At 47.6% G+C, this 103988-nt stretch overlaps 1 protein-coding gene across 24 annotated transcripts; it reads left to right on the top strand.

Annotated features, from left to right (window-relative positions):
- The first annotated feature begins 5365 nt into the window (after positions 1-5365).
- Positions 5366-101901, top strand: PPIP5K1 (diphosphoinositol pentakisphosphate kinase 1). 24 transcript variants are annotated; one of them, XM_065559051.1, is made up of 34 exons: positions 5496-5550; positions 7318-7413; positions 7791-7968; positions 10402-10548; positions 10914-11088; positions 13888-14083; positions 14164-14254; positions 16970-17055; positions 17531-17685; positions 21295-21396; positions 21746-21907; positions 27429-27550; positions 28073-28174; positions 29670-29756; positions 30236-30311; positions 30896-31005; positions 31982-32067; positions 32558-32686; positions 34249-34370; positions 36164-36346; positions 41736-41877; positions 42909-43132; positions 47117-47244; positions 47621-47735; positions 50548-50655; positions 53367-53483; positions 54067-54231; positions 56937-57120; positions 64939-65061; positions 73951-74013; positions 79595-79774; positions 93444-93581; positions 94125-94238; positions 99387-101901. In XM_065559051.1, exons 5-34 carry the CDS (start codon positions 10942-10944, stop codon positions 100172-100174), a joined length of 4545 nt encoding a protein of 1514 aa, XP_065415123.1. In that variant the 5' UTR covers positions 5496-5550; positions 7318-7413; positions 7791-7968; positions 10402-10548; positions 10914-10941; the 3' UTR covers positions 100175-101901. The 24 variants fall into 24 exon arrangements, 22 of the variants coding, with proteins under 22 accessions (XP_065415124.1, XP_065415122.1, XP_065415120.1 ...); XM_065559048.1 differs by lacking the exon at positions 7791-7968 and having other exon boundaries at positions 5455-5497; XM_065559049.1 differs by lacking the exon at positions 7791-7968 and having other exon boundaries at positions 5488-5550.
- The last annotated feature ends 2087 nt before the right edge of the window (positions 101902-103988 follow it).

The following is a 103988-nucleotide window of genomic DNA, read 5'->3' as shown; positions in this document are numbered from 1 at the left end:
TTAAATCAACACGGGAGCCCCGGGGGGCATGGGCCAGGCGGCCTGGATGCTGACCTCCTAGCCCCGCCCCTTCCCAAGGCCCCGCCCCTTCCAAGGGCCAGAGCTGCCCTGGCCCCGTACCGGTAAGTGTCCTCAGTTACTTTCACCCCTGTGCAGACAGCATAGAGAGAGAGTTTGTGTATGTAGTCAGTGCAGTGCAGTGCAGACTATTGCACATAGGAATTGTTATGCCATGCATAGCTGGAGAGTTACAAGAAGAAAGGCAGCCTGTCTCAAGGTGAGCACATCAAGAGATAAAGAATCCACAACTTTCACTGGGATCTTGTTTCAAAAGTTAAACACCATCACTGTTGAAAATTAGGTATACCTAATTGTAATTTGTCTGGCTTCAGCTTCCACCCATAGGTTCTTGCTATGCCTTTCTCCACTAGGTGAAAGAGACCTTTAAGAGCTGGTGTTTTCTCCCTGTGAAGATACTCATATACCCTAAACAAATCACTTCTCAATCTTCTTTTTGATAAACCAAGCAGACCAAGTTCCTTCAGTTACTCATTGTAAAGCATTTTTTTCCAGCCCCCAAATATTTTTGTGGCTCTTCTCTGCACCTTCTCCAATTTTTAATATCCCTTTAAAAGTGTGCACACCAGAACTGGATGCAGTGTTCCAGTATTGGTCTCACCAATACCATATAGAGGTACAATCAACTCCCTACTCCTATTCACTATCTCCCTGTCCCTTGGATGTATAGCCAAGGATTGCATGATCTGTTTTTGCCACTGCATCACATTGGGAGCTCATGTTCAGCTGCTCGTCCATTATGACCCCTAAATCCTTCTCAGAGACACTGCTTTCCAGGATACAGTCCCCCATTCTGTAGGTATGGTAGGCATTCTCTGTACCTCTGTATGACATTACCTTTGGCTGTATTAAAACACATTTGATTTGAACAGGAGCAGCTTACCAAGCAATCCAAGTTTGCTCTGTATGACTATCCTGTCCCCATTGTTGTTTACCAATCCACCAAACTTTGTGGTATCCACACATTTTTTCAGCAATGATTTTATATTTATTTCCAGAGCATTGATAAAAATGTTGAATACCACAAAACCTAAAATGGATCCTCACAGAACTCCACTTGAAACACCCCATTCAATGATGATCTCCCATTGACAAGTAATTTATTGAGATCTGTCAGCCAGTTGTTAATCCATTTTACATGTGCTTTATTGATATTGTATTGTGTAAGTTTTTGACAGAATGTTGTGTGATACTAAGTCAAATGCCTTACCAAAGCCTAAATATATATGTCAACATAGTTAGCTTTGTCACCCAAATTTGTAATCTGATCAAAGAATGAAATTATGTTGATTTGACAAGCCTTGTTTTCCTTTATTGATTGAATCCTGTATAAATGTTTCAATTATTTTGCCTGAGACTGATGGCATTCTAACTGGCAACCTAAGTCATCCTGCTTGTCCTTGTTGAATATTGGCACAAAATGGCCAATCTTCCAGCCTCCTGGAATTCCTCAGTATTCCCTGAATTAAAAATTCACATAAATGGGCCAGAGATTTCTTCCATCAACTCTATTATGACTCTTGGGTGTAAGTTATCTAGCTGAATGTAGACCTTGGTCTGCTTAGTCAGAAATTTAATTACCTGTTTTCACTGCAGATGGAGGATTTCTATGCAACTCTAACAATCAAACATGTCCAAAGACTCTTTCTTTTCCCAAACTTTGCTCCACCTTAAATACAAGACTCAAATGCACATACTCTAAAAACCCTAAAATGAAGAGATGGGGCATATTGAAGGCTTAGAAGTCCCGAGATGTGTTGCTATTTGAGGCAGTGACTGCCTTCTGAGTTCTGAGCGTACAGAACCTCCCTGCTTACAGTCAGCAGGGCAACGTATTGACAAATCTTTAGTAAGCCAGAATTCTTCATGATTTCAAAAGTGCTCCTGTAAAGCAACTTTTAATTTGCTCTGTGCTGTCCCCTCTTGTAAAGCTAAAATGATTTTGCCTGGGTATGATGTGTGGAAGCCACACAATATTTATTTGTTTATATTGTGAGCATCACTGAGGAAGAAAGAGAAAGACCAAGGACAGGCCCGTTACTCAATGCAGTGGGAAAAATAGTAACAGAAAATGTGGAAATGGCAGAGGTACTTAATGACTTCTTTGTTTCTGTTTTCACCAAGGTTGGTGGCGATTGGACGTCTAACATAGTGAATGTCAGTGAAAATGAGGTAGTATCAGAGGCTAAAATAGGAAAAGAACAAGTTAAAAATCACTTAAACAAGTTAGATGTCTTCAAGTCACCAGGGTCGGATGAAATGCATCCTAGAATACTCAAGAAGCTGACTGAGGAGATATTGGAGCCATTAGCGATTATCTTTGAAAAGTCATGAAAGACGGGAGAGATTCCAGAAGATTGGAAAAGGGCAACTATAGTGCCAATCTATAAAAAGTGAAATAAGGACAACCCAGGGAATTACAAACCAGTCAGTTTAACTTCTGTACCTGGAAAGATAATGGAGCAAATAATGAAGCTATCAATTTGCAAACATCTAGAAGATAATAAGGTGATAACTAACAGTCAGCATGGATTTGTCAAGAACAAATCATGTCAAACCAAACTGATAGCTTTTTTGACAGGGTAACAAGCCTTGTGGATGGGGGGAAGCGTTAGAAGTGGTATATCTTGACTTCAGTAAAGCTTTTGATCAGGGGCGGCTCTATGTTTTTTGCCGCCCCAAGCACTGCAGTCAGGTGGCTTTTGGCGGCACGCCTGCGGGTGGTCCACTGGTCACGGAGATTTGGCGGCATGCCTGCGGGAGGTCCGCCAGTGCCGCACCTTCAGCGTCCCCACCGCCGAGTTGCCGCCGAAAGCGCGGGACCAGCAGACCTCCCGCAGGCATGCCGCCGAACGCAGCCTGACTGCCGCCCTCACAGCGACCGGCAGGCTGCCCCCCGCGGCTTGCCGCCCCAGGCACGTGCTTGCTGCGCTGGTGCCTGGAGCCGCTCCTGCTTTTGATACCGTCTCGCATGACCTTCTCATAAACAAACTAGGGAAATGCAACCTAGATGGAGCTACTATAAGGTGCGTCCAAAACTGGTTGGAAAACCAATCCCAGAGAGTAGTTATTAGTGGTTCACAGTCATGCTGGAAGGGCATAACGAGTGGGGTTCTACAGGGATAAGTTCTGGATCCAGTTCTGTTCAATATCTTCATCAATGATTTAGATAATGGCATACAGAGTACACGTATAAAGTTTGCGGATGATACCAAGCTGGGAGGGGTTGCAAGTGCTTTGGAGGATAGGATTAAAATTCAAAATGATCTGGACAAGCTGGAGAAATGGTCTGAAGTAAATAGGATGAAATTCAATAAGGACAAATGGAAAGTACTCCACGTAGGAAGGAACAATCAGTTGCACACATACAAAATGGGAAATGACTGCCTAGGAAGGAGTACTGCAGAAAGAGATCTGGGGGTCATAGTGGACCATAAGCTCAATATGAATCAACAGTGTAACACTGTTGCAAAAAAAGCAAAGATCATTCCGGGATATATTAGCAGGAGTGTTGTAAGTAAGACACGGGAAGTAATTCTTCCGCTCTCCTCTGCACTGATTAGGCCTCAACTGGAGTATTGTGTTCAGTTCTGAGTGCCACATTTCACTAAAGATGTGGACAAATTGGAGAAAGTCCAGAGAAGAGCAACAAAAATTATTAAACGTCTAGAAAATATGACTTTTGAGGGAAGATTGAAAAAATTGGGGTTGTTTAGTCTGGAAAAGAGGAGACTGAGAGGGGACATGACAACATTTTTCAAGTATACAAAAGGTTGTTACAAGGAGGAGGGAGAAAAATTGTTCTCCTTAACCTCTGAGGATAGGACAAGAAGCAATGGGCTTAAATTGCAGCAAGGGAGGTTTAGACTGGAGATTAGGAAAAACTTCCTAACTGTCAGGGTGGTTAAGCACTGGAATAAATTGCCTACGGAATTGTGGAATCTCCCTCATGGAAGATTTTAAGAGCAAGTTAGAAAAACATCTGTCAGGAATGATCTAGATAATACTTAGTCCTGCCATGAGTGCAGGGGACTGGACTAGATGACCTCTCAATGTCCCTTCCAGTCCTATGTTTCTATGATGTATCTAGGCATAAAAAACAAGATTTATGGCTCAATTCACTCAGCCCTCTAGTGGTAGAAAGTAGTCTTGAGAAGGGTCGCAGAAGTATAGTGAACCTACAACCCTCTCTCATTCGGGGAGGAGGGAATGAGAGCCAGTGAGCACCACACAAAAAATAGGCTCTGCTAGCCTGGCTAAACAAGGGAAAGCACACTTCCTGGATAGCTTCATATGACTGCAACTTTAAAACACACACACACATATATATTTGCAATCAACAGAAAAGAATGTATGGTTTTACATCAGGAAAATAATATTAAGTTTGGTATGACAAACTTTGCCCTTGTAATAAATTTGTTAAGATAAAGACAGTAGCAGCTACAAAATGTTCACACACAAGACAAACGTTATTTTAATGCAAGTATATATTTTTCTTTTTTAGAATAAATGTATACTAATGTTATCAATCACATGATGTCAGTGCTTGTTTTTATTGTTAGATATCAGCCTGTTGCTAGAGACCTTGTGACTAGCATCAGCTATTTGGAGACAGAAGGCTTGTCACTTCTGGTCACATTTAGCTTTACATCTGGGAAAGGTGGCTTTCTGTGTGCAGCCCCTCAATTGGTAGGAGTTTATTTCAGTACTGTTGTGTATACGCTGCAGCATACTAAGATACTCTAACATCTCAGGACCACACTTTTAAGATAGGTGCCATAGGAGAACAGTTCAACATTAGGGGTCAAGTTTTCCCCAGTCAGGGGTACAGTGTTTTGGACCCTCATCTCTCTACTGGACATTTTCTCCTGTCCACCCAGGAGCTGGTCCCCTCTCCAGCTGAGGGATGGGTGGGGGGGGGTGTCTGAGGCGCCCCCTCTCCAGGGCGGCGGGGGGGGGGTCTGAGGGGAGGGGCGGGGGGCGGAGGCGCCCCCTCTCCAGGGCGGCGGGGGGGGTCTGAGGGGAGGGGCGGGGGGCGGAGGCGCCCCCTCTCCAGGGCGGCGGGGGGGTCTGAGGGGAGGGGCGGAGGCGCCCCCTCTCCAGGGCGGCGGGGGGGTCTGAGGGGAGGGGCGGGGGGCGGAGGCGCCCCCTCTCCAGGGCGGCGGGGGGGGGGGCGCCCCCTCTCCAGGGCGGCGGGGGGGTCTGAGAGGAGGGGCGGGGGGCGGAGGCGGCGCGGGAGGTCTCCCCACAGCTCCCTCCCTGCACTACTCGGGCCGGCCGCCACGGTTCTGCGGGCCAACCAGCCTAACCCTCCTTCATGCCCCGCCCCCGCCGCTGCTCATTGGCTGTATGTGACAGTAAACACGCTGCGATTGGGTAGTAATGGTTGGCGGGTTAGGTTGCGCCCGGAGGGTGGCAGGTGAGTGCGCGGAAATGGCTGCGCTCCGCGATTTAAACCAGTAACGGAGCGGGGTCGGTCCTGGGGCCGGGCGGACGGGACGGGGAGGGGGGTCGGTCGGTCGGTCCCGGGACGGCGGGGCCGGGCTGACGGGACGGGGGGTCGGTCCCGGAGCAGCCGGACGGGACGGGGCGGGGGGTTGGTCGCGGGGCCGGGCGGACGTGACGGGGAGGGGGGTCGGTTGGTCCCAGGTCGGAGGGGGCGGGCGGGCGGATGGGATGGGGGTTCGGTCCCAGGGCGGGTTGAGGTGGGGTCGGGCCCGGGACGGGTGTATGGGGCGGGCCCGGGGCCCCAGGGGACGGGGCGGTCCCGGGACGGCGGGGCCGGGCTGACGGGACACGGGGGAGGTGGGGTCGGTCCCGGGACGGCCGGGCTGACGGGACACGGGGGAGGTGGGGGCGGTCCCGGGACGGCCGGGCTGACGGGACCGGGTGGGGGGGGGGTCGGTTGGTCCCAGGTCGGAGGGGGCGGGCGGGCGGATGGGACGGGGGGTCGATCCCAGGGCGGGTTGAGGGGGGGGGTCGGGCCCGGGACGGGTGTATGGGGCGGGCCCGGGGCCCCAGGGGGCGCGGTGAGGTGGTGGCTGGTCCCAGGGTGGTGGGCCCGGGCGGGGTGAGGAGGGGGTCAGTCCCAGTTCAGTGCAGCCGGGTGGGGGAGAGGGGTCGGTCCCGGGCCAATGCTGCCGCGTGTGGAGCGAGGGTGCAGTTTTGGTGGGGCTGAGGGGCCATGTCTGGGGTGGGGGTGCAGTGACTCTGGGCCCCCAGCTCGCTCGCAGACACTAGGGACCGGCCCCGGGATGTAGGTCGGAGTTGTCAACCACCTCCGTCAGAGGCTGGGGGAGCGGGGTCACCCTGGTCCCCACTGGCTGTGCCCCTTAGTGCTGGCATCTGGCCACCTCTGCTCCCTTCTCTCCTTTCCCGGGCAAACGCTGCTGGCTTTGGCCCCTGATCGCTGCCTCTGCAACCACGGAGCTCTGGCTGGTTTGGGGAGCCAGGAGGTGCTCACCGAGCTTGGGGCCAGGCTCACGGCTTTATAGGAGGACACTGCCTGGGTTGCTGCCAAAGTCCTTTGGAGTTCTTTGAGAAGTTGGGGGCGGAGAGAGCTGATCTCCACACTAGTCTTTCAGGGCTCTCCTCTGAAATAGCCGTCATTCACCTGTGGACTGGCCTGCTTTTGAAGGGTGTCAGTGCCAAAGACTGCTATAATGGGCTTCCTCTGCTGTCAAAGTCTCTCAAGCATGAAAACAAATTAATAATACACACGTTTAACAGAGGTTTGAAATTCCATTAAATGCATGACAACTTCTGCTGTGCCCCAACACTGCAAACTGCTCCAGTCCTGCTACACTGGAATCTCTCTGTTAGGTCTTTATTTGACCCTCATGAGGATAACTTAAAATAGTAGGCGAATTGGCCTCTTACTGCAAAGGTTGACACTAGTGGACAGTCCAGAACATATGGTAACTTGAGCCCATCCTCTTCAATCTGTAGGCCCTCTTAAATTTTCCTGTTCAAATCTTTGTTGGTGTAGACTAATCTTTGAGTGGGATAAGACTTGTGAGGGGTTTGTGTGGAGAGAGCCCCCGTTCAAATTTCCATTTGTGGACTTGCTTAGTGTTCTGTGATTTGGAGTGGGTGTGTCGTGATATGAGGTTGGAGTGCATCACAGAGTGGCAGAACAGTGTGCCTAACCAAGGTTCAGGCAAACCTGGGTGGTGGTTTGAAGCTGAAGGAGAAATACTTTGCATTTATTTTGTAAGTAACAATGACCTTCCCTGACAGGTTTTGAGAAGTCGGGTGTGTCCAGAGTCTTCACCCTGAAGCTATGTCCTTTTTGGAGCGCTGTGTGCTATCTTCTTTGTTGAGAAGATCAGTAAGGTTAGAGACTGAGCCTTTCCCAATGCCATGGCCTGCCTCCTACACAGTATGGCTGTGGTGAAGGAAGGGGTCCTTCCCTCTACTTTGAGTGGCAGGGCGAAGCAGTTTGGGGCCCCTTTAGCTCCCCGGGAACAACAGTGGAGTTCCACTCCTGTTGAGAGGAACAGCAGTGGCAGCAGGGGTCCTTCTCCTGCCTTGGCAGAGAGGAAGGAATGGTAACTAGGGATGGTGTTTACCCCAGCAGTGAGGGCGTCTCTGTCTGAAGCGAGCAGTGTGTCCAGCCACTCCTCCTTCCCCTTCCACATGGACCTTCTCTAGACTAGGATTTAAATGTGTGATATTAACATGTTGGGTAACATTACACTCTTAAATCCTAGTCTAGACAAGGCCACACAGTTCTCTGCTGGAGTGGTGTTGGTGGGGACTCCAAAGCTTTGGGTCATGGAGCTCACTACCCCATTGAGGAGCCTGGAGCAGTTCCCCTCCTGAGCGAATATAGACTCTGCAGATTCCAGCAGACATCACTGCATCTGCTACTCATTTCACCTTTTTTAGGTTTGTCTTCACAATCGTGGGGGCTAGGAACTTGTTTTTAGATGAAAGCTGAGCTGCTGAAGTCATCATGTGACTTCAGGAGCTGGGGTTTTAGGCCTATAATCTATGCCTTAAACTGTCTTTGGTTAGAGTGACACTCTTGTACCAAACAAAAATATCGAGTCAAGAGGGCACAAATGCATCTGCTGCCTTTGCTCAGTTGGATTGTGTCTCATGCTAGGGCATGCAGGTGATCTTTCATGGGGAGAGCGGCTTAGAACCATAACCTGTAAATGGGGTCCTTATCAATGAGCTAATTATCAATGCTTCCTTTTGTGGGAATGCCCATTCAACTAATATTTTATTATTAAGCATTTATATTATGTTAGTGCTTAAAGGAAATGAAGAATGGCCTAGTGTGGATAAGGCACTACCCTGGGAGTCGAGAGACCTGGATTCAATTCCCAGCTCAGTCAGATGTCCTGTGTGACTCTGGATAAGTCACTTGCTCTGCCCTGTGTTACAGGGCGGTTGTGAAGATCAAGTCTTCCAGTGACTGAGATGCTTTAGATGCTGTGGTAATGAGGGCTATATAAACACCAAGATAGGAATGCTGTAATCAGGGTGTGTGGCCCCAAACAGAGACCATTCCTGTCCTGGAGATTTTATGATCGAGAAGACCCATGCAGACAAAGCCTTGGCAATGTCTATATAATACAAAAGCAATTGCATATGGTGTGCCAAGGTTCCACCTCTGCTAGAGAAAAAGATCTTGAAGCCAAGGATTTATCCATTACACAGTTTCAGACCTTCATTTTCTGGGAGAGGGTATCTGATAGAAACTTTCCATGGGGCTGATGTTGGTGTCTGTGTAATGGGTGCCCAGTTGCCTTTGCAGACTCGTGGATGAAATTATCACAGTGTGTAGATCATGATGATGTAAATTTTATCTAAATTAAGTGCAGTGCATTCCCTTAAAAGTCTCTCTCTCTCTCTGACATTTCCCACTGCTTCATTGTCACTAGTGGAGTATCAGAGGGAGTGCTAATATCCACAGGGTATCATCAGTTTGTTGCCAATACTACTAGGTCTAGGTGACATGGTGGTAAAACAGCTAGTGGCTGCCTGGGCTCTGCTGGTGCTGCTACTGTAGCTACCATTGGTGGAGCTGTGCTGGTGGTGTTAATGCAGTGATGAGAGTTTTAGGGGTTGGGAGTGGGGTGAGGTGACATGGAGGCCTGGAGACAGAGGCGGCTGCATATAACCGCATGGTGGTACACTCTCTGGGGTTTTGTCTGGCCATAGCATAGCAATAGAGGAGAGCCAACTTGCTGCTGCTGCTGGCTGCTTCTTGCTCTTCTCACTCATTGTTCCCCTTGACCTTATAGATTCATAGATTCATAGATTCTAGGACTGGAAGGGACCTCGAGACCACCTTAGTGCAGCATTTGATGTGGTGGCCCACTCTCTTCTCTTGAACCCGGCTTTCTGTTGTGCTTCTGTTCCTGCCTCTCTCCCCTCTGTCTCCATAATTATAGTTCCTGTGCATCAACATCCTTCCTTTATGGAGTCCTACTAGGTTAAATTCTTGGGCCTTTGCATTCTGTCTACCTGTCCCTCTCTGTCATCACTTTATAATTCTAAAGAATACCTACTGCTTATACTCAACTGTACCTATCTTCCAGCAGCTTTAATAATTCCACACGTCTTGGCCTGGTAAAGTTATGGTTTCATCTCTTGAGAGCTGAATGTCTGAGCCAATAGTAACTCTCCTGAGTAAGAGAAACCTCTTCAAGTACGGGTCCATTTCCTCTATCACCCATTTGCTTCCACTGCAAATTTTAACAAACCAAATTAAACTATATGGGTATAAAGCACTCTTCTACTGATTTGAGTCTCCATGCAGGAAGGCTGCACTGAATTAATTAAATTGATTTTGGTTGATGTGATTTCTCAGTGTAGACGAACCCTGGGTCTCCCAGATAGGAGTCTGCAGAAGTGGAGAGTAGTTGAGTTGTTTCCTGGCCACGGCCCATTTAATTCGTGCGGAAGGCTTGTGGCGCCATGGACCACTGCTTTAAAGTAGTTTAAAGATTGTAGCCAGGCTGAATGGATGAAAATAATGATTATTTAAAGAACAGGTATGTTGGATTTAAAGCTATTTTTAATTGAACTTTTAAAAAAATTTGCATTTAAACTCTGTGTGGAAAAACTGCCTGCACGGGGAGTGTATACAAAGGGGTGCCTATTTTTTTGACAATTGAGCCCTAAGTGACCTACTTATGATCATGCTATGAACCAGAGCCAGATTTAGATCACAGGAAATCCTGATTTCCAGTCACGTGCTCTAAATATTGCTTCCCATTCTCCTTGAAGTGTCTCGAAATGCTGCTACCCCCATCGTGCTAACTTAAGTGCCCCGTGTGATTTGTCCTTTTTTTTTTTTTTTTGCAGGCCTTACTGACCAGTGAAGGGATTGAAGCTTGGGGATTGGGAAGCAGTCTTCATTCTCTCCTTAGCTCCCCCCACCCTCTTGAGTATCAGCAGGTGTCCTCGAGGGTGGAAGACTGATGTAGCCAGCAGTCTGGAACGTACAGCATTGTAAGGGCTAAGTCTCATCACATCCAACTAATTAATTTTAGCAATGACCCCATTACCCTCCCAGCTAGTGCAGATGGATTAATTGCACACTGGAGGTGCCTGTTTGAAATGGCACTGTATGCTGTGCTCCCCCCGCCCCCTCTCAGGGTGCCTTCCAATATCACTGGCTTCTGTCCCCACCCAGTCTAAAGTCTTCTTCCTCCAGACCCAGGCACCTTCCACTAGTACTGCCATTACATTCCTGGGTTCATTCATACAGCACTAGTCCTGCCCCACCCACCTTAGGCTCTTTTCAATAGCATCAGCCCTGGCTTGCTCCCCATTGTGGGTTCTTTTTTATCCTGGTTTGTACATGATGATTCCAGAGCGGGATGGTCGGCCACCCAGGCTGTAATGTCGTCCCTGACGACCTCCCATGAGGGCGAGAGCTCCACTCCCAGGTTTTTTGTTGGTACCAGAGATGATGAGACAGACTTTCTGGGATCAAACATGAAGACAGACGAGATCGATTTCTTTGAGGACGATGAGGAGTCAGAGTCGGTAAGTAGGTCCTGGTGCTATGGAGTGGAGTGCTTGTGTGTGTCCCATGTCCAGCTTTCTCCTTGGTTGCTTAGTTTTTACATGTGTGGTTACTTTAGAGGTGCCCCGCTGTCACAACCTGCAGGCCATACAGACCAGGCAGTGTGCATAGTAGTATGGAAATGTAATGTTCTAGATCCCCATCGCTAAGGCTACAATTTTCTTATGGAGATCATGGAACCCATGGAATCCGTGACTTCAGCCCCCGGGGGCTGGGAGCTGCAGGGCCCCCCCGCAGCTTCTGGCCATGGCAGGGGAACCCTGGAGCTACAGGCCACTTGCGGTGGGGCCCCCCAGAGCTCTGAGCTGCCCAAGGTGGGAGGGGGGACCCAGAGCCGAGCCCCCCATTTTGTCAGATATTTTTAGTAAAAGTTATGAACAGATTACAGGCTTCCATGAATTTTTCTTTATTGCCCGTGACCTGTCCACAACCTTTACTAAAATATCTGTAACAAAAATCTTAGCCTTACCCAACACCAAATACAGCACGATTGCTCCACTGTTCTCAGCACCCAATACTCGGGCAAATTCTAAGGTTTTCTCTTTCAGGTTCTTTAAATGGTGGTAGCAGCAGGGTGGGCCTGGTAGCTTCACCCTTGTATTGGATCACAGATCATCTGCAGCCTGATAGTACAGGCTGCAGAAAAGAATAATCTCCTTCTGCTTGTGACTGCTTCCTTTTGCCTCTATTCGCAACCCCCCTTACTGGCCTCTCTTCTAACCCCCTTTGTAAGCGGGATTAATTCAGAGGCACTACTGTACCTTTTCCTTCCTTTGGAGCTCTATTACCCCTTTATCATTCTTAGTTACTTAAAGGAATTCACCATGAGTAATGCAGACAGACGGCACTGAAGTGACTGTTTTCTGTGTGGCGCTGGCCAGGGGCCCTCTGGGGGCTTTGCAGGGCTTCCATCTGTAGCTTTATGGGTTCTGACCCTTTGGCCTCAGGTGTGTGATATGGCTGAGCCTCTGAGGGTTAATGCAGACAAGTCTTGTACCATAAATAGAAATGGGAGCTGTGTTCACATGAAGTGTGGTGGTGGTGGACTGGATGGGAATAAGCAGAATGTTTTCTTATGTGAAAATGATGAAGTAGCTCCCTAGTGATTCCTCTGTCTCTTGCTGCTGGAGGGGCGTGTCCAAGATGTTTTCTTGATATCTGATTTAATGTTTAATAAGGTGGTGTTTGGGGGCATGACGGATTTGAATCCCCTGGTCCCTCCCCTTGCCATATTGTCCTGGATTGTAGTGTTCAGGTCACTGCTCCATATTTTCCTGGGGCACATAAGATCCTAGATGGAGGTTGCAGAGCATTTCCTAGTGTAAATATTTCCTTAAACATGTTGGTATGAGTCAATGACCATTACAAAGAGGAGGGAGAAAAATTGTTCTCCTTAACCCCTGAAGACAGGACAAGAAGCAATGGGCTTAAATTGAAGCAAGGGAGGTTTAGTTTGGACATTAGGAAAAACTTCCTAACTGTCAGAGTGGTTAAGCACTGGAATAAATTGCCTAGGGAAGTTGTAGAATCTACATCATTGGAGATTTTAAAGAGCAGTTTAGATGAACACCTGTCAGGGATAGTCTAGATAATCCTTAGTCCTGCCATGAATGTGCAGGGGACTGGACTAGATGACCTCTCCAGGTCACTTCCAGCCCTGCGATTCTATGAGTCTATCTCTTCTTCTGGGGCATTTAGCTTATTGTCAAAATCCTTCTAAACTAATAAGATGGTCTCTCTGAAGATCCCATTTGCCCAGGATTCTCACTCCTGGGTCTAAGCTCTTTATTAAGAGACCAGTAGAACTCCTCTGACTCTTAATGGTTTTTACCCTTGTGGCCAGTGGTAGTGGGAGTAGCCAAGCCCATGTGTAAATGCTGGCCTCTGAAAGTTCCAATTAGTCCCTACTCTTTCCTTGACTCCGTTGGCAAAGCAGTTCCCTGCAGGAGCCTGGCCTCATCAACTCTGCTCCAGTCCTTCTGAAAGCATACTGCCATGCCTCATCGGGTAGAAACGTTGGCACAACAAGGGCCGAGCTATTTAGAAACAGTCATTCTAGCAACTGCACTGGCTGTGACTGCTGGAGGCAGGTTAGGGGACTTAAAAAAAACAAAACAAAAAAGAGGGGGTGGTGTTTGAGCAAATTTCCTTGAGTTCTTTTGGCGTTACTGGAGAGGAGTAGGTGAGGAAGTTACTCACTGTTTTTAAGAATAAAAAAAATAATTCTGAGCATTTTTGCATGCACTTCTGCAGATTCAGCCCATGAACTTTGTGGTAAAATTGCTTTTAAAGATGGCAATTCCTAACTGCGGAATGAATGCTCTGTGGAAGGGAGCATGTGCAAGTCCTCGTGTTTGTCCATGGTCTGTGTTTGCTTGGCTGTGTTGTGCTTGTGTCACCAATGGGTATGTGTCCACATCACTTTTCGCATGTATATGCAAAGAGGAGATGTTAGAACCACATATTAGATCTCTCCTTTTATAAGCTTGCAGTGGTTTAGAGAGTGACTCTGATGCTAGTGTAGGTGCTCAAAGATAGGAGGGAGACTCTTCCGTGTGTTGGCGAATCCGGTGTTTTAAGATGCTTTTAATGGTTTCCACCTGCTGAGTCCTTTGTCTCGAATGGGATCTAAAGAGAAAATGAAGTGGGTTGGGGGAAAGCCCCATGTCTGTTCACAATTGCTGCCTCTATATGCCATTTGCAATTTGAGCTCATTGAGCAAGCTGGCTCAGTATTAAGCTGCCTGCTTCTCCCCTCAGCCTCCAGAACGGCAGATTGTGGTTGGAATCTGTGCCATGACCAAAAAGTCCAAGTCAAAGCCCATGACCCAGATCCTGGAACGTCTGTGCAAGTTTGAGTACATCACAGTGGTGATCATGGGAGAAGATGTCATTCTGAACGAGCCAGTGGAGAACTGGCCTTCTTGTGACTGCCTCATTTCCTTCCACTCTAAAGGTAAAGGTTTGTGGCAGCCCCTGCCCCACAGGCCTGACAGTGGGGAACTTGCATTAATAGCACCTTCTGCTGTTTTTCAGGATTCCCTCTGGATAAGGCAGTTGCTTATGCCAAGTTGTGCAATCCGTTTCTGATTAATGACCTTGATATGCAGTATTACATCCAGGACAGGTAGGAGTTCGGTGCCCGGAGAATCTCCTTCCTTCCCCTGTGGGTGAACTGCCTGACTGACTCCTGATCTCCCTCAGAGTGGTGTACAAATGCTGCTGCTGCTTCACCTTCCATGTGCTAGTGGGTCTAAGGGACGGAGGGGCCTTGGTTGCCTCTATTTAGCAGGTTTCTGGGACATGATCTCATCACAACTTCCAGGTGGGATGATGTAAGGCAGGGATCGGCAACCTTTGGCACGTGGCTCGCCAGGGTAAGCCCCCTGGCAGGCCGGGACGGTTTGTTTACCTGCGGCGTCCGCAGGTTTGGCCGATGGCGGCTCCCACTGGACGCGGTTCGCCGCTCCTGGCCAATGGGGGCTGTGGGAAACAGCGTGGGCCGAGGGATGTGTTGGCCGCCGCTTCCCACTGCCCTACCTGCGGATGCGGCAGGTAAACAAACCTGCCTGGCCATCCAGGGTGCTTATCCTGGCGAACTGCATGCCAAAGGTTGCTGATCCCCGATGTAAGGGGAAAAAATGGACTTACTTTGATGGAAGCAGGTGTATTTTGAGCTTTCCTGGTTAGTACAGTGTGTGGGAGGGATAGGGTGAAGTACGACAAGGGAGTGAGCTCACAGAATGAGAGATTGGAGTGATTAGTGAGGACAGTCAGATCCTGGTGTAGGGAGGCAGGGAGTGACAGCTACAAAATGTTGGCTGTTCCCCTCCCTTCTCCAGAATCTCACCTGCCCTTGCTGCTAAGTGCCAAAAGGGTAGGCTCCTAAGTGCCAGGCCTCCAGGGGGTCTGAGCACTTGCAGCTCCCAGGAACACCAGTGAATTTGTGGGTGCCCAGCTCCTAATGAATTCAGGCTGTATATCTAAATATACAGGAGTCGTATATCTAAATATATTAGGAGTCAGAGCTAGGCAGCAAGGTTTGAAAACTTTGGCCTTGGATGTTAGGGCTAGAGTGTCACACCCAGCCCTTCCCTCCAGATTTGCATGCCTGAAACACTGCCCTGGAGTTGTGTGGATGGCATGCCCTCAAGCTCTGATTGGCAGATGCGAAGAAGGTAGCTATTGGTGTGAAAACCATAGCTTCCCCATTTGGGACCTGTGGGTGTGAGGACTCGGCTGTTGTTAGGTGTCCCTGACCAGGGTGGAGGTTTCTTGTGGTACAGTCTCTACCACGCTTAGTTGTTGCTGTCCAGTGCTGGAGGGGGTCGAAGGTGATGTTCTGCTGTCCCTAGGTGTCCAGTTTGGGTGGGTGCAGGTGAGTATGATGGGCACCCAGCTACCACTAGGCTGTGACAAAGTGGGAATCTTTTGTAATATTTTTGAGTTCTGTTTGTGCCTCAGTTTCCACTATATGCTACATTGTTACCCAGTGGGATGGAAAAGGACTGTTCGCTCTCAGGGCAGGCTGAGCGACATAGGTATGGGTGTTGCCCAGCTGTCTGGGCCTTAGTCTCCATATCAGTGGAGCATCTGAGAAGCCAGTGACAAATCCAGTTGCCAGGACATTGACATCTAGCAAGCAATGACCCAGAGGGATATGGATTTCCCCACCTCTACCTAGGGAAGCTGAACAACAATCCCCAGCTTGAGATCGAAGGAGAGGATAGGTATGAAGTGGGGGATAAGAGCTGGCAGCTAGAAGGAGTCAGGGCTCTCACCTGGTCTGATGCAGGAGGTCAAACGGCAAGACAGACAGAGTTTGAACCAAGGGGTTCACTGCAGCATGGCTGGGCTTGTGCTGACCAGAATGGACTGTGCTTTAACCTTCAGTTCTCTATACTACCCTAAGGCCTCCCGACTGTTTTCACAAAGTTGTGAGTGTCACTACAAACACTGGGCGAGGTGCATTAATTCCGTAAGAGTGTACAAGTCTCCATCAGGAGTCGGAGTTGGACTTGTTGAATGGTGCTTATGGTGGGAAGTGGGGGCTAGAGGTCCAGTCTAAGGAGGCGGGGAAGCTGTGTGGCTTACCCTGGAGGAAGAGAGAGACCCCTAGGAGATCTGGCACACTGAAGGCATTCCTCCAAGAGACCGGGAGCCATAGCACTAGTCCTGTGGATCCATGACATAGGCATCCTAGTTCAGGGTGGGCGGTGCTTTGCTGTTCACAGGCATCCCAATCAGGGATGGGAGGCAGACATCTCTGGGCAGGTGCATGCGGGTGCTTTGCCTCCCTTAGTGTCATGACTGGGGCTTGGGCAGTCAGGCACAGTGTTCACACAATGTGGCATGCTTAGTGGTTAGAGTAGTGGCTGTTAGAGGCCAGGAATAGCACCAACAGTCAGGAACCAGGGGTCAGAGCTGGGGTCAGGAATCCAAGAGCAAGCAGAGAGGCAGGTCCATTGCTACTGCTGGCAAGGGAGTCCACCTTGCTGCATAGGCATTCCTGGAATTCCTCTTGGGCTTCAGTGGGCGGCTGGACCAATAAGGGACCACAAGGAAATCTGTTGGTCTGGGCTTTCAAGGTGTTACTTCCTGTGGTGTCTGTCTATATGGTGATGCCTGTGGTCCTACCATGGCTGCTGGGTGGTGGCATGAAGGTGTCGGCCATCCTGCAGACCTGGCTTCTAGTCCCGTCCACGCTGAACCTCAAACATAGATCTTGTTGCATTCACTCGACTTAGTGATAAATCTCTTCAAGTTTTATGTCGAGGTCACAGCCAGGACCTTTCCACCTATTGTGTTGGCTGCTGCTGACTTCTTGCCCTGTCCCTTGCAGGCGAGAAGTATACCGGATCTTGCAGGAGGAGGGCATAGACTTGCCCCGCTACGCTGTGCTCAATCGAGACCCTGACAAGCCGGACGGTGAGTGTACCCAGGGGGCAGTGGAGTGGCAGATGCCAAGTTCATCTCCCCAGAGAGCTCTGCTTTAGGTGGCTTGGCCTCAGAAGAGTCTGGGAATAGAGCTCGGGTACACAGGGATGCTGATGTTTCTCAACCTCAATTTGTAAACAAGCTGGCATGCCTGGCTCCCCTGTCTGCCCTTGGTTACTAAGGCCTCAGAGGGCCAGCCTGATGCTATTCCCAAGTATCCTATGCAGCACACCCCAAATGCCCAGGCAGCGTGGCTGTGATCAGAGCTGACTCCACCAAAGGAGTACTTCCAAGGATGGTGCTAAAAGAGACTTGCTGTTAAAGATCAGACCTTGGTTGCAAGCCAGAACAGACCTGATTCGCAGTTTATACTGCTGACCTGGACGTGGGGGGGAATGGTGAGCTGGGTCCCCTGAAGCAGGCTTCCCCCCTTTCCTGACCTGCTCCTGCTGTGTTTTGTCTGCAGAGTGCAACCTAGTGGAGGGAGAGGACCAAGTGGAGGTGAATGGAGCCGTTTTCCCAAAGCCGTTTGTAGAGAAGCCAGTCAGTGCGGAGGATCACAATGTTTATATTTACTACCCAACTTCGGCAGGTGGGGGCAGCCAGAGGCTCTTCCGGAAGGTGAGGGGAACTCCAGTTGCCACTGGCCATTGGCTGTGGGGCAGACACTTCAAAGCATGCCTGTCGGCAGATAGCTAGAACGCCCATGTGCCTCGAGGCCAGAGATGCACCACTGGAAGGAGAGTCCTTGGGTCTGGGAAAGGCTTGTGGGGCCTATTGGAGGGGGAATCTGGTTTCAGGCTGACTGAGATTTTGTTGCTTGTTGTTAAATGCAAACATCTGTTAATGCCATGGTAAGAACATGTAGTTAAATCACAGTGAGTCAGGAATTGCTGAAGAAACTGTTCCAGCAGCAGTGCCTGGCTTATGTGCTCAATCACACCACACACGCTAATAGAACAGCCCAAAAAAAGCCTAGTAGATTTCAAATGAAGGTTGCTCAAGTACTCATCTCATCCACATGATCACTAGAAGTAATGGATAGTACCAGCTAATGCAGTTTTCATTCAGATGCCTTAGCACCCAAATTTCATGCTGGGTGTATCTACGCTACAGAATTAACTCCAGTAGTCTACCCTTGAAAGACTTCCTTGGAGGTTAACCTATCATGAGGGAGAGTGTCCACACTACAGAGTAACAGCTGAGTGCTGGTGGAGCCATGCTGGAGCTCTGCTCACTCATGTGGCGGTGCTAGGACTTCTGGAGGCACATCTAAAGGTTTCCTACCCTGCACATCACCAACCCCTCTATGAATACTGCATCTCACCCTGGTGCACTCTGCTCTCCATGTCTGCTGTCACTCTCAAGGCTTTACTTACCTGTTTTTATCCCTTCCCCCATGCTTTGTCTGTTTTTGTTTAGCTTGTGCATTCTTTAGGGTGGGGACCAGCTTTTCCTCCAGATTTTGAATATGCCTAGCACAATACAAATACTAAATTGTCAAACAAAGACTATTTAGTGAAAGTTAAGGTTGCATTAGAATATGCTACACCCACCCAAAACCTTCACAACATGGAAATAAGTTAAGGGGAAAGACTTGTGCATTCCTTTCCACTTTTATATTGCCTACAGTGCTGTCAACAGTACGCTCCAGCACTCCATATGGCTTTCACTTCTTCTGTAGACACACAACACAAATGCGGACACCAGCATATCAAACTTGCACTTTAACTCATTTACTTCTATATCAAGTTATATCAATAGATCACCACATCTGATTCCCACATTCCATGCAGTAGGGAAGTTATTCTGCCTTAGCAATGTTGAGGGCACTGCTAAAGTTTTGCATTAACAATTTTTTGTTTTTGCATTTCCCTGACTGCCATCTAAATTGGGGGTTTATTGTCTTCGTCAATGATATGGGTAGTGAACTGCATGGGAATTTAAACAGCAGATAGATGAGTTTAGGTTTGAACTCTTGGTCTCCTTTTTTTGCCCTCAAGTGAGTGGTGGTGTTCACGTATGACAGATTTGCTGTCAAATTGGCAGGTTTGGCACAGTGCACAAACTTTCAGTTATGGATAAAAAGTTATAAAATGCTCTATAGACAAGTGCGACGATTGTATAGCTGGTATTTTGCGCAATCTGTGCATTAAGAGCAGCAATGTGGCTGGAGTGCTGTAGGTTTCTTGCAGAAAGAGGTACAAAAAAGTGAGACATGAAAATGCCAAAAAAGGTGATTTTTTTTGAGCTCTTGCTCTCTCTGTATTGAGTCATTTTTTTTTTCTCAAACCACCAGGAAATTTAAATAGCATCAGAATTTACATTCTGTGGATTTGGTTTTTATCATATCAATAAGATTTTTAAAAAGTAAATGTTTAAAGTTTCCATTAAATTGAAAACTTCTGACTTAGCATGAATTATGGAGTTAATACTAGCACCTCCATAATGACAATATGTGGGGGCTATTATTTTCATTAATGACTTGAATAATGGAGTGGAGAGTAAGATTTAAAAATTTGTGGATGACCCCAACCTGGGAGAGGCTGCAAGCACTTTGTAGGACAAGATTAGATTTCAAAACGACTTAGACAATTGGAGAACTGATCTGAAATCAAGAAAATGAAATTCAGTAAAGGTAAGTACAAAGTACTGCACTTAGGAAGGAAAAATCCAATGCACAACTACAACATGGGGAATAACTGCCTAGGTGGTACCCTGTTTCCCCGAAAATAAGACATCCTCCGAAAATAAGGCCTACTTACAGTTTTGCCTCTCGTTGTAATATAAGGCATCCCCCCGATAATAAGACCTCCCCGATAATAAGGCATCCACCGATAATAAGGAATTTTTCATTTCTGAAAAATAAGACATCCCCTGAAAATAAGACCTAGCGCATCTTTGGGAGCAAAAATTAATATAAGACACTGTCTTATTTTCGGGGAAACAGGGTAGTACTGCTGAAGAGGATTTGGGGTTATAGTATCAGGGGGTAGCTGTGTTAGTCTGTATCCACAAAAACAACAAGGAGTCTGGTGGCACCTTAAAGACCAACAGATTTATTTGGGCATAAGCTTTTGTGGGTAAAAAACTCACTTCTTCAGATGCCCACAAAAGTTTATGCCCAAATAAATCTGTTGGTCTTTAAGGTGCCACCAGACTCCTTGTTGTTTTTGGGGTTATAGTGAATCACAAATTGAATGAGAGTCAGCAATGTGGTGCAGTTGTGAAAAAGGCTAATATTCTAGAATGTATTAACAGAAGTGTCATATGTAAGATACAGGAAGTAATTGTCCTGCTCTACTTGGCACTGTGAGGTCTCAGTTGAGTACCTGGTCCAGTTCTGGGTCCCACACCTTAGGAAAGATGGAGAGTAACAAAAATAACGGGGTCAGAAAACATGACCTATGAGGAAAGGCTAAAAAAAATGGGCATGTTTACTTTGAGAAAAGAAGACTGTTATCAGGTCCCACCTCTATTTCCTAATATGTTAAGGGCTATTATAAAGAAGATGGTGATCAAGTGTTCTCCCTGTCCACTGAAGTTAGGACAAGAACTAATGGGCCTAATCTGCATAAGGGAGATTTAGGTTAGATATTCGGAAAAGCTTTCCAACTATTCGGCTAGCTAAGCTGTGGAGCAGGCTTCCAAAGGAGGTTGTGGAAGCACCATCACAGGTTACACAACCTCCTGTCAGGGATTGTCTAGGTTTACTTGGCCCTGCCTCAGTGCTGCAGGCTGGATTAGATGACCTCTTGAAGTCCCTTACACCCTTGCATTTCTGTGATTCATACCCAATTTCAAGGGTCCCATTCCATCCCTCTTTGCTCAGCCTTTTGGATTAGGTTGCTCCCAAGGGAGGAAGTGCTATTGCTTACATTGCCAAGCTCTTGTGTGGCTGAATTTGATTTTATTTAAACTTCCCATTTAGCTCTTTGTTAGGCAGAGTCCAAACAGTGGAACACTTTATCGTGAAAGAGGAGGGTTTGAAGGGAAAGTTCTTTCCCCTGTGTGTTGCTAGGTGGCTTGCTATGTGTTCATGTGAGAGAGAGACTTCTCCACCATCAAGCAGACTGACCGACTAATAAGTGCTGTTAGGGTGCCTGGCCTGTGTGGTTCCTCACTCTTTTTTTTTTCTGCAGCATTGGATCCTGCATGCTCATATTTTAGCTCACATTGAACAGCTCCCTTTTTACCTCCTCTGAGGTTCTCTTCACCTTTTGCTTTCAGATCGGTAGCCGGAGCAGTGTTTACTCCCCTGAAAGCAGTGTACGGAAAACGGGCTCATACATTTACGAGGAGTTCATGCCTACAGATGGCACTGATGTCAAGGTGAGAAGAAGGCTGGAGTGAAAGTGAGGGATGGCTGCCTCCTTGGCCAGAACTTGGGCAGCTGTGGCCTTAGTAGTCCTGCATGAGAACTCTTTGGAGTGTTCCCTCCAGATATGAGTCACTGACAGCACTGTCTGATCAGGGTGAGGATTTAATGCTTGTCTGCATCAGACATGAATGAGGAGAGCGTGTGGCACCAAACCCTCTTCCACTTCTCCATATGTCTGCAGCCCAGGTGTGTCCTGGTGGGTTCCAGTTAGTTTGTCTGTCTGCTCAGTGGTAACTTTTTGGAACCTGGCTAGATAATCCGGTGATGCAGGCCACCTAGCTCACCTCTGTCTCTACCCAGGTGTACACAGTTGGGCCGGATTATGCCCATGCGGAAGCCCGGAAGTCCCCTGCTCTGGATGGGAAGGTTGAACGGGACAGTGAGGGGAAAGAAATCCGCTATCCGGTCATGCTGACTGCCATGGAGAAGTTAGTTGCCAGGAAAGTCTGTGTTGCCTTTAAGGTTTGTGCATCTCCCATTCTGTAGGAGTAACAGACTGTTCTCTGAAACATTCTGTTTGTGCCCCAGGCATCCTCTTCTGCCACAGCCTGTCACCTCATTGGTCCTGACACCCCTGAGGCAGAGATCTGTAACCAATCAGGCAAGCTGAGGGGACATGGGGGTGGGAGGGAAGGGAGCAGCTCAAACATTTTCTGTGTTCTCAGCTACATGTGGGCTGAGAACATTTAGCCTGCTTGTGTTACATTGGTTGGTGTCACTCTCTAACTTGTGGCCTGCCATCTGCTACTCCCCTGGCCTGTCCCTTCTTTCACTACTTTCCCACTCTCATGTACATCTTGGTGCATGTTTTCTGCCACTTGTTCAGTGTCTGTTTTGCTGTTGGGCCCATGTACATTAGATGCTTTTTGGCATTGCTTCCCCCTGGTTCTGGTCCTGTGCTTGCATGTGGAAGTGCTCCTTGCACCAATGTGATTGCACCATTTAGAGCCAGTCTTGAAAACCCTTCCTCTGCACCGTTAGAGTCCTAGTGTGGATGGGAGACCCAGGCATTGCAGCTGCACTGGTTCAGCTGTCCCTCATTGTGGATTGCACCAAGTTCCTGCTCACCCTCCATAGCTACCCTGGTCTCAGCTCCTTGCCATGTACTTACCCATGACCTGAGACTGCCCCTTCCCTTGGAGGGTGCTGAGGTGATGCTTGGCAGTTCTTGGCTCTGCCCAGGGGTGCCTTCTGCTGTCTGGGCTCTGATAGACCTGAGAGCAACTAGGGGATGCTCCAGCAATTCAGCTATCCTGTTCCAGCCACCTCTGGGCTTGCCCAAGGCACAGCATATCGGTCCCTGTTTCTATGTGAAAACTTAAAATAAGCTTCCCCTTCCAGCCACTGGGCTCTGTTCCACTGCCTTCACTCTGCCATGCCTCATCTCCCCATGCAGGTTGTCTTTACTGTTCTTTTCCCTTCCACCAGTTCTGTACTTTTCCTCTCTCCCTTAATTTCTGAGATTTCTCTGCCTCCCCTCTCTTCCCCCTCCCCCCAACTCTTCACTTTCTTCTCCATGCCCCATCTTCCACCACCATCCCAGCAGGGGCGCACACATCCAGACATGTTCTTCTCACCATGGCAGCAGTTGTCTGTATCACCAAGCAAGGCAGGGCCAGGTCTCCCTCTCTTTGTGCAGAGGCCATCCAGCTCTGGAATTAATGCATCATGCATGATGTCCTGCTCCAGGCCACATATCTTCTGGGTGCCAGCAACTCCCTTGCAGACACACTCAACATGTCCTTCCGCATCAACAATGAGTGGGAACTGCACAATCCCACACTACACTCCATTTTTCCACTGGTGGGGCCAGGGCCAGATTTACACCTTACGTGCCCCCTACATACAGCATCTTCTGTGCCCCCTGCCTACATCTTTTGTGTTGTCTGTAAAAAATGAAACTTTTAACCCACTTTTAGGTGACCCTAGAACGCCGGTGCCCCTAGGCACATGCCTACTGTGCCTATTTGGAAATCCGGCCCTGGGTGGGGAAACCCCTGCTGGGACCTCTTCACGACCAGCAAGAACCACAAACTCCCCCTTATTGTTCCAGGGGAACACTGGGAATGGATTCACAGAGCAATGCCCTTCTCCTGCCGTGGACCAAAGACAAACACTATATGCCTTTCCACCCATTCCCCTCCTCCTACAAGACCTGCACAAAATTTGCTGGGACCGGGCTATAGTCATACTGATAGCCTCCTTTTGGCCTCGCCAATATTGGTTCACAGACCTCTCCACTCGCCCGCCCCCCTGCCCCCCCGTCCACCTCCGCACCCACCTGTATCACCTCATGCAGGCACAAGGATGACTCCAACACCCCCACCCCACTCCACCTCACGGCTTGGTATTTGGATGGAGCTTGCACATAGACCGGGTGTGCTCCACCCCCCCCCCCATATGAGACATCCTCATGCACAGCAGGAGGCCATCCACCAGCACCTGCTGTGAGGCAAAATGGAAGCGCTTCATGACCTGGGCACGCTGCCACCATTACCCACTGGACTCCATGTCCATTCCTAACCTCCTGGACCACCTTCTCAAACTGTCGGGTCTCGCGCCCCCCCCATATGGGTTCACTGTGGGGGCACTGTGCCTTCTTCCCTCTTCACTCATGCAACTGCCACTCGTTTCCTCAAAGGTTTGCTCAACGCCTTCCCACCAGTGCTCAAACCTAGCCCCTCTTGGGACCTGAATATGGCTCTCTCTGCCCTTACTAAACCACCCTTTGAACCCCTCGCAACCTGCTCTCTCGCCCAGCTCCGTGAAGGAGCTTGTTGGCTATCACCTCAGTGAGGCACACTAGTGAATTGGCAGCCACGATGGCTGACCCTTCCCCCTGCCATCTTCCACAAAGACAATCTCCTTGCGCCTATGCCCCAAATTCCTCCCCAAGGTGCCCTCCGCATTCCACCTCAACCAAAGCATCCACCTTCCCATCTTATACCCAATCCTCATGCCCTCCACAGGACCAGAACATTACAGTCGCTTGACATCTGCCAGGCACTAGCCTTTTATTTCCAATGCACCTGTGCCTTCCTAGTCATCACTGCCAAACATTGCAAGGGCCAGGCCCTCTCCTCCCAGCGCATCTCTAAATGGATTGCCTGTTGCATTTCTGAATGCTCCTGTCTCTCGTGTACCCCTACCCCCTGGAGTCATGGCTCACTCCACGCAGGCACACGCTGCCATGTCCACCTTCCTTGCGGATGTGCCATGGCAGGACATTTGCCGGGTAGCCACATGGCGCCCCATCCACACCTGTACCGCTCACTATGCCATTGCCCCAGAGCGGCTGTGGATGTGGCCGCCGGCCACACTTTTATAGACAATGGCCTGATCTACACTACACAGTTAGGTCGACGTAAGGCAGCTTAAGTCGACCTAATTATATCAGCGTCTAGACTACAGACTTGTCCTGCGGATGTATGTGCCCTATTACATAACTCCATCTCCATGAGAGGTGTAGGGCTTATGTTGGTGTAGTTAGGGTGATGCAGTGTCTGTGTAGACACTGTTACTTACATTGGCTGTCCATTTCATGACTCCAGTGGAGCAGGCAACTAAAGCCCAGCTGTTCTCTGCTCCCCTGGGGAGCTGGGCAGCTGGCCCCTGCTCAGAGCAGGGCTGAGAAGCCTGGGCTGCTGGACCCTGCTCCCAGTGGGGAGTGCAGGGGGAGAAGTCCAGGTGGCTGGACTCCACTCTAAGCTGAAAGAGGGGGCCTGGGCTGGACCTGCTCCTAGTGGGGAGGGTTATCCCCCTCTTCCCCCTGAACATTGGCTGTCTTGTCAACTTCTGGCTCCATGCTGGAGCTGTGAAATTGACAAGGCTTCCCAGCTCCAGGCAGGGAGCAGGCAGGGGAGAAGAGTGGGGAGAGAAGCCAGGGCAGCTGGACCCCACTCCTCAGGCGCAAGAAGCCCAGGTGGCTTCCCCCATTCCTGGTGGGGAACGGGGAGGCGAGGGGAGGGAGCAGCCCATCGGGAGCCCAGGAGCATGTGGGGCAGCTGGGCTCCCTGCAGGGAGCTGAAGCTGGTCTCTCAGCTCCTCACACTGCACTACCCGTCTTAGGTTGGTGGAAGTGCTCCTGGTGAGGATGTGTACCACTGACCCAAGGAGGGTAGTGTGGACATCAGCCACCACAGTAATTACTGCACTGGCTGTAAATTGACCTAATATAGGTCAACTTAAGTTTTTAGTGTAGACATACCCTATGACTTCTCGCAGGTCCTCGCACCCACCTCCATGCTGTGCACAGCTCGCTAATCACCCACATTTGGAAACCATATAGAACCATTGTTCAAAGAAGAGGAGGTTACTTACCTGTAACTGGAGGTGCTTTGAGGTGTGTGGTCCCTATTTGGATGCTAATACCTGCCCTCCATCCCCTCTGCTATGGACTACATTGTTGGTGGTAAGGGATACTGGAGCACCATCGACCCGCATGGCCTCTTATAGCCTTGGATGCAAGCACGCGGACAATGCACGATGCACGTGCAGGTCAGCGGACATTGTTGCAATACAAAATGGTTCTGGCTGCAGCGCATGGCATGAGTGCGCATTCCCATTTGGAATTCAGACAGGGACCACACATCTCGAAGAACCCCCAGTTACCGGTAAGTAGCCTCCTTTTTCTAGTCCTTGTGGTTGAGGAGAAAAGCTTGTGGAAAACAGTTCCACACAAATGCCATGGCTGTGGAATTGCAAAACATATGGGACACTGTCTGTATGGAACCAAACCTATCCACAAGTTCCCCACTTCTGAGCTATATGCAGGTGAGACCAGGAGTCGGTCTGTTACCGCTCAGAGGCAGCCCAATTCATTTGGACAGTGTATTGCTATTGTTATGAACTAGCAAACATTCATGTACATTTTGGAGATGTACATGAGACTTAAGACAGCTTGCATAGTAGCCTTTGTGCTGTCTTCATCATAGGACTTTGTAATGCTGCTTCTCAGAGCTCTGTATGTGGCTTTTCCCCTCAGCTGAGGTTTGAGAGCAAGAGTGTAGTCACTTCTCATATGCCAGCAATGCCCCTCTGCCATGTACATTGGCCAAACCGGACAGTCCTTCTGCAAAAGAATAAATGGACACAAATCGGACATCAGGAATGGTAACATACATAAGCCAGTAAGTGAACACTTCAATCTCCCTGGTCATTCTATTACAGATTTAAGTCACTATCCTTGAACAAAAAAACTTCAGAAACAGACTTCAAAGAGAAACAGCAGAACTAAAATTCATTTGCAAATTTAACACCATTAATCTGGGCTTGAATGGGGACTGGGAGTGGCTGGCTCATTACAGAAGCAGCTTTTCCTCTCCTGGAATTGACACCTCCTCATCTATTATTGGGAGTGGACTACATCCACCTTGATTGAATTGGCTCTGTCAACACTGGTTCTCCACTTGCGAAGTAACTCCCTGCTCTCCATGTGTCAGTATATAATGCCTGCATCTGTAACTTTCACTCTATGCATCTGAAGAAGTGAGGTTTTTACCCACGAAAGCTTATGCCCAAATAAATCTGTTAGTCTTTAAGGTGCCACCAGACTCCTTGTTGTTACTTCTCATACACTCTTGAATGGCACCCAGAGATTATGCTTGTTGTGACAGTTCTGCTGTCCTAGTTCACTTCCTCATGGTGCAGACCCTTTATCCCACAGATGTGACTATACACAGGCTTACCCGAAAGGGCCAGTTACTGGTAAGTAACTCCTCTGTCTTTTCTCTCTCCCAGAATCCATGAAGTGTATGTATTGATGGTATGGGGGTGCTGAAGCCAGAGAGTCCTAGCCTTCCTGCCAGAAAAAGCAGAGCTTGGAAGGCCTCTGAGGAGCCAAGTTGTGCAGTGTATTGGCTGGGCCTGTGCCGCATAGTCCTCTTCCATGGCTGCTGGGCTGGGTCTGTGCTGCCTGCCCCGTACCCTGAGCTCTTGGGGAGGTTTGTCTGAATCCCTTGCCCTTTGTTTCCTCCTCATGCAGCAGACAGTGTGTGGGTTTGACCTTCTGCGGGCGAATGGCCACTCCTTTGTCTGTGATGTGAATGGGTTCAGCTTTGTGAAGAATTCCATGAAGTATTATGATGACTGCGCCAAAATTCTTGGGTATGTAAAGAGCTAAAGCCGGTGTGTGGGTGTGTGTGCGGGTGTTCATTCCTCCAAGTATGTGGTATAACCCTACGTGCCTTATGCTGGAGAGCTCAGCGAACTGCTCAGCAGGGAACACTTGCTTTGTATTTGAAACTTGTAAGTGCTTAAGATGGGGAAGCTCCAGGATGTAAGGGGTTAATTTCTCTCAGATGCAGATTTGCCAGCCAATATTAGTATCTTCAGATGTAGTCGAGTTGGCCTTCTTACAACCTACAGAACCCAGCTACTGTACTGGAGATACTTGGAAAGTGATTGGTTGGCCTGATGCAAAGGATGCCAACGCCGCACTCTGGAGCTCTCCTGCTGGGTCTGTGACATGACAAATCTGACTTGAGAGTGTATGCAGGACTAAAGGAAGCACCATCTGTGGCATAATGGGTTTTGAGCAAGGCTGTGGTGGAGGGGGATTCTAGGGGAGCTTGTCACTGGGTGCAGATTGCTAAGGGAATGGGATTCCTGTGTTCTGGTCTGTTCCAGGAATATAATCATGCGGGAGTTGGCTCCCCAGTTCCAGATTCCCTGGTCCATCCCAACAGAGGCAGAGGATATTCCCATTGTCCCCACAACTTCAGGCACCATGTGAGTATCTGTTAGCCCCAGCAAAGGGTGCCCCCATGGGTAGCCAAGGATTGCCATACTCCCCCATAGTACTGGGCTTCCCCTCCAAGCATTTGGGTCTGTGCAGAACACAGAGACTGTAAGGCACTAGAGAGACCTAACCAAGCTAGGGGAGGGCAGCACAACGAAGGATAAAATTGAGTGTTGAGAAATGCAAACTAATGCACATTGGAGGAATAATATGAACCGCTCATATGCCTTTGAGGGTTCTAAAGGAACGATATCAACTCAGGGAAGGGACATGGGTGTCATGGTGACAGCTGAATGAGCCCCCTGCTCAGTGTGCAGTTGCAATCAAAACAAAACTGGTAGGATACGGAAGAAATGGGATGGTGAAAGTATCATGATGCCATTATATAATCTGTGGGATGTCCTCATTTAGAATACTGTGGTCCGTTCTGGTCACCCCGTCGTAAAAAGGTTGTACTAGAAATAGATGGGGTGCAGAGAGGGGTGGTAATGAACAGGAGCCTGTCAAAACTGCTATGAAGAGAGAGAGAGAAGATTGGAATTGTTACTTTAGAGAGGAGACAAATAGGAGGGTAGGATAAAAATATACAAAATGATGACTGATCTGGAGAAGGTAGATCAGGAAGTTCTCTTATTCTTGTATTCTGGGAAAGGTTGTTGAGAACAGTCAATTTCATTGACTGGTGACAAATTTGAAGTTGATGAAAGCAAATATTTTTTTTCACACAAGACAGCCTGTGGAACTCATTGCCACAAGTGCATATTGTGGCAAAGTGCTGCACAGGACTCAAAAAGGGTTGGCCATTTATATGGCTAATAAGCACAGCCAGAGTTACGGTGGTAATTCCTGAAAAGTTTTGGAAGTGATGTCATCGCTCCTGCTTCTGGGCATAAACTGGCCTTAACTAATGGGGGTCAGAGGAAACTAGCCCTGGGGCAGGCTGTCCCGGAATTGCCTGGTGCATGGTTTTTTCGTTTGGTACTGGCCAAAAGCAGAGACAGGTGTTGTCCCAGTGGTCTGGTCCAGTCTGGCCATTTCTGTGTTCTCCAAGTGGAATTGTGCATTTCCTGAAAGCAGTTTGGCACAGTCCAAAGTCCTGTTCCTACAGCTGCCCTAACATCTGGCCCAGCTCACACCACCAGAGTCTCCTGCTGCTTCATGCTTACATGTCAACTTGTGAATGCTGTGACTCTGTTGTCTGCTGTGGTGTTAATGTGGCTGTAGCATTTTGATTCCTGTCTTGCAGGCTCTGAACTTGTGTGCCAGTCTGGGTTGGGGTAACCATATCTGATGATGGGGATTCTCCCAGATCTAGTGTAGGCTTTCTAATACTGAAGCAGACTTCTGAGAGCATGGGGGCGAAAGGGGTTTCTGCAAGAAGGGGGTCTGTCTCCTTGTGTTGGTGTTGGAATGGGAGAGGGAGGAATATATGGGAAGGGTGCTGTCTCCTGACAGGGCTATGCTTTTTGGTTTCTTCCACTCTAGGATGGAGCTGCGCTGTGTTATTGCAGTGATACGACATGGAGACCGCACCCCCAAGCAGAAGATGAAGATGGAGGTTAAACACTCTAGGTAATGGGTGCAGCAGAAGGGGTATGGACTCTTGCAGTCAAGAGAAATGATAGGTAGAGAGCTTAGCTGCTGAGGCCATGGACCAAGCATGAGAGCCCACTGTGTGGGAAGTAGTGCTTTCTCTGGCTCCATTCACCACTAATCCCTTTCACTCAGTCAATCTAGCCTGCCCCAGGAAGCTCCTGCATTTTCCATGCAAGCACTGGGAGAGGGCAGCTTGTGATGAAGGCTTGTTCGAAGTACAAGATCTTGGACTTCCTGCTGGGCACTTGCAAAGGGAAGGAGAGAAACCATTGGCTATCTTTCCTTCTCCTAGTTCAGGCTGAAAGCACCTGTTTTCCTGGGAATTCTGGGGGGGCAGGGATGAGCCTGTGGACATGCCAGCTCTCGCTGAAGAGGCATAGCTGGGTGTGTAGGGATGACCATCCTCTTGGCATGAGAAGAGCTGAAAATCTGACTAGGTCTGTTTGTCTGTTTAGGTTCTTTGAATTATTTGAGAAATATGATGGCTACAAGACAGGGAAGCTGAAGCTGAAGAAACCAGAGCAGCTGCAGGTGAGGGGAGACCTCCCTGGGGTCACTGTACAGAAGACCTGGGTGATCTGGATCCGAGAGAGCTTTTTGTGGGGCTGGTACCTGAGCGCACTCCCCATCACACACACAGCAGATCATGTCACTAGCTTCCAGCAGGGACTGCTCATGGGCAAGAGCCTGAGGAAAGACGAACTGCTGTAGAACCATAATAATGTCAGTCCTGCTGCTCTCCCATCATGGCACTGTCTCAGTGAGAGAGAGCGCCTCAGACTTCGAGAACTGGAGGAATTGAAGGCTTGTGTTTGCTCCTGAGCAGGACAGAGCTGCAACCTGAAAGTGGAAGGAACTAGAACTGGCCCTAACTTATCCCGGCTAAAGCTGTGTCTTGGAGATCAAAAATGTCCCTGCAGATGAATGTGGGAAAAGGTTTCAATGTGAGCAGCCATGGAGCTAGGTGCATGCTATCTGAGTGCCCATCCTCCCTGGCCCACTGGGAGGAGAGTGGGTGACTGGGGCCTGGGTGTCCATTAGCCTTGGGGCACTGTAAGGGGAGGGGGTGCAAGCTCTCTGGGTACATAATGGATGGTGCTTGTTATCCCTGACAGGAGGTGCTGGATATTGCGCGCCTGCTAGTGGTGGAGTTGGGAACTCACAATGACTGTGAGATAGAGGAGAGGAAGTCCAAATTGGAGCAGCTAAAAACTGTCCTGGAGATGTGAGTAAGAGCGAGTTGGGTGGGGTGGAGGCTCATGTTAGGGCTGCCTACTTCCCGGAGGATAATAGTGCAGCTACAGAAGGGAGACCCATTATTGAAGCACTGTGTGCTGCTCATGTCATGCCTGGCCAGTCCCCTAGGGGTGGCAGAGGCTGCAGTCACCTTCTTGTAGGCAGCAGTACCTGGAGGATGACACCAGCAGGGCTTGCTCCGAAACTGGCACCACAAGCACCAGTTCTTATTTTTTGGGCACTGTAAGCATGACGTCTTCTGGTTTTGGTGTAAAAAGGCCCAGCGCCCTGACCTAGCAATGCTCTTGTGACAATGGGGAACTTCCACTGCTGGAAAAAAGGAAAAATCATCCCCTTGATGCACAGCACTTGTGCATATAATGTCCTCTGTCTCGAGATCTGCAAATGGAATGGAGGTAGCTTTGCTCAGGGAGGTTGTTCTAGCACCAAGAGTGCAACAAAAGGAATGCGGGCCTGGTGAATCCAGTATATCTGGATTTGGCCTTGCGTTTGCCTTGCAGAATAGCCTATGGGGCCCACATAACAGGTGACATGGTGGTCTCATGGCATCTCCAACATACAGAAACCTAAATCTAATACGTAGACCAGATCTCCCCTTGTTTGGGCCTAGGAGGCAGCACTATGGGACCCTGTGTTCATCTGTCAAAGGTATAGATAGAAATTAAGAGTGTTTGATGCCCTCTGGACACTAATTTCGGAGTCCAAGAAAGTCTTCTGTTTTCAGACCGTTTTGTTAAATGAGGCAGCGGGCAAACCTGCCAGCTTTGTATGCTGGGTCACAGATGTAGAGCACCAGCGCAGAACTTGGCCACTTAGTGGTGCTGCCAGGAAACGAGCCCATCCAAGGACAGTAAGAAGGGCATTGCAGGGAGCTTGAGTGGCTTTGCCTTTTGCTGCCTGGGGACTATGGGGCCAGGGTATTGATTTCTCTCCCTTTGTGACAGGTACGGACACTTCTCTGGCATTAACCGCAAGGTGCAGCTAACCTACCTGCCTCGTGGACACCCAAAAGCTTCCAGTGAAGACGAAGGTTAAAAAACCCCACATGCTCCCTCTCATACTGGTTCTAATCCCTGGGGCTCAGTACCTGTATGCTGCTCTGTCACTCCAGCTTGGACTGCACCTTTGGGGTGGTGGGGACAGAGCAGAGTGCTGGTCAGAAGGACAAATGCATGCCTTCTCTGCCACTATGGCAAGACCTACTGGAGCGAACACCTGACTGCTTTATGCCATCAAAAGGCTGGGAACACATACCCCCATCCCTTAGGGCGGATTGGAATTCACATGCTCTGTCTTGAACTTCTGTCATTAAGGCTGGAAATTTGACCCCTGTGTCCCCAAAATCCAGAGCACCCTAATCATGCACTTACTGAAGTCTATTAGACAGGCTCTCGTTGATCCAGCGCCCACTGAAATCATGCCCATGCTGAGACTCCTCTGCCATTGCCCTGTAGGCCCCTTGGTCTCTGGAGCCGGTGCCCCTATTTTATAGTATGGTGACTACCTGTTCATCTGTTTAGATGCCCGTAAGGAGCCCTCCCCATCTCTGCTACTGGTGCTGAAATGGGGTGGAGAGCTGACCCCAGCAGGAAGGGTCCAGGCAGAAGAGCTTGGTCGGGCCTTTCGCTGTATGTACCCTGGAGGCCAAGGTGAGCTTTCCCTCTTGTGCTGCTCATCAGTTGTGGTCTCTGACTGTGCACAGAGGCCACACGTGGCCTGCTAATCACCACTGGTGACTGGACGCATGCATGCATCTGAATACTTTCTCTTGATTAGGCTCTAGTAGCATATGTGGCTCAGGACTCCACCACTGCTTTAATTCAATAACTATTTCTGTTCTGTGTTTGGAAAGAAGGATGATGTGGTTGTCACATGAGGATGACTGACTACTTTCCAGTCCATTTGTAACAGAGGAGGATGTTAAACAACATCTACTAGTGATAAGTGTTTTAAAATCCAGCAGGCCTGGAGAACTTGGAGTTGGCAGGGCTGACAGGGGCTTCCTACCCAGCTCCACATCCCTGCAGCTCCTAGGCAGCAGAGGCAGGGGCCAGGGCAAGGGCTCCGCTGCTCCTGCCACAAGCACTGGCTGTTGCAGCTCCCATTGGCTGGGAACTGCAGCCAATGGGAGCTACGGGGCGGGGTCTGCGGGCAGTATGTGGTATGGAGACCCCTCTGCTGCCTAGGAGCTGTAGGGGAGCCATGCCAGTGGGAGCTGGGGGGCCCCCCACCTCAAGGTAAGCACCCCCCTGCACTCCCCAATCCGCTGCCCCTAGTCCTGAGCCCCCTCCCACACACCCAAACTGCTGCTGCCGGCCCAGGGGCTGCCCAGCTTGCAGAGCCCCCGAGCTAGCACCAGCCGCTGCAGAAGTCATGGAATCCGTGACCTCCATGACAGACTCGCAGCCTTAGTAATGACTAGTCACCGTCCCTAGGAAGAGGGCTGTGGAAGACAGGACAGGCATGGACAGAAAGGGGTTTGCAATGCAAATAGAAGTTCATTTAGTCTGTTAATAAACCAGACCCCAGAAGAGGAGATTTTATTTGCAATTCTAATTATACAGTGTGTGATTTGTCCCCCTCCCTCTGAGGCTCTGGTAGAGACAGGGCTGCTCCCCTGATGACACTGGGTAAGCTGACCCTGCAGTTTGTCTTTCAGGGGCTAGTAATGGGCTGTCAATAGGAATGGCTCTGAGTATCCAGGTGTCTTCTTTAGCCCCTAATCACTGACTCGGGGGTTTGTTCCCATCAGGTAATTAAGGGCTGTAGTGGGTTTGCGGTCATTCCTCCCAATCTGGCTCAGAGGGAGGCCCCTGCGCCTCACTACAAGGACCCACTCTAATAACAGTTACTTGTTGACACCAACCCTTCCTGGCTATGATGATTTCTCTGCTCCCTGGCCCAGTGCCCTCAAGCTAGGACTACGTGGATTAGTCCCATCCTGCAGTGGATCAGTAGAACTCTTAGCCTGTTTTTTTCAGCCTGTGTCAGGTATTAGCCAGGGCTTTCCCCACCACAGCTGCTTTCTGTGCAAACCCAAAGACTGAGTGTCGGTGTGACTGAACTTTGCAGAGAACTGTAACTATCTCAGGAAGGTATCTGTTCCCTAAAGGAGTAGAATTTTGGAGGTGCATTTAACTCTGACAGATCCTAGCAGCTGACTGCTGTTGGTGTTTGAAAGTTGTGTTTGAGTCTCTGCTCTCTGTTCCAGGTGACTATGCTGGCTTCCCAGGGTGTGGCCTGCTCAGACTGCACAGCACCTACCGTCATGACCTCAAGATCTATGCTTCAGATGAGGGCAGGGTTCAGATGACGGCAGCAGCTTTTGCAAAGGTGACTCATCTCTTATGGCATCTGCTCAGTGCACAGCAGCCCAGATAACCCAGAGATGGTTCTTGGCTGTAGAGCTGATGGCCAGCAGCAAAGGATCTACACTAGGGGTGGGCAAACTTTTTGGCCTGAGGGCTACATTGGGGTTGCAAAATTGCATGGAGGCCCAGGTAGAGAAGGCTGTGCCTCCCCAAATAGCCTGCCCCCCACCCCCATCCATTCCCTGACTGCCCCCCTCAGAACCCCCGACCCATCGAACCCCCCCCCCCCATTCCTTGTCCCTAACTGCCCCCTCCTGGGACCCCTGCCCCAACTGCCCCCCGGGACCCCACCCCCTATCCAAACCCCCTGATTCACAACTCTTCCCCCCCCCCCCCCCCCCGCAGAACCTCCGCCCCATCAAACTGCCCCCACTCCCTGTCCCCTGACTGCCCGCCGGGACCCGCCCAGCCCCCTTACCATGCCGCTCAGAGCAGCATGTCTGGCAGCTGTGGTGCCCGGCGGGAGCTAGACACGCTGCCACTCTGCTTGACAGGAGTGCACCGCTCCGCCGCCCAGAGCGCTGCCCACGTGGCGGCGTGGCTGTGTGGCAGGGGGGACACCAGGGGAGGGCCCTGGGACTAGCCTCCCGAGCCGGGAGCTCAAGGGCTGAGCAGGACGGTCCCGCAGGCCGGATGTAGCCCGCGGGCCGTAGTTTGCCCACCTCTGATCTACACCATCTGGAGTTGCTACAAAACTCCACTAGATAGGTCTCAATAATTATTTTCCTTTTAAAGCAGGCCCAGACGATACGCAGGGTGAGTTCTCCTGTGGGTAACCCCTTTGCTGTCCTAATGGGGATGTCTGAGACTGTCCACATTTCAGAGACTGTACATTTGCATGGAGCAGCACTGGCAGTGCAATATGACCCTCATATTTCTGCTGCATTTGACAGCACTGGAGCAGTAGTTGAAGCCTGGTAACGAATCAGTCAGATCCTGGGTGTGCATGATGCCAGAGCCATTTGTATGCTTCTAGGTGTTTGTTGCTTAGAAGGTTGTTTCTCAGAGGACTGCTTAGTTTAATGCAGGGGTGGCCAAACGGCGGCTCACGAGCTGCATGTGGCTTTTTTATAGTTAAAATGTGACTCACGGAGCCCCTCCCTCCATTCTCTGTTACCAGATTGGGCGGGAGCTTGTGGGTTCTTCCCGGTGGTAGGGTTAGGGGCTTCTGGTCTCAGGGCTTCAGCCACACAGAGCAAGTCTACCAGAGTTCAAGTCTTCAGCCCTGCTCCTGCTAAAGCCCCAAGCCCCGGCGGGTGTGACCCGGCTCTCGAACTTCTGAAGATTGTCATATGAGGCTCGGAGGGTCAGTAAATTTGGCCAACCCTGGTTTAAGTTGTGTCTCTCTGGTACCACTTGGTTGTAAATGGGCAGTGAAATGTCCCAAATGACCGTGTGGGGTAGGGATCAGGTTGGGAGTGTCTGTGGGTACCATTCAGACTAATGGGAAATCAGAGTGTCTTCTGAAATCTGATTTGCAAGGAGCTTTCATTATATAAATGGTTTCACCCCTTTAGAAGTCAGTGACTCGAGGGTGCATTAGGCAGCCAAGGACTGCTCCAGTCAAAACCTACAACAGTTCTAGTTGCACTGACAGAATCTTTGGCACTTTCCTAAAGACTGCCATAGTTAAAACCATCCTCAGCAGCTAGGATTTCATTTGGTGACTTGAAGGAGAAACTAGTCATGAAATTTGCTAGAAAGTGTGCTGGCTTATGTTTCACTGAGCTGAAATCCTCTCCTGTTCTGCTCTAGGGTCTCCTGGCTCTGGAGGGAGAGCTAACCCCCATCTTGGTGCAAATGGTAAAAAGTGCCAATATGAATGGACTGTTGGACAGCGATAGCGACTCCCTCAGCAGCTGCCAGCACAGAGTGAAGGCACGGCTGCACGAAATCATGCAGAAGGATGCCAAGTTCTGCGAGGGGGATTACGAAAAGGTAACATAAGAACGGCCATACTGGGTCAGACCAGAGATCGATCTAGCCCAGTATCCTGTCTTCCAACCGTGGCCAAAGCCAGGTACCCCAGAGGGAATGAACAGAACAGGTAATCATCTAGTGATCCATCCCCTGTCACCCATTTCCAGCTTCTGGCAAACTGAGGCCAGGGACACCATTCCTGGCTATCCTGGGTAATAGCCATTGATGGACCTATCTTCCATGAATTTAAAATCTAGTTCTTTTTTTTGAACCCTGTTATAATCTTGGCCTTCATAACATCATCTGGCAAAGAGTTCCACAGTTTAACTATGTGTTGTATGAAGAAATACTTCCTTTTGTTTGTTTTAAACCTGCTGCCTGTTAATTTCATTTGGTGACCCCTAGTTCTTGTGTTATGAGAAGGAGTAAATAACACTTCCTTGTTTACACCAGTCATGATTTTATAGACCTCTATCATATCCCCCCTTAGTTGTCTCTTTTCCAAGCTGAAAAGTCCCAGTCTTATTAATCTCTCCTCATACAGAAGCCTTCCATACCCCTAATCATTTTTGTTGCTCTTTTCTGAACCTTTTCCAACTCCAGTATATCTTTTTTGAGATGGAGGCGACCACATCTGCATGCAGCATTCAAGATGTGGGCGTACCATGGATTTATATAGAGGCAATATGATATTTTTCTGTCTTATTATCTATCCCTTTCTGAATCATTCCCAACATTCTGATAGCTTTTTTTTTGACTTCTGCTGCACATTGAGTGGATGGTTTCAGAGAACTATCCACAGTGACTCCAAGATCTCTCTTGAGTGGTAACAGCTAATTTAGACCCCATCATTTTATATGTATAGTTGGGATTATGTTTTCCAATGTGCATTACTTTGCATTTATCAATATTGAATTTCATCTGCCATTTTGTTGCCCACTCACCCAGGTTTGTGAGATCCCTTTGTAATTCTTCACAGTCTGCTTTGGACTTAACTACACCTCTACCCTGATATAACGCTGTCCTCTGGAGCCAAAAAATCTTACCACGTTATAGATGAAACCGCATTGTATCGAACTTGGTTTGATCCGCCGGAGTGCGCAGCGCCCCCCCCCCCCCTCCGCCCGCCAGCACTGCTTTACCGCGTTGTATCCGAATTCATGTTATATCGGGTCACGCTGTATTGGGGTAGAGGTGTATCTTGAGTAGTTTTGTATCATCTGCAAATTTTGCCACCTCACTGTTTACCCCATTTTCCAGATTATTTATGAATATGTTGACTAGTACTGTTCCCAGTACAGACCCCTGGGGGACACCACTATTTACCTCTCCATTCTGAAAACTGACTGTGTATTCCTGCCCTTTGTTTCCTATCTTTTTAACCAGTTACTGATCTACGTGAGGACCTTCCCTCTTATCCCATGACAGCTTACTTTGCTTAAGAGCCTTTGGTGAGAAACCTTGTCAAAGGCTTTCTGAAAATCTAAGTACACTATATCCACTGGATTCCCCCTTGTTCACATGCTTGTTGACCCCTCTCAAAGAATTCTAGTAGATTGGTGAGGTATGATTTCCCTTTACAAAAAACATGTTGACTCTTCCCCAACAAATTGTTCATCTATGTGTCTGACAATTCTGTTCTTTACTATAGTTTCAACCAGTTAGTCTGGTACTGAAGTCAGGCTTACCAGCCTATAATTGCCTGGATCACCTCTGGAACCCTTTTTAAAAACTGGAGTCACGTGAGCTATCCTGCAGTCATTTGGTACAGAAGCTGATTTAAATGATAGGTTACAGACTGCAGTTAGTAGTTCTGCAATTTCACATTTGAGTTCCTTCAGAACGCTTAGGTAAATACCATCTGGTCTTGGTGACTTATTGTTTAATTTATCAATTTGTTTCAAAACCTCCTCTAATGACACCTCAGTCTGGGACAGAGCCATCCCAGGTCTTGCTGAATCTGGAAAAACCTAATGTGCCACTATTAAAAAGGATGAACCTAGTGGTTCTAGTTCAGACAGCCTAACATTGAGCCTGGCAAAATGTGGAAAGGCCGATACAGGATGTAATCAGTAAAGAATTAGTTAATTCCAGTCAACATGATTTTATGGGAAATAGCTAACCCAATATCACTTTGTAATGAGCTTACAAGTCTGGTTGAGAAAGGTAATAGTGTTGAGATAATATACTTAGACTTCTGTAAGGCACTTGACTTGGTCCCATGTGACATGATTACAAGATTAACACTGTACAGAACCAATGTAGCCCATATTAAATGGGTTCAAAATTGGTCTCCCTACATCTCAAAAAGAAATGGTAAATGGGGAATCATTCTGTGAGGGTGTTCTAAGTGGCGTCCCTCGGATCTGTTCTTTACTCAGCGCTAATCGCTATCTTTACCCGTGATCTAGCAGGAAGTATAAAATAATTACTGGTAAAGTTTGCAGGGGTCACAGAAATTGACAGAAAGGTAAATAATGGTGGGGTCAGTTCTACAGAGGGATCTGAATCATGTGGTAAGCTGGGCTTCTTTGAACAGCATGCATTTTAGTACAGCTAAATGTGAAGGTCACATGTAGGAACGAAGAATGTAGTGGGTCACACTTCTGGGAATGGGGAGTATTTTGGAAAGCAGTGACTCTGAAAGGGGCTCTCATGTCCAGCTGGTATCCACTGGGACTTAATTTCCAGGGCCTTGCACTGGTTAAGAGAACACATGCAATCCCTTGGATGCATAAGAGAGTATCAAGTAGTTGAGGTGCTGTTACCTCTGTATGCAGCATTAGTGAGACCATTACTGGTTACTGTGTCCAGTTCTGGTGTCAACCCTTTAAAAAGGATGTTGGTGATCAATTGGAGAGGTTCAGAATGATTTGAGGTCTGGAAAACCTGGCTTACAGCGAGAAAACAATGAGAAACTAAAATAAGATCAATCTATTTAGTTTTTCCAAGAGAAGGTTATTTGGTGGCGTGATCACTATCTGCCTCTACTATCACAAGCCTTTTCCCCCGGTAGTTACTTGCAATGTGGCCGACAAAGGCATATTCCGATCCAGTGGCTAGAAGCTAGAGGAATTCAGACTAGAAATAAGGGTGTAAATTTTTAACAGTCGGCGTAATTAACCATTGAACAACTTGGATTCTTTTTGAATCAAGACCAGATGTCTTTTTCTAAGATCGGTTCAGCCAGAATTTATAGGCTGATGCAGGAACCATGGGGTGAAATTCTCTGCCTGCGTTATGGGGGTGCTCCAAGTAGATTATCATCATTCTCTTCTGTGCCACATGTGCATACACATCTTATCAGGGCCGGGCCACAGGCGGCCTGTGTGCACTGGTCAGTTATTCACTTGCGGTCAGGAGACACACAGCGGAGTCTGGGTAGAGCTGGGTCAGGCTACCAGGAAGTCCGGATCAGGCACCAGATTACAGGCAGCAGGCAAATAGAGTCCGGGACAAAGCAGAGTCAGAAGCTGGAGTCTAGGTCCACAACAGGGCGAGGTCTGGAACAGAAGCAAGCAGGAGATCTGTGTGGTTGCTCAGACCACTCTCCATGACGGCTTCCTGGTTTATATATTGACATGAGCCAATCAGTGGGCTGCCACTCAGGCCCTGCTGGGCGGTACTTCCTGCAGTGCCTAGCATCACAGGGTCCTCCAGTGAAAACCCAGCCTAAGTTTCCAATGGCAATATGGAAGTGTCAGCGGCCCAGAACCTGCATGGTCCCAGGTGCTAGTCCTACAGGTTCTTATGCACGCACTGATGGCAGCCCAAATGCTATCGGTGGCAGTCTCTGAACTTACTTGAGAAAGGGATAGCTTTTCCTCTCTCATCGGCAATCCCTCGGCGTTTGAGGATGATTGTCGTCCATAAAATGATAGCCAGTTATCACTGGTTCATCTTCAGATGGCTAATGAGACTGATCTGAGATCCATAGATCTTGTCTCAATTGGGGCAGTCATTTCCCAGTGGAAGGGGTGGATCTGGATTGTTGATCAGGCTGCGGCATGTTCTTTTCTTCTTTCCTGTTTCTCAGTTTCCTGTTGTCTCCATTGATTTCAAAATACTGGGATCCTTGTCACAAGGTCCTTTTCCATTTTGGTTGGTTGAGGGCATCCCAGGAGTTACGTCAATATTGCACTTCTTCATGTTAGCTTTGAGGGTGCCTTTGAAGTGCTTTATTTTTGCCCACCCCATATCAATTGGCCATGGCTCAGCTGTGAGAACATGATCTGCTTCGGGAGTCAATTTTCTGGCATTCAAAGAATGTGACCAGCCCAACAAAGTTGGTGGTGGATGGTCATAGCTTCAATGCTGGAGGTTTTGGCTTGGGACAGAACACTGATAGGGGTGTGTCGGGCATCTCACTTGATTCAGAAGATCTTACAGAGGCACCATTGATGGTATCAGTCAAAAATCTTGAGGCGTCTACTGTACATGACCCTAGTTTTGGCACTGTACAAGAGAGCAGTGATAACAACAGCCTGGTACACGAGAAGCTTGGTTTAATTCTTGATGTCACAATCTTCAAAGACCTGTTTTTCTCAAGCGTCTGACAGCAGCACTGGCACATTGAAGGTGCTGTTGAGTTTCTGCTACAGAGAGCACTTCCTTTCCCTCAGCAGCTCAACAGTCTCCAGAGTCTCTATTGATCTGAATTATGGGAGCGGGAGCCTGGTGATTCAGAGCCTGTTGGTGGAGTAGTTTAGTTTTCTTGGTGTTGAGTGTGAGGCCAAGTTGGTTGTAGGCCTTTGTTGGCCTCTTCCTCTCTGAGGTGAAGGGGACTTCCTTCCCACACAAGCATAGGGCCTCTTCCTCGCAGGTCTACCTGGAGCAGACATGCCTGCTGAGCATGGGAAGTAAAATAATCAAGCCTGGATCCAGTCCACTCCATGTACGTTGTCAGGACCCAGACTCCTCTGTACTGATGAAGCACCTGGCAGCACTTGCCCTCACCAGCATCTGATGCACTGGGAGTAAAGCATGGTTCTCAACCTGGGGACCAGGAACAGATCCTGGAGGTTATGACCACCCTTCCTTTCCTTACAACTATGCTGGGGGAGGGTCCCCCAAACTTTTTTCTCTTGTAACCTGAGGTCCCAAAATGGAAGAAGCAGAGACCCAGTAGAGAAAAGGAAATGGCTTCTCACCTATGAATACCACCTAGCCTCTCTTGGAAGGTCTCTGCTGTACCAAAGAGAGAGACTTTTGCCAACAGGCCAGGTGTGGCATGGAGGGTCGGGGGAGGCATAGGCTGTTGGTGGATGTGTAGGATGACTGTCACACAGGAAATTAGTTTGTCAGTTGCACACCATTTCCAGAAGCTTAATTGCTGGGTCTGGGCTGGATGTGCTGTGCTCTCTATATGCATAGACACTAATCTTTTTGTGTTCTCTTTACTCTGCAGTTAGCACCTACAGGCAGCATCTCTCTGGTCAACTCCATGACTTTCATCCAGAATCCAGTAGAGATCTGTGACCAGGTGTTTGCCCTGATCGAGAACCTCACTTCCCAGATATGCAAACGTCTGGAAGATCCCAAATCTGCAGGTGAGCGGCTGGGTTTGGGAAGAGGGTTGTCCAGAGCAGATCCCTCTAGATTGGTCTGTGCAAGCAAGAGCTCTGAGCTGTATAAATACGTGTCTGCAGCAAAGAGGCTTAGGAAACACACTCATGCTGTTGATCTGGAAGCTCCCATTCCTATTTTGAACCATGTTCAGGGAAGCTGTAACACCAAGGAGCCGGATTGCTCTGTGCTCAAGGTGTTAGAGTGATTACTGTTAGTAGCAATGCAGACTTCTTGGTGTGACTGGGTTTTCCAAGCCCATTTGTGGTATTTGCTATGAGGCTGTAGGTCTTTCTGTATTTTTCCTTTCCTTTCCCAGCTGGAATCCCAGCTATCAGAAACACGTGCAGTCTTGTCAGTTGAAACTCAAATAAGAGTAGCCTGGGTGTGAACATAGAACCATAGCAGTGTGGGACTGGAAGGGACCTTGAAGTCATCAAGTTTATGAGAATGTCATGTGCGACTGTGTCAAAAGCCTTACTAAAGTCAAGATGTATCCTTTCTACTCCTTCCCAACCCCCAGGTCATAACCCTTTCAAAGAAGGAAATTAGGTTGGTTTGGCATAGTTTATTCTTGACAAATCCATGCTGGCTATTGCTTATAACCCTATTATCCTTCAGGAGCATACAAATTGATTGTTGAATAATTACCAGGTATCGAAGATAGACTGACTATTCTATAATGCTGCAGGACCTCTTTTAGTACATCTACACTGCACTTTAAAACCTGCAGCAGTGAGTCTCAGAGCCTGGGTCTATAGACCTCAGGCTTGTGCTAAGGCGCTAAAAAGAGCTGTGTAGACATCTGGGCTCAGGCTGGAGCTCAGGCTCTGAAGCCTGGGGTCATGGGTGTGTTTCTCCAGCCCAAGTACGGACGTCTACACTACTCTCTTTAGTACAAGCCTGAGCCTGTAGCCCTAGCTCTGAGACTCTGTACTGCAGCTTTTCAAACAGCGTAGAGAGACCCTCTGTTCCCTTTTTAAAACATACGAGTTTTGTTCTTGCTGCTCTTTAGACCTGCAGCTGTACCACAGCGAGACTTTGGAGCTGATGCTGCAGCGCTGGAGCAAGCTGGAGAGGGATTTCCGCATGAAGAATGGGCGCTATGACATCAGCAAGATCCCTGATATCTACGACTGCATCAAATATGATGTACAACACAATTGTACCCTGAAGCTGGAGGGCACTGCTGAACTCTTCAAACTCTCCAAAGCCTTGGCAGATGTGATCATACCTCAGGTACAGTCTGGCTCAACTCTTTCCCCTCTCTCCTAGGAGTGACGTTCACTCTCAATAGTGGAAATGTCTGGCATGTGTCTCACAAAGGGATGTGTCTTCAGGCCTGTGTCAGGTTTCCCCGCTGTGTGAGCAAAAACCAGAAAGTCATTGGTTGGTGTTTATAAGAGGATTTCTCTGTATTGAGTAGTTCCTATTTCTTCTGCATTTTCTCACTTGTGGGACCAAGGCAGCTCTGTGCTCAAGGTGTTAGAGTGATTACTGTTAGTAGCAATGCAGACTTCTTGGTGTGACTGGGTTTTCCAAGCCCATTTATGGTATTTGCTATGAGGCTGTAGGTCTTTCTGTATTTTTCCTTTCCTTGATTGATATTCAGAGGCTCATCTTGAAGAAATCTGATTGTGTAAGAAGCCTTCATTATCTGTATAAGGATTTGGCCCTAAGAAGCCAGTTTCAGTGTCTGTCGCTCTGGTGGGTACCAGTGACCTAGGGAAGGATAGGAGAGAGGTCCTGGAGGCCAAATTTAGGCTGCTAGGGAGGAGATTCAAGTCCAGGACTTAAATGGTAGCATTTTCTGAAATGCTTCCAGTTCCACACACAGGGCTAGAGACAGGCAGAACTGCAGGGTCTCAATGCGTGGATGAGACAATGGTGTAGGAAGGAACGATTCAGGTTTATTAGGAACCGGGGAACCAGTTGGGAAAGGAAGAGCCTATACAGGAAGGATGGGCTCCATCTAAACCAAAATGGAACCAGACTGCTGGCATGTAAAATTAAAAAGGCCAAAGAGGAGTTCTTAAACTAAGATCTGGGGAGAAGCTGACAGGCACGGAGGAGCATGCGGTTCAGACAGAGGTATCCCATGGGGAAGGACCTATTAACGGGGATTCTCTATCCTAGTAAAGAGAGTTTAGAATTTGATAAAGTAAAGGTAGAAATTGAAGAGAAACAGTCAAATGAAAGAGTCCCAATTCAACATCACATGAAGGCAGACAACTAAAAAGTGACAAATGTTATAAGTGCTTGTATGCAAATCCAAGAAGTCTAAATACTAAGATGGGTGGACTTGAGTGCCTGGTGTGATGTGAATCTCCTTATTTAATGGAATCTCAGAAACATGGTGGAATGACAATCAGTTGGACACTGTAATACCAGGGTGCAAAATATATAGGAATGATAGTATAGGTCATGCTGGTGGAGGAGTGGTACTATATTTGAAAGAAAGTGTAGTCAAATATAGTAAAATTGTTATGACTAAACTGTACCGTATAATCTCTATGGATAGAAATTCCATCCTTGAATAATAGTATAGCAGTAGGAACATACTACCAAGCACCTGATCAGGATTATGACAGTAATTGTGAACTGTTTAGGGAGATTGGAGAGGCTATAAACATAGAAAACTCAATAATAATGGATGGTTTCAACTATCCCCATCTTGACTGGGTGTATGTCACCTCAGGACAGGATGCAGAGATAAAGTTTCTTGACACCTTTAAATGACTGTTTCTTGGAGCAGCTAGTCCTGTAACCCACAAGGCAGGAGGTATTTCTTGGTTTAGTCCTAAGTGGAGCATAGAGTCTGGTCCCAGAGGTCATTGTAACTGAACCGCTTGGTAATAGTGACCATAATATAATTAAATTTAATATGCTTGGTTGGGGGAATGGGGGAAATACCACAGAAACCCACCACAGTAGCATTTAACTTCAGAAAGGGGAATGACACAAAAATGAGGAAGTTAGTTAAACATAAATTAAAAGGAACAGGCACAAAAGTGAAATGCCTGCAAGCTGCATGGAAACTTTTAAAAAACACCATACTAGAGGCTCAAACTAAAAAGAATAGGAGGATTTAAAAAAAAAAGCCACGATAGCTACACAATAGAGTATAAAAAGCAGTTGGAGGCAAAAAGGATCATTTAAAAATTGGAAGTAGAATCCTATTGAGGAAAATAGAAGGGAGCATAAACTCTGGCAAGTCAAGAGTAAACATATAATTAGGAAGGCCAAAAAGAATTTGAAGAACAATAGCAAAAGACTCAAAAAATTTAAGTACATCAGAAGCAGGAAGCCTTCCAAAAAATCAGTGGGGCCATTGGATGATCGAGATGCTAAAGGAGCATTCAAGGAAGACAAGGTCATTGCAGAGAATATAAATGAGTTCTTTGCATTGGTCTTCCTGCACAGGATGTAAGGGAGATTCCACTCTTGAGCCATTCTTTTTAGGTTACAAATCTGAGGAAATGTCCCAGATTGACATGGCAACAGAGGAGGATTTGGAACAAATTGGTAAATTAAACAGTAACAAGTCACCAGCACCAGATGGTATTCACCGAAAAGTTCTCAAGGAACCCAAATATTTAATTGTAGAACTACTAATTGTGGTATGTACCCTATCACTTAAATCCACTTCTGTGCCAGCTGACTGGAGGATAGCTAATAGGATGCCAATTTTAAAAAAATGGATCCTGGCAATTACAGGCTGGTAAGCTTAACTTGAGTACCAGGCACATTGGTTGAAACTATAGTAAAGAACAATGTTCATCTATGTGTCTGATAGTTCTGTTTGTTGGAAAAGAGTTAACACTGCTTTTGTAAAGGGAAATCATGCCTCCCCAATCTATTAGAATGCTTTGAGGGGGTCAAGAAGCATGTGGGCAAGAGCGATCCAGTAGATCTAGTATAGTTGGACTTTCAGAACGCCTTTGACAAGGTCCCTCACCAAAGGCTCTTGAACAAAGTAAACTATGATGGGATGAGAGGGAAGGTCCTCTCATGGATCAGTAACTGGTTAAAAGACAGAAAACACTGGGTAGGAATAAATGGTCCGTTTTCAGAATGGAGAGAGGTAAATAGTGGTGTCCTCCAGGGGTCTGTAGTGGGACCGGTGTTCAACATGATCATAAATGATCTTGAAAAAGGGGTAAGCAGTGAGGTGGCAAAGTTTGCAGATAATACAAAATTACCCAAGATAGGTCAGTCCAAAGCAGTCTGTGAAGAGTTCCAAAGGGATCTCACAAAACTGGGTGAGTGGCAAGAAAATGGCAGATGAAATTCAATGTTGATGATTACGGAGTAATGTACATTGGAAAACATAATCCCAACTATACATACAAAATGACCTGGTCTAAATGAGCTATTACCACTCAAGAAAGAGATCTTGGAGTCATTGTGGATGGTTCTCTGAACCATTTGCTCAATGTGCAATGGCAGTCAAAAAAGCTAACAATGTTAGGAACCATTAGGAAAGGGATAGGTATGACAAAAAAAATCAATAATGCCAATATATAAAGCCATGGTATGCCCATACCTGGAATACTGTGTGTGGTTCTGGTCACCCCATCTCAGAGAAGATATATTGGAAATGGAAAAGGTACAGAAAGGGGCCACAAATATGATTAAGGATATGGAACACCTTCCATCTAAGGAGAGATTAACAAGACTGGGACTATTCAGCTCGGAAAAGAGAGAATTAAGGGTGGGTATTATAGAGGTCTATAAAATTGTGAAAGGTGTGGAAAAAGTGAATAAGGAAGTGTTATTTACCCCTTTACATAACACAGGAAGGCAGGGGTCACTTAATGCAATTAATAGGCAGCAGGTTTCAAATAAACATAAGGAAGTATGTCGTCACACAATGCACAGTCAACCTGTGGAACTCGTTGCCAGGGGATGCTGTGAAGGCCAAAAGTATAATTGGGTTAAAAAAAGATTAGAGAAGTTCATGGAGGATAGGTCCATCAGTGGCTATCCACCAAGATGGTCAGGGCTGCAACCCCATGCTCTGCATGTCCCTAGGCCTCTGACTGCCAGATGCTGGGGCTGGATGACAGGGGATGGATCGCTTGATGATTACCTGTTCTGTTAATTTCCTCTGAAGTTCCTGGCATTGGCTGCTGTCTGAAGAGAGGATCCTGGGCTAGATGGACCATTGGTCTGATCCAGTATGGCCGTTCTTATGTTCTTTTCTTTCTGTTACTACTGCAGGAATATGGGATTAATAAGGAGGAGAAGCTGGAGATTGCTATTGGCTTCTGTCTTCCTCTCATCAAGAAGATCCAGTTGGACCTGCAAAGAACCCACGAGGATGAGTCTGTCAACAAGCTGCACCCCTTGTAAGGACCTTGCTGCATGTTGGTACTGGTGGGGGACACTCTGTGCCCTGAGAAGGCCATGCCATACGTTGACCTAGATGGACCAACCAGTGATGTTAAACGAAGGCAGTAGTGCATCGGTGCGGGGAGAGGGAGTGTTGCTGCCTTTATCAGAATGTGCAGAGGGGAGCAAGTGTTTGGCTGGGGAGAGGACTACACCATTCCTACAGGCCTATTCCTTAGGATGCTGTGTAGCAGGCCACTTGCTCCTCGCATCTCGCTCTACCTCTGCTACCCTGAAACGTGGGTGTATTTATCTCTGCAGAATGATTTCACTCTGTTAGGCATGCATGTTTGAGAGAGTCCATATGAACTAAGCTGCATTGGTTTGGTTTAGGTACTCGAGAGGAGTCCTGTCCCCGGGTCGCCATGTTCGGACACGGTTATACTTTACCAGCGAGAGCCACGTACATTCCCTGCTCAGCATCTTCCGCTATGGGGGGCTCTTGGATGTAAGTGTGCCAGCAGTACCACAGGGTAAACCTCCCCCTTTCTTCATCAGCCCTGTCTAGGATGAACAGTGTGCGGCTGCAAATTACCCCTTCTAGCTAACTCCCCACCAATGACTCATGACACTGGCTTCTGACCAGCGGTATCTCTGCTGTGTTTGCATGTTGTGGCTTATTTTCATCTTTGGCATGTGGAGGGTTGTTTTTGCTAAGGGTCTGATTCTCGCTCCATGTTCTTGCTGAATAATACCTCATTCCAAGACCAGCCCCACTGATTTTAGTGGGAACCCAGCGGGAGTGTGATTTCGGTGGCATAGCTCATGGAGTAATAAGGTGTTACTGAGGCTACATCTACACTACGGGGGGGGTGTCGATTTAAGATACGCAAATTCAGCTACGTGAATAGCGTAGCTGAATTCGACGTATCGCAGCCGACTTACACCGCTGTAGGGACAGCGGCAAAATCGACCTCCGCAGCTTCCCGTCGACGGCGCTTACTCCCACCTCCGCTGGTGGAGTAAGAGCGTTGATTCGGGGATCGATTGTCGCGTCCCAATAAATCGATCCCCGAGAGGTCGATTTCTACCCGTCGATTCAGGCGGGTAATGTAGACCCAGCCTGAGTGTGAGTAAGGGTGACAGAGAGGGTCCAAGTGGGAGAGTTTGCATCTGCTACTTTCCTTTCCTCACCCTGCTCTTGGAAGGGAAGCTGATTCCTCTTGAACAGGGCCAAGCTCCACTCTAGAGACTTTCTTTGAGTCATTGACTTGGAACTAAATGTTCTCCTGAAGTAAGTGAGCTGAAATTACAGCTACTCTAAGGTGCATGCATAACTGGTTGGAAAGCTGTTCCCAGAGAGTAGTTATCGGTGGTTCACAATCAATCTAGAAGGGCATAATGAGTGGGGTCCCGCAGGGATCAGTTCTTGGGCCAGTTCTGTTCAGTATCTTCATCAATGATTTAGGTAATGGCATAGAGAGTGCACTTATAAAGTTTGCAGATGATACTGAGCTGGGAGGGGTTGCAAGTGCTTTGGAGGATAGGATTAAAATTCGAAATGATCTGGACAAACTGGAGAAAGGGCCTGAAGTAAATGGGACGAAATTCAATAAAGACAAATGCAAACTACTGCACTTAAGAAGGAACAATCAGTACAATGGGAAATGACTGCCTAGGAAGGAGTCCTGCAGAAAGGGATCTGGGAGTCAGTGGATTACAAGCTAAATATGAGTCAACAGAGTAACCCTGTTGCAAAAAAACCAAACATTCTGGGATGTATTAGCAGGAGTGTTGTAAACAAGACACAAGAAGTCATTCTTCCGCTCTACTCCATGCTGATTAGGCCTCAACTGGAGTATTGTGTCTAGTTCTGGGTGCCACATTTCAGGAAGGATGTAGACAAATTGGAGAGAGTCCAGAGAAGAGCAACAAAAATGATGGAAGGTCTAGAAAACATAACCTCTGAGGGAAGATTGAAAAAATTGGGGTTGTTTAGTCTGGAGAAGAGAAGACTAAGGGGAAACATGAGTTTTCAAGTATATAAAAGGTTGTTACAAGGAGGAGGGAGAAAAATTGTTCTACTTAACCACTGAAGAAAGGACAAGAAGCAATGGGCTTAAATTGCAGCAAGGGAGGGTTAGGTTGGACATTAGGAAAAATTGCCTAGGGAGATGGTGGAATCTCCATCATTGAAGATTTGTAAGAACAGGTTAGACAAACACCTGTCAGGGATGGTCTAGATGATACTTAGTCCTGCCTTGAGTGCAGGGGACTGGGCTAGATGGGTCTCTTCAGTGAGAAGGAACTGGAAGGACCAGGCATCTGGAGACTGAGCCTTGTCTCTCCTTTGATAAGAGTAGAGCCTAGAATCTCACATCGCCGCAGAGCTTGAATTGGAGAAATCTTTCCCCGAGCCTCAATGGTTGATTGGGTTGGCTACACACTCACTCACTCACTCACTCACACACACACTCTCTCTCTCTCTCTCTCTCTCTCTCTCTCTCTGTGGGTATTAGAAGGGCTAAGAAATGCACTGCCTCACAAACAGCTAATCATGTTCTTTGGTTCGCTTTTGTCTCCTAGCGTGCTATTCCCAGAAGGTTTGTAGGAGTTGGGGCTTGTTTAGCAGGTTCAGGTTCGTGTGCCTGTGGCAGCTCTCTGTATCCGAGGAAAGTAGCCGTATATGACTTTGTCTAACTTCCTGGTCAATGTCGAGGGTGTTTTTCTTACACTCCCTATCCCCTGTAGTGTCAGGGGATACTGTGCTGCAGGGCATGCTACCTTGGGGGTATGGCTGTGCCCTGGTGAGAGGCCGGGGGACACTATGCTGCAGGATGTGCTGCCTTTCCCATCTCTCAAATGGCGTGTCCAAATTGTTCTCCAGTTTTTCCATTCATCAGACCCTTTTGTAAGAGCAACCCTCCTTCCTTTCCATTCTCCCCTCTCCATTTTCTCACTGCTTCTCGCAAATATTTTATTCTGCAGACCACCATTTGAGAACCAGCATGTTAGGGAAATTGTTATTGGTTATATTCCATATCTCAGCATGACATTAGAGGGTAGCCTGCTGCTGGATGTGCTAAAATCTGAACATGGGCTGTAGCTGTAGTCGGAGTGTCCCTTCCTGCCATCATTTCTTTCTGTAAACTCCTCTCCCTCAGCGTTCAGTTCTGTCCGCAGATTAGCTGAGCGAATTGTTTCTGTGCTGACAGGGATATTACACTGTGTAGAGGAAACCCTCTCAGACCCATTTCACGTAGTGCTGCAAGTTGTCTGCCATTGCTTATCCCATGCGACTGTTTGTGTGTATGTATCAGGAGTCCAAGGACCAGCAGTGGAAGAGAGCCATGGACTATTTGAGTGCTATCTCAGAACTGAACTACATGACCCAGATTGTTATCATGCTCTACGAGGACAACAACAAGGTGAGGGATCTAGAACTAGAGTCAAATCTTTCCTCCTGTGATGTGAGACAGTGGCCACCAGGATCCAGCACTCCCTGACTATTCCCAGGTGGCAAGGCACTGGCATTGGTGGGCCTCCTGTTATACCAGGCAGTGAGAGCCCAAAACTGATTGCACATTTTCTTTCTGAAATGTGAGATTGGAAGTCTCCTGGGCTGAAGAGCCTCCCAAAACACAAGTTTCTAGGGCCAAGAGTTCCTGTTTAGCCAAGAATCTATAGACCAGAATCCTTCACTTAGTTAAGGGGATTTCGAATTGGTATTTAAAAATAGCCTGCTGCTGAGCAGCCCCTTCCAGTCACAGCGTTAATCTATGACTAGTTGAATCTATGATCAGTCACCTCTATCAGCTCCCTTTGGCTGGGATCGTCCCAGAGGTGCTGGAGGCCAGACATAACAGCCTTTTATTAGTGGTGGTCTTTGGCCACTGGGGAAAAAGAGACAATACCCCCCTCTTCTCCAAGTGTATTGTTAGAAGAGACCGCATCGTCTGTAAGTGGTTGGGGCAGAGCACTTGGAGTCAGACCTGTTGTAATAGGTTGGCTGTGCTCTTCTACTGACCCACTGTGTTATCAGCGTTGGAACTCTTTAGGGAAAGGTTAACTGAGCCCTCTGACTCATTGTGGCAGCTACTGCTTGTTAACCCACCCTTGATTTAAGGGGAGTGAGTGTGGCCCTCTGGTTATTGGAATCTAGGGGCCGAGCTCTCCTCGAGGAGAATAGCCCAGCTATGGCATTTGTGGCTAATATTGTGTTAACTTGTTGATAGAGATACATTAATCACTGAGCAAAACAGTAGTGGTTGCCTAGGTGTAAGTGAGCACAACCTAATTATATTTGTTATCTGTAAACAGAATATTATCCTAACCAGTAATATATTTACTTGGCACTTTGAAAGGGCCAATTTCCCCAAACTTCAGACAACATGAATGATAATTAGAAGTTGTTTAAAAATTCTTCTAGTAAATGCCCAAAAAATCAAAATTCCCCAATCACAGAAAAACTAGCCTGATTAAAAAGGGAAGAGAAAAGAGCACTATAGAATTGCACGCACAAATGGAAAAATGGGGAGGTTGATAGCAATGACTTAAATGATGGGTTTGAGGCAGGAATCACTGTATAAAATTCTATGGCTTGCATTGTGCAGAAGGTCAGACAGGTGATCATAATGGTCCCTTCTGGCCTTAAAAATCTATTAAATTAGCAGTCATTAAGAAAGGGATAGATAATAAGGCATGTTGTCGCTATATAAATCCATGGCACACCCACATCTTGAATACTGCATGCAGATGTGGTCGCCCCTTCTCAAAAAAGAATATTGGAATTGGAAAAGGGCAACAAAAATGATTGGGGGTATGGAATGGCTTCCATATGAGGAGAGATTAATAAGACTGGGGGAAAGTTAAGGGTGGGTATTATAGAGGTATATAAAATCGTGAATGATGTGGAGAAAGTAAATAAGGAAGTGTTATTTATGCCTTCTCATAACACAAGAACTAAGGGTCACCAAATTAAATTAATAGTCAGCAGATTTAAAACAAAAGGAAGCAATTTTTTCGCACAGTGCACAGTCAACCTGTGGAACTCTTTGCCAAAGGATGTTGTGAAGGCCAAGACTATAACAGGGTAAAAAAAAGAACTAGATAAGTTCATGGAGGATAGGTCCATCAGTGGCTATTAGCCAGGATGGACAGGGATGGTGTCCCTAGCGTCTGTTTGCCAGAAGCTGGGAATGGGTGACAGGGGATGAATCCCTTGATGATTACCTGTTCTGTTCATTCCCTCTGGGGCACCTGGCATTGGCCACTGTCAGAAGACAGGATACTGGGCTAGATGGATCTTTGGTCTGACCCAATATGGCCATTCTTAAGTTCTTATGTTTTTAGTCATGAAATGCAGACAATTGATATGGGATGCCAAAGGAATCAGTGCCAAAAATCTATAGCCAGTAGGATTAAGAGGACAATAACAGAATTTTTTAAATATCCAGGAAAAAAATCCTAGCAATGGTGTAAGTCTGGAATAGAGAGAGATGATAAAATTGCCAATAATGATGCAGAAAAGACAGAAGTATTCAATAAATATCTCTGTCCACTATGTGGAAAAAAAAGAGTCAATGGCTGGAAAGCTGAAAGTAGACAAATAAAACTTCCCACCTTATACTCTAGTTTATAACAGTCAGGGTAATTAACCCTGGGAACAACTTGCCCAGGGATATGGTGGATTCTCCTTCACAGGGGGTCTTCAAATCAAGACTGGGTGTGTCTTTCTCAAAGATCTGCTGTAGCCCAGCCAGGAGACATCCTGGGTGAGAGTCTCTGGCCTGTGTTGCCCTGGAAGTCATAATCTATAAAGCCAAAGTCAAGGAAGGTGTAAGACTCACCCTCCCCAGTGTGTGGTCAGTTTTGAAGGAAGGGCAGGTACTGTGTCTCTGGGTATGTTTGCATAGCCCAGTCCTGATTGGGTCCTCCGGAAGCTACTGTGATAAACATAATACTGAGCTCTGCTGCTGGGTGAGACATAAAGCCCAAGTTAGCGTGTCTATGCTTGTCTCATTGCTTCTGCATTTCCGCCTAAGCAGTGTGCTTGGGGGGTGTGCTGTTTTGGCATGGCAGAGAAAGGGCTGAGGGGCAGTACCACAGATGAAGGTGGGGCTGATTTTTGTGTTCTCAGGACCCATCTTCAGAGGAGCGTTTTCACGTGGAGCTGCATTTCAGCCCAGGTGTGAAGGGATGTGAGGAAGATGGAAGTGCCCCTACAGGGTTTGGCTTTCGGCCTGCATCAGCAGAAGTGAGTCTGCAGTCACTATGCCCTGTTTGAAGGGTCTGCCTGTGTCACTGAGGCACAGGCCTTGTGGGAGATGGGGTGGAGCACACCAACTGCACTGCTCCTGAGGGGAAAGCAGCGTGCTAATGAAATAGAGGTGAAGCCACAGGCCCACCTCTCCCCCATCCTTAGAAAAGGGGCTGGGACCCAAGTGTGCTCAGGAGAGCCCTTATGATACTGGCGGAGCAGGCTCTGGTGTGCTCACAGCAGGGCCAGGCGCAGTCTGACCCAGAATCCTTATTCACACTCTGATAAACCCATACCTAGTAGCTCCACTGCATGCTGCGGTGCTTCTGTCGGCCAGCAGTGGCCATGTCTCAGGCCTGCTCTTGCAGTAGCTTATCTGGCAGTTGAGGGTCATTTGCGGGATTGAGTTTCCTGGCTGGCTGGGTACTTTGTGTCTGTCTCAAGTTTCAAGGCTGTGTGTGCGGAGATGTACAAAACAAAGTGTGATTACAAGTGTCTGACTAGAATTCTGCTGGGCCTGTTTTTCCTCTCAATAAATCCCACCTGGGCCTGCATTGCTAGTTGTGTTTCCTTCATGCAGAATGATGATAAGAAGCCAAACCAGGGCAGCATGGAGGATCTCTCCAAAGTGAAGAGCACTGATGAGACAGACCAAGCACAAGAAAGATCATCCCAGCCCTCTGAGCCAATCTGCGTTCAGCGGAGATCGCCCTTGATCCGCAACCGGAAAACTGGATCCATGGAGGTAATGGGGCGGGTTTAGTTTCAGTTGCTCTGATCTAGTCCTCTTGCCCAGACTAGGGATCTCAGTTTTATCATTGAAGAAAAGCTGCATTTTTCTGGGACTACCCTTTTAACAGTGCACCAGGATCTGAGTTACTGCCATGAAAGGAGTTAGGGCTGTGGTCACCAACCGGTCGATCATGATCGAGTGGTCGATCCTAGAGGATCTCCCAGTCGATTGCGGTCTTTGGTGATGCAGTGTGGCTGCCGCTAAGGCAGACTACCTGCCTACCCCGACCCCACGCTGCTCCCAGAAGCAGCCAGCGCGGCCCCACAGCCATGGGGGCGGGGGCCGGGGTCTCTCTCCGTGCGCTGCTCCTGCCTTCAAGCACTGCCCCTGTACCTCCCATTGGCTGCGAGAGCTGCGGGGGCGGTGCTTGCAGAGAGAGGCAGCGCACGGAGCCATATGCTCCCTAGGTTCTTTTCTGCAGAACTGCTGCCTAGCCACTCGGTCCCTAGTCTGTAGCAGTGCCTGGGATTCTTCCGTCATAAGTGCAGGACTCTGCACTTGTCTCATGAAGTTAGGCCATATGGCACTTTCCAGTTTATCTGCCTCCTATAGGCTCATGGGAAGGGGTGGTGCCTGCCGTCTGTGATTTGCGTTGGGCAGTGGAGGTTTATTACAAAGTTCTTAATCTGCCATAGGGCCGATATACTTATAGGACTGTCTATCCACTGTCCTGCCAAGGCAACTGAACTGAGCTGGGCTGGCCTTACTCCCTGTCCTCAGGCTCATTCTGGATAGGCTGTCTCAGTGGTGGGGCCTTAGCTCACAGGTATCCAAATCCCCTTCGAGTTGCTTTCAGCACTGTCTCTCCTCCTTTCTGGGACTATTCACTCCCTTGATTCTAGCTGTTTTCTTGGAGGTTGGGGAAGGGATGTTTTGGGCTGAGGGATCTTCGGCTGTCTTGGGCCTTCCTTATTATTGTCAGCCAGGAAATCCCAGGTCCCTTTTTGGTGATTGGCACACAATAAATTAACCATGGTCTGGGGAGGATCCTAGGGTGTTCCAATGGATCTAGTGTACTTGGACTTTTAGAAAGCCTTGACAAGGTCCCTCACCAAAGGCTCTTAGGCAAAGTAAGCAGTCAAGGGATAAGAGGGAAGGTCTTCTCCTGGATCAGTAACTGGTTAAAAGATAGGAAACAAAAGGTAGGAATAAATGGTCAGTTTTCACAGTGGAGAGAGGTAAATAGCAGGGTCCCCTAAGGATCTGTAGTGGAACCAGTGTTGCTCAACATAGTCATAAATTATCTAGAAAAGGAGAGGAGCAGTGAGGTGGCAATATTTGCAGGTGATAGAAAATTACTCAAGATAGTTAAGTCCAAAGCTGATTGTGAAGAGCTGTAAAGGGATCTCCCTAAACTGGATGACTGGGCAAAAAAATGGCAGATGAAATTCAATGTTGGTAAGTGCAAAGTAATGCACATTAGAAAACATAATTCCAGCTATACATACAAAACAATGGGGTCTAAATTATCTGTTACCACTCAAGAAAGAGATCTTGGAATCATTGTGGCTAGTTTCTCTGAAAACATCTGTTTAGTGTGCAGTGGCAGTCAAAGCTAACAATGTTGGGAGCCATTAGGAAAGAGATCTAGAATAAAACAGAAAATATCATAGTGGCACTATATAAATCCATGGTATGCCCACATCTTGAATACTACATGCAGTTCTGATTGCCCTATCTCCGAAAATATATGTTAGAAATGGAAAAGATACAGAGAAGAGCAACAAAAATGATTGAGTATGGAACAGTTTCCATGTGAGGAAAGATTTAAAAAATCTGGGACTGTTCAGTTTAGAGAAGAGACGACTAAGGGTGGGGGGAATATGATAGAGGTCTATAAAATCATGAATGGCGCAGAGAAAGTGAATTGGGAAGAGTTATTTACTCCTTCTTATAATGCAATTTCATCTGATGAACCCAGTTTCTTAATAGGCAGCAGAGTAAACAAAATGAACTACTTCTTCACACAACACACAGTTGATCTGTGAAATTCGTTGCCAGGGGATGTTGTGAAGGCCAAAACTATAACTGGGTTCAAGAAAGAATTGGAGAAGGTCATGGAGGATAGGTCCATCAGTGGCTATAAGCCAAGATGGTCAGGGACATAATCCCATACTCCGAGTGTCCCTAAACCTCCAGCTGCCAGAAGCTGGGCTGGATGACAGGGGATGGATCACTTGAAATTTCCCTGTTTTGTTCTGTCATCTGCTACCACAGCCACTGTCAGAGACCGAATACTGGGCTGGATGGACCCTTGGTCTGGCCCCACTGTGGCTGTTCTTATGGGGAAACAACTGCACTTGGTGGTGCTGACATGGGTTGTGTTCATGCCCTAGAGGAGAAATGCTCTGGTGATCAGAGCTGGAGCATGGGAGTCGGGACTCCTTGAGTTCTATTCTCAGCTTTGTGCCAGGTTCCTTAGGGGGAACCTTCTAAAGGTGCAAAAGGCAGGTCAACACTTAACTCCCTGTGACTGCCAGTGAGAATCAGGCACAAATTGGCTCTTCGTGCCTGTGAAATTGTCCCTTCCCCTCAGTCTTTAAAATGAGACGCATCCTCTCCACCTCTTACTAACATTTGCAAAGTCCTTTGAGGGTGGTGGGTAGAGCAGCCAGGAATCCTTAATGGTGCAGTCAGCATTCCTCTTGTTTCTACAGGTGCTGTCCGAGTCCTCTTCCAAAACTGGAGGGTATCGCCTCTTCTCCTCCTACTCCAGACAATCTGCCGAAATGAAGCAAAGTGGCCTAGGTACGAGCCTGTACTCGACCTGTCCACCTGTACCTCTCTCTCTCTCTGTGCGTCTGTCCATCCCTCCACATGTACATCTGGCTCAAGTTCCATGTATGTCTGTGTATGTATTATGTCCTCTTATGTAATGTTACAGCATACAATAAGTTTCCTGTACAGTTCTCTATCTCCTTCATTCCTCAGCCCCTCACGCAGCCAAGGTCCTTACTGCTGAAAGTGCACACATTACCGTTTGTAACAGATGCATAATTGCAGAGCAGGTTTCTGTTCCCATGGCAGTGTATTTCACGGTGCACTATTTGATCCTTAGCAGAGGGAGGGAAAGTTACTGGCCAAAATCTGAGATGTGGATGTACGTGGGTTCTGTATAGAACTGAAACGGGTATCACAGCTGGGTTAATTTATTCATTTGCCAGGCTCTTCCCATAGATGGATTGTTGTCTATAATCCCTTCTTCCTCATGTTAAGATTTTTGGCCTCATCAAGGGAATGGAGATCACTCACCAACCACTGTCTGTTCAATGGTGACAGCTCATAGCACCCTTCACTCATCTGGTTAGCTTTTCATAGCTAGAGTGCCAGTTGAAGCTGGTGAAAAAACTTCTGGGCACTGTTTGCAAGTATTTTTAGCACAGATTCCCACTGTTAAGTATCTGTGGTCTGGGCACTGAAGTCAGATTGTGTTGGTGCTTTGTCATGCTGCCTAGTAAAGCCAAACATTTGGTGCAAGGTTAAGAAAGCCATGACCGTGCTGTCCTGTCAGGCCAGAATTTGGATTTTGTTGATCACAGCCTCCTAATGTTCCCAGAACTCCTGTTGCAGAAACAGAGTCAAATTCTCTATCCAGAGCCCAAATCTCTGCTGCTGACTGCCTGCAAAGCGGAACCTTGACAGATGCAGATGATGATGGTTTAGAAGGATAGCACATTTTTGTGGGAGATTGCAAACTATCCATAAAACAGCTTCGTGCAGCAAGGTGCTGGAGATGTTCACTCTGGACAATACAGAAGGCGACAATTCCAGCACCTGCTTCTGTCTCTGCAGGCCTGGAATATTTACTATATCTAAAAGTCTGGCAGTCCAAAGGGAAAGTAAATGAGCATGTGCAATTTGTTGCTTTTATTTATGTTGTATGAAGAAGTCCTGCCAGGTTTTGTCAAAAGAAAATTCTGCTTTTTTTGTTCTTTAACATTATGAATTCAGTTCTTGTCTCCTTGGAAGGCTCTATGGCCACTGTACAACTAGTGCAAATACAGTATTGCAAGAAAGTGAAACCTGAGCAATTGAGAGGGAAAGGGATTTTTCACCACACTTTAAAATTCTGGGTTTTGTTTAGCAGGTCACTGAGCTCCAAAGTCTAAGGCTATGTCTACACTGAGATCAAAGACCTGCAGCTAGCCTAGGTCAGCTGACTTGGACTCGCGGGCCTCAGGCTGGGGAGCTATAAAATTGCAGTGTAGACGTTCAGGCTTGGGCTGGAGCCTGGACTGAGACCCCATGAGAGGGGAGGGTCTTAGAGCCTGGGCTCCAGCCCGAGCCCAAACGTTTACACTGCAGTTTTCACCCCTGCAGCCTGAGCCCTGTGAGCCAGTCAGCGGCCTGGGCGCTGAGACTTGGCGCTGTGGGTTTGTATCTCCGTGTAAACGTGCCCTAGAATGTTTAGGAGAAAGGATGTCTTTGTTAAAGAGGCAGATTTTTGAATCTTTAATTTAGGTGGAAGAGTTCACATTTAAGCTCCAAGAAAATTATCCAGCAAAAGCAGGGTAGACCAAACTTGATATTCCTGATGTTCCTAAGGTTAAAAAAATGTCACAAGCTTCAGACCTTTCAGGTTGCCATTATACACCAGAAAGCGGCAAATTAGGGGCAAACCAATTTTCTTAAACATCTTTGCAGGTCACCTTTGAGGCATGGCCAAAGTCCTCCTAGCAGCAGCACTAGTTCAAGTCCCTGTTCTCTGAGTTTTAGGCTACGTCTACACTACGGGGGGAGATCGATTTCAGATACACAAATTCAGCTACGCGAATAGCGTAGCTGAATTCAACTTATCTGATCCGACTTACCCTGCTGTGAGGACGGCGGCAAATCGACCACTGCGGCTCCTCCGTCGACGGCGCTTACTCCTACCTGGGCTGGTGGAGTACGCGCGTCGATTCGGGGATTGATTATCGCGTCCCGACGAGATACGATAAATCGATCCCTGAGAGATCGATTTTCTACCACCGATCCGGGCGGGTAGTGAAGACCAGCCCTTAGACATCCTACAGCCAAGAGATTTCTAAAAGGCCCTGAGTCTTTCCTCCACATCTGTGCACGAACCCCCTCTTAGGATTTGAACTTAATTCTCACCCAGTTAACGGAATCTCCTTTTGAACCATTAGGTTAAGGTTGTTTTAATGTCTGTCCCTGAAGACTGAATGCTTGATATGGCAATATCAGAGAGGTTCAGGCATTGATGGCTGGCCCTCTGTTTAGTACTCTATAAAGATCTGATATCCCTGACTACTTGCTCTTGTGCTTTCCCTAGACCTCACTCAGCATTGGAAGAGGCTGCTGCAGGCTCCATTGAGGTGCAAAAAGGGCCTTTAACTACTCTGGGTCTATGGAGCTTTAACTAGATTGTCAATAAAAAACCAGTCTTCTCACTAGTCATCTGCACTGTAGAGTCTCAGCAGTACTGAGTAAGTTGGAGGAACAAACGGCACCAAGTGATCAGTTCTGTGAGGGCAGCATGTGTGACCCCAATGGTCACTGCTCTGCAGAGGGCTCTGCATCTGTGCTGGTGGGTTACTTGTGGAGCCACGGTTGCTGGGGATGCGCCTTTCTTCTTAGGTGGATTTGGGTTCATAAAAACTCATAGACTTCAAGGTCAGAAGGAACCATTGTGATCATCTAGTCTGGCCTGCTGCACATTGCAGGCCACAAAATCTCACCCACCCACTCTTGTAATAGACCCATAACCTCTGGCTGAGTTACTGGACTCCTCAAAACATGATTTAAGGACTTCAAGTCACAGAAAATCCACCATTTACACTAGTTTAAACCTGCAAGTGACCCCATGCTGCAGAGGAAGGTGAAAACTCCCAAGGGCCTCTGCCAATCTGACCTGGGGGAAAATTCCTTCCCGACCCCAAATATGGCGATCAGTTAGACCCTGAGCACGTGGGCAAGACCCACCAGACACCTGGGAAAGCATTCTCTGTAGTAACGCAGAGCCTTCCCCATATAGTGTCCCATCACCAGCCATTGAGGGTATTTGTTACTCGCACTCACAGATTGGCTACATGCCATTGTATGCAGTCCCATCATACCTTCCCCTCCATAAACTTCTCAATCCAGTCTGGAAGCCAGTTAGATTTTTTTTGTCCCCACTGCTCCTCTTGGAAGGGTGTTCCAGAACTTCATTCCTCTGATGGTTAGAAACCTTCTTCTAATTTCAAGCCTACACTAGTTTGACGGCCAGTTTATATCCATTTGTTCTTCTGCCAGCATTAGTGCTTAACTTAAAAACTCCTCTCCCTCCCTGGTATTTATCCCTCTGATGTATTGAAAGGGACAATGCATCTGTTACCTGTTCATGGGTCTCTTCCTTCCTAATGCATTTGTCTGGCTTTATTGAAACCTAGATTCATCCCCTTCACAACTGAGATGTGTGTTCTCTATGTGTGGGGAGGAGTAGGAAGGACAGCTGGTCTTAGATTGCCTCTCCCTCTGGCTTGGGCTTCAGCACATATTTTTGTGGTTGGGTCTGTTAGCCACTACCACCTGTTGCTACTGCTGGGCTTTGAGCAAGTCCTGCTCCAGTGTCCGGCTGTGCCTACTTCCCCACTAAGTGGCCTTGCCAGTGACTGGCTGGTGGTGTTTCTTAATCTGTTGCCATGGAGGGAGAAGGATGAGTGCTAGTACTCTGGCATAAAACCAGAATGGTTACAAACACAAAAGGGAGAAGACAGGAGAGGACCCTGGGTATATTGCTGGTACCATTCCCTCCTGAGCTATCATCATAGTAAGTTGAGTTGGGTTTACTCTGCTGGAGCCCTTAAAATGTTCCACTGAAAATGGGGAGGGCCACAGTCACAGCTTGAGAGATTGAGGGGGTAGGTTGTGTAGAGTCTTTATGGAGAAGTGATCCATATAAAAGCATTGCAGTTCCACAAGCTCATTCTCCCTGACCCGGCCAATTGTATTGAGCTAGCCAAATCCAAGAATGGTCATGTATCTTCTCTGTCTCTCACTTCCTTTCCATTGCCTTCTCTTCAGCCAAGTGATTAGACATAGAGCTCTTGCTACACAGTTTGTTTCCCTCTTTGTGTTCTATTTCTGCTGTTTGGTGTCATAATTGCATTGTAGCACAATCTCTAAACTCATCCTCTGGGAGCTGTGATCTCCCCTGGCTGCACTGGGAGGTGTTCTCATCCCTGCGTGTCTCTGTCCTCTCAGCCACTTGCTGGCTGACTAAGCCTGATGCCTCTTCTGCAGCTTTGCAGCAACAGATGGTTCCCAAATAATTGTTCTGGTTGTATGAACTGAATTAACTCCTTTTGAAAGCTGATGGAAAAATAGTGTCATCTTGTACTAAGTGTCACAATTTCAGGATAAAATTACAGGGGTCATCATAGTTCTGCTTCAGGAAATGAATGAGTTATAGAGTCAGGAATCAATTTCCCTATATGGGATAGTATTGCCCAGTGAGATATGGAAACAGTGTACCTCTTTCTATGAAGCATCTGGTCCTGGCTACAGCTGGAGGCAGGATACTGGACTAAATGGTCTATTGGTGTGATCTAGTGTATCAGGGAGAGGAGGATACCAAGTGGATGGGCCACTCTTCTGGTCCAGAATAGCAGTAGGTGATGGTTCCAGGTCTGAATTGGCCTTTGATGTGATCGCATATGGAAATGCCTGTTCCTTGGGAAGGATGTTTCCTGCAGGCTGTCTCTTTCTCATGAAGACTCTGACAGGAAAGGTGCTGTGTTAAGCTAGCTGCTTCACACTCAGCAAACACTACTCCTTGGAAAACTAAGAAAAAGGAATTTGTCTCTGGGTGGAATGCAGAGGTGAGTCCATGAACAGACTAAAAATCCCAGAGTGCTTTGCAGTTAACTGAGGATCAGCCAGGAGAAGAAGAGGGAGGAGAAAATCAGATGACATATGAGAAAACAAAATAATGTTCCATAGATGCACCAGGGGAATCTGAGTTAAATGGGGAATTTAGAACTGGTGTCAAATGGCAAATTGGGAGGCCTGGAGACTGAGCTCCTGTTGCTCTCCGGAACAGATAATGACAGTGCCAAATTTCATCACTTTGCCTGCTCCCAGTAAGGTTCAGACCTCCAACTGAAGGAATCATCTCTTGGGGTGAGGAGTTTGTGTTCAGTCTTAGGTACAAAGCAGGGCTTTGGGTGGGAAAGATTCTGCATCTCTCTATCAATTCTCTGAGCCAGGGTACTCTGATGAAGAATTCTTCTGCTAAGGCCCTGAGGAGCTCAGTGAAGACAGCAGCAAATAGAAGTTGGCATAGAAAAATAGGCCATCACTGTACATCCTTATCTGGATCAGTATGTCCAGTGCTGGGTCCCTTGGCTGTAGAAGAACTGAGCTTGGAAGGCCCAGAGACAGAACAGTGAGGGTAGTTAGTGTGGGTACTTGATGATCGACTCAAAGACTAAAATTGCTGCATTTACTCTAGGGGAATAAAAAAGGAGTTGGGAATATGAATTAAAGGGAATCTGTCTGAAGTGATGTTATGGGTATAATAGCAAAAATTGATCAGTCCCGAGTTTTGATGCTGCCCCATAATTTGAGAACAAGAGTTAGTCAATTAAAGGTCAATAAATTTAAACTCAATCCAAAGAAATGCTTCTCAGGGTGAGTAATCAGCATGCCATGAGATGTCCATGAAACCGCTCCCATGACAGGGGTTTTAAAAGGGCTGAATCATATATGATCATGAGGAACGGTGGCAGTGCGGAGAATAGAATGCTTTCAAGTTAAAAAAGGAAGAAAACTTTAGATTAGTGTAAAGTCAACAGCTTGTAGGTACCTGGACCTGTACTGTTCAAGGAGCTTAAAAAAAGGGGTGAGAGAGCAGCATGTGTAGCACCTGCCCCACTCCTGGGGGGACTCCCCTCTTGGGAGCAGGGGCTTACACTCTGCTGCATCCACAGTGAATCGTTTTGGATCACAATATGGATAAACAAAATTGCTTTCCTCAACTGACATGAACCATGTTCTAAATGCCCAACCATCAAGCTACCACTTAAGCCACATTCCTTACCAAGTGGCGTGCAAAGCATTCCAGGGAGCACTGTGGCTCTGAGAGGCAAAGACCAGTGTTTGTGTCCAGATGGTGACCTCTTGTGCCTGGTTTTCAGTATGCTGAACTCCTATCACTCTGACAGAAGTCAATGGGAGCAGAGGGTGTACAGCGCGTCTGAAAATCCGAAGGGATCAACTTGGGCACCCAAAATCAGAGACTCCTTTTGAGAATTTTGACCTGTGACTTTGCACACAATGAGTCTGTGGCAGGGTTGGGAATAGAACGATGGCTTCCTAGTTATCTGCCTTTTCTACAGACCATCCTTCTTCTGGGTTTATAGGTTTATAGTTACATATAATGTGAAAGGTCATAAACCTACTGTTATGTAAGTTGAATCTAGATATGCACTGCCAACTGCCTGGAAAAAAAAAGCCAACAATTAATTGTGGATAGTAAAAATTTAGGACACTTAATTTATGGAGAAACATACTTTTATAGAGGCATCCAGAACTGGCAGAATGACACAATATGTGGCAGTCATTTTCAGACTCTCAACAAATCTCTTGGCTTAATACATTGTGATTCTTTTTTTTTTAAGAACCGATTTCTAGCTGAGCATATAACCGTGGATGCAGAAAGCAAAGCCATGGTTTAATTAGGGTTGGGTTAGTTTTGTTTGGGTGGTTTTTCTTTTGTACAACTGGGAAGTGTTAACCAAGAAAGAAAAGAGAAAGCCCTAAGTAGGTCTGCAGAGAGACAGTGGGGGCGTAAATGGATGGTTTGCAAGCCTCGGGACTCAGGCAGGACTGTGCCCTGTATAGCTTCTCACAGTTGGTGAGGAGCATTGTGGGTCACTTGGCCTTTCTCTGAAACATCAAGGCAGAATCCTGGACTGGAGGGACCTGTGGACTGATCAGGGGCAGCAGCTTGTATATCTGAAAACCTGAAAAATGGCTCTCTGGATAGATTTCTTTCTCCAGTGCTGATGGGTAGAGGTCTGGCACCAGCAGCCCAGTGCCTGGTATAGTGACGGATCACCAGCTGGGCGTCCAGTCTTTTCTCTGTACTCAATAGAGCGATGAGAAAGCTCTCTGTTTCCTGATCAGCAGATTCCTCATTTCATTTGAAAAATCCTGATTGGGCTGTAAGACACTCCCTCCTCTCTAGATTTATTGCCTGCTTCCTCCTCCTCTGTGCTGCAGTGCTGGCTGCTTCCTACAGAACTAGCGAAATCCCTGCACAGGAGAACTGGAGGGAGGGCAGAGGGGCAGTGCTTGTAGTTGGTGCTTACATGTTAAGGGGATTAGCTATCCTAAATAACTGAAATGGATGTGTAGATATCCTAGCGCTCAGATTCGTCAACATGGGTCTCCTGGGTCAGGAGGCGGAAAGCTAAGTGACAGTAAACCCTGCATGGTTGGTTATCTTGCAGTAAGGCAACTTTTCCTCATCCCCAAATACCAAGATCCCAATGCTGTGCCCAGTGCTGATCTCCTTTGGAGGGGATTGCTGCCTCCTCCGGCATCAGGCCGTTCTGGAGATTCCTCTCCTGGAGACGGGGCAGATTACTTCTCCCCCGCTAACTCTGCTGATGTCGTCTGTAGCTGCATGCTGTGGAGACGTAATACTAATGCCCTCCCACGCCTTTCCAGGGTCGCAGTGTACAGGACTATTTAGCACTACTGTGCTCGGAGGCTCCTCCAGTGCCCCAAACCTTCAGGACTACGCACGCAGCCATGGCAAAAAGTTCGCCGCCAGCCTGACATACAAAGATGGTATGAATGTTCTTTGTGTAGCAGATAATTGTGGAACTTGCTGTCTAAAGATGTTACTGAGGCAAAGCTGTAGTAAGATTTTCCAGAGAATTAGACATGAATGAATTGAATATCCTCTGCATCTGCACTAACCACACTCACAGTTGAATTGTTGTGTATTGCTCCAAGCAAGCTGACAGTACCTGCTCTTTGGAGGTGGCTTACTGAGCTCAATGGGCCATTGGTCTGTCCCTGTATGCTTAGAGGATCAGCTTGCTTGTCTCAAACAGTCCCACTTTTGCTTAACTTGGTCTTCTCATGGGCTTAGAAGTAATCTCCATATGGCTCTGTGGAACTGGGGCTCCCATGTTAGCAGAATGACATGCATGGTGGGGTCAGGCTGGGGATGTTGGGAAGGGAGAAGTATATGGGGTTATGGGCATCTGTGGGAGAACCTCTGGAATGCACTCACATCCAGACACTTCTGTACACCTGAGGTGCTGATGCAGGTGGTGGGAGGATGCTGGGATGCAAACTCTCATCACTATCACTCACTCACTGCAGAAGCTGCCTGAAAATCTGCAATTGAATCCCTAATGAAGATGACCTGATAAAATCAAACATTCAGCTCATTGGTTTAAGTGCTGGCCCGTACTCTGTCAGTGAAGAGGAACTGTCCGGTTGACACATTAAATAAGAATAGTCATTTCTATTTTATACAGCACTTAGTGTGGTGGCACCAGAGGTGCTGGAACAATTTGTGCTGAGAGCCATTGAACCAAACCATAAACCCTGTGTATAATGGAAAACACTTCAAGCCAGGGGGTATGGCAGCTTCCCCAGCACCCTAGTTCCAGCACCTATGGATTGCACTGCATGAGCGACACAGTGAGGCAGTTCTGCCTCTAGGGACTTAGTGTAGAAGCTGGGATATTCTGGGAGATGTGAAGGTGGGGTGAAGTTGGAGGATTGTTTACTTTTCCACGTTATCTCAGTTCTTGTGGCCATGGCCCATTGTGAGTGGGACAGAATGGAATAAAGAGAGGGAGCTGGTCTGGCAAAGCACTCTGAGGAGGGCATTTGCAAACCACAAACCCACTGGAACTTCATGGAGAAGGTTGTATTGATCAGTCTGCTGAGGGGTGGGTTTTTTTGCTGCTCTTCCGTCTGTTACAAGAGACTTCTGCATAATACCAGGTCTTTGTTGACTATGAGCTGATCTGCTGCCTAGTCAAAGTCATAATCATTTGCACAGCCACTGATTGTGGTGTAGAACGTAATAGGGAAGCTTGTCTCCATGAGCTGAATAAAGGATGGGAATTCCCTAATGAAGCATAAGGGTGGCAGATATCATGAAAGCAAACTGGGGGAAACTGCAAAACCTTCTCCTTGTTCGTTGTGGTGTTCTAGCTATGTTGTTCCCAAGGTATTGGCGAGAAAGGGTGGGTATGATGATCAGTGCCCCCCATAACACACCTGTCTGGATCCCTGGGTCTAACACATGCCCATCATGATGTGGCGTATCTCATCCAGTGTACTAACTGCCCTATAGCAACTCTGTGGGTGTAACCAGTTGATCGCTATGCTCAGACTCGCAAAGAAAAAGGTAAAAGACAAAAACCCAGTATCACCCCTGGGCAAACACTTCTCACAAAGCGATCACTCTGTATCTGACCTCTGTCCTCGTCCTCAAAGGAAACCTGCACAACAACTTCAAAAGATGAGCTTGGAAGCTTAAATTCATAACTCTCTGCTAGACACTAAAAAGAAAAGACACTGAATTTACAGCTTCTTACAACAGTCTGTAGCCTGCTAACCCCCCTTGTTTGTCCTGTGACTGCACAGGTATTAACAGGCCACGTCATCTTGAATGATCTCTTAGATTATATATTTAGCTACTAAACAATCTCTTCCACCTTGTATTTAGCTGTGGCACTCTGGATAAGTTTCCCACGCCTAAAGAAGAGTTCTGTGTAACTCAAGCTTGTCTCTCTCACCGATTTAAAAAATATATATATATATATTACCTCAACCACCTTGTCTCTGTCAACCTTTTCCTATCCGTTCTTCTGAGCTGCCCTGGGTGGCTGGGAAAGAGAAGCTGTGCTGGTTATGCAATAGGTCCCAGAGCCAATCTGCCAGTGTAAGGCAGGTTAGCTCAAGGCAGCCAGTGTAGGGATACAGGTGAAGGGTCTGGAAAGAATAGCCAGTGTCCTGGTATTTTTTTTTTTTTTTTTTTTTAATTCTGTAGCTTCTAGGCACTTTCAAAGTTCAAAGGCAGTATTATTCCCATAGAGAGAATTGACTTGGTGCAGGGCATGCAGCAAGCTGGTAGCAGTCAAGAATAGAATCCAGGTCTCCTCAGTCTCGGTCCTGTGCTCATTCACTGCCTGTTGAATGCTGCAGCATGTATGCTGGGCAGCTGGGGCCTGTCTACAAATTCTGAATGGCAGGTACCATTGGTTGCTTATAGTCAAGGCCCTGGGAGTTTCCAGCAGGCTGGGTCTAAATCCTGTGGCAAGGTCCCTGCATTCTTTGGCATTTTTGTGGAGTGGTAGCATAAAATAAATGTTAAAAGGTAAATTTGTATTTAATTCAGTATGAAGGCGACTAACCTGATCAAGTCACTTGCCCCAGAGTTATTTATTTTGGTGTTAAATTTAGTTTTTCCTCATTGTCTCCATGCTTTTCTGCTCTGCCAGGGCCAACAAGCTGCATTGTGGAAGTCATGAGGTGGAAGCTGGAGGTTTTAGCAGCTGCATAGGAAGCTGATGAGAATTTTGGTTCCTGGGGGAGGCACTTTGGAAAGTGAGACAAGCCCTTTGAGTGTTTCTGTGGTGAAGTGGTTTAAATACCAGCATTGTTAATTATCTTCTTTAGATTTCAGTTACCAATCAATAGCGGTGAGTGAGGCAGTTCAGACAACAGCTTAGAAACAGAACAGTAAAAATAAAACGAAGGGCTTGTCTACTCTGGGGCGGGGGGGGGGGGGGGGGGGAGCTTTATAGTGGATCAAATCAAGTTAATAGTGTTTGAAAACACTTGAATACATGCAACGCCATCCCATCACTGTTCACTAATTACACATTTATCGCAAACCCTGAGTTCTTGCAAAGTGGACAACATTTGCTTCGAATCAAATTAGTTCAGCTATTGTTTGTGTGGATGCAGTTGTTGCGCACTACTTTTTACATGCTTCCAGTGGCTTTGCAGGTTGACCGTTACTAACCTATCAGTTTACCTCTGTGCCCTCCCTGCTCTGGTGTCAAGTTTCCAGGACTGTACCGCCTCCTTTCAGAAGCTGACACAGAACCAGATTTTGCCCATTTGCTCCTGGACTCCAGTGTATCATTTTTTTGCAGTGTGACCATCATAGCACTCCAGAAGCCCCACAATATGCCCTCATGCAGCCGCTTGGAGCTGGGCTGAGACCCTGGATCTCCTCGCCATCTGGGGAGAAGCGGCAGTTCAGGAAGCTCTTGTGGCTAGGATAAAGACCTTTTTGTGTACGTTGCAAAGTAGATGTCTGCAAGGGGTCATGGCCAGGATGCCAAGCAGTGCCAGATAAACAGCAAGCAGCTCAGGAGAAAGTACATTACAGCATGGGACAAAAGGAGGCAATATGACCTGTGCATTTTTTGATGAACTAGATAGGATTCTACACAACTCTAGTCCATCCTGTACAGACACCATTTGGGACCTGCTGCCCACATGCCACTTCACCCCCGATAAGACTGACCAGACGCATCAGAGGATGAGCAGGAGGACGCCAGAGAGGAGTTGTCTCTTGAGAGCCAGGATCTTTTTGGGACTCAGGACCCTCATGGCAGCTAGCTGCAGTCCCACCCTCCTGCAATGGGCCACGATTCCTGCCCTGCATTGGCTGAATCCAAGGCCCAGACAGAAACCCATTTGGGACTGAAAAGGCACATTCCCTGAAGAGAACTTCAGCATGTAATTCTGCAATCTAGTATTGTGCCACATTGCTGTCCGCAGCCATTGTCGGCAGATGTGAGCTGGGATCCCTTCCGAGTATCCAGCCCCCGCCTCCCTTGGCTCATGCTGCCCATTGCCCCCTTGCTCTCCAAAGTGTTTCCCAAAATGGTGGCTGCTCCACCAGGCAGTCGGCCTCTGTGATATGCTAACGCCATGACTATTGGCCATTTTCATGCCCATGGCATGGAGGCCACTTGCCCATCTGCTTGTCTTCCTTTCCTCTTCCCTTATACCTTGACTACTGAATCCATCTCCCTCCTTCTGCCCTCAACGTAGCCACTAGATTGGTGAAGCCACAGTCTCTACACCGCCTTCCCTCCCTCAACAGATCTGAATAACGCAAGCATTCATTTCTGCAGAAATCAAGTTTACTGAGACAGTTGTTACAGAAAAAGAAGTTTGGTGAGTGCTTATAGTTTACATGACATATAAATAAGAACATATGAAAGGTTATATTGAGTCAGACCAATGGTCCATCTGGGCCATTAACCTGTCTCTAACAGTGTCCAGTGCTAGATGCTTCACAGGGAATGAACAGAAAGGGCTATTTTGAGTGATCCATCCCTTGTTATCCAGTCCCATCTTCTGGAAGTTGGAAGTTTAGGCACACCCAGAGCATAGGGTTGCATCCCTGACCATCCTGGTTAATAGCCACTGATGAACCTGTTCTCCATTAACTTATCTAATGCTTTTTTGAACCACAGGTTGACTGTCCATCGTGTGAAGAAATACTTCCTTTTGTTTGTGTAATCGGCTGCCTACTAACTTAATTGGGTGACCCCTGGTTCTTGTTACGTGAAGGGGTAAATAAATAAAACTTCCTTATTCACTTTCTCCACACCAGTCATGATTTTATAGACCTCTATCATATTCCCCTTTAGTTATCTCTTGTCTAAGATGAACAGTCCTGGTATTTTTAATCTCTCTTTATATGGATGCTGTTCCATACCACTAATAATAATTTGTTGCCCTTTTCTGTACTAATATCTTTTTAGAAATGGGGCTACCAGAAGTGCACGCAGTATTCAAGGTGAGGGCGTACCATGGATTTATATAGTAGCACTAATATTTTCTGTTTTATTATCTATCCTTTTCCTAATGGTTCCTAACATTCTGTTCGCTTTTTTGACTGTTGCTCTACATTGAGTGGATGTTTTCAGGGAACTATCCACAATGACTCCAAGATCTTTCTTAAGCGGTAACAACTAATTTTGTATGTATAGTTGGGATTTTGTTTTCAAATGTGTATTACTTTGCATTTATCAATGCATATTATTGTTGAATTTCATCTGCCACTTTCTTGCCCGGTCATCAGATTTAGTGAAATCCCTTTGCAACTCTTCACAGTCTGCATTGGACTTAACTATCTCGAGTAATTTTCTATCACCTGCAAGTTTTGCCAACTCACGGTTTACCCCTTTTTCCAGATCATCTATGAATATGTTGAACAGCATTGGTCCCAGTACAGATCCTTGGGGTACCCTCTCTCCATTGTGAAAACTGACCTTCTATTCCTACTCTTTATTTCCTATCTTACTGATCCATGAGAGGACCTTCCCCCTCATCGCATGACTGCTTACTTTGCTTAAGAGCCCTTGATGTGGTACCTTGTCAAAGGCTTTCTGAAAGTCCAAGTACACTAGATCTAATGGATCGCCCTTGCCCACATTCTTGTTGACTCCCTCAGAGAATTCTAATAGATGGCTGAGGCATGATTTCCCTTTACAAAAGCCTGTTGACACTTTCCCAATGTATCGTATTTATCTATGTGTTTGATAATTCTGTTCTTTACTGTAGCTTCAACCAATTTGCCTGGTACTGAAGTTAGGCTTACCAGTCTGTAATTGTCAGGATTGCCTCTGGAGCTGTTTTAAAAAATAGCTCTTACAATAGCTATCTTGTACAGAGGCTGATTTAAGTGATGTGTTGTATACTGTAGTTCTGCAACTGCCTTTACCAGGCATGCAAGCTGCTCCCTGCTGAGGAACAAATGCCCCGTAATATGCATTCTAACTGATGATCATTGTATGGCTCTATTTATTATTCTCTGTCTGCTGGGGAGATATAGCAGAACTTAAGACTGAGAAATTGTTCAATTTAGTTTTGCATGTTGTCGGGAATGGATGCTTGCCCATGCCCCAGGTATAGCTTTCAAGCTCCTTCCACTCCTGCAGCATTTCTGGGGGAACCATCCTAGTGAATAACTTCACAGCATATCTCAATGGTCTGTTCTTTACCTTTTTTAATATGAGCATTCTCTGTCTCCTAGTCAGGCATTCTCTGCCTCTGCCCCAGTGTAACAGCCTAGAGAATCAGGACAGCCTAAAGGGGGTGTAGGGAGGATTACTAGCCAGCTTGCCCCTGAAGCCTCCCATAACCCCCCCTTTTAACCTTACCAACATCACAGAAGTGCCTCCAGCACACAAACAAAACAGCAAAACCAAAGTGGGAACATAATTCTAAAAAGGGTAACCCTCCCTAGCCTGAAGTTCTTTTGCCACGGCTAGTCCTCCCAGGTCTGCAGAACGTCCTTGCCCACCAATCCACACTGGTTTCGCAGGCCCATAGACTGTGCTGAGAACCATGTAACTCATTCAGGAACTGGTCCTCTAGTTCACACAGGTCAGCAGCGTCCTCATCCTGCTCCCCCCACTCCAGTGTGTTCTCCTGCTGCTGCCATAGAATATTCTCCTGCTTGTTGGGGTGATTGGCAAAGTGAAATGCCAATTTCATCTGACTTTAGTGCTATAGTGCAGCCCGGGCAGGCTCTGAATATTCACAGTTGTCACCATAGCGGAATGGAGCATTGTTGAGTTCATGCTGACTGACAGCAATTTGAAAATAGCACAAGACTGTCGGGAAAGGAAGGATGGAGTGGAGAATGCAGAAATGTAGAATTAAAAAAAAAAAATAGAACCTACCTGGCTTCCCACAATTCACAGCAAAAACAATCCCAGGATGCATGCTGCTCAGCAGCAAAACAAAGGACCTCTCCACAACACTACACCCTGAGTTTGCAGCAAACTGCTGCAGTGTGTTCACAGAATGTGAATTGAAAATGGAACAAGTGTTCCATGCGCATCCTGTTGGTGCGACTTGCATACTGAGAGTTACCTGATGCATGTCAAACAGCTTTGGATTAAACCAGAGACACACCCTAAGATTCTGGAGCGCAATTCTGGACCAGTGGCAGCTTCTCATTCTGTGGCTGCTGAATTGCAGAGTACATGGTGCCCTGTTTGTAGTGCTTTCCTCCACAGACTCATTGCTGCTCTATGAAGTTGAATTGGCTTTATTTCTTTTAAAAGTCTCTTTGCTGGGGACTGGGAATAGGATATGGAGCTTTTCACCTCTACATTACTGATGTGATGGAGCGCAATCCACTAGTGAGTGAAAGTCATCAGTGGTATCTCCTTTTGTGAAGTGAGTTGGTTGGCCTCAGGCCAGTTCCTCATAGCCCGCTGTTGAGTGGGGTATGGAGACTGAATGTCAGTCACCTCTAGAGCTGATTTACAGGGTCAAGGCTGAGAAACACTCTCCAATTTGAGTGCATGTGGATGAGAATCTTGTCCTGCTTCTACCTATGCTGAACTTACCCAGGAATAAACAGAGCAAATCAGTCTCAGGGCACTCCAGACAGCAAGGGAAATACAGAAATGTCCATGAGCCCTTGAATAAAATTAATTGTGGGGGCAAGTCGGAGGTATTTCCGTAAACCTAACCAGCAGCATGATGTGGACACGAGGATGAGATGGTGTTTATGCCAGCTGAATTAGAGCACTTGTGGAAGGGCAAGGTTGTGTGTAGCTCTTACGGCTCTGATGAAAAGGAAGTATAAAAGAGACTCTGAGAAATGAAAACCTGGAAGTCTGACCAGCTGGGCTCTGTTCCCCAAGCTATGGATCCAGTCAGCTTCTTTCTCTCTTCAGTTTCTGCTGGCCTGTTCCTTCCCACACGCTCTGAGGAGCTACCTGCAATATTCCCTATGCCTCACTGTGCAGACTTCTCTGGCAGATTATGGAAATAACAAAACTGTACCATGAAAGCTGAGCCCTTTTATGCACCATTTGTTTTCAGTCCCCCTCTCCCCAGCTACATAACTCATGTGAGACAGCTTTGCCTCCTCTGTGGCCAGGAACCTGGCCTGGCTCATGCCCAAAGGGATCCTTGCGGGGCCCAGCTGTGCTTGAGGGGCCATGCCTGGCCTGTATCTGGGAATGCCTTGTGGGGCGAGGTCTGGGGGCACCTGCTTATTCTGTTCAGTTGTAAATTTGACTTTCCTTTTTAATTCATAAATCTCTCTGCTTAGCACAAATTCTGGAGGGGACATGCTGAGGCTACAGTGTCTTTTACTCTGAATCTTCTGTTCCTGTGAGGGGAGAACAGTCTTAGGCACTTCACTTCTCCCCAATAAATTCCGAGTGGCTTGGCCTATATTGTGCTGCTGCGTTCTGTTCTGTGGTTTTGTGCTTTACTGACTCTGAGAATGTCCTGGTCACTTGTGCAGAAGAGCCCTATCTCTTTCCCCAACTATCTCTAGTAGGACCAGTCCATGCACAACTCGGAGAGTTTCTCTAGGCAAAGTGAGGTAGGAGGGCAGGGAGTGCCTCCTCTGTATAAGAACGGGGCTAAAGAAGTGTGAGAGCATTGCAGGGTATCCGGAAGGGAGACTGTTAGTGGGCATAAGTCCAAGGGAGGTGGAGAGCAGGTGTAAAGAGGGGTCTGGAGGACTCTGTCAATGCTGCAGGTGTAAGGCGTGTCAGGAGACGTGTCAAGTGGGAACGGGTGTCTGGGGGTCAGGCAGATGGATAAGTATGAGGGGTCTGTCAGGCAGGGATAGCTGTAAGTATGCAAAGTCTCAGGGCTCCTTAGAAGCAGGCTATTAACTGAGATGATCTGTTTTTATTTCCTCAGAGCTCTTGTCTATGCCAGCCGTAAAACGATTTTCTGTGTCGTTTGCAAAGCATCCGACTAATGGTACGTTTGCTTCCTTGATTTGACGTTTTCTCACGCTTCTAACCTCATCCTCACGTTCTGTTCTCTCTGCACGTCGTTCTGTGTTCCCCTCCCTTCAGCCTTCTCATGTTCCTCTGCGCGTCTATGTATCTGGTGTCCAACTGTTCCACCGTTCTCCCTGTTGTCTCATTGTGACTAACCCGCTCACTTTGTGTTATTGTCTATGAGGGGCCCAGGCCTGGGCAGGCTGTTAGAAGCCTGGCAGCCTGTTTATCCCAGAGGTGTTTGCACCTCGACTGACCAACTGAATGTGAGCAAATGAGAATTGGATCCTTTAGCAGCCTCAAATTCCGTGCTGGCGTCAGCATCTTCCCCATGCTCACTCTCTCCATCTCACTGATGGTGTGGGAGGCATAACTTTGCAAATCCTGCAGCACAATCTGCCTTGACAGTCTGCATCCTGAGAGCAGCAATGACTGGCTCCCTAGTCTGCTGTGTGTGGCAGCGGAGGAAGAGCAAGGGCAGCTCTGGGGTTAGATGGCGTTAATAAGTGAGGCAAAGGCTGCCTCCACCTGGTGGCCATAGAAAATGCAATCTACTGAGGTGAGAGTAAGGGGATAAAACAGCCGGGATCCCTAGCATATCCTCTAGCCAAGCTGCCCTCCAGCACAGTGGCCTTGGTAGCTCCGATTCCCTCCTGGTCTCCCACCTGCACGGTCACTTGTAATGCTGGTCCCTCTCATGTTCTCCCCCCCCCCCCCCCCCCATCTCTCTTCATCCCCCACCCAACATGATGGTGTTGGTAGGGCTGGTTTCACATGCACCCTACCCCAAGCATGGTGTTGTTGGAGAATTCACTTTTAATCACATACAAACAAATATGGTCCCGAAGGAAGGTTGTGGAATGTTCACTGACATTCAGAGGGGCAGCGCCTTGCTCCTTTGCTGTGGGAAATCTTCCCCACTGAACCCATGAAATTAAGAGACTGGACTCCATATTTGTTCCCCTCTTCATAGCCAGGAGGGAGGGCAGCTGCAGTGCAGTCTGCTTTGCTCTCCCCACCCTAACAGCAAGGAACAGTGGGAGAGTGGCCCTGCTCCTTGTGTGCTCCAACTCCCCTCCTCTGTGTCGCTCCCAACCTGATGCTGATTCTGTGCATCTGCAGATGTTATGAAGACAATTGGTTCTCCTGGTCTAACTGTCAAATGGCTCACAAGTATTTGCTCTCTAAGCCTTGAACAGAAATGTTCAGAAAAAGTTTGTTTTACAGCTAACATTCCTCCCCATTCCTCATGGATAGGGAGTGGCTGGGACTGGAGCAGATTATTAGGAGTTATTAGGGTTAGACTGTCTCCACTCAACCTGAATGCTGGTGCTCAGAAAACACTCTGTGATCTGGAAGATGAGTCTAAGATCAGAAAAGAACTGTCATAAAGCACAAAGCTGCGGTCTGGCTAGTTTCTGAAGGGTGTGTCTGCACAGCCAGAGCTCTGCATGGGCTAGCCTGCCTGTGCTGGCTGGATTTGCGCTGGCTCAGGTTAGCCGGGAAGACAGGGCAGCGTGGGCTTCAGCATGGATAGTTCAATCCTGACACAGACCCTGAGTAATGCTCAGCTCACTAGTGCACTCTGAACACTGCGCTGTGCTGTTTTCGCTGCTGTTGTTACCCACACTAGTGGGATTCATGCTAGCTCAGGTAGCTTAGCCTGTGTACAGCTCCTGGTGCGTAGAAATACTGAGTCTCCAAGCAGGTCAGACCATGGGAGAAATTGCCAGGTGGACTGTGCAAAGGGAGCTGCTGCATGGCTCATTCCAGTATTTTTCTGGAAATAGTTTGGTAAGCATGTGTCACTCTGACGTGCAGGCCAAGCTCTTCCTTTGTGGAGCAGCCTTCGATAGGCCACCCCCCATTGTAACAGCAGCCTGATGCCCATAGAGAGATTATAGAGGGAAATAGGGCACCCACAGTGTGTGTTGGGGAAACAAAATGCACAGAGCGTAGGGCTCTTTAATCCATCAGACAGAAACAATATGAGATCCAGTGGCTGGGAGCTGGAGCCAGACAGATTTGTAGAAAACATTCTACAAATACATTAGAAGCAAGAGGAAGACCAAGGACGGAGTAGGCCCATTATTCAATGAGGGGGGAAAGACAATAACAAAATGTGGAAATGGCAGAGGTGCTTAATGACTTCTTTGTTTCGGTTTTCACCAAAAAGGTTGGTGGCAGTGGGATGTCTAAAATAGTGAATGCCAGTGAAAATGAGGTGGGATCAGAGTCTAAAATAGGGAAAGGACAAGTCAAAAATTACTTAGACAAGTTAGATGTCTTCAAATCACCAAGGCCTGATGAAATGCATCCTAGAATACTCGAGCTGACTGAGGAGATATCTGAGCCATTAGCAATTATCTTTGAAAAGTCAGGGAAGATGGGAAACATTCCAGAAGACTGGAAAAGGGCAAATATAGTGCCCATCTATAAAAAGGGAAGTAAGGACAACCCAGGGAATTACTGACTAGTCAGCTTAATTTCTATACCTGGAAAGATAATGGAGCAAATAATTAAGCAATAAATTTGCAAACACCTAGAAGATAATGAGGTGATGACAAATCCATGCTGACTGTTATTTAAGAACAAATAGTGTCAAACCAACCTGATAGCTTTCTTTGATGGGGTAACAAGTCTTGTGGATGGGGGGAAGCAGTACATGTGGTATATCTTGACTTTAGTAAGGCTTTTGATACTGTCTTGCATAACCTTCTCATAAACAAACTAGGGAAATACAACCTAGATGGCGCTACTATAAGGTGGGTGCATAACTGGTTGGAAAATAGTTCCCAGAGAGTAGTTATCAGTGGTTCACAGTCATGCTGGAAGGGCATAACGAGTGGGGTCCTGCAGGGATTGGTTCTGGATCCGGTTCTGTTCATAGAATATCAGGGTTGGAAGGGACCTCAGGAGGTCATCTAGTCCAACCCTCTGCTCAAAGCAGGACCAATCCTCAACTAAATCATCCCAGCCAGGGCTCTGTCAAGCCTGACTGTAAAAACCTCTAAGGAAGGAGATTCTACCACCTCCCTAGGTAACCCATTCCAGTGCTTCACCACCCTCCTAGTGAACATTTTTTTTCCCTACTATCCAACCTAAACCTCCCCCACTGCAACTTGAGACCATTACTCCTTGTTCTGTCATCTGGTACCACTGAGAACAGTCTAGATCCATCCTCTTTGGAACCCCCTTTCAGGTAGTTGAAAGCAGCTATCAAATCCCCCCTCATTCTTCTCTTCTGCAGATTAAATAATCCCAGTTCCCTCAGCCTCTCCTCATAAATCATGTGCTCCAGCCCCCTAATCATTTTTGTCACCCTCCGCTGGATTCTGTCCAATTTTTCCACATCCTTCTTGCAGTGTGGGACCCAAAACTGGACACAGTACTCCAGATGAGGCCTCACCAATGTCAAATAGAGGGGAACAATCACATCCCTCGATCTACTGGCAATGCTCCTACTTATACAGCCCAAAATGCCGTTAGCCTTCTTGGCAACAAGGGCACACTGTTGGCTTATATCCAGCTTCTTGTCCGCTGTAACCCCTAGGTCCTTTTCTGCAGAACTGCTGCCTAGCCATTGGTCCCTAGTCTGTAGCAGTGCATGGGATTCTTCCATCCTAAGTGCAGGACTCTGCACTTGTCCTTGTTGAACCTTTTGTTCATTATCTTTATCAATGATTTAGATAATAGCATAGAGAGTACACTTATAAAGTTTGTGGATGATACCAAGCTGGGAGGGGTTGCAAGTGCTTTGGAAGATAGGATTAAAATTCAGAATGATCTGGACAAACTGGAGAACGGGTCTGAAGTAAATAGGATGAAATTCAATGAGGACAGCGGTTGAACTAGATGACCTCCTGAGGTCCCTTCCAACCTGATATTCAATTATATGATTCTGTGACTAATGCAAAGTACTCCACTTTTGAAGGAACAGTCAGTTGCACGTGTACAGAATGGGAAATGACTGCGTAGGAAGGAGTACTGCGGAAAAGGATCTGGGGGTCATAGGAGTCAACAGTGTAATGCTGTTGCAAAAAAAGCAAACATCATTCTGGGGTGTATTAGCCGGAGTGTTGTAAGCAAGACACAATTAGTAATTCTTCCGCTCTACTCCGTGGTAATTAGGCCTCAACTGGAGTGTCCAGTTCTGGGCGCCTAATTTCAGGAAAGATGTGGACAAATTGGAGAAAGTCCAGAGAAAAGCAACAAAAATTATTAAAGGTCTAGAAAACATGACCTGTGAGGGAAGATTGAAAAAATTGGTTTTGTTTAGTCTGGAGAAGAGAAGACTGAGAGGGGACATAAGTTTTCAAGTACATAAAAGATTGTTACAAGGAGGAAGGAGGAAAATTGTTCTTCTTAACCTTTGAGGATAGGACAAGAAGCAATGGGCTTAAATTGCAGCAAGGGAGAGTTAGGTTGGACATTAGGAAAAACTTCCTAACTGCCAGAGTGGTTAAGCACTGGAATAAATTGCCTAGGGAGGTGTTGGAATCTCCATCATCAGAGCAGGTTGAACAAACACCTGTCAGGGATGGTCTAGATAATACTTAGGCCTGCCTTGAGTGCAGGGGACTGGACTAGATGACCTCTCAAGGTCCCTTCCAGTTCTATCATTCTATGAAATGTAGACTAGGAATCAGGTGCACGTTTTTAACAGTGAGGGTAATTAACCACTGGAACAACTTACCTAGGGACACGATGCATTCCCTGTCTAAATCCAGACTGGATGTCTCATTCAAAAAGATCTGCTGTAGCTAGATCATAAGCGATGGGCTCGATGCAGAAACCGCTGGGTGAAATTCTCTGCCCTGTGCCACAGGCTGGACTAGATAATTATAATAGACCCTTCTGGCCTTAAAATCTGTGACTCCAGGAGTAACTGGGCTACAATATCATGAGTCCCACAGTGCGTGAAGGGAAGGAATTTAGTCTTTCCACAGTGCTTTGAGGATGACAATACAATTCTATGGAGTGGGGCTGATGCGTTTCCCAGTGTTTCTTGGCACGCTCATCTTCTTGGGGGCTGTAAATAACTTGTGCCCCTCTGCATTTTCAGAACCTCCAGGTGATCTGTTCTCAGCTAATTTCTCAGCCTCCCTGCTGGCTATTTTCCAGCCTTGCTATGCTCTCCAAGCCAGACATTTTTCTTCCCCATACACAGTGCTCAGGATTCTGGCACCAAAGGCTGAATCTGGATTTCTTGGTTCAGTGGGAGAAGGGCCAGGCCTGGGGCTACCTTTCTTGTTTTGTAGCCCAGCCTGGATCTTAATTACACACAGGCTAAAAATGTGTTCCTGGGGTTTGTTCATTTTAGAAAAACTAAAATCTTGGAAAGAAACAACCTAAATGTAAACGAGCTCTTCAATGGAATTGTACCCTGGGGGCTGAAGGTGCAGCGTATTGTGTGGTGAGGAGAGGGCTCTTTCTACTCTTCGGCCCTGGGGCTGGGGGTTCAGCACATGGCCTTTTCCCCACCTGTCTCCATTTTCTCATTTCTCAGCTACCCTCTCTCTCTCTCTCTCGCCTTCTGTGGTTCCCTTCTCCTCTAGATGTGCTTGAACACCACCGTGTTGCCCCGCTGCTGTGCCGTTTTTCCTCTGACAATGCCATGAGACGGAACATCTCCTTGGATGCCACTCTGGCCCACCACCTACATCAGTGTTCCTACCACCTGCGTCTCTTCAGGAGCTGGCTGATCTCAGGCCAGGATGACTTGGAGTGCCTCTACGGTACTGCATGCTGCAGCTGTCTCAAGCCCACTCTCTTATAGCTGAGCGTGGGGTGATGTCTGCTTGAGAATGCAATGTCTGCTGCACTTTCTAAACCAGGGAAAGCATTTCCCTCTCTGCCTCTCTGAGAGCCTCGGGTTGGTGCTGCAGTGAGGCATGTGGGTGGTTGCATCAGGGCATTTTTGGAGCCTGAGGAAGGTACTTTCTATGTAGGGCTAATAACTTTTCTGTGTAGCTGTAACTTTGTGGTCTTCATCCTTGGCAATTGCGCAGTGCCTTCTTCCTCTAGTCAGAGTGGGTACTTGTGCTTCTTTTGTGGAGCGATGGCCAATGTGGATTGGGGTGCTCTCATCTGCTCCAGCAGCTTGATGGACTGCTGACATAACACTCTTTACCCCATGCCCAATCCCCAAAGAAGTGTAATCCTCATGTCCCTTCAGTTTAATAAAGGAGCTGAGGTGGATGACTGCTGTGTGGAGAAGGATGAAGTATCAGGCGCCATAGCATAAGAATGACCGAGCAGCCAGAACCCCCTGAAATTAACCTGTTGCTTCTTCGAGTAGTGCACCTATGGGTGCTCAGTGTCCGGTTGTGCATGCGCCTGTGCACTCTGGATTGGAGACTGTCAGCTGTGTCTGCGAGTTTGTGCCAGTGCCCTAGGCACCCTCATGCTCCAGTACAAGGGCATACAGGGAGGGGTGGACCCTCTGCCACTCCCGGTTCCTTCTCAGTCACTTGCAGTTTGAAACAAAGCATCACGGTGTCTGCTAGCTGGCCTCAAGGCTGGCTACTCCTCTTGTGAAAATTTTCTTTTTCTTAGTATTCTTTTCTTTATTTTTGTTTTTAGCACAATTTGTTCTTTTTAATAGGTTCCCCTCCCTTCCTCTTTTTTGCCCAATTCAGGCCTTCGATCCATGGCCTCAAGTATGGGTTAAGCCCAGGCCCCTGGGCTTCAAACCCTGCCAGACCTGCCATAGAGCTTTCTCCCACAACAATGGATATTTAAGCTGCCTCGGGGAGTCTCACGTCCCTTCCAAATGTCAGATCTCCTCAGGGTTTAAGAGTAGATCTAAGAAATTGAGAGAACAGGTTCAAACTCCTGTTAATGGAGCATTTGCTGAGACCCACAGGATCTGAGTCCTCCCCCTACATGTCAGACCCTCAGAGAGCTCTGGTGACAGTCTCTTCTGTGACAATAACCAAAGACCTGGGGGGCCCTTTGGAACCATCTAAACCATTGAAGAAGAGAAGGCCCCCTTTCCCAGAATAGGAGAAGAGAAAGGGAAAGTCAACCTCTCAATCTGGGTCTCAAGAGATGATGTCCCATTACGGGTACTTCTGAGGCTCCCATCCCCTTCGGAACTGAGACCACACCACTGGCTAAGGTGACTATGCTGCATACCAAGAAACCGTCTGGTAAATTACCTGAAGTGGTACTTACATTGCCACTGGACTCTGTGCCTCCGAGATGTAAGCATTCCAGAGCTAATCCAAAATCATTGTTTGTACTGCCTCTAGCAACCAGACATAAAGGATGTGTCAATCGTACTTTGGTACCATCTCGGTACCACCAGATATTCTGACTCCCAATGTTTCCTATCTAGGGTCCCCAGTACCATCCAATCTTTTGACCCATGAGGACCTCTGGATCCTGGAGTACCCTGAATCACCTCTGCTGAGGGGTACTGAAAGACACTCTCCACTGGTGTATGGCCTCATCTGCTGGAGTCTACGTTTCCTCCGCTACTGTCTTCAACCATGTCTCATCCTCCAGTCCCATCACAGCCTCCAGTCCTTCTTTGCGGGTACACAGACACACTTCTCTCCGTTACTGACTCTACACTGTCTGGTACCTTCATATCAACCGCTTCCAGTATTGATGCAATTACAGCCCCCTTTTGGGCCCTGATACTGACTTGACCACCGGTACAGACACTATTTGCCCCTCCAATTGACACAGAAGAGGACACATCCAAATTTGAAGTGTCATAAAGGGTTCCTCTTTTCAACCTCCTTCACTCAGAGTACCTCCTGATGATGAAATTCCTATCCAGGCAATACCTCTGGCAAGGACAACAGTGGGGTCCTGTCCCTTACAGCCACCACAGTGGGCTTATTGGAGCATTGGAGCCCCTCATGGTGACCAGTTCTACAGGGTCACACCTCGTAGGAGTGCACGTCAAGAGCAGCAGCTGCCACCCTTTTTTTTTTTTTTTTTTTTTAATGGAGATATCCTATCTCCTAGAGCTGGAAGGGACCTTGAAAGGTCATCAAGTCCAGCCCCCTGCCTTCGCTAGCAGGACCAAGTACTGATTTTCCCCAGATCCCTAAGTGGCCCCCTCAAGGATTGAACTCACAACCCTGGGTTTAGCAGGCCAATGCTCAAACCACTGAGCTATCCCTCCACCCTTGGGTCCTTCCACAAAGCAGGATCTTACAGGGAAGCAAGAGCAACCTGTGGAAGAAGAAACTTTGCCTTCCCACACGTCCTCCTGCTCCCCAGACAAGGCTCATGCCTCCCTCATTGTCTTATGCTGTCAGTTTCAAGAATTTCAGGATCTTATGAAACATAGTGGAGACTCTACATATTCCATTGGAGGAGATACAGGAACCTCAAATACTCCTTGAGGGACATCCTTCACACACTTCCTTGGGGCAAAATTGCCTTTCCCATTAATGATGCTCCTCTGGCCCCTGCACGTTCTGTGTGGCAAATCCCAGCTACTATACTGCCTACATAATAGCAGACAGACAAAAAGTGCTACCTCTCTCCCAAAGGATCAGAATATTTCTTTTCCCATCCTACACTCAACTCCCTGGTTGTGGCTGCAGCCAACAAATGGAACAGACAACCTCTGTTCCATTCTACATCGTCTGATGAAGAACAAAAAAGACTGGACCTTCTGGGTATGAAAAAGCTACTCTTCAGCCATGCTCCAGTTCAGAGCAGCCAGTTACCAAGCCCTGATACCAAAACACAATTTCATGAACTCTTCCCAATTTTCATCCTTTTATTGACCACTTGTTACAGGATCAAAGGGAACAACTTCAAGCCCTCATAACAGCCTCACTAGAAGCCACTGACCCAACTGCTCATTCCCCGGCTACAGCAATAGTCACGTGCAGAGCTTCTTGGCTGCAGTCCTCTGGTCTGCGTTGGGAGGTACAAAATATTGTCAAACCTTCCCTTTGAGGGACCCATGTTGTTCAGTGATGCCGTGGATGGGTCCATTCACTCTAAGGACTCTGGGCCATGCTACAATATCTGGGTATCTATACACCTATGGCAAAGAGAAAGAAAGTATGATAGGTTGCCGGTGGCTCAGTGGTCAAAACCAGTCCACTGACAGCCCACAAGAACTGCTGAGCCCCCCCCCCCCCCCCAGAAGAAGCTCCGGTCCTCTGAGAGGACAGTCCTCTACTGTGATCTCCCAATTGGCAACATCTTCAAAACAACCATTTTGACCTGGTGGTCTTGGGTCATGAACTCTCTCTCCTGCTCTGGATTTTACACTGCATGTAGCCCCCCTCCTCTCCAAGGCTGTGGGGACCATCTCCCCCATTTCCTTCCTTTTTCCCTTTGTGGACGATTGGCTCCTGAAAGGTCAGTCACTCCTTGAAGCACAGACTGCAACCAGCAAGGCCCTATCTCTGTTTCAGTCACTGGTCCTCCACTTCACACTCACACGCACCCCATGAATAGATTTTGTGGGAGCTACTCTGGATTCTTCCACTGCCAGAACATACTTGCCCAGGGACAGATTCGATACTTGTCTTGACAACACAACAGAGCCAGCAAACCATGTCAAAAGCTTGTCTACAGTGTCTGGGCCACATGGCAGCCTGTACATTTGTGATACCCTTGGTAAGACTATGCTCCTGGTGTCTTCAGGCCTGGCTCAGAACCATTTACATCCGCAACGAACACCGCTTATCCAAGCCAGGACCCGTACCCTGGAGGGATCGCTAGTCTCTAAATTGGTGGAAGGATCTGCAGAACGTGTGCACCGGGTTTCAGTTCTTACAGCCCTCTCCACAAGAATCATCACTACAGGTGCCTCTCTGATAGGAGGGGGTGCATGCTTTCAACACCCTCACAGCCAGGACAAGTGGTCCCCTTGAGGCAATCCTCCATATTGATGTATTAGAACTGAGTGGTTGATTATGTTCACCAGCACCTCCTTCCACGCATCAGGGGGCCTGTCAATCAGCATGCTTCTCTGTGGACCAGCACTAATGTATTATATTGATCGGCAAGGAGGAGCAAGATCCTGGTCTTATGCGCCGAATCCATAAAACTGTGAATCTGGTGCATATCAAGGGTTTATCTACCAGAACTACTGAATGCAGTAGACATTTCAGCATCGAACACGAGTGGAAACTGAACAATGAGGTATTCCAAGAGATCTCTCTTACCTGGGGCCATCCACAGACAGAGCTCCTTGTAGCTCTATCCAATGCAAAGTGCAGGCAGTTCTGCTTGAGGGAAGGGCACAGCCACAACCCAATGGGAGATGCCCTAATTATTCGCTGGCCTCACGCACTGCTGTGTGATTATCTTCTTGACTCCCCTACTGCTCAAGGGTCTGAACAAATCAAAACAAGAAAAATTAGTAGCCATTTTCATAGCGCAGAGAGGTGTGGCTCTCAGAGCTTGTTTCAATACGTCTGACTGCATCTCCACCTTCCCCTGACAGCGAATCTTCTCGCCCAAGAGTTGGGCTCACCCCCTGAACCTCTCAGCACTTCACCTCCAGGAGGGGCTACCAGATGGCTCTCTGGTATAGAATGATTTTGCTCCCCAGAGGTACAAACAGTGCTGCTTCACAGCAAAAAACCTACAATGAGAAAAACTTACCTGCAGAAGTGGAAATGTTTCTAGAATTGGTGCAGTAACCAGTCTGTATTTCCTCTTGACTCTCATCTAGCACACGTTCTCAATTACCTCTTCAATTTAAAAACCTACAGGATTATCTCTGAGTTCAATTAGCGTTCACCTAGCTGCTGTTGCAGCCTTTCGCCCCCCCACTGAGGGACTTTCAGTCTTCACCCACAACCATGATGAGGTTTCTCAAAGGGCTCTTCAACCTCTTCCCTCCAGTTAAAGAACCAACTCCACCATGGGACCTCAACCTAGTCCTCAGTGCACTGAGGAAATCCCCATTTGAACCTATGGTAAACTGTTCCCTCTTCCATCCTCTTAAAACCTCATTGCTTATAGCCATCCCCTTGGCCAGGAGGGTAGGGGAGTGTGGAGCCTTGATGGCTGACTTGCTGTGCACTGTGTTGAGTTGTGCCAAGGTGACACTATGTCCATATCCTCGCTTCCTTCCTAAGAGATCCTCAGAATTCCACGTCAACCCGTGATTTTATTCCAAGCCTTTGTACACTGGGTGTAAGAAAAGGTCTTGCCTTTTCCAAGATAGGACTGGGTCTTGGACAGGGCTATACTGAGACTTCTGATCTGTTGTGGAAAAATGACCACGCGTTGTGTTTTTCCTCCACAGATCTCAATTGCAGAACGCATGAAAGGACGGGTGATTTTTCACTCAGACTGTCCAAATGGGTTGCAGGATGCATCTTAACCTGCAACGAAGGTTAAGCGGTTTGCTCTCCTTCGAGAGTTATGGCTCACTACAGCAGAGCTCAATCTACCTCTGTTGCCCCGCTGAGAAACATACCTATCCCAGCAGAGCAGCCACCTGGTCTTTGATACACATGTTCTTCCAGCACTATGCTCTTGTCACTGTTCCCATAGCTGACGCGGCTTTCGGTGACCCTGATTTATAATCTTGACTGAATCCACCTCCTCAGCACCCTCCTCCGTGTTGGAGGTGCTGCTCAGGAGTACCCTTAGGGACTCTACTTGAAGGAGAGGTTACTTACCTTGTACAGTAACTGGAGTGCTTCAAGATGTGGGTCCCTATTTGCTGCTCCATTATCCATCTGCCTCGATATCTCTTGGTGAACTTTTGCCATTGAAAAGGAACTGGACTGGCAGCAAATTTGCCCCTCCCTATATGCCCTCGTACTAGAGCACGAGGGTGTTTAAGGCATAGGCGCGGACCCACAGACACAGCTGACAAAAAAAAAAAATCTCTGATCCAGAGTGCACAGGTGTGCACGCATCCTGGCATAGAGCACCCGCAGAGAAAGACATCTCGAAGAACTCCAGTTACTGTACAAGGTAAGTAACCTCTCCTTTGGAAATGCATGGAAAGTGATATGCTTGAAGGAGGTGCGCTGCTTTCCAGATTAATGTAGACTGGAGAGCTGCTTGTGTATCTGCATTGCATGGCAAATGTTTCATTTATGGGAATTGGTCCAGGAGTGGGCAGGGAATTTCAGCATCAGATCTAAATGGTGTGATAGCTTCCTGTTCCTCTGGGTGTTTCTCCTCTTCAGGAGTGTGGCAATCTTGTGGGTAGTGCCTCTGGCTGGTTTAAAGTGGGTAGGAGGGGGTATCCTTTTGTGTGCAAGGAAATTATCTAACTGGTGCTGGCCAGCCCAGATATTCTTACACCATAAAACCTGCTGGTGCATGTGGTTTGCTGAACTGTGTGTGTTGTGTTGCATCGATCGGCTTTTCCTTTCTGAATTGAAGGAGGAAGGGGACAGGTGCAGAAGGGTTGGCCTTTCACACTGTGAAGAAACAGACCCCAGGTTCTGCAGATGCGGAAGTAGGGGAATTTCTGCAAAACAATCTGTTTTTTCTCAATGTGGTCCTTGTCGTCCATCAAGCAATGAGGAGATGGCTGTTGCTGTGCAGATGTGATTAGAATTATCCTTGGTCTCCTAGCAACAAAGACTGAAAAGAGGCAAGATCACTTCAAGGGAAATGGGGGTTGGACAAACCAGGCTGCTCTGAAACCAGAGAGCTGTCCCTGCTGGAGATCTTGCCGATCTCTTTCCTGTGTCTATTAGAGCTCAAACGAGAACCCAAGCTTTGTCCCCGATATCCCAACCATTGTAGCTAGATGTTTTAAGGGGTCATTGAGCATGTTTATAGTTAAAGCATAAGAGAGGTATGTGTCTAACACTAAGGAAATTAAAAACCAAAATAATTCAGTGTTAGTTTTGAGTTGTTGTAAAGAGAGAGCTAGTGATTTAAAACCCACTTAATTAGAACATTATAGTTAGAGACAAGAAGAAAAAAAATTGACAGGAGAAATCAGAAGATTGCAGTCCAAAAACTGAAGTATCCAAATCTTGGCTAAAAACTTACTTTTTAACAAAATAAAATATTGGCATAGATGGAACAGAGTTTCTTATGGAAGTTGTGACAGAGATAATGCCTTCAATGACTTAAAAACTTCTGCTCTCAAATGTCATGATAGTCATCTGCATGAGTTCTCATTAACGATTCCAATATAAAAAACAAGTTTGAAATTTTTACAGCAGGTTGTGTCTGATTTGAATGGTCAAAGCAAATGTTAGAACAAGGTTCAAAAAGTGAAAATATATGACTCTTTTAAAGATAGTTCTGAACTGTCCTCCAATTAACTTCAAACTTTAAATCATTGGAGAAAGATGCCACAGGAGAAACTTTATGCAGAAAGGAGTTGTTCTTCAAGGGCTTTTGCATGTTTCCAGGCCTGGCCACAAACCAAGATTAAGCTCACTGAGTATTAGCCACTCAAACAGCTTGATTTGATAAATGTCTATAAGGGATGGTCTAGACAGTATTTGGTCCTGCCATGCGGGCAGGGGACTGGACTCGATGACCTCTCGAGGTCCCTTCCAGTCCTAGAATCTATGAATCTCTATGAATCTATTTATATTTCAGAAGCCAGTTTAGTTAAATTGGTGCAATGGCGATGATGCCCTGGCACCTCACACCTTCTGGAAAATCATCTCCATCAGTATTACCCAAGAACGGTGGCACTGGGAACACAACACTGCTACCCCTCAGGGAAGTTCAATCTTTAGTACTTCTGGATGGATATAAGGCCCTCTCTTACATTTGATATGGCCTCACATACAGCATTCCCTGTCCTCTTTGAAACCTGGAGATGGAAGGTATAGCGCCCAAAATCTGTAACATTTTAATTTTGTTCCGGTTTCTGAGTGTTTGTAGGGCACTTGCTTCACGTTTTCCAACCTTTCTTTGCAGCTCTGAAAGCTAGAAACTTTTTAAAAAAAAGTTTTAAAGCTGGAATTCTTCTGCAGTCTCTCGATCATACGAGATGGGACATTAAGGAAAACACCATCCATCACGAGACTCTGATGTGTTTGAGGCTCAGCTATATTTCTCAGGCTTTACCATCCATGGCTTAATTGAAGACTGAGGGGTTACTATTTAAAGGACATGGACATTTTAGTGCCAAAATGAATAAGGTGTGAGAGAAACTGAAGAACACCCGGGCTACAGTGCTCTCTGCGTTTATCTCCGCCTACTACCACCAGGGAGAAGGCTCACCGGCTTTGCTGTCAGCTACCACAGACAGTTACTGCATCATCTCTACTTGTGGTCTGGAGGGGCGTGGGGACGAGGCCCTTGCTGCCCATCATTGCAGAATCAGAGCGCCCTCCATGTGCACCTAATAACAACAGTGAAGGCCTTTTTGGACTTCATGGAATCTCTAGCTTTTTCCCTTTTGTCACGGAGTGTGGGGGAGGACAAGGCCCTACACCCCCAGCTTCCTGCGATTCACCATAACTCTCAGCCAGCCAGTAAAACAGAAGGTTTATTTAGACGACAGGAACGTAGTCCAAGACAGGTCTTGCAGGTACAGACAACAAGACCCCCCCCAGTTAGGTCTATCTGGGAGAGGAGGGGAAGGGAGGCCAGAGCCCATCTGGGCTCCTCTCCATTTCCCCAGCCAGCTGCAAACTGCAACTCCTTCCAGCCTTCTTACTCAGCCTCCCCCCAGCTCCTCCCCCAGTCTTTGTCCAGTTTCCCGGGCAGAGGTGTCACCTGGCCTCCAACCCCCTTCCTGGGTTCTCATGTTACATGCTCAGGTATCCTCCCTCAGGGACAGTTTCCCATCCCCCATGCAGACAGCCCCAGCAAAACTCCCCTGCAACCTTCCCAGGCCAATACTCCCCACTCAGTATTCAAAGAACACATTAAGAACAGTCCCACTTCATCACACCTTTTCAGGATGAATTCTGCTTAGGGGACACTTTATATGTTTAAGGCTCATTTTTGGAAGGGATGTGGCATTTGGGTAGACAGAGATGTCTGATGGGTAAAGAGCAATGGGATGCCATATGCAACCAGATGTTTCAAAAACCTTATCCCAGCAGGGTGTAGAACTTGCTCAACCAGGGCTACTGCTGTCTCTCTGGCCTGATTCAGGCATTTCTGTATTGCTGAGAACTGAAGAGTAATTACTTGGCATTCACTCCACATATTCACCAAGTACTATTGTCCCGCTCTGATTCTGGGCTTGAGAGAGTGGTGCTACAATCTTTATTTAATGGAGAATTCCTCAGCCCACCATCCACCTGGTCTGGACAGCTCACGAATCTCCACAGAGTGGGAATGCTTAAAGGCCCTTGGAGGGGTTACTTAACTTTTCTGTCCCTTCCTTCCCCACTCCTGTGACTCCTTAATACATCAGTCATTTCATCCACCAGTGAAATGCAGCTGTTTCTGACATGCAGAATGACAGTCCAGCCTGCCTGTGGCTTAATGGTGCTCAGCAAAGTACACAACAATGTATGACCAAAATGGAAGATACAGTATCCATGTGAAACCAGAGGGGGTATAGTCATAGCTAGGATATAATTACTCCCCAATTGTAATATGGCCAAGGGGTGAACAGTGAGCACCTCAAATTTATTTTTCATCTAGCAGCACTGCGCTCTTTGCCACTGCTCTGGGACATAGGTGCAGTAAGAGTGCTCCATACTGAGTCCCCTCCCCCCACTCTCTGCAGTACATGCACTTTTCTTGGAGTTCTGTAACCAAAATAGTTAAATCAGAACTGAGTCTGCTCAACATCTGAGGTCTATTGAGATTGTCCCTAGATCTGTTATTTACAAACCCATGTTGCTTAGTGTTTTACATAATCCTCTAGCTTTTTACAGGTTTTTCTCTTAATATTTATTGTATATTTAAACAAATAATAAAATTTCAGCAGCAGCTAGAGTTCCCTTTTCCCGTCACTGCACAAAAATTTGGGAGCTGTGTCCACAACATCCTTTTTGTCTAGTGATGATTAACTGGGTTTGGATTCACACCAGCTGCTATCATGAAAACTTCATTAAGAGTTTTAGCAGTCATATGCAGCATACGTGCGGCTCCTTGGCTGGGGTTGGCTTTGGGGCATTGTCCACCCATCCCTGTGTGATGGCACTTGGTGCCAAACCAGCCTGAAATAGCAATGAATGAAAAGTATACCTCTGATGGTTGCTTGGTGGTCTCTCTGTGTGCAGTTGGGTTTTAGTGCACAAGTATCAGAAAACTACCACCAAAATCCTGCCTTAAAACTCTCCTCTACACAATGCCTACAAAAACCTCAACAATGGCCAGGCAGCAGTGGGAAGCTGACAAGTACCCTCTCATGGTCACTGTGTCCTCCGCCATCTGTTGTCTCTCACTTATGACTTAGATTGTAGCTCAGGGGCAGGGCCCATCTCTGTTATGCGTGTATCTGTAAAGAGGTTAGCACTGTGGGGCCCTGATTCTTGATTGGGGCTCTAGATGCTCCTGCCTGCAAATAATAATTAGTATCTTTAGTAATACTTAGCCCTTATTTCTGCCTATGTCCCTATCTATCTTGGCTCCTCTGTGGTGCCTATCTCCCTGGCATTGAATTTCCCTCTTGGTAGTTTCAAGTGGGGTCGGAGTGGACATAAACCATGGGGACCCCTCTTTCCCTGCAGTCTGCAATGAGAGCCATTGGTTGGGGACAGTGTATGGGGAAGCTAGGACCTTGCACTATTGTATCCATGTAAAAGCCCCGAATAATCTTCTCTCTAAGCTAACTAGAGAATGACAGGAGACAAAGAAGGCTAAGAGAACTTAAGGGGTAACTTGATCACAGTCTATAAGTACCTACGTGGGGTCAGATATTTAGTAGTGGGCTCTTGAGTCTAGCAGAGACCGGTATAACAAGATCCAGTGGCTGGAAGTGGAAGCTAGACAAATTCAGACTGGAAATAAGGAGTGAATTTTTTAAGGTGAGAGTAATTAACCCAGGGATGGGCAAACTTTCTGGCCAGAGGGCCACATCGGGGTTGCAAAACTGAATGGAGGGACGAGTAGGGAAGGCTGTGCCTCCCCAAACTGCCTGCACCCGCTTCCTGCCCCCTCCCACTTCCTGCCCCCTAACTGCCCCCCTCAGAACTCCCGACCCATCCAACCACCCCTGCTCCTTGTCCCCTCACCGCCCCCTCCCAACACACACCCCCCAACCACATACCCCGGGACCCCACTCCCTATCCAACCCACCTGCTCTCTGTCCCCTGAATGCCCCCGGGACCCCCTCCCCCATATCCAAGCCACCCCCACCCCCAGCTCCCAATCCTCTGCCCCTTTACCATGCCGCTCAGAGAGGCAGAAGTGGCTTATTGGAAAGCCTGAGAGGTGCGTGGGAACAGCAGGGGAGGGGCCAGGGGTACCCGGCCGGGAGCTCAAGGGCTGGGCAGGACGGTCCCGCAGCCGGATGTGGCCCGCGGGCTGTAGTTTGCCCATCTCTGAATTAACCACTGGAACAATTTCCCAATGGTTGTGGTGGACTCTCCATCACTGACAATGTTTAAATCAAGACTGCGTGGTTTTCTAAAAGATGTGCTCTAGGGATTACTTGGGGGCAGTTCTCTGGCCTGTGCTATGCAGAAGGTCAGACTAGATGGCTACAATTGTCCCTTCTGGCTTTGGGATCTATGAGTACTCCTGCCCTCTGTTTTCATCTGCTGCTGCTATGCATGGAATACCCACCCTGAGCTGGCCTGCAAGGCCTGCCCTCCTCATTCAATCCCTTTTCACAATCCACTTCTGCCATAATGCCTATGAGAAACTATCAAATGGAGACATCTGCTTCCTCGACCCTCCCGTGAAAAGCCCTTGCTCATTCCACTAGACCTTGGAAGCAATGTAATGTGAGGCATCCTCTCCTCTTGTGGCTGTTGTGTTACCCCTCTCATGTCTTGTCTAAAATTTGTTTGTAAGTTCCTTGGCATGGAGAAACCTCTCCTCTCTGTTTTGGGAGCTGTCTGGGAAGCCTTTGGGCACTGTTAGACACTGTGGCTGGGTGTGCACCTGCGGCAGGGTTGTAGAGTGCAGCTCTGCTGCTCTGTCCTCTTGAAAGGTTGCAGGGTGAGAGTGCACAACTCCGTGGTATCGCCATGTGATGTGCTCCTGCCAGCCTGCAAGATGATTCTGCATGCACAGATGCTTGTTCTCCTTAGTGGTGCTCTGCAGAGATGGGTTAGATGACCTGACCACACCAAAACAGGAATGGGCCATTGCAGCACAGAGCTGTTGGAATTGTAACTATACCAAGCAGCCTCCATGTAAGACTCCCTGAAGTCTCTCAGTAGATACATGGCGTGGAGCTGTGGGAATCCTTTTATTAGGTCTGGAAATGTGTTTCTGAGCACTTGCGCAGGACTGGGAATAGCTTTCCACTGCTTTCAGGGTTTTAGCAGCTCCATGGCTGACATTTTTCATCAGTGAGGACAAATTGCAGAGTCCCTTTCAGGATCAGAGGGGCCAGGTGTTGGTGGAGGCAGGAACGTTTCAAGGCAGCTTGGAGGAACCAGGGGTGAATGGGCAGCATTGAAGTGGGGGATGGGAACCTGGGACAGCCTGGAAAGAGGGTGACGGGATCATGGAGGCAGGAGTGCCTGAAACAGCTTCCCCCATTCTGCCTTGATCTCTTCCCGTCAGCCACCATCCTGCTGCTAGCAGTTCTGCGCTGGCTCAGAGCTCAGACAGGGGGTCTAAGGAGAGTCGAGAAGAGAGGCAGCATTGCTGCCCTCTGCCTTAGTGTTACAGTGTCACATGGGGACTCCTGCATCCCTGCTGGGTGTGAGATCTGAGCAAGGGCAGACCAGTGAGTGAGTGCCTTGTGAAATGCCTGGCCCTGGTAGCATTGGATTTGGTGGCTACTGGAAGTGAGTGCATAGGAGTTTGAGAGCGGTGCCAGGGAGGAACTGGGCTCTAGTGCCCTGCCAGGCCTGTGTGGGAAAGAGGGGGCATGGCAGGTCTTTGTGGGAATGGGCTGCTGCTTGCCTTCAGCTTGTAGTTCACCGTTTCTTTAGTTAAATGGTTATATGGTTGCGGGGCACATTTTAGGACAGAGAAAAAGTCTTGTCACAAACTTAAGGCACCAGAAATGGGAGCCATTTTCCCATTAAGGTTTTGCTGACTTTCTCCAGAGGGGCTGCTACGAGCTGTTGGGCACATAATGAATTCTTCCACAATAACCAAACAAATGCCAGTAATTTAGTAAAAGGGCCATAAACTGGGGAGCAGAGAGGTGATGTGTGCTCCTCCCTCTGGCTGTGCATGCCTGTGCTTGTGCTCTCAGACTTGTTTTTGCTTAATGACAATTTTCCTGGCCTAGATGAGGTGAATTTGGGTCTGGGGTTCATAGTGGGCCCACCTTGTCTGGTTTGGGAGACTGCTTCCCTCTCCCCCACTCAGTGGTGAATGATCCTGCATGCGACCAGGTAACTGTCTGCTGTATTTATTTTCTGCCTGGGTTTCTTGCAGGTTTTGAAGGCTGCTCCATGGTTCCCACCATTTACCCACTGGAGACCCTGCACAACTCCCTCTCTTTGCGACAGGTCAATGAGTTCCTGACGTCTGTGTGCAGGTGTCACAGCAACTCACACTCTCGAGCATCCACAGGTACTGGTGGGGGTGTGTGTGTGAGGCTGGCAGGCCCTGAGACCCTGAGAAAAGAAGGCCAACAGGAGCAGTGGCAGATCCATTGGGGGGGCAGTGAGGCTGGCCAGGACACTGAAGTCCTGTTCTCCTTGTAGAGGCAGATTGAAAAGGGTAAGGCTAGTAACAAATGCCAGTCAGAGTAACGGCTCCAGAGCCTGTTGGTCCCGTGAGGTGAGTCATGGGTGGCCCTGCATGGTTATGTGAGACATAAGAGGCAATCAATCAAAAGTAGCTTCTAACTGCAGGAGGAGGGAGTCTGTATCTGTCAGCCAAACCATTTGAAAGCATTATCAGAATTGCTACTTTCAGCATAGTAAGTGTCTCAGTTCATCCATAATGGTGCTGGGAAGGATGGTGGGGGCACTGCAGGTTGCTTGTAGATCTGCAGAGGGCCTAGATTCTGTTGTGGCTGGAGCAGCAGCCTGGTATTTTCCACTCTGGGGTGTTAATCCATGTGGTTGATGGAATTTGTGTGGCCTCATGTGGATGTTCTGTCTCTTCAAGCTCTCTTTGATTCCGTGATTGGAAGCCAGACACCCGGTGACCCCTTCATGCCACAGAGAATTCTCTCGTCCTCGTCTCTACCACTGCGCCAGCGCTCGGACAAACCACCGTGGTGTGAGTATTTCCTTTCTCTTATGGAGGGATTGATTTGTGGTAGCTGGGCTAAATGGTGGTTGCGGCGGATGCCAAGATAATTGGCTTGGAGGGTTTGCAGGTGGGAGACTAATTGCTTAGGGGACTTCCAGGTGTAGACCTGGGAGAAATGGGATATAATTGAACCCTCCCAGGTGACTCCTCCCTCCTCTGACACATCTACTGACCTATCCGGGGCAGGCAGGTGTGAACCCTTGCAATCTGGATCCTGGAGTCTGGTCCTGCCAACCTAGCATAAGATTTGGGTTCTCAAGGTTTCAGGTGCTATCAGGTTTTTATTTTCTCTGAGCTTAGCAGCCTAGCTACTTCAGGAGATGCTGATGAAAAATTAGTATTCAAGTGGCACTGCATATTCCCACTTACGGATATTGCGTCACCTGTTGGCACCTAATGGTAGAACCTTCTCTAAGCAATGCTCATTAGAGCACACATGCCCCCTTAGACCCTTCCTCTCAGAGTGGCTATGTAAGGGAACAGCTGCTGTGCCAGATGGAGTTGAACCACTTCAGTCCCTTGTTAGTTTACAGTTTAGTTTTTAGTATAAAGTAGTTTAAGTACAGTATAGTTATGACTAGGGCTGTCAAGCGATTAAAAAAATGAATCGTGATTAATTGCGTGATTAATCGCACTGTTAATAATAGAATATAAATTATTTAAATATGTTTGGATGTTTTCTACATTTTCAAATATATTGATTTCAATTACAACTCAATACAAAGTGTACAGTGCTCACTTTATATTTTTTATTACAAATATTTCATAGAATCATAGAATATCAGGTGGGAAGGGACCTCAGGAGGTCATCTAGTCCAACCCCCTGCTCAAAGCAGGACCAATCCCCAACTAAAGCATCCCAGCCAGGGCCTTGTCAAGTCTGACCTTAAAAATCTCTAAGGAAGAAGATTCCACCACCTCCGTAGGGAACCCATTCCAGTGCTTCACCACCCTCTAGTGAAAAAGTTTTTCCTAATATCCAACCTAAACCTCCCCCACTGCAACTTGAGACCATTACTCCTTGTTCTGTCATCTGCCACCACTGAGAGCAGCCGAGCTCCATCCTCTTTGGAACCCCCTGATTTGCACTGTAAAACAAACAAACAAAAATAGTATATTTCAATTCACCTAATAAAAGTACTGTAGTGCAATCTCTTTATCATGAAAGTTAAACTTACAAATGTAGAATGATGTACAAAAAATAACTGCACTCAAAAATAAAACAATGTAAAACTTTAGAGCCTACAAGTCCACTCAGTCCTACTTCTTGTTCAGCCAATCACAAGGAGAAACAAAATTGTTTAAGTTTATAGGAGATAATGCTGCCTGCTTCTTATTTATTACAATGTCACCTGAAAGTGAAAACAGGCGTTCCCATGGCACTGTTGTAGTCTGCATCACAAGATATTTACGTGCCAGATGCGCTAAAAATTCATACATCCCTTCATGCTTAAACCACCATTCCAGAGGACATGTGTCCATGCTGATGACGGGTTCTCTCAATAATGATCCAAAGCAGTGCAGACCGATGCATGTTCATTTTCATCATCTGAGTCAGATGCCACCAGCAGAAAGATGATTTTTCTTTTTTGGTGGTTCAGGTTCTGTAGTTTCAGATGTCTTAAAAGAGCAACACTCAGATGCAGAAAGCATGCTCCACATCTCGTCCCTCTCAGATTTTGGAAGGCACTTCAGATTCTTAAATCTCACATTGGTACCTTCTTTGTGTTTTGTCAAATCTGCAGTGAAAGTGTTCTTAAAACCAACATGTGCTGGGTCATCATCCTAGACTACTATAACATGAAATATGTGGGTAAAACAGACCAGGAGACATACAATTCTCCCCCAAGGAGTTCAGTCACAAATTTAATTAATGCATTTTTTTTTAACTAGCATTATCAGCATTGAAGCATGTCCTCTGGAATGGTGGCCGAAGCATGAAGGGGCATATGTATGTTTAGCATATCTGGCATGTAAATACCTTGCTACACCGGCTACAAAAGTGCCATGTGAATGCCTGTTCTCACTTTCAGCTGACATAAATAAGAAGCAGTCAGCAGTATCCCCCGTAAATGTAAACAATTTTGTTTGTCTGAGCGATTGGCTGAACAAGAAGTAGGACTGAGTGGACTTGTAGGCTCTAAAGTTTTACATTGTTTTGTTTTTGAGTGCAGTTATCTAACAAAAAAAATCTACATTTTTAAGTTACACTTTCACAATAAAGAGATTGCACTACAGTACTTCTATGAGATGAATTGAAAAATACTATTTCTTTTATCATTTTACAGTGAAAATATTTGTAATAAAAAATAAAGCACTATACACTTTCTATTCTGTGTTGTAATAGAAATCCATATATTTGAAAATATAGAAAAACATCCAAAAATATTTAATACATTTTCAGTTGGTATTTTATTGTTTAACAGTGCAATTAATAGCAATAGTGCAGGTACAGTCCTCCCCAGGGGCTCTTCACTTTGGCACCTTAACAACATTGACATTTACAACGAGATAAACTTATCTTGTTAATAGCTGACCACTTTAAACAGAAACATCCAGCTAAAGTGCTTATCCATAGTTCCAAACTGCCTCCCCAGCATTACAAACCCCTGCTTTCCCTGGCAACCTCATGGTGCACTTGTGTTGACAACACAGAAATACGTGGTATATTCAAAACTGAAAATGGGGGGAAAGCATAATATTAAATGCACCATCAAGATGATAACCCAGGAGTGACTATACTGATTGGATTAATTTATTTTTTTAGCTAATTAAAAACCTAGACCTTTTAATTTAAATTTAAGTTCTGCAGCCTCCCACTCTGGAGTGCCACTGAATCCAGAGACTTTGCAGCACAACTTAGTTCTCCTGGCCACAGAGTTCGAGGCCCTGGCTCAAGGATACAGCTTAGGGCTTGTCTATGCAAACGTTTAGTTTGTGGCAAGCTGGGGCTTGAATCACCTGCACTAGCCTGCCACGGACAATGTCTGCGGACTCGCACTAACAGTTTGTTCATGCTCTTTGATCCTGTTAGCTTTGAAATGGGACTAGAGCAAGGGCATTAATGAACTGTTAGTGCTGTGAGCAGGCTCCCCATGGATAGTTTATCCCACACTAGCCTGCTGTGGGCTGATTCAGACCCTAGCTTTCCACAAACCAATTGTTCATGTAGACAGGCCCTTAGATTGTGTATTGAAGGTGATGCAGATCCCTGGAACCCTTCAATCCTCAGTAAGTTACAGTTGCCATAGGACGATCTGTCGGCAGGTCTGAGTCCCAGTTAGCAGCCCTTAACTCAGTAAGATGCTATGGTCTTGCTGGGTTCTGATATGCAAGCCATAGTTTTATGTACACCTAAGCTTGTATCCATGCTAGAACCTAAGTCTGATATGTTACAAGATCTAAGTGGTCCACTTATTTAAATATTTATTCTGCATAGCTGTTCTTTGTAGCAAGAGCGCAGTTGTGGTACTCAGTGATAGCTTCATACGGGTTGTGGAAGCAGAGAAAGAACTGACAGGAAGGAACTACAATGCATGACAGTTCTTTCTCTGCTTCCACAGGGTGTAAGTTTGCATGGGGGACGCTATCAATAATGGATCAGTACTGCACATTTCACAAGGACGTGACGGCCCTTAGAGTTCTGGAATCCCGACCAAACTTTTATCTAGGGTTGACAGGGCTCATGAATTGGTACTTTCTTCTGTGTGGTCCCATGGTACCCCAAGGAGAAACGATGGCCAAAACTCGCTGCACCAGGGGCAATCAAAATATCTACCAACAGGAAAAAATAATTCAGAAAATCTATATCACGCTTTATTGCCTTTCACCCACTGCAGAATGAAAGAAGGTGACAGTTCCATAGCCTAAGGGTCCTACTCCAGACTTCAAATTATGCACTACAAGACCAACAGCATCACTGTACCTAGGAGAATGTGCAGAGCAGATACGTGGGCTTTGAGCGATCTGTTTGCTTATGGCCCACTTATAATTTTTTGGACTTGGTGGACATAATATTTGATAGTGGAGTCCAAGAGTCTGCAGAAGGGTATAAATAAATAAAAGCACGTAGTGGCTTGATTTTCTTCCCTTTCCATTCCTGGGCTTGATGCTAGTTACATCCACTATGTACAGAATTGCCAGATGTACTTTTGAGAGAGAGAGAGGTGGCTCTTATCTCTCAGCACTGGTAGGCCTGGTGTCTCCCACCTCTCATCTGAGTTTAGAGCCACCTGCTCTGAGACAGAAAGGTAAGCAGTTGAAAGCCTGTTGGGCCTGGTTCATATGTTGGTTATCAGCTACTTTTGGAAGAGCTCCTGCATGATTCCAGTAAGTTGGGGGTTTTTTGGAGCAATTGGTGGGCTGGTCCTACCCGCCCTCCTGGCTGTTCCGGCTGCCTCCTCCGCAGGGGGAGTACATATACACAGTTTCCAGACATAACTGAGAGAATCTGTGTATGCATTGCTCTCTACTGCTATGCTTGTAGGAACCTGTAGGCCTTGGCTCAATTCCTTGCACATATGTGTCAACATCCCAAAACCATCACCATCACAACGGCACCAACTGACATGCTTATGGGCAATCACAACAGGGAGGCCAGGGCCTGGATGGCCCCAAGGACCAGACTCCGGTCTCTCCTGAACCATGAGTAGGGGCTGGTGTGGAATACCATGCCTAGCTCTTCCCCAGGCCTGTGGTTAAATAGACTCCAGTGCTGTCAGTCTGGCACCATTGGCTGAACGTCTTGTTTTTCAAAGAAATAAAAGTGACAGTGAGATTTCCAGTCCCCTCAAACCTCGTTCAGTTCTGGGGGTTGGATGCACACTGATACATCTGGTATAAAGCCAGGAGAATGTTGTTCAGGGTCTGCCTACCTGCTGTTTACTAGTTCAGTCACTCTTGCAGGAGTGTCTGTGCTGTAGCTTCCACTTGGGTCCCACCCTGGTGCCCAGTTCACTCAGTGCTTCCTTCCCATTGGAGGGACAGTCAGGTGCTGATGTCTGGGAACGTGCTACATGCCATTTAATAGGCTTTTCAGCACAGACTCTGGCTGAGGTTTTCAGCGAAGTACTGACTCTCTGTGTTTGTCTGACGCTTTCTGGAATTGCTTTGCAGACAGCAGTGGCCCTTCCAGCACTGTCTCCAGTGCAGGCCCCTCCTCCCCGACCTCAATGGAGAACTACGCTCGCTTCGGCTTCACTGAGAAACCTTCCATCAGTCCCCAAATAAGTGAAGAGCGACTGAACTGCCAGCCCCCTGAACAGCGTGAGATGGAGCCCTCAGGGGAGGCACGTGAGCTAGAGCTGGGTGGGTCTGGGCCCTTGGTAGAGAACCCCCTGGGAGAGATGCCAGAACAGGGCCTGATGAGGATGCCAGGGCTCTTGGAGGTCCCAGAGCCAAGCAAGGAGGAACCATCCGCGGAGGTGCCAGAACAGGGCACGATGGGGGTACTGGAGTTGGGCAAGACCAGGCAGTCTGGAGAGACATCTGAAAAAGATGGGTCAGTGGTGCTGGAGCAGGGTGAAGAGAAGCCAGCTGGGGGAACATGGGAGCTGGGTGAGACAGGGAAGCTGGAGCCAGGTGAGATAGAGCTGTCTGGGAAGATCTCAGATCCAGGTGAAGAGGGGCCATCTGGGGAGATGTTAGAACCAGATGTGATCAGGCCAGTAATACCAGTGGAGATGTCTGAGCTGGGTGAGGAGGAGCCAGTGATGCAGACGTTGGAGCCAAGTGAGGAGGGGCAGCCGGTGCAGATACTGGAGAAGGAAGAAGAGGAGCTGTCCACAGATAATGCTCTATCAGATCAACATCCATCCAGTCACCCATATCAGGACCAACAGCTGTCCAGTGAGAAAAGTGTTGAGGACGAGCAGCCTTCTAGGCAGCAGGAGCTACAGAACTAGCATCTCCCTCCGTGGAGCGTGCTGGGAAGAAAGGAGAATCCCCGAGACAGTCACTGTCTGGAAGCAGTGTGGCTCCCCAATCCTGGAGTGGACTCGGCTGTGCCCATGTCTTGCATAACGTTTCTAGCCCTCCAGTCAACCCGCTGGGCAGGTGTTACGTCACTCCCTGCACAGCAGCTGGCACTCCAGAGCTCTGTGGCATTCCATGGCCCGAGCCCCTGGGACTATAGGAGACTGGTCTATGGGGACAAGGGACAGGGGAAAAGTCTGTTCTCTTCAGAGACACCAGTCAGCTTGTCACCAACAGGCAAGGGATACGCACCCCTGCCTTCCTTAAATAGAAAACAGTCAGCCCTGGGTGAGCAGAGGCAACTCCCACTGAAGTCGTAGGGAGTGCATGGGCTTGCTTTTCCAGTGGCACTGGAGCCAGGAGTGAAGGGGAGGTGGGTCCACAGCTGTCAGGGTAATGAGGCCAAAGGAGATGCCTGCTGCCTGCAGCTGGTGTTAGCCCACTGACTGCATGGAGAGGGGCACAGGTCTGGCAGACATGGGCATTGTGGCAGCCACAAGCCTCATCAGAACATACAAGTGCTGCATGTTTGTGCTGACCAGCTGCACTGTGTTGGTCTCCTGCTCTCTGGCTGCTGGAATATACCAGGGGAGGAGATTTGAGGGCAGCTTGAGGATCTCCTGGTTAAGCTGCAGTGTCCTTGGAAGCAGGAGAATGATCCTGAGGCTTGGCAAGGGTGCACATTCAGTGTGATGAGTGCTTTGCAAGCCAGTGGCTTTTGGAACAGAGAAGTCCCAGCCTGCAGGTTCCCGACAAGCCTGTTCAGAAATGGCTTTTATGTGATTGAATGAAAAATAGGTAACACTGGGCATTACCTGCCACCAAAACCAGCTCCTTCCTTCCGTGGGCCCCGCTGCCCCTACCCAGCCTGACTGCTCCACGTGCCAGGTCTGGTAACTCTGCCTCTCTCACCTCACCTGTCAGTCGCCCCCAGGTGGGGATGGTTGTAGGGAGGCACAGAGGCAAGTCTGATGGTAGGGAGAAACACTGGTGGGGGGCATGGGGCAGGCACTGTGGCAGGGAGGGCAATGGGGGTGAGATGGGAAGCTTTATTGGGGCACTGCAGGGTCAGGTTGGGGACCACTGCATGTGGGGGGACCCCTTTCAGTGGCTGCCCCTTGCGTGTTCCCGTTGGGCTGGGATTCCTGCAGGGAGGGGTGTGGTGCCCACTCTAGGAGGGGTGTGCAGGGAGTACAGAGACGGGTCTTTCTAGTCCTTGAGGGTTGAATGAGCTTTGAGCTCTGAACCCTGCAGTGACAGAAACAAAGTGCAACTGCTTTTTGAGCAAATCAGGTTTTATTTGTAAGATGCTGATAAGGAGAAATTGCTATTGTGGATAAAGTACAAACTATTTAATATATATTTATGTAAATGAGTGTCAAGCACAAGCCCAGAGGCATGGTAACTACAGGGGTCCTGCCTCCTAAGCCATTGCAGGTAGAGGAATCCCCATCTGCAGGGGCTGTGATGTCACCTCTTCAGCAAAGTGACAATCTGCCGGAGCAAGTGGAAGGCTCCTATTCCTTTGTCCCGCCTGTGGGGGAGGACTGTATTTATGGTACAGGTTTGTCTGTGTCTGTAGTCTCTGGGGAAGCTGTACCCAAAGATCTCTGCGCTATGTCAGGATGTGTGTTCACAGTAAACATGCTACACTATATGTCTGGCTTCCATCTCTCTTACCACTGCAGCAACCTGGGCAAAGTGCTGACACGCCCAATCGCTCCAGCAGCCTGGGTCGTCTCGAAGCAGTTATTGCTGCCTACGCTGCTGAGCTGAACTTGGGGGTGCAGGTCAGACCACTGAGCTGCACCTAAAGCTTCCTGAGCCCCCACAGGGAAGAGACTCCCTTCATTGCACTTGAGATGGAGTGTTGGAAATGCACGTGTCCATGATATCGGTGTTAAAGCTGCTGCCAGTCACCTTGTGGAGGGGATGAGCCCTGTGAGGCTAAGGCTTGACTCTGTCCCCCACCCAAGCATGACAGTGCCATGGCTTGGCGTGGTTAAAGGAAACCTGCAAAATGGGTGTGGGTGTTTGGGGTGGAAGTTGGGTCTTGGACGTATAACGAAGGCCTAATACCTCTGAGACAAGGAGAGGAAATCTGGTGTGGTTTTCACTGTGGGAGCGGCGGGGGTGTCCTCCTCAGCTTCCTGGATTTGGCAGGAGTGCTTAATGCAGGACCTAGAGAGGCAGAGGCTGCAGGAACTTTCCTAGCCCTTCGTTACGTGGTCATTGAAAGGGCAGGTAAGCCTTTTACACCGAGATCCCGTGTCTCAGCCATTTGCGAGGTCAATACAGTTGGTAAAGAGGAAGTGCTGAAGCCTGGTGACCCAGTCTAAAAATGGGGTGAACTGGGGGGGGGGGTCCACCTTGAGAGCAGCACAGCTCTTTGCTTTGGAAAGGGTGCCTCCAAGAGAGCTTCTAGGTGCAGTTCCCTCCTGCCTGTAACGGCATGCGTCAGGATACTTTCCACATTCACATGCTGTTTTTTCCCAGGACCCGAGACTCATTCAGTGCACCATTTGTGAGTGATTGTGTTAACTGGGACTTAGTGAAAACTTCTGAATAGTCTCCATAAAACCCCTTTTCCCTGTTTCACAGGGTGGGACTTGTGCTGCCATAACCCTGCTTGGCTATGCCTACACTATACCCCTGCACCTAGTGAGCTCCTTTGCTGCCCCCCCGGGGTGCTGGGGTGGCAGGAGGGCACTTGCACTCTGACTGCCGCAGGGCTGGATGACACGGGAGTATGAAGCTCAGTGCCCTTCTTGCATTCCAGCTCGGCTGTTGGCAGCAGGGGGAGCTGAGCGAGCAGAGCAGGAAAACCCTTGCAAAGGTTGCTAGTGCAGACAAGGCCAAGCAGGAGTATGGCAGCATAAGCCCTAGAGCCTGCAGGAAAATGTGCGGATAAAATCTGACTTGTCTAATAATTCACAAGCAGAAACCCCTCATCAGCCCTGTTGCAGCCTCTTTCTCTGCTCCATGGCTAGTGCCCATCCTGGACCATTCAGCTGGGTTGGTGGAGGGAGATTGTAACAGGGTTCACAACCCGCCCCTCTTCCTGGGGCCCCCTTGCTGCCCCAGTAAGGCTCAGAGAGGCTTCAGGGTTGTGCAACACCCATGTCTTTATTTACCTACAGTTATTCCACCACCAGTGTCTGTCTATTTACAAGCTTTACAGCATTATTCAACCTCCTTCACAGGCAGAGTCAACCTTCAGCTAGGAGGCCTCCAGTTCCCTCACCAACTGACTTCTCCCTAGCTGCCCCCCACCTTCTGGCTCCCTCCCAGCCTTTATAGCCCTTGGATTGTCAGGCCAGCAGGTGTTGCCAATTCTCAGGCCTTTTCCATCAGCCCCAATCTGCTTCCCTTGATTGGAGCTGACTGGGCTGGGCCTAGTTAGGTGCTTTTGCACCAGTGCCCTGCTACAGAGATACTGCTGGGACTTCCCCCCTCAACTGGGTAATATCTAGTTACCAACTTCCTAGTATTTAAATCATAGGACTGGCAGGGACCTTGAGAGGTCATCTAGTCCAGTCCCCTGCACTCTAGACCATCCCTGACAAGTGTTTTCTAACCCGCTCTTAAAAACCTCCAATGATGGAGATTCCACAATCTCCCTGAGCAATTTATTCCAGTGCTTAACCACCCTGACATTTAGGAAGTTTTTCCTAATGTCCAACCTAAATTGCCCTTGCTGCAATATAAGCCCATTGCTTCTTGTCCTATCCTCAGAGGTTAAGG

The sequence above is a fragment of the Chrysemys picta genome, chromosome 10 (genome assembly GCF_011386835.1).
Source record: "Chrysemys picta bellii isolate R12L10 chromosome 10, ASM1138683v2, whole genome shotgun sequence".
NCBI classification, from domain to species: domain Eukaryota; kingdom Metazoa; phylum Chordata; order Testudines; family Emydidae; genus Chrysemys; species Chrysemys picta.
This window is presented reverse-complemented; position numbering and strand designations above follow the sequence as displayed.

Coding starts and splice junctions, on each gene's coding strand:
- PPIP5K1 (XM_065559050.1), top strand. CDS start 10,942: ATGTCGTCCCTGACGACCTCCCATGAGGGCGAGAGCTCCACTCCCAGG. Junction 36,347..41,735: donor GCGAGGGGGATTACGAAAAG/GTAACATAAGAA, acceptor TTTACTCTGCAG/TTAGCACCTACAGGCAGCAT. Junction 94,239..99,386: donor CTCGGACAAACCACCGTGGT/GTGAGTATTTCC, acceptor ATTGCTTTGCAG/ACAGCAGTGGCCCTTCCAGC.